The sequence below is a fragment of the Pteropus medius genome, unplaced genomic scaffold (genome assembly GCF_902729225.1).
Source record: "Pteropus medius unplaced genomic scaffold, Ma_sr-lr_union100, whole genome shotgun sequence".
Classification (NCBI taxonomy): domain Eukaryota; kingdom Metazoa; phylum Chordata; class Mammalia; order Chiroptera; family Pteropodidae; genus Pteropus; species Pteropus medius.
In genome coordinates this window covers 1,340,634-1,484,812 of record NW_024354550.1, presented here as the reverse complement: position 1 = coordinate 1,484,812, position 144,179 = coordinate 1,340,634, and the positions used below count along the sequence as shown (strand labels likewise).

Genomic DNA, 144,179 nt, shown 5'->3' with positions numbered 1-144,179 from the left:
ATGTTGCCCAAGTGTGAATTTTGTGGGAGCGATCTAAGAATATTTCTTTCCGATATGGATATTTACTCTGACAACAGTAGCTCTGAACCTATAGAACATGTAAGTTCTAAAGCAGTTAACTGAGGAAAGCATTATTTTTAAATACCACTTTTAAACATATATAGTATTTTCTACTTAATCTTCCTCCTGCATTGACATCCTTAAAAGTCATGTGTTAGCCGTTGGGGAAACACAAATCATAACCACAGTGGCATACCATTCCACACCCACTAGGGTGGCTATAATCAAAGAGACAGATGATAGCAAGTGTCGGCAAGGATGTAGAGAAACCAGGACCCTTGTACACTGCTGAGGGGGAATATAAAATGGTGCAGTTGCTTTGGGAAACAGTCCGGTAGTTCCTCCAAAAGTTAAATATACAATTACCATATAATCCAGCAATTCTATTCCTAGGTACATACCCAAGAAAATTGACAACATATGTCCACACAAAAAATCTTGTACGCTAATGTTCACAGCAGCATAATTTATAACAGCCAAAAGGTGAAAACAGTCCAATGCCCTTCAGCTGATGAATGGGCAAATAAATGGTCGTGTATCCATAAAATCAAATATTATTCAGCCAGAAAAAGAATTGAAATACTAATACATGCTACAACATAGATTAACCTTGAAAACATTATGCTAAGTGAAAGAAGCCAGTCACAAAGTACCAAATATTGTATGATTCCATTTATATGAACTGCATAGAATAGGCAAATCTAAAGAGACAGAAAATAAATTAGTGGTTGCCAGGATTGGGAGGAGAGGAGGATAGGGAGTAACTGTTAATGGGTACAGGTTTCATGTTCTAAAATTGATTGTAGTGAATGTTGTACAACTCTGAATACACTAAAAACCACTGACTTGTAAGTGGGTGGATTCTATGGTAAATGAATCTGTTACCCCCAAAAAAGTTATGCTAGATTGTTATCCAAACCCCTTTAGCCATTTTTTATTTTTTTACCCCTCTAATAATCTTAATCTAGGATTGATGAGATGAAAATGACTGCTTTGTTTTTCAGACCCCCTGTTGTAATTATTTCCAAAATCTGACTGACTACATCTATGATGAAAATAAAAAAATCCAAAGCACTAAAACTGAATTAATCTCCATCAAACCTCATGCAGCTTACGGCAGTGAAGTTGATAGACTCAAAGCAAGGGAAAAAGCCCTGCAGAGGTAACATCGAGCCTTTGATATCGAAATTAAGATAGGCCCACTTAATTAGAGAGCTTTTTGTAAAATGAACCTTGTTTTTCAGAATATATAATTTCGAAGATGTATTCCCAGTGAAGAAATAAAAATTGGCCAGAGCAAACTTATTACAGTTCCTGGTGGCTGTTAGAGATTCAGAAGCTCCCTGAAACTCAGTCAACTCACTGATTTAAAGTAGAAATTTACTAATCCCAAATTCTCAGGGCAAGTCAGAATTACTATGTTGGAGAAATTTGTCCACTAAACAGAGTAGAGACCCACGTACTCTGATTAAATGACTGAATTCACAAGTAATAACAGATAAAAACAACCAGGGATGGCATTTAAACAGTTAAAATTTGTAGTATACTGTTTTAAGCTTGAAACGCATTTCAGATTTATACATCTTTTTTTTTATTTTGTAGAAAACAGGAGCGAAAAATGGCCAAACATTTGACAATAATAACAAATGAACAGACTAGTTTCTTTGAAGAAGGTGAGTTCATCGACGCTGCTATTATAGATCAATTGTACCTCAGAAAGCTCAAATGTTTGACTGAGAACTAAAATTAGCATTTAAAAAAGAATATTTAACCTTTTCATTATAGTAAATGCATCAGTCAAAATGGCTCACAAAATCTGGTGTTTTAAGTCATCTGGCTTTGAAGTTTTTAATCTTCATCTCATTATTAATTGAAATAAATTAGCAATATCTATAGAGTACTTTGCAGATAACTGCAAAGAGCTTCAGAGTTCATTGTTTCTTGTTTTATTAAGCACGTATTCCATTTTGTTTTCAAGCTGGGGTATGCAAAATCTGCCAAAACTAAATCAGATTCCATTTTTCATGTATGGGTTTCACCAGTCATCTGGCCAGTACAGTCACAGTGCTGGTACAGCTGAAGGAGAACTGATTTTAGAATCAGAAGTTCTGGATTTATATACTGGCTTTTCTCCTTTTAGGCTGTCTGATTTTGAGTAAATTACTTAATCTTTCTGAACATCAGGCTCTTCCTCCACCACTCAGCTACTGAAAAGATAGTTAGAAAAGATGTATTTTTGTTGTTTTTTAACTGAATCTCTGGTATAAAGTTCCTTGATAGTCATCAACTGTTTCCTACTAAATCTAATGTCATAAAATCCCACTTAATGAAAATTATCATTTTTTAACAAAGGAATAGTCTCATTTTTAAACAAAAGAAGGTCCTCACTTTAGCCTAATGAAAGTCCTCATTTTTCTTTCATTAAAAAAAATATGTCTTATGAATCAATGAATTTGAAATAAGGTTTGAAATTTTATTTTAGAACATGGACTTTGGAAAATTTAAAACATATATGTACTTTCATGTGATTCTTTTCCCAATAGATTCAAAACACTTTAAAACAATTTCTTATCAACTTTCTGTGGATATTCCGGAAAAAGACACAACTGATGACAGATCACTTGATTTTCAACTAGACGAAAGAAACGTATCTATTATTTGCTGTGATTCTAGGATAGCATGTGGAAAGGTAATTCACTTGTAACTTTTTACTTGCTACTCTTTAAAAATCAGTTTTACCTAAAATTACAAAAGCTGTCATAATGAATATGGCAGCTTGGCTACATGGCACATTTAATCATTGTCAAAAAGAACTGATATAGACTTGGCCTTTAACTTCTACTAAACTTTGCAACAGTACTTTACATATGTTTTAGAGGGGGCTATTTTGCTGATTAGTGCCTTTTTATTTAAAATGTGATAATTATACATTAGGGAATATTTCGAACTCTCTGAAAACTAAAGTGAAGGGGAGAAATCACCAAAAGTCTCAACAGCTTCCAAAAATCATTATTAATATTTCAATATTTTCTAGACCTGCACTACCCAATATAGTAGCAACTACTACGTATGACTAAATTTAAAATAATTAAAATTAAATTAAAATTTAAAATGTAATTTAGTCACACTAGCCACATTTTAAGTGCTAACTAGTTGTGTATGACTAATGGCTACCAAATCACAGTGCAGATATAGAACATTTTTATAGCCACCAAAAGTTCTATTAGACAACATTTTTCTAAACTTTTTTATGCACAAGTTTTTGTTAACATACTTGTAATTGCATTACAATTATATGTAATTTTTATCTTTTTAAACTCAATTATAAAAAATATGTTCCATGATAATATAGATTATCATATAGCTTATATTAACATCATTTTAATATCTATGTGCTTTTTCATATAGTTTATCTATCCATTCCCATTATTGGACAAACAGGTTATTAACAATATTTTTTGCTGCACTAAATAACATTGCTTTGAATATCTTTTTCTTATAAATTTACTTTTATATAAGTGTAATTCCTCTAGAACAGAGTCCTAGAAATTAAATTACTGAGACCAGGTTTATTTTTCTTGGGTGACATAGAATTTAAGAGATGGCAGTGAACTGAGGTGCCTGACAAAATCAAATCCAAATTCTATCTGGAGGAAGGTCATTCAGCCTCAAATTACTTTTATAAATTATTTTTAAAGTTCAATTACCAGCACACAAAAAAGAATCAAGAACACAAAGCAGCTCAACACCACAGTGGAAAGTCCAGAAGAATAATATCCAATAATAAAAGACCTGCAAAAACTTTGAAAATTAAAGTAATCTAGCTATGTTTATGAAAATAAAAGATCAGCTTGAAGACATATAGAGGGAACAGAAAACTATATAGTGACATGACAGGTTTGAAAAGAAAGAAAATGAACTCAGAAAAACACAACACTTGATATTAAAAATTTTAAAGATTAGAGTTAAATGCAGATTAGCTCTAACTAAAGAGAGAACTAATGATGTGGGGGAAAAGTTAAAAAATTATCAAAATTCACTATGGGGATGCAAAAAGGCAAGGAATACAGAAGAGGGTGTATGATATGAAAATAAAATGGGGGGAGAGGACTAAAATGTATTTATTCCAAATCCCAGAAGGTGGGGAAAAAGATAATCAGGCAGAGGCAGTATTTAAAGAGGTAATGGATGATAATTTTCTAGAACTTATAAAAGAGACTTATCTACACATTTAATAAGCACAATGAATCCCAAGCAGGATGAATTTTTAAAAAAATTCTAGGCACTTCATAGTGAAATTGCAGAACAACAAAGACAAAAAGACAAACTTAAAAGCAGAGAGAAAACAAGAAGTTCCATTTATATTTAAAGGAGAACAGTAAGACCTTAAGATGACCTCCCAACAGCAGCACTGGAAGCCAGATAGCAGTGGGATTTCTTCAACGTGCTCAAAGAAAATTAGGTCACTCTAGAAGTCTATAACCAGTTAAAATAACTTTCAAGAAAACGTACCCCCAAAAGACATTGGCAAAAGCAAAGAGAGTTTGTCACTAGCAGCCCCTCAATAAAGGAAATTCTAAAGAATGTTTTTTTGTGTAGTTGGATGGTCTGAGATTCAAGAAAGATGAAGAGCAAAAAAAGTGGTATGCGATATATATGGATAAAACTAAAACTTGGCCAATAAAACAATAATAACAACAGCAGTGGCAGTAATAATAATAATGGCTGTGGAGTTTCAAAAACAGTATAGAATAAAAATGCATGACAAAATAGCACATGATTTTGAAAAAGCTAAATGCAGTTACAGTGTTCTAAAGTCCTTCATTTGAGAGAAGGGCTAATATATAGCTTAGCTTCAGATAAATTATTTGCTCGCTGAAATTTCTAGAGTAGCCAGAAAGATAACAGAAGTAGACAGTATAACTATCTAGCTTGTAGAGGTAGAGTAAAAAACAGAATAATTTATTTTAAATACCCCCCGAAAAGATAAGAAAGGATAAGGGAAAAAGAAAAACAGGTAACAGGAGTCAAATAGAAAACACCAAGGAATGTCGGTAACTATATGTAAATAGACTAAATACTCCAATTAATAGACAAAAACTGTCAATTTTTTAAAAAGAAAAAATTAAACCACATACTGTTTATAAGAGACACATCTAACATATAAGGATACAAAAAGATTAAATATAAATAGATAAAAATGATACATCGTGAAAACACTAAAGAACATTTCTAGAGATAAAGAGGATCACTTCATAATGATAAAAATTTTAATCCACCGGGAAGATATAATACTACAAAATATTTTTCCCATATTAACATAGCTTAAAAATACATAAAGCAAAATGTCAATAATTGAGAGGACTATTCGACCCCACCAAAAAGAGCAATAATAAACTAGAATATTTGAACAACTCATTTAGTAAATTTGTTCATGGATTAGAAGATTATATTTTAAAGATGACATTATCCCCAAATTTCAAATTCTAACAAAATTGTATGTTTGTGTGTACTGAGAGAAGGGCAGTCTCGACAAGTTGATTCTAAAATTTACATGGAAATATAAAAATCTAGAATAGCCAAGACATTCTTGTGGAAGAAGGCTGGGGAATATGCTCTACCAGGCATTAAGACATTACAAAATAGAGTAATTAAGACAGTGTAGTGTTAGGGCAGGATAAACGAAGAAAGCCATGATGAAGAATAAAGAGTCCAGAATCAGACTCATGCGTAAACATCTGATTTATGTCACAGCAGTGGCACTGCACAATATTAGAGAAAGAATATCTTTTTAATACATAGTGCTGGGACAATCAGGTATCCATATTTTTTTAGTGAAATTCGAACCGCTACCTCACATATTTAAAAAATCAATTCCAGGTGGCTCCACAGTGTAGTGGTTAGCACGTCTGCTTTACATGTAGAAGGTCTTGGGTTCATGCCCCAAGTGGAGCCACAGACCATACCCTGGGTAAGGCAGGCCCCAGGTGCTCTCTGTGAGCGAGAGCACATGGGAGGAGATGCCCCACATTCAGAGATCCAGTTCTTAAAAAAAAAAGGAGACGGCAACATCCATAGGTCAGGGGTGGAAGTGTGGGAAGGAATTAAAGAGGGGGAAAAACAATCAATTTCAAGTAGATTAAAGACCTAAATGTGAAATACAAAACTACAAAGATTTATTTTTTATAGGAAAATAGCTTTATCAACCTCAGCTTAGGGAAAGATTTACTAACTGATGGGAAAAAGAAGTATCCATAAAAATGTACCCATTTTCATTTTATAAATTAAAATTAAAGATATGAAAGTCAAGCCAAGAAAGGATCAATATTTGCAGCACATATGACATACAAAGGCTTATACACTAAGTGTAAAAGGACATAAAAAAAGTCCACTTAATAGAAAATTGGCTAAAAAAACGTAGACACTCTTCAAAGGAGAAAATTTAAATGGTCAATAAAGATACGAAAAGGTGCTTGACGTCATTAGAAACCTGTGAAAGGAAAATTAATACCACAATTAAGAGATCAGTACATACCTATCATATTGAAAATGGAAAGTCTGATAGTTCTGTGTTGAAAAGGATACAGAGCAATAGTCACTATTGTTTGCCTCCAGTGGGAATGTAAACTGATATAACTTGGAAATCATTTTCACATTCTCTGTAAAGTGGAAGACAAGCATATCTTGGGATTCAGCAGTTCCACCTCTGGGTATAATATCTGAGAGGAAATGGGTACCAGCATACATGCATAAGGATGTTCATTTTATCATCGTTTATAACAGCCAAAAACTAGAAACAACCTAAATATCCATTTACAAAAGAATGGATGAATAGTGATAAATTCATACAATGGAATACTATACACAAATGAAAGTTATTGGAATGGGCTACACATTGGGATGTATATGAATCTTACAAACAATGTCGACAGAGAAAAAATATTAAAAATATATAATGTATGATTCCATTTGCATAATATTCAAAATGAGAAAAATTAAACTATATTGTTTAGAAACTATAAAAGTGCAAAGAAATTACTGTGGAATCAGACTAGTAGTTATGACTTTGGGATAGACACACGGGGAGCTTCTAGAGTAATGGCATCGTTCTAGTTCTTGACCCGGAAGCGGTAACAGGTAGTGGTAACATGGGTCTTTGCTTTATTATTACTCATTAACAAAATAGCATGTTATAGCACTTGTCTTAATGTATTTCACAGTTCATATTTTTAAAAATGAAATATTGTATTATCTTCTGAAATAAATGGTAACATTTACATAAAAAATTAGAATGTTTCGCTGTTTAGCCCTAGAGATTCTTGTATCTATTTTATTACAATTCAAGATTAGGAATAAATAGAATCAAACTGAATCTTTAGTTTATTACAAAATATTGTTGGGGATAAATTCATATCCCTATTGAGTGTTATCTATAAAAGATTTAAACTGGGAGATATAATAAGGACTGTCTCCCTGTATTTCTTCATCTTTTCATACTCCACAGTGTTTTGTTCAGATGAACGTCAAGATTAAGCTTGAAGAGACACCAAATGCTGCAACTTTTACTGAGTTTTAAAGTTAGTTTATTGAAATATAATGTGCATAGAGTAAAATTCACCATTTTTAGATATACAGCTTTCTGAACTTTGACACTTCTGTAATCACCAATACAATCAGGATATAGAATATTTTTATTGTGGTGGAACTGGATTTTATCTTCTGTTTTGTTTAGTTTTTACACTAATATGTGTACACAGTAAAACAAAAATCCTCAAGCAGATACATAATGTCAAATTTTTGCCATATAGGTTTTATCATGTATTCTGCAGGGGTTAAGGAAAATCTTTAGTGATTCTGAAAGGTTGTTCCCTGTCGCTGAAGCAGGGCCAAAAAGTTAAATTAACAAATGGCTTGTATCACTGTCTAGCAAGCAAATGGCATCTGCGGTTTTCATATTTAATGCATTCTACCTGAAACAATTAACAGTTACATATCCTTTAATTTTCTGTGGTTTACAGATTGTAAGGAATGAACTTTTAGAGAAGTACTACAAACATGGGAGCAAGTTTCTGACTTCATTTCCAGATGGGACAACTCAAATATTGTATCCTTTCTTGCAACCAATTACTTTTATTAACTTTATTTCTTCACAAAAAGACAGATAAAGAAAAAAATATAAAGATATTTAAAAATACACGTTACCTCCAAGTCCTACCCCCAAAGAAAAGCTGTTAACATTTTTTTACCTTGTCTTACTTTTTCTGAGCATATATACAATTTTTAAAAAATCAGTTCTTCAATTATTCATATTTTATAATTTTCCTCTTTACATATATTATACAAGAAATAATATTTAAGTATATAATGTACAATAAATATAAACATATAATACCATTTTTATAACCACACGGTATTTCATTATAGCATGTAGTATAATTCATTTAACCTATCCTCTATTACTGAACAAAGGTGGTTTTGCAATTTTTCATTATTATATACAACTAAATGAACAGCTTTGTGCATATTTCATTGTATACTTACCACTTATTTCCTTGAATGAAATACCTGGGGTAGATATTCTGGATAAGGAATTATAGACATTGTAAAACTTTGATAGATTTTACTCCGTAGAAAATGTGTACCAGTTTACACCTTTGTGAACAGCATGTTATTTTTAATACAAAAATTCAATATCTATTTTATAGAACACTAAATTATTGATCACATGAACTTCTGCCTGATGGCCAGGCCTTTTGGTATTTTTGACATAAAGCCTATTTAATATATAAAGGAAAGTTAAACATTTTTTAAATAAAATTTTTAAAAACTATGAAATGAGCAGGTTTTTTTAGTGAACTGAGGGGCCTCACCTTGGATGAGAAAGTCATTTTTGGTCAGAGTTCCCTAAATGTATAGTCAAACCCCACTGATAAACCAGAAAAATGACTTTCATGGCATAGAAAGTGTAATGAAGTTTTAGTTTCCTAGACCCTATGAGAAAGAGTATAAGTTTTATTTTAATTACATCGATAAATTTTAAATAATTTCTACAACTTTTATTATTAGTGATCACTTCATGTCTTGGTTTTAATTCTTAACTCTCGAAGGCTGTGGCTGATTTTCAAAATGATTCGGGATCAATCTTGTGTTTACTTTGTCTCTGGACATCTGATCAGCTTAGATAGGACTGAGTATTAACAGTATCAATTAGTGAATTAGCTTCAGTATATTTTATTCTTTTTAATGCTATTATTATAAGTGGAATTATTTTCTAAATTTCATTTTCGGAATGTTCACTGCTAGTGTATAGAAATACTGTTTATTTTTATATATTGATCTTACAGCCTACAACCCTGCTGAACTCATTTGTTAGGTCTAATATATTGTTTTGTGGATTCTTTAGAATTTTTTACATGCAAGAACATGTCAGCTGCAAATAGGAATCATTTTATTTCTTCCATTTCTGATCTGATGCCTTTCATTTCTTCTTCTTTGATAAAATTTCCCTGATTAGAACCTCCAGTGTAATGTTGAGTAGAAGCGTGGAGAGTTTTTGTCTAATTTTTGTCTAATTCTTGATCTTAGAAGGAAAACATTCAATCTGTATCATTTTTTTTCTATTTATGCTTTCAGTATTTCATTAACTGATTTTCAGATGTTAAACTAACCTTACATTTCTGGGATAAACTCTACTTTGTCATGGTACATAATCCTTTTTATATGTTGCTAGATCCCATTAGCTAGAATTTTGTGGAGGTTTTTTGTTGTCTCATATGTTTATATTTTGATCCACATAAAAAGCATAATATGTCTTTGTGAAAACACTACCTCCCATTTTCAGAATGCTTTACAGTTTCAAAGGGCTCTGTCACAAATTGAATTTATTCTCAGAATGGCCAAGGATCATTAAAACTCGAATGACCTTATCTGATCTCAGCTACCCATCTGGAAACCTAGCCATCATCCGTGTGCCCAACAAGACAAATGGCTTCACTTGCATAGTCCAAGAAGACATGCCCACTAACCCTGCGATCCTGGCAGTGCTAGATTCTTCTGGCAGAAGTTCTTGTTATCATCCCAATGGAAATGTCTGGTAGGCTCCTAGATTCCTCTTGCTGCCATTGTGTTTTTTGGGTTTGTGAAATTGTATTTTTTCCTTTATTTTTTCCAAATTTATTGAGATATAATTGACATATAACATTGTGTAAGTTAAAGGCGTACAACTGTGTTGATTTGATATCCTTATAAATTGCAAAGTGATTACCACATTAGCATAGGTACCACCCGCATCATGCCATATAATTATCATTTCTTTTTTGTGTTGAGAACATTTAAGATACACTCTGTTAGCACTCTCGAGTATATAATGTAGTATATTAAGTATGACAATGTAGTATTATGAAGTATTATTAAATATGTACTTTGGATCCCCAGAACTTATTCATCTTATAACTGGAAGTTTTATTTTTTTCCTTTTAAATAATAAAAATGGCTTTAAGAAATTTTATTTTATTATATTTTTTTAAATTTTATTTTATTAGTTTCAAGTATACAGTACATTGGTTAGACATTTATATAGGTTATAAAACAATTCCCCTAATTGCTCCTTCACTCCTCTGTTTTTCCACCTAGCCAATATATTAATGCAAACTGCATTCCTTATGCCATGCTCCCCATCCCCATGACCATCTATCAACTACTAATTTGTGTTTCTTTAACCCTTCACCCCATTCTTCCAGCCTTCCAACACTCCCCACCCCGCATCTGTCACCAAATTGTCCTCTATATTTGTGAACCTGTTTTTGATTAGTTTGTTCTTTTCATCCTTAGATTCCGAATTTAAGTGAAATCATATGGTATTTATCTTTCTCTGTCTGACTTAAAGAAATTTTATTTAAGTTAGTGGTCTTTAGATAGTAATGTTACACTCAGAGAAATAGTTGATTTATGCCTTTCCATATGCTTCTCGGTGGAAAAATCCTAAGCAACTATGTAAAACAAAGCTCATAATATTCTTTCTATAAACAGCAAGAAAACACAAAGTATACAATTTCAACATTAGAAAAAAATCTCTAAATAAATTATTCGTCACTCTTGGGATCTAGGATACAAACTCAAGCAGTCTCTCTAGAGCCTGTGCCCTTATAATTTTATACTGCCTCATCTGTGAAAATAGTTTACAATGGACAGGTGCTACACTGAGTTGTTATTGTTTGAGATATATTTCTAACTAGTACACTTCCTAAAGCCACAACCAGCAACAATAACATACAGATGAACTCTCTAGAGAAATTAAATCCCATTTTGATCTACTAATTTACATATTCTGTGACTTCGTATTATTTTATTTAGCCTGAGAAAGTGAAATTTAGGTTCTAACTTCAAATACAATTTAAACTTTTTGAGCTTTTCGGAAAAGACAGTCTCTCCCTTTAAAATATTTAAAGGTATAACAATCACATCTTAAGAAAGGAATAACAATCACAACAATTGACAAAGTTTGGACACTGACAGTACTTGAGGAAGTTCGGACGCAGAGAACTATTTGTGTTTTTCATCCAAATCAATAGTCAATCCATTATCCCCATTTATACTGGAGAATTTCTACTTACCCTTCAGGGCTCAATAGCAATTCTATATCACATTTGGTGGGGCACTGTGTTAATTGTCATCAGATATTTATTAGCTTCTGGGACTTTTCTATTGACAGTGAAGCCCTCTGACCCATCAACTCAACTCCTGGGCCTTCTGATGTGCCCCCCTGTTACTCTACTCTCATAGCCTCTTCTAGCTGCCTCTTGTGAAGCAAGCCCATCTCCACTGTGGGACTGAAGTTTCTTGAAAGCACACCCTGAATTTTTGCCACTACATAACATGTATCTGTACATGGTATAGACTCAAAAAATGTTGATTAAATAAATAATTTATCTAGATAATTTTGTATCCTCCCTCCCAGATATAATAAGATAATCACCTCAATTTCTCGTTTGTACTTTTGCTTTTAGATTACTGCCACTAATCAATTCTGGGGAAATAAGATGTTAGTTATTTTACTTAGGGGCACTCATGGCCAGTTCATCTAGTTTTAAAAAAAAAATTCATTATCAAACTAAGCCAACTTTCTAAGTACCCAGAACTCTATCTACTCTGTCTCGTCAAGAAAGGAATGGTGATCCAAGATGGAAGAAGGTGAGAGTATGAGGAGATAACTGAGTAGAATGGAAGAGTCATTAATGCCATAGATGCCACTAGACTGCAGGGCTAAATTTGCATGTATGTAGTGAAATGCGGCACTGGTGACATTAAGAGACTGGGGAGCCCAGTTGGTCTCAGTTCCACCTTCTGCTCTGTTACAGAGCTCTTCTCCACCACAGTGACCTCAGAGATGTTCCCTGAGCCTCTCCTGCCCCCATTCAGCCCTGATGAGGCGCCTCCTAGAAAGACTTCTGGCTCCCAGTTGCTGGTTACTGCTAAGAAAACAGCTCTCTTGTACTGAGAACAATCTGGCCTTCCCCAGAATTTACTCGCTCTGGTCTTCTTTTTGGCAGGGGAAAACCTAAGCACCAGTGTTCTCCCCTCTTTCAGGTGTAGCAGGCTCCCCTGTATTTCTCCCCTGTCCAGACTAAACCTTTCCTGCTCCCTCTTCACCCTTTCCAGCACATCATTTTCCAGATCGCTTTACCATCCTGGTTCCACCCTCCAGACTCATCTTAATTTACCAGTGGGTTTTCAATGGGACCCAATACTTCAGATTAGAATAGAATTCAGTCACAGTCTTATTGCCCCTGGGTTTACCTGAGGTTTTCCATCATTTGTGTGCTATTGGCTAGCATAAGCTGCTACTCCCTTGGTTAGCAAATGACAGAGCTAATTTCAGGGTTGAATCATAATGTTACTCTTTATGACTTTTAATTTCCTTTCCACCCAGGGTATACATCAATATCTTAGGAGGTCAATATTCAGATCAAGCTGGCAACAGAGTGAGGGCTTGGAATTGGTCAAGTTCTGTCACTTCTTCAACCTTTGTTTCATTTAAACCTGTCTTTCTGGCCTTGAACCATTATGTCGGAGTTCGCATCTTAGAACAAGACAAGATTTCAATCACTTTTCTAGCAATGGGCCAACAGGCAAGAATTAGTGTTGGAACCAAAGTGAAGGTAGGTACATTTTTAAAAACAGTTAAAGCATTTAGAATAATAAGAGCAAATTAACTTTTGTTAATGTTCTCACTGATAAATTATACTTATATGTAATCTACTATCCACTGAGAATTTTGGAATTCAAAGAAAAAACACATAGTGAAAGTTTCATATGGAACTGGGGCAACTTTATTAATTGTTTCTTCTTTCTCAGAAATTCCTTTTAGTTCAGACTTATATCTAAGCAATATTTACTGAGTGCTTACTCTGTGACTGCAAAATGGGTTTCGTTTTAGGATTTTGTATTGTGTTTGCTTTTCTCTGTGCTATAGTAGAAGGCCCTGAGGTAAGCCAGGAGACCTGGGTTCTAACCATGTTCAAGACCAAGCATAAGCCCCATCTCCTTGGAGACACTTCCCAGACCACCTAGCCTTTGGCCCAGTGAAGGTCAATCACAACCTTCTCTGGGTTTTCCATGTACTATCCTCCATTCCTGAGCTTGCCGAACCATACTGCCTTATTTGCCCTTGTGGCTGCCTTTCCTACTGGATGGTGAGCTCCCGAAGAACAGAATATCTTACTGATTCCTCTATCTCATCCAGGAAATGGCCCAGAGTACACTTTCAGTAACTGGCAATACTGCACAATGGTTAAGAACATGGACTTCAGGTTACAGAGACATAGTTTCAAACCTCAACTCTGTCACTTAGCTAAGTGGGTGAAATTGAACTTCAGTTCCCTCATCAGTACAGACCCAAAGAAAAGCCCTGAGACTGAAAATCTACCGCCGTAACTGATGGGCAAGGAAACACTAAAGAAAGAGGCTGGCCATTCCAATCTGGCAATTAACAGAGTTTATTCAGGGAAGCGTCACACACAAGGTGCATCTTTGGTGGCTGCAAGGCAAAGTGGATATCCTCTGCACTGCTTGATAGATGCCAAAGAATTATATAGAACAAGGTGGAGTGGTATATGACCCGTCCCAGATATAAGGGAAAATGCCCGACATGCTTGCCTGGGTCAAGACAACAGCCTGCTCCAGGAACCAGCATGCTGTGGGGCATAGGGATGAGATAGTTTTATACCAGGAGGAAAGTGTCGATTACAGTCAAAGTCTCTGAGGGGATTTACGAGAAGCAATCTCTGTTACGGTCCAGGTCTTGCTCATGGGTCTGGTGGTGGTCACGCCATGCGACATTCTCTCCTTCAACACCTCATCTATAAAGTGGGGATAATGATTCTTACTTTATAGATTGTCGTGAAGATTCAATGAGAATGCAAAGTACTATGCACGGTACTTGGCACCAACTAAGTACTCAGTCAAGAATATATAGATATAGAGTTTATCAATTATACCTCCATAAAGCTGAAATATATACATAGATGTAGAGATAGATATAGAGATCTAGATCTGTGTGTATCTGCATACATAGGTAGCATATATAGTGTGCGACTTTGAATAAGTCCCTTAAACTCACAGTTTCCTCAATTATTAAAGAAAGAGATTGCCCTTAACTTCAAAGGTGTCTTCAACCTCTAAAAAGTCTATACTTTTAAGTAAGTGGAAATATACTTTTAAACATAAGCAGAAATATCTCATAGACACCAAACAAAAAGGGGACTTCAGATTCAACCAACACAGAGTGAGGGTCTACAATGTGCTACTCACCATTCCAGCTAATGCTCCAGACAAGCTGTTTGGGCTCCGGGCAAGCTTTCGTGGTTAGAAATTTACAACATAGCCTCCATTTGGTACATCACTTTCATGGTAGGTGCATTCTTACCAAAAATGTAAAAACTACTTTCCCCCCACTTAGAAATAAATTGTATTCAGAAAAAGTCATTTTCATGCAAAAGAATGAATTCGATGTGAAAAGGTTTTACTTTTCTCATTGTCCTCATGACTATCCTTTTTTTAGATTTTTAAAGAATACAAAAGGGATGTGTGAACACAGTCTCATATTTGAAGATTCAAATAATATAGAAATCTAGGAAGTAAAAGAATATGATTTCCCCCTTTATCCTTTATTCTGTTCTAACCCACTTCCCTTAGGTAACCGCCACCCAAAATTCAGGGTGTATTTATCTTTTCTATATATTTATAAATTATTTGCATACATCTTTTTTTTTTTTTAATAAAAATTGGATTATACTATACTGATTTTGTTGTTAGGGGGTTCTATTTGTTTTTGTTTTCCACTTAACAAGTACTAAAGGTTTTTCCATGTCCGTATTTCTAAGCATATCTATTTTATTTTTAATTGCTGCATACTATTTCATACTATTTCATATAGCTAACTAATGCTAAATGTAATGACCTCTCTACAGCACGGGACACAGCTGCTCACTTCCTCCTGGAAGCATTCTTTCCCTTCCTTCCAGGATACTACTCTCTCTTGATTTTACTTCCAACTCGGAGAGTGTTCTTTCTCATTTTTCTTTGATTTCCTTCACCTCTTTTTTTCTAAATATTGAGGGGCTCCAGGACTTGTCCTTCGGCTCATCTTTTCTCTCTCTATACTTACTATCTAGGTGATTTCATTGAGTCTTCTGTCCTTAAATACTATCTACATGCTGATAACCCTTTTGTTTTATCTCCAGGTGGATCTCCCGTGAACTCTAGACTTGCAAATCTCTAATTCCATTCCTCCATCTTCATTTGGGTGTCTAAGAGACATTAAAAACTTAACATAGCAAAATTAAATTTGAAAGCTTGTTCCACCCTCAGTCTTCTCCATCTCAGAAAATGGCAACTGCGTTCTTTCAGTCTCTCAGGCCAAAAACTTTGAACTAGTTATCTTCCTCTCTGTTTCATATCCCCACATCTATTATCTGCAAGTCCTATAAACTCTCTCAACTCTAGGACTTCTCAAGTCCTCCCGTACTATCACTCTTGTCTTCCTCTTGTACCTGCCCTGATCCATCTCTTGTTTAAATGATTACAGTAGCCTCCTGTTGAGTCTCCCTGCTTCTGGTCTTCCTAAAGCTATTCTAACACAATAGTTGGAATGATACTTTGAAAACTTACGTATGGTCAAAACCATACATGCAGTGGCTTCTAATCTTAGAGTAAAAGCCAAGATCCTTTAAAAGAGCTGCAATGCTGTACCTGATCTGGATTTCCTTCTTTTAAAATATGCCCTCTGTAATATTCTTTTCTCACTCACCCTGCTCCAACCACACTGGCTTTTTTTGCTGTTCCAAGAAAATACCAGGCATGTCCCTGCCATAGGGCTTTTGCACTTGCTGTTCCTTCAACCTAAGATGTTCCTCCCGCATTTAGTGCATAGTGACTGCCTCACTTCCTTCAGATTGCCACTCACAGGGTCCTTTCCGACCATCTTAACTAAATGAACAGCACCCCACCCTCACCTCCACCCTGGCACTCTGAGTGCCTCTCTAGCTTATGCTACAAGTTTTAATATGTAGTGTTCTCATTTTCTTTTCCTTGTAAATAATTTATGATTTCTATTTTGATTATTTCAACTCAATAGTTATTGAATTTTCATACTGATTTAAAAAAATTACTGTCCCTGTCTTGTTAATTTCTAAATGGTCAAGAAATGTGGCTTGCATTTTTTTTCCTACTGTTTAAAATGTATTGATATTTTCTTTGTGTAGTTGAGTGCACGATTTTTATGACTGTTCCATGTATATTTGACCCCCCTAAAAAGTGCAGTTTGTTAACACACCATTATATATGTCTAATTGTTCTAGGCACACTTCTCTATATCCTTTTCTTTTTATATTGTTGATTTATTTCTGAGAAATGTATGAAAGTCTCCCAATATGATTAGAAGTCTGTCCATTTTCCTACTATGTCTATCAGGTTTTGCTTTATATAACTGGAAACTGTGGTTAGGAAATTAAAGATGTTGACTATATTCTTGGTGAGTTGTATTTTTCACCCTGTGCCAGCTTCCACCTCACTTATTTGCTCTTCAGCTATGTCTATTATGTAACTCAGTGTATTGATGAGGGTTTTAGGTGGATTTTTTTCTTGACAAAGTTTTTTAATATTATCAGTGCATTATTCCCAGTTTTATTTTTGATGGCCTTTGCCTTAAACACTATTCCATCTGGTGTTAAATTGCTACACCTGCTTTCTTTCAGTTAGCATTTGGTGTGCTTTTTTATTCTTAGATTTTCAACCTTTTAATCTAGTTTTGAGTTCAATGTGTTTTTTGCAAACAGCATATAGTTAGTTGGCTTTGTTGCTTTCTTCAACCTAACAGACTCAATCTGTTAATACATTATATTTTAATGGTTACTTGAAAATCGTTAACTATCTTATTATTTTTTCTATGTATAGAGTTAACTTCCGAGTCCTCTAGTTATTTCTTTTCCTTGATAACAATGATTCTCTCAAATCTCTCAGAAAATAGTAACTATATATATTCTAAAGTATTCATCTGGCTACTAGAATTAGTTTCCTTAAGAATAAGTATCCCTATAGGTAAATCTGGTGCCTCTCTTTCATGGCCTCACTTTCTCAAATGTTCGGTGATTCTTAGTTGTGTGTTCACTTTTATATTTGAGAATCCGTATTTTCCTGCATGTTCTGCTTACTGAAGTTTTCTTCTGACAGCTGTGGAGGAGAAGCGGTATGTGCTGCTGAGGGGTAGAAGGCCGGCCCCAGTGCCAGACTTTCAGCCCCAAGAAGGGCTCAACACAGGAAAGGGGGAGGGGCTGCCTCCCAACTGATCATCCTAATATTTACCTCAGGGGCCCTCCTGCTTCTCATTTCTGTTGAATTTGAGCTCCGAATGTGTGTATTTTGGGTTAGTGGTTTCATTTGGTCATTTATCACTCTAGCTATGGTCCCATCTGCTTTCTGATTTTTAGGAATTTTAGGAATTCCTTAAGATCATTTACGCTGATGAAAATTTCTACTATTTTCTGGAACCATTATTGATTTGGTCACTTTAAAAGTTTCTTGTCATTTTATGGGTTTTGGAATTAAAGGGAGGTTAAAATGCTGATCCATTCTTCATTATACATCCATCTCACACTCCTCTTCCTCCCTCCCTCCCTTCTTCCTCTCCTTCTCTCCTTCCTACCTTCCCACCGTCCTGCCTTTCTTCCTTTCTTCCCATGGGAGGAAAGATGAAAATGCAGAAAGATACTATGAGTTCTTGTGTCTTTTGCAGGTAAGTGGTCACTCTGCTTGCAGAAAGTAGTGGTTCAGCTTGCATGTAGCCTGCCCCACTGAGGCTAAATGCCCCTCCTGGGCTGGTCCTGAAGCCACAAATTAGAAGCTCTTCAGACAAAACTGTCCTAGCAGATCCATTCACCTTCCTGCAGCTGCAGGGAGACAGCAGCCTGAGACACCAAAGGCTGTGAGGAAGGGGGAGAGCAGAGGCCGAGGAATGGTTGGAAGGGTTGTGGAGAGGTTCCTGTGGAATGGCCTCCAGGAGGTAAGGGGCACCTTTAGGAGAAGGAAAGGAGTTTTAATCATCCCAGTCCTTTTTGAAAACCCAGCTCAGGTGCTACCTTCTCTGAGGAAGGCTGGCCCCCTCGGTGCCCTCCCAGCCTCCCGGCCAGCACCTGCCGCACACTCCCCAACTAGGAATTTCCCAGGGAAGGGAAGGGACTGTGTTTGCAGAATCTTCGTGCTCCCCTCAGTAGATACTGGTTAAATTGTAAGCACTTGAAAGTATCCAGATTCTGTTTGCTCTGCCTGCTCTAGTCTCTCAAGTCTCCATAGCATTTCAGCTCATTCCTCGTTCAGATTAGAATAACACCATTGCCCCTCCTTGTAGATAATTTGACTCAAATTATAATCCAGCCTCAAATTAGTGCTGCCTCCTCCACCTCCTTGGTTCCATAGGCACCATTTCTATCATCGGACCCTGAGTTTTCCTTCTTTTCTCTTTGCTGAAAAGCTACTGAACCCTGAGGAGATTCCAATTTTCCGATACATGAATGGGGATGACCTGCTGCTGCTGGCCAGTTTAATAAAGATTCGACGCCTATTTCATAAACTTGAAGGATGTGTGAATTTTCCCTCCAGCCAAGTTTGGGAAAAATTTAAGCAACCTTCCTACCTTTCTTCACTTTCTCTAAAACTAATTGCCCTTTGTCACAATTCTGGTATAAAGCAAGATACAAAAACAGCAATAGCAGCTCTAATAAATGAAAAACTTTAACTAAGATTGATGGTACTTTCAGTTGTTTCGTTGTTGTTTTTTTAGAAGGGGGTGTGTGTGAGAGAGTTCAAGAAACGTGTGTAAAATGACCAGGAAAGACCAAGAAATGCACTTTATTACAAATTTAGAGAACATCTTGAGTCATCACTGGTTTACATTCTTGGTCGGAAAACTAAACAACTCACTTTCAGGACACCAGAGAATGAGCAAATCAGCAAAAGTGTCTATATCAATTAGAGTTCTATCAGGAAAACAGAAAGCAGGAAGGGATTAGACGCTTCCAACACCATCCAAAAGGATGGGCATGTGAAGGTCAAGAAAAACCCTGCTGGCTTTCAGAAAATCTGCAAGGGAAGGAATCTAAGGAAGCCAGGGAGCCAACGGCACCAAGGTGAGAGAGTGGCAAGAGCTTTTCTGGAAGAGCTGCAGCCTCACATAAGAGTGAAGGAATAACAAGAAATTGCCATCTACCTAAATATCCACCCCTCCTGCCAAAGATGAATGATGGCTGCTGCTTCTCTCTCACTTTGCAAACCTCAGGCAGGTGCCTCTCACTGGAACCGGCTGGCAAGAGATTATCTCCCCTTCGAAGGAGAGAAAGGAGAGATGTTGCTGAATCTTCAAGGACAGCCCAGCACAGTTTCTTCTGCTCAATGATAAAGTTGCTTTAGAGCAGAAAGCAGAGTTGAGAGCTGGAGGTGGAGAACCCTAAAGGTGTCCTTGGAGCACCCGAACACTGATTCTCTGAGCTTCCCTGGATTTCACAGTTCCTTTTTCTTTTTCTTTTTTCTTTTTTAATATTACAATAGTTTTATTGGAATGGAATGACCACATATAGCCTAAAGCTATCATTCACCTTTATTTTTATTTATTTATTTTTAAGTATAATCGACATACATTGTTATAAAAGTTTCAGTGTACAACATAGTGATTCAACATTAACATACATACTTTGCAAAATGATCACCACAATAAGTCTAGTAACCACTTGTCACCATGCATAGTCATATTATCAACTCTATTCCCTATGCTGTAAATCACATCCCTGTGACTTATTTTATAACTTCAAGTATGTACCCCTTTTCTGCCCAACTGTTCTTTGGAAGAGGGAGAAATTTGGTGCTAATGCACAGCAAAAGAGATTAACTCTATCAACCATTCACCACTTAGTGTGAAGTACTAAATCATATGATTTTCCTCCTAAGAGCCAACTAAGGAAGAAAAAGGAGGGAATGGAAGGGAAGGAAGTGGAAGCGTGGGGTATTCCAGGCAAGGCTGAGTGCTGTGCAGCAGGAAGTTGGAACTAACAAAGAAGTAGCTGAGCTCCTGGGAGAAGGGGCCTGATTCTTGTCATTAACCCATTCATCGCCTTTTATGTTGTTGCCATTGGTTAGCTTGCTTTATAGGAACTGTGTTAATACTGAAGATTCATTTCTATTATTTTTTTCATGTTCACTCTTGCTAATCACCACTGCTGTCTTTGTGTAAAAAAGGTTCTTAGACTCACATCTTAGTCGATGCTAACTCTCATTTTTATTTTTGCCTTTTGCTTCTTCCTTTTCACTGATGAGTGGCCTTTTAGTTTCTATAAGTATGATAGAAATATTAAATTAATTGAGCTAATACATTCAGTATACCTCTGAAAAATAGCACATAACAGTACAACAAGTAACAATCACAACAAAGCCTTAACTGAATGTTTTTGCACATCAGTAAAAACCATTTTTGGTGTGCTGAGCCCAAAGTAGATACTGAATAAGGCCTTGATTAATTGGAGATAGACAGGATGAGATGACATCTTATACCATTGTGCTTCTTGTTTAATGCCAGAATGTTTAGAATGATCTTTACTTTTAAAAATGATAATTGATTACATGTTATAAATTTGTGTTGCTGCTCTTAAAATTGATTAAAAAAATGTTTCCAAGTGAAAAATATTTATACCTATTTACTATCTATCTATTAGGGTCATATTTCAAGGCAGTTTATTTAAGAGACTGAGTTGTTAAAAATAACAATAATGATAAATCTTATTTTGAGCACCTATATATACCAAAAGTGGGTTGAGGTATGCCATAGATTTTATCATCAATATCTGCTTTTCCATATGCCTATTTTAGGTCATCTCAGTTTTGAATAATCCAGTCTGCTAATTCATGGTTTTTTGGGCTTTTTTTACTTTCCACAATTAAAATCTCTTCAAAATATTAAACTATTCTAGTCATAAAGCTTTCTAATAGTAATATTGCATAAATTGAGAGAAAAGAAAATACTTTAAAGTGTAGGGTTTTCAGATGTAAATATTAATGAAATTATTGATGTATAAAGCTTAGGGCAGTACAACAAATTCTTGTCTCCTTTTATCCCTGATCTCAGGAATATAACTTTTATTTTTATTTTGCTTGTGCATATTTCAGGTTTTATACATACATTTTTGGACAGATAAAATGGTCATCTTTTGAGAGGATACACATATGCACTTCAATGTCACTGATGAGGAAAGAAATTAAAACGTTTTGCTCCAGGTAAAGTTGGCAACAGAGCGTCTTCAGCAAAGCCTCACTGGGACTGTGACGTAAAAGGCATGTCCAGTATATTAGCTTATGCAGGTCTCTTACAGTATAGGAACAAAATATTTTGAAGTAAATTTCATTGGTAGCTTTTTCTGCTAACAAAAGTAATGCCAACTCATTGTAAAATATCTGGGAATTACAGAAAAATATGAAGTACAAAGATTTCAAAAGACTCATCATCCCACTACACAGAGATAGTCATCTCTAATACCGTGCTCTATTTCTTTCCGATCCTCTCTCAGTATTTACCTATGGGTGTGTTACTGAAAAAAAAAAAAAAAATTCAAGCAAGAAATTAGTCATTGCTAATAAGAATTTTGCAAGGAAGAAAACTCAATTTCTACTCCCCAAAGAAAGTTAAACCCTATTAGAGAACTACAAAATAAGCCAAATAAATGAAATGCATATTATTTCTTAGTAAACTGGAAATAAGTATCTTGTGGAACTGTTAATATTTCCACTTTCACCGGTAAATTTACTACCAGTTATAAAAAATGAATGAATAAATGAAGCAAAAGCTTTTAGAGTCTAAATTGTTTTAACAGATGTAGTTAAATAAAATTGGTAACATTCGGGATGCCAATCACATATTTAGAAGCAAATGTTATAATTTAATAATAATTTAAAAACACAAAAATATAATGTATCTTTGTCCAACGATGTTAGAAAATACACAAAAGGGCAATTTAAAATAGATTTTACTTCAAGTAATTTATCATGACCATTCTATTGTTTCATTTTCCTGCAAGACAACAAATATTATATTTGTTTATGCTCTACCCTATTCCAGAAACAATGTAAGGAATCTTTTAGGAATAGATTTAATATAGAAAAATAAAATAATTTTAAAATAGTGAAGATAATTGAGGCAATAGGAAAATAATATGAAATGAGGAGTAAAATTGTTTCCAAAATACATCCCACAAAGCCTAAACCCTTGGTGTAAAATTGGCACAAGATGATCTCTAATGAAAAGGTAAGCAATAAGCTAGTGGAGCCTCTCAAAAGACACAAGGGAGTGTCTGTATCAGTTTTTCTCTTATTGACACAGAGGTAAGTCCAGGATTTAGGAATACCTTGTGTGAGCCAAACTGGTAAAGTGAAAGCAGGTGATAAAAAGACTATGCGTGTCCACAGCCAAAAAAGAACCACCAAAGTTGCTCTCTCACACCCGTGGTGACCCAGCATTAGACAATGTGCAGAGGAGTCTGGAGAAAACAGCGCTGCTGTTCACACCCACCTTTTACATATTACTCTACAGGACTGGCACTGGGAAATGAAAATAACAGTGTAACACCCATACAGACTTCAGAGATGATGCCCAAATGTGTCCTTTCCCAAATAACACAGAGGCTTCCTCTGTGTTAAATTATTAAGCAAAGGGACAACACACTGGAAACAACCTCTCGCTCTCTTGTTCATGTAAAAATACATTATCACCTGACCAAAAAAACGAATGAGTGAATGAATGAAGTGAAATTTCTACCAAGGATATACATGGCCATGAAGGAAATCCTGGGTGTCTCGTTGCTGCGTATTCGTGCTTAATTGTGTGAGTTGTGAAAAGACTAAAAATGACATCTCAAAGCTGAGCTTCCACCCCAGTCCATCTGTGGTAAACCTGATTTTCTCTGGAGTTGAACTGCCACTGATTACAAATTTCTATCAAAAACGTGGCTAGCACTCTACATAAATTGAATATGTTAATAATCGGGTTTTCATTCTGGTCTAAAGTTCACTGCATTCATTTATTCATCTGTTTAATAAACATTAGTTCAATGCCTACTTTATACCAAGCACTACTGATGCAAAGCTAAAAATCTTAGTTCCCTCTTTTCAGGAAAAAAGAGATGCAAAAAAGATCATGACAAAACAATGAGGTAAATGCAGTGATAGAAAGAAGCACAGGGAGCACAAAAAGAGAGCACCTATCTCAGCTGGCCACCAGAGGTCACGTGGGTGGAGGGAGGAGAACACAAATGCAGCAAGTGAATCAACAGACTGGTCTCAGAATAATCAGAGAATTTTCTCTCAAAACAAACACGTAATCCTTGAGTGGGCCAACTAGATGCAGGAATCACAAGTGGCTCAAGTGATGCCCGCAAAGTCACAAATACCTAGACAATGAGCGAATGAACAAACATATATGCTCAGCCCTTTGAAGTTTCCTACACCTTCAGGTTAGCAGAAGAAGGCCAGAGATGACTCAGGCAAATCCCACCTTTGACCAAGCACTTACAGAAGCCAAAAGCCTCTAGAAAGATAGAGAAAGAAGGACAGGGGTCACAGGTTTCATTCTAGGCGTGGAGGACAGAGGGGTATGACCTGGTTCAGTCCAAAGAGGAAGGTTCAACTGTGGATAGAGTGAATGCATGATATTGGGACAGCTCAAGAAACAGATAGGATGCTATCAGGATCCTCTACATTCACTCTAATCTATATACCAGCGCTCAGCAAAATGCTGGGATGGTGAATGTAAGAGAAGTGATAGGAAAGGGTAACAAGCTTTCTGAGTAGAGAAGGCATCCATGTGCACATTCATTCATCCGATAAAAATTCAACACTTGCAAGGCATTGTACATGGCCCTCATGGAATTCACCTTCCAGTGAGAGAAACAACAAAGCAAGTAATTTCAGATTGTGATAAATGCAATGAAAAAGCCAAAGAGAATAATATGAATGAGTGCTATGGGGTAAATGGGAAGATAAGTAGGGGACTACCTTATATTATGTGGTCAGAGAAAGCGTCTCAGAGGAGCCAGTATGTAAAGGTGAAAAGAAATGAGTCATATAATGGACTGGGAAAAGAGTATTCCAGGCGGAGAAAGCATCAAGTTCTGAGGAGAAAATGAGTTTGCCTGCACGTTCCAGTGATAGAAGGCAGGCCACTGTGACTGAGGGCAAGTGTGGTACCAGGAGAGGCTGCCCAGGTAGGAGGAAGCCAGATAAGGTGAGCTGTGTGTGCCATAGTAAGGACTTTGGATTTTATTCCACAGATGCTTGTCCTTCTCTTCAAGGGGTGCCAATTTCCAAAGCCTGCAGATTTGGTCTAACAGCTCATCACCCTATACTTTTCTCTGTCCTACTCAATAATGAAAGCTAGGAGCAACAATGGAAAGCAATGGGAATATTCAAATACCTCTGGAGAAAATATAAATTGTTACCATCATTTGGAGATCAATTCACATTATCTAGTAAAGCTGAGAATGAACATACCCAACCACAGAAGTTCCATTCTTACACAGATAAATCCCAGAGAAATCCAGTTACACAGAGAGACAAAAGCAAGCTCGCTCATTGCAGCATTGTTTGTAATAGCAAAACAACAACAAAATGTCCATCGGCAGAAGAACAGGCAAATTGTGCTGTGTTATGGACTGAATATTTGTGTCCCTCCAAAACCCACCTATTGAAATCTAATCCCAAGCTGATGGTATTGGGCAGTGAGGGCTTTGGGAGATAATTAAGTCCTAAAGATTCTCTTAAGAATGTTATTAGCGCCCTTACGAGAAGAGAGACCAGAGAGCTAGCTCACTCTCTTTCCTCCACGTGAGGATACATGAAGTCAGCAAACTGCAACCTGCAACCTGGAAGAAGGTTCTTGCCAGAACACAACCACGCTGGCACCCTGAACTCGGGGTATGGTCCGTGGCTCCATCTGGGGTACGAACCCAGGACCTTCTGCATGCAAAGCAGACGTGCTAACCACTATACTATGGAGCCACTCCTCAGTATTACTCTATGTATATAAAGTTTTTGAACATGCAAAACAATCCCATGTATCAGTTAGACATACCAATGCAGGAAAAGTAGAAAGAAAGGCGCGAGAATGAGAGATGTCAAATTTCAGGCTGGTGCTCACCACCAGTGGTGTATGTGATGGGGAGAGGTACACAGGGGCCTCTGACCATTTCTTAAGCAAGGTGGTAAGTTCATGGGCTTTCTTTAATTATTCGTATATTTTTAATTGTTCTTTTTTTCCTTTTTTAAAAGACTAGCTAGAAGCAGGCAAGCAAACATAGAAAGAGTATTTGAAGCAGCTATTGAAGAGAAGCAACAATCCTGTGAGTCGGCAGAGGCTTTGACTGAATCCTAGGAAGTAGAGTAGGGAATCAGGTCAAAAAGGTTGGAACTTACAAATTTCTTTTTTCCTGATCCAGAGATTTTCTCCTGATCCAAAATGATCCTTTAACACAAACTGTATTCTTGGTTTTTACCTCTACATAATTCTCCAGAGATAGAGACCAGATTCAGAGTTTAACATGAACGACTTAGATGTTTTCCACTTTAATTCTGGATTATCTGGAATGCATATAGGTAATATTTCACCGTCTAAAAAGATGTGCTACATCTTCCTGTGTCCACACCACCTGACTTCTTTCCCCAATGCCAAAATTAGGTGAGACTACTGCATATTTCCACACACTTTCAAGCTTTAACAATCCATTCACTGTAGCATATAACAGATGGAAAAACACAACCTAATTCCAAATTCCACAAAATCAAATGATGTTTTATGAACTCCACTGTGACCATAAGGTGATATGATAGCTTTATATTAATTCTATAATAAAATAAGAAGTAGGAGACTGGGTAAAATAATCCTCCTTCATACTCGTATGCTGCTTACAATTTAAGTCTCACAAAACCCTGCAAATTCCCAACACAAACTAAAAGACGGTAAGTAGGTTCGTAGGTCTCACAACTACTAGCCAGAGAGTAGAACTAGAAAGTGAGCCCAGGTCTTGCAACCCCACATCCACTGTTCTTCCTTTGTTCCTCACCTGTGCGCTCTTTGCCCAGGGCCAGCAAGCTAAAGTGGAAACCATCAGACAATCCTGGGGCAAGTCCCAGCTCTCTACCTACTAGCTGTGTGTACTCAACCTCTATGAGCCTCAGTTCTCTCAGCTGTAAACTGATAAAAGCTGAAAAAGATAAAATCATCTTTCTATGGTGGTAGTGACCATTAGACAGGATATATGTACAGCGCCTGGCCTGTGGTAAGCTGTGCTCAGTGACGAAACGACCGTGATTGACAGAGCCTGGTAAAGCTTGTACAGAGATTCCCACTTCTCACTTACACAGTCCTGACCGAACTAGGGATGAACTCGCTTTTCTTCTGAGGACAGAAATAGATTATAGAGTTAGGTTAGATAATTAGATTAAATAACCAACAGAAACTGAAAGCTGATGTCTAAATGAAATTACTTATTATTATAAATTAGGCTATATTAGTATTAAAAATAGTAAAAGTAACTTTGTACCATACTAACACTGTTTCTCCTTTACCAACAGAGAATAGATAAAAAGTGCTGTATCAAACACATCCACATGATTTCCATAAGCACATATCTATGTTTTTGCAACACTTATTGTTTATCAATCCTAAAACAGATGAAGTTGTAAAGTATGGATCACTTTCAGCTTGATTAAATTGCAAAGACAAGGATTAAATAAATTGTGTTCTAATGAATAGCGCTTGGCACTCTCGAAGGAAACAAAGCAATCCATCTAGACCAGTGATCTTTAAACTTTCCCCTTCACATGCCCTTAAAATTTAAAAAAAAATTTGAATGCATGTTCTTCCTTGCACATTTTTCAGTTGACATTTATAGTGATTCACCATAAGTTTAAGCCATTGTGAAGAATGTAAGTTCCAAAGTATTGTAATCTTGACATTTCAGAATAAAACATCATTTTCTAAAATGAATCCAGTGGTATCTAAATACCATAGCAATGATACCCGCCATTATCCATGTAAAAAATATATAAACTAGTTCTTCTTTAGCATTCTTTTTTTTCTTTTTGAACTTACACTTTGATTTCTACTTCCTCCAAAGAAAATTATTGGGCTGTGGTATATTTTTATTCTTGAAGATGTTATTATCTAATCGTATTTCTTGACCACAAAACTATATATTTATTTAAAAAATTTTAAATTCTACTTCTATGACTTTAAGGTTCTGAGTGCTCAACAAAATTATTCTGATTAAGCTAACATTACAATTATTAGTAGCACATAATTGATCAAAAACAACATAACAAATTTTGGTAAATTGAAAGTAAAATTTTGACTTACCCTTTTAAAGTAGAAATTTGACTTACCCTCTTAAAATTTGGTTGAAAGCAAAGAATTGCAAATTCCTCGACAGTCATCTTTGAACTGGTGGTGGTTGTCAATTAATTTGCAGGTCCCCAACCACTAGGATCTAAATTGGTAAAGGAAAAGTTTTCCTCACAACAGTTGCATGTGTGTGTGTGTGTGTGTGTGTGTGTGCGCGCGCGCGCACGCGCAATGATATCTGCTTCATAACCAAAACCACATCCATTTTGCATCTCACATGGGTGGGGACACTGGACAAAGCATATTTGAGGTGTCAACTCTACCCTGGACATTCAGCTAAAGTTGAGAAGCCTTCATCCCTTGGGGGTCATCATACCCCCAGTTTGAAGATCACTATTTTCTCCATTTTAATATATATTTTTAAATTTCCACATAAGTAAAATAAAAAAACAACATACATATATATTTTATATTTACATACACACGTTTTTTGTATTTACACACACACATACTCAAATAGCCTGTTTCTACCACTGGATTCTAAATTTAAATTGGTCTGAGATGTAGATTGATTTCTGTAGCATTTAAAAGCTCCTGCAGCTGATTCTAAAGTACAGACAAGGTTGATAATGACTGGATTAGAGCTAAAATAAGGGAGAAAAAATATTTCCCTGAAAGCATTATAATCAGCACAGACTCCTGCCTACACTAGGGTCAGCTCTGTGCTCAGTGTCAGCAGGGACTGCTTTTTTTTCTTGGTTTGTTTTTTGCCCTTTGTGCTTGAAGGATAAACCATCACCTCTACCATGAAAAACTCTGGGACATGGTGGCTATCTGGGAATTTGAGGAGAGGGAAAGTGTTCTTCCTGGTAAAGCAGAATGTCTCATGCAGATATCAGAGAGCCTCAGACTCAGAGAAAATGTGGGGTTTTTTTTTTTAAATCAAAATTTTTATAAAGAATCAGTGCATCCATTTTAAGTGTAACATCATTCCATTATCTTAGGTATTGCAGGGCTTCTTCTTCCTTTATAAGCAATGTGTCTTGTTTCCTTCTGGCTGTTTTAAAGATTTTTCTCTTTATTTTTTGGTTTTCAGCTGATAGAAAAGCAATAGGAAAAAAACTCAACAAAACCAAAAGTTGTTTCCTTGAAAAGATCAACAAATTTGGCAATCCTTTCACTAGACTGGCAAAGGGAAAAAAAGAGAGAAGACTCACATTACTTAAAACAATAATAAAAAAGGAGACGATATTATCAAATTTAAAGAAATAAAAAGGATTATAAAGGAATACTATGAACAACTGTATGCTAACAAATTAGATAATTTAAATGAAATGGGAAAATTCTTAGGAATACACAAAGTACCGAAACTGACATAAAAAGAAATGAAAATGTGCTTTGGCCTATAATAAGTAGAGAGATCAAATTAGTGATTTGAAAACTTCCACGAAGAAGATCCTAGGCCTAGATGGCTTCACTGGCAAATTTTACCAAACATTCAGAGAAGAATTAATGTTAATTCTTCACAAATTGTTCCAAAAAATAGAATAAGAGTAGACACATCCCAAACCATTCTATGAGGCCAGTATTACCCTGATACCAAATCAAAGACAGCACAAGAAAAGAAATTAAAGATCTATACAGCTGATGAATATAAATGTAAAAGTTCTTAATCGCTGCTAGCAAACCAAATCCAGCAACATATAAAAACAATTATACACCATGACCAAATGAAATTGATCCCAGAATAAAAGGTTGGTTTAACATCTCAAAATCAATTCATGTAATAATAGACAATAGTATTGAATAAAGGGGGGAGGGGAGGGAATATGACCATTTGAATAAATGCAGATAAAGCAGGGAAATTCCTCATCCTGAAAACTTTTCACTATGAAAACTTCACAGCTAACATACTTAATGATGAAAGACTGGATACTTTCGACAAAGATCGGGAACATGCAAGGATATCTGCTCTAGCCGTTTCTACTTATCATTGTACTGGAGGTTCTGATCAGGGCAAGAAAAAGAAATAAAAGGCATCCAGATCAGAAAAGAAGGAAGTAAAACTATCTTTATTTACAGATGGAATGATCTTATATATAAATAGAAAAAACCCTAAGCTACATATACACACACAAATATTAGAACTAATAAATGAGTTCAACAGTTATAGAATACAAAATTAATACAAAAATTGTATTTCTACACACTAGCAATGAACACTCTGAAATTAAATGGAGAAAACAATTCCATTTACAATACCATCAAAAAATTAAATAATTAGGTACAATTTTAACACAAGAAGTCAAGACCGGTACACTGAAACCTACAAAACATAGTTGAAAGAAATTAAAGACCTAAATAAATGGAATGACACCCATGTTCATGGTTAAATATTGTTAAGATGGCAATACTCTGATCTTCTGATTTAACATAATCTCTATCAAAATCTTTGCTGCTTTTTTGCAGAAATTGACAAGATGATCCTAAAATTAATATGGAAATGCAAGGGACCCAGAATAGCCCAAACAATCTTAAAAAGGAAGAACAAATTTAGAAGACTCATACATCCCTGTACTGCAAAATGTACTGCAAAGCAATAGTGATCAAGACGGTGTCATACTGGCACAAGGTTAGACATGTAGATCAACCGAGAACTGAGAATACAAACATAAACCCTGACATTCATGGTTGATTGATTTTTGATAAGGTGACAACACAATTCAACAAGGGAACAATGGTCTTTTCAATAAATGGTGCTGGGACAATTGGATATCCACATGCAAAAAATGAAGTTGGACTACTCCTCATACCATGTGAAAAAATCAATGCAAATTGTGTCAAAGACCTAACCTTAAGAACTATAAAACTATTAGAAGAAAACATAGGCATAAATCTTGATGACTTTGAATTAGGCAATGGTTTCTCAGGTACAACATCAACAGCAAAAGTGACTGGAAAAAAAAAAAAGAAGAAAAAAAGAAAAATTGTCCTTTATCAATATTAAAAATTTTTGTGCTTCAAAGGATGCCATTAAGAAAGTAAAAAGACAACTCACAGCATAGGAGAAAATATTTGCATATCTGATAAAAGTATGCAGATTTATATGAAGAACCTTTATAACTCAATAAAACAAGGCAAATAACCCAGTTAAAAGCGAGCAAAAGATCTTGAATAGACATTCTCCAAGGAAGATATATAAATGGCCAATAAGCACATGAAAAGATGCTCAACATTATTAGCTATCAAAAAAATGCAAAAAAACCCCTCCAAAACCCAAAATGAAGTAATCACTTCACATCCACTAGGACAGCTCTAATCAAAAAGTAAGATAAATATAAAGATAGTAATACACTTATTGAGCATCTAAAAAAAAAAGTCAGATAAAATAACGAGTGTTGGTGAATATGTAGCAAAATTGAAACACGTGTACACTGCTGGTAGAAATGTTAAATGGTGCAATCACTTTGGAAAACAGTCTGCCAGTTCCTTAAAATATTAAACATAAAGTTACCAAATGACCGGGTAATTCCACTTCTAGGTACATACCCAAGAGAATTGAAAACACATTTCCATAAAAAATCTTGTACATAAATGTTTATTATAGTGGTATTATTCTCAATAGCCAAAAAGAAACAACCCAGATATCTATCTGCTGATGAAATACAATGTATCTATCCATACAAGGGACTAATTCAGCAATAAAAAGAAATAAGGTGCTAACTCGTGCTACAACACGTGCTACTACAACACGGATAAACCTTAACAATATAGTGCTAAGTGAAAGAAACTAGTCACAAAATACCACATGTAATATGATTTCATTTATATGAATTGTCCAGCATAGGCAAATATATACAGAACATAAGTTAGTGGTTGCTTAGTGCTAGGGGATGACAAAAATGGGGGTGGGATGATAGCTAGAGGGCATAGGCTTTCTTTTTGGTGAAAATATTCTAAAATTGATTGTGGTGATAGGAGGGGTTGTTTTAGGGAGGACAAAAGTATTCTAAAATTAGGCTGTGGCGATTGTTGCACAAGCCTGTGAATACTAGTAAAAAACATCAAACTACACATTTTAAATGAGATTATGTGGCATGTGAATTACATCTCAAAGCTTTTTTAAAAATTGGAATAATTTTCGCCATTATTTTTCAAATATTTTCTTCTTCTTGGCCCCTCTTAAGCTTCTAGTTTCTCAAAAATTATACCTCAGAATATCGTCCTACTGGTCACTGATGCTCTAGTGATTTTCTTCAGTCCTTTTCTCTTTCTTCAGTTTATTTCTTTTGCTATGCCTTCAAGTTCAGTGACCTGTTCAGTGTCTAATGATCTTTTAAGCCCTCTGATAAATTATAATATGATACTGTATTATTCTAAGTTCTATTTAGTTCTTTTTTTTTTTGTACCTTCAATTACTCTTATCATTGTGGTCATATTTTCCTATAAAGGTCTGAGCATATGTATACAAACTTTTAAAATCTTTGCCTATTAATTTCATCATTTTAGTCATTTCTGGGTGGTTTCTATTTATTGGTTATTCTCCTAGCTATGGTTCACATTTTCCTGTTTCTTTCTATGTGTGGTAATTTTTTATTGGCTCTACTCTGAGGAGTGTTCAATTTTGCTGTTTCTTTCAAAGGGCGTAAAACTGTTCTGTGAGGCAGTTTGGTTACTTTTGGATCATGCTGAGCCTTTCAAGGCTTGTTATTAAGCTTGTAGGTGTCAGTTTAGGGCAGTCTTTATTCTGGGCTAGTTTAGCCTTACTGCCGAGGTGTGATCCTTTTGAGGTCTCTAATGAATGCCCTAAATATATGACTCTCCATTCTGTCAGCTGAGAATATGTATATTTCCTAGCCGTTTGCGCTCTGGGAATCGTTCTGCTTACAACTCGGCATTTTGTGCCAGCCTCATGGGGTTTCAGCAAATACTCAAGGGAACTCCTATGGAGACTTCTGGAGATCTTTCTTTGTATAGCTCCCTCCTTTACGGTTGTCTGCCCGATAAATTCTAGCTGCCTCTTTGAACTCCAGTCTGTCACCTCAACTTAGTAAGATGACTGTGCTCTGCTTGGGATGCTCCTCTCAGTACCTGTCTGAAAAGTGCCTGTAATGGACTGAATTGTGTTCTCTCAAAACTCAAATGTTGAAGTTCTAACCCTCAATGTGACTGCATTTGGAGATAGGGCCTTTAGGAAGGTAATTAAAGTTAAATAAGGTCATAAAGATGGAACCCTAATCCCATAGGACTGGTGTGCAGCTCTCTCTTTCCCTCTGCCCTACCACGTGGGCACAGAAGAAAGTTCACGTGTGGACACAGGCCATCCACAAGCCAGCAAGGGAGACCCCGCCGGAAGCCAATCTTGAGAGCACCCTGAGCCGACTAATAGCCTCCGAGGAGGAACCCTGGACCACTGTATATAGTTCTTTGCTATTTTCCCTTCTTTTTGGGGATCAAGGTCCCATACTGCCTATTGTAAAATTTCTGAAAGTAATTGTTTCACATATTTCATCTACTTCTAGTTGTCTATTCAGGAAAGTAAATTGGGTACCAGTTACTCCATCATGGCCAAAAGCATGAGTCCTATTGCAAACATGTTTTTTTATCTTTTAACTGAATGATTTTCAGAAATTTCTGAGAATGGAAAAAGATGAAGTTGGAACCCCATCATGAGGTACCCTTGAGAAATCTTCACTGCCCACTGTTCTCCAGAGAAAAGCAAGTTCATTATTCCATGTTGACTGGGGCAAGAGTGAGGATCCTATACATATCAGGGAGTCCAGCGCAGGCCTAACAAGATTTCAGATTTCAGCAAAATAAGACTTTTAAGTTCTACTCATACTTGTATTGATATGGAGTTCTCATTCAGTTCAAGAGTGTAATCAGTTTAATTTCTATCATACAATTTTCCTAGGAATTAATAAGAAAAACTAATCTCCTAAGTGAAAATGTCCTTCCTGAAATCAGTACTCAAAAGACATACAGTTATTACTCCTGGAAATTGAAGCCAAGATTTTATCTTGGACTGGGCCACAAAGGGCAAGAATGACTTCTCAGAGAAACAAGAAAGAATAATCACACTAAACCACGAGGCACTTTAATTACAGTGAATTTCATGTTCTCAGGGCAAGAAGGGAGGCTCCTTAGCCAATGAGCAGAAAATAGACACCGAGGAATTTAAACGATACCCAAGGGTTAAAAGCTAAATTATAAACATGAGACTTTAAAGAAGGATAATTCTAAGAGAGTGTAAGTTTCAGCATGACACTGAACTCTAGAGTAAAAACAAACAAACGAAAAAAAAAACAAAAAACTCCAAGAGAATACAAAGGGACTGTGACCACAAAAGCTGACACTGATACTATTTAAAATTGAATTACTGGATATATATCCAAGGTCAAAGATGTATGCAGAGTGAAATGCTACGTGGATCCCAGAACAATGTTTTTCTTAGAGCTTCTGGCCACCTCTTCTTGCTCCTCTGCCTCCCCTCCTCTCCCACCCACCCTCAATATCCTCACTACAGCCAGAATCACCTCTTAAAACTCAGACCTGATCCTATGTCTAATATTTTTGTGTGGTTGTCTCTTCTGCTATACTATAAGCTCCTGAATGCAGGAACTGTATTACACATTTTCATAATCTCTGTCCTCCACATTACCTAGCACATAAAAAACCTTCAAAAAATGCTTTTAAGATGCTAAATGGAAACATTATTCTGAAATTGTAAAATTCCAAGAATAGGTCTGACTTTCAAGTTGCGGATTTGCTTGCCTCCCAGTGCAGACACCAAAGCTATTTTTCTTCCCTTAGTCAACCTAAGAGGGGAAAGCCCAGAGGATGAAAACACGTTAACTGCTGGAAGACATTTCTGAACTCTGCTGGTCTGAAATGTTAATCACCTCTTATCATCCAACTCATTAATATAAATGTCCCGGTGAGTGGGGTGGGGGGCGTGTGGGAAGCTCCTACAGCACTATATAGCCTCTTGTCCTTTGGGATGACCCACTACCAACTTCAAGCCCTCCAAGTTCTCTTTTTTCTCTAATCAAAAAGAGAAAGGATTTAACAAGAGCCATTTCTCTGTTGGATTGTTACATTTGACAGTCTCTCCCATGAAAATGTCACCTTCAATTTAGTCTTTTATTTCAATAATTAAAATGAAAAGCATCCTGTTAATTTAAAATTTTCAGTTTAAATAATATGGAAAAACTACCCAGGGAGGTAAAGGAGGCCCTTTGAAACCACACTAGGCCTCTTTATAGCAAATCATTTTCAGGCTTGGCTAGAAGAGTAGAACTGCCCTCTCACCCACAGGGACTGAGCAGGCTAAGGCTCTTCCCTCCCGGGTCTGAGCTAAAGGCTGCAATTATGAGGCTCCATTCTGGAACCCTGAGAGGCCCCTCTACATAAGCACATATCTGTCATCTTTTTCTTCTTTCCCATCAACCTCCACCAACTCTCCTAGCCAGGGTTTTCAACAGCAGCCCTATTGACATATTGGAGCGGATCATTCTTTGTTGTGGTTAGCTGTCTTGGGACATTGTAGGATATTTCACAGCATCTCTAGTTCTACCCGCTAGATGCCAAGAGCAATGCACACCTCCCTCCCAGTCATGACAACCAAAAATGTCTCATCATCAGAGTCCACTAGATAGTGAAACCCCCAGATGAGAATCACTGCCTTAACCAAACCCATTCATCCATCCATTCATTCATAGGCAATATATATATACAGGACCACCATTTTAGCCTTCCTCAAAACTTTCAAAGGCTTTTATTTTCAGCGTTTGTCATTACTGTGTACAGTATTTAACTAGATTTTTGATATTGTAACTTTATATAACATTTTAAAACTCATAGTTATGCCTCTCATATTATTTTTCCAAATGTATCTTCTGGACACAAATTTCCTGGAACACAGCCTCTTCAGTTACTGTGTTTTACTGTGGATTATATAGAAAGTTTACATAAGTTTAAAGGAAATGACTCTATAATGCACTTTGTTTCCTAAGATGGTATGTACACAGACACACATACACATATACACACCCCACCCCAAGAGGAATAAGATATAATACAGCAGGAGTTACACACAGCCTCAGGAGAAACACAACTTCCTGGAATGTAAATTTTTCTGGAAGATTTAGAGTTACTAAGAATAAAATTTTTTGTTAAAACCCACATGAACAATTTGGAGTAAAATGAATTTTTGCATGAATTTTAAAATGAGATGTTGACAAAGTTGTGTTTTACAATGGGTCACATCATGCCACAGTCCCAGGCAGACCTGTTCTTCAACAGAAATGTTGAGAAGTCCTAGTTTAGTGGAATGGAGCATCTTCATTCACTGAGTTCAAACCCAAGAACTTTAAGAGACCATGTATGATTCAAACTCCAGCTCAGAGGCAGGCGTGGTATTTTTAAACCACCTTACGGATGTTACAAGTAACTGCCTTGCCTGGGATATGTGACTGGTACTCTCTATATGCCTTGCAATTCTCACCATGGAAACAGTAAGGATAAGTGGTCAGGAAAACTGCAATTTGTAAATCTACTTTTGGGAAAAGAAATAGGTTGTCAATTAGTACCTTGAAATGTAAGGAAAAGAATTTGTCATGTAAACTTTCCTTCTCTCCTGGTGTTCCCTGAATTCACAAACTTTTTCTTTTTCAGTTTAGCTTATTTGAAAAATTCCAGTCCATATTAGCAAAAGTAAGAGTCAACAAACAGTTATGAAACAAAATTGATTAAATTTTTGTTTGCTTTGTAATTGTCTCTTCATATCTGGAGTAATTTCTGACAAAGTCGTTTGCTTTTACTCCTCTTCCCCAAAGCCCACCAAAGGTGTAGATTTGGGTTTTTTGGCACTGTAGAATCAGAGCAAGACATTCTCTTCCTTCCTCCCCGCCGCCTCGGTCTTTAGTAGATATTAACATCTTTCGCAACACCAAATTACCATGTTTCTGTATATTATAGAATTCTACTGGCAGAATCACATTTTTAAGTAACCTACTGTTTAAATACATTATATACATGATATGCATAATGTATTTAAACAGGTTATACATATATACATATATGTATACATATATTTTTTTATGTCCACAGTATTTAACTTTTTATTGATTAAGAGAGACTATTCTACAGCCCAAATATTCATGTTTCATAGTTCAGTAACACAGGTCAGTGGCAAACTTCCATGGAATGCAACCCAAAGAAATTCTTTACATTCCAAAATCACTTTGCATTCTTAAAGATACCAGCCTTCATCTCCTCAAAATTGTTCATGGCATCAGAATTTCTGTAGAAATTTCCATATGCCTTTCTTGGTTCAGCCACAGTAAACTTATAGAAAGCTGCAACCCCCAGGGATACATGATAACGCCAATACAAAATCACAGTCTCTGGACAAGAGGCTATGCACCTGAAGTTTCCTCGAAGCACTAGAAAGCATGGTAGTTATATTCTCCTCAACACCACTGTCCTTCCTGGTGGAAAAATGGACTGTGCTCCAATAGCAGGCAGGAGTATTTTTAAAAATCTATATTTTAACACCTTAAAAATAATGTCTCATCTCTTGATTTTCTGGGCTATTAAAATAAGAAATCCAGCAGCATTTTCAAATAAAATTTTAAAAAATGTTTAGGGGAAAATATCATTGGAACACTTCCCTGGAAACAGATCTGCTCTTAGCAACTCAAGAGTAACAATAAACAAAGGAGCAGTAATTGTTTTCTCTTGGTAAGAGTTGCCAGGACACAAACTAAATGTGTATAGCCAAGTGGCCTAAGGGAGTGTTGGTAGCAACCTGCTGGCCAGGTTCTAACGCTTTTCCTTATTAACCAAGCCAAACAACCCAATGCTAGCTCCCACCATTCCAGATAATTCCCAAATAGCTAAGCACTTGATCTGAGCAGCTTACAGTCACAAAGCCATAAACTCGTCTTAACCCATAATGATCCTGGATAAGAAGGACGCTGAGTGGTGAGTGACATAGAGGAAAGGAAGAGTAAAAGATGACAAAATCATTAGAGTGGATATCAAGTGAGAAACAGAATCCAAAGATAAGAATGTGACCCAAGTTGCACCAGAGTACATTTTTGGGTTTTTTTACCCATGCTCATTCCACTCCCATCTTCCCTAGCCCCACACCATCTTCTCCCCAGTTGTGGTGCAGGCTCATGGAGACATGAGGCCAATACAGATGAAGAGTTCTGATAATTACATTTAAATACCGGAGGGCAACTCTACATTGGGTTTTTCAGTTACATGAGCCAGTAAATCCTTTACTTTTAGGGGGCCTTCATTAAGTTTTGATTGGGTTTCCCTTGAAGAGTTCTATTATGATTACTACAATAAAACTAAAAGTATTCCTTTTCTCTACTTAGAACTATAAAAATTTAAATAGGTTTTATGTAAATATCAGGATCAGTTGTCACTAGAAAATATAAGCATAATGCAGGCATGTTGCCTGCTTTACCGAGAAAATCTAACAACTCAAACCAGTTATCGTATACTGAAGACTTAACATTTTCCTTTAAAATATCCATCCAAAGGTTAACATACTAAATCACCAACAGATAACAAATACATCGCATCATTAAATTGGGACAATTATGTCAATTTATTTCCTTAGAAACATAATTTCCTTCTCACCTTATTCTGTTTCTCTGAGTTCCCACTTTACCGAATTCTTGTTCTTAATAAGTCACTGTAAACATGAAGCAAATGTGTAAAATATTCTTCTGTCCCATGAGCTACATTTTATTCCAGGTTAAGTCATAAGCTTTGCATTCTGCTCTGTGGTACAGTGCTCCTCAATGTGGACCACAGACGGACAACACCGGCCTTATCTGAAGGCTTGGCTGAAATGCAAATTATTGAGACCCATTTCAGACCAACTGAATCAATCTCTAAGGATGGGATCCAGAGATTTGTCTCAATGATTTTTAGGGACACTAAAGTTTTATAACCATTGCTTTAGTATGTTTAGTTATCATGTTGTTTCTTTTCATTTTGCTCATGCTTAACCTAGGCAACGGAAGACATTCTATAAGCCTTGAGAGTGAGTGACTTAACATTCATCCTACTGTAGCTGAGACCAGTTTGTATTTTTCTTCAGGATACAGTTCAAGGCTAAGTCTATTTCTATTTGCTTTTCTGTGACCTAGGGAAAAGGAGACATGGACTGTGAAGAAAAAGGCTCACCTGGATTTTTAAAAAAATATCTGAACTTTGTTCTTCCTGAGATTGTTAAATTGTCTATATCAGTCAATTGTCTATACCAGTCAATGCCCTCATTTTTTTTTCTCTCCAGATCTGGAGATGTTAGTATGACATTCTCAGGAATTGTAGACGGTGGGGTAAAGATGGACAAAAATGTAAACTGCTTCATTCTGTTCCACCCCAGCACAGAATCCATCACAGAGCTGTTGACAGTGCAGCAACACTGAAGCACAAAGGGACCATAAAACTCGAGAAGTAGTTTAAGGTCCACGAGAGTGGTAAGACTTGAGTGCCAGACTTTGGGTTAGCACTAGTTGGTTTCAGAAGCCATTAAAAATAAACATTATTTGATGACATCAATTTTTACAATGTAAAATTTTCCAAATACAGTTATCATATAAAGTGCTCTAGCACTGATTTAATTCCACAATGGAGGGATTCCTTTCAGAATCAGCTTAAAAGTTTATTTTCACAATGCTAGAGGTAAGCCCCCAAACTTTATAATCCCTCACATTTTCTCTCAAAAGATTTAAAAAAAAAAAGGCTTTCATATTAAATATCATATCATGCTTAAAAAAACTTTAAGGCTTTTAAAAAAAAACTAAATTATTTAATATTACGACAATGATAAAATGCCAACAAAGTCCCAAACTAAAAACATTCAAAGTAAGAAAGAATCATCACTGGGATCTTGTTATATTTTCATAGTGTTAAAGGATGATCAACTGCTGTTGTTAATGTCAGTGCCAAAAAATGTATTTATATTCTGAAACATATTTGTCTTGCAGATCTTGAGGTATAAAGCCATGTTTTGCTAACATTTTTTTATTAATCTAACAAATAATTTCTTCCACAATAACAATTGTGGTAAAAACTCCAATAACATTAGCCAACCCGCTGTCATGTTCTATGGTCTTCTAATTAATATAGTACATAGACATTTTTACACTGCACAGCTAAGACAAATTTGCAGGCAACTAATAAATTCTGAAATATTGGGAATATTATAAAACTACATTCTAAATAGTTTCATTTTAACTTTCCCTTTTTCCTTAAATTTTTTTTTATATTCATGCTTCCTACTAATTTTTTCAGAGACCCCATAAAATCCTAGATTTAAACATGGCCAAAGATAAAACAATATTGAGATATGGGTGTCAACAAACTAGCTGAGTTTAATCAGTATCTAAGCCACCTAAAGCTATTCTCTAAAAGATAATTTATTCATCCAAGGCAAATGTGGAAAATGTTAGAACTGGATCTTAGGTTCTTCATGGTTGACCTGTCAGATACATGGGAACATCCAAGGCTTGGGTTTGAAAAGTCTAAATGCCAAAAGATTAGCTGTGTTACTAGTGGAATATCTATCAGCTGAAGAAAGTCCATAGACACATTCAGCAGTGTGTTCAATTTGTAGAAGATAGGAAGTTTGAGCTGGTACAAATCACGGTTTTAAGCCCTAGTCAAAGATAAAATGTTATTACACCTGAATAATAATAACCCGTAACTTCGCAGCTTAAATAGTACTGACTCTTGCCACTATATAAACTTAGGTTACAGTTCTGTAGCCTTAATTAAAAGGATAAGCCATTTAATCAATTTTCTGCAGAACTAACTTCTTGTCAGCTAGAGATTACAGTATGTCCATCTGAGGCTGTCATAATCATGATCACTACCAGCCATTCATTCAACAAATACTCAGTGACAAAGTATATGTTTGTACTAGGTTGTACTAAGTGGCATATCCAATATTGAATTACCTCATAATTTTTCCATAAATCTCTTTACTTCCACTAACAAATCTAGACCTACCACTTCTATTCCTGCATGGAAGCTGAAGTATATTATGACTTGCTATGTGACTATTTTTCCACATTATGTTCCTATTTCTGCTAAATACTCTTACAGTCTTTTTAGAACTCTGGAAAGATATTAAATTCACTGAATAAAAAAAATTTCAAGTTTGTTCCTCAAATATAATAAAATTCTGATATATGTTAGGCAAGTTAAATCATTAGACAAGTGATCTCCACTCAGCTAATATTAATGTTGAAAAGAGATTCAACTAAACTTTCTTTAGTGAGGCAAATTTCAATTATCCTAACAATGGTAAATGATCTATAATTTATGTGTGAATCTCAAGTGTGTCCCTTATGAAGTTATCTGTAAGTCAAAAACAAAAATTTAAGCAGACGACTATTAAATATTATAATGTTAACAGGTACGCTGGGCAATAAATTCAAAGTTTTTATTTAACTTATATCTGCTTAGTTTTTTATTGATAAGTATAAAGGCCCAGTTAATCAACTCATTAGATTGGTCAAGGCAAGACACTTGAACTATAACAGGATTTAAAAAGCAGTTGGTCTTTTAGTCGTTCTCTGGTAATCACTCATGCGTACACGCGCACACACACGCGCGCGCGCGCGCACACACACACACACACACACAAATTGGTAGAGTACTCTGTGTATAGGATTTCCCCCCATATTCCTGTATAATGTACTATTCACAATCTGCAGTATTTTGAAAACTATACAAATTGGACATGACCAAATTACAGATGTCTGATAAAGTACTTGAGAACTTTAACTGTATTCCCAAAAGATCAATTTTAAACTATAAAAAGGAAAAGTCATATAAAATCACAACAGATTTAACAGAAATCTTTGAAAAAAAATCAAACTAACTCATCTTTCTACTTTTTCAAATATGACTAAGGGGGAAAAAAGTACAAGTAGTAATGTCCACGTTTTTTAAAAACTATTAACTGAGTAGATTTGGGGAAGGAAAAAAAACTATACAGTATTATTGCACTCCATGAATGTGCAGAATTCCAAAATGTGCCAGCACTGAAAAACTGTCTTGCACTGAGGTTTTCCAAGAGGTACAACGAGCCTGCCAAGAAAGCATCTGGTCTGTACTAACAGCTTGCTGTCTTCAGTACAGGCCTTCATAATGTCAGTCACGCTGCTCTTGTAAAAATCCCTTAATGTCTGAAAGACACAGAAAAAAAGAATATTTTATTTCAAACCTCACTCTTATAAAATCAACTCTTTGATCAGAAAAGAATTGAGAACATCTCTGCTAAGCAAAAGTTACGTAACACCTCTCTCTGTTCACATACATTTGCTTATAAATTCTCTATCTTGAACATGTTAAGAGAATTTGCATACTCTTAGGAACTAGCTATTTGAACGTAATAAGAGACTCTGTCTATAAACATCCTACGTATATCAATTCTGGCCACTAAGGGTTCACAGTCAAAAAAATGATGTTACAAGCCCAATTATTAAGCCTTGAAGATAAAATTATTAGCACAATCTTACTTTATTTTGGCAGGCCCAAACTCACTTATCTTTTATACATTTTAATGAAGAAAACATCCATCTGTTAAATCCTAAGTTGGAAACCCAAGTGATAATATATGTAATATCTGGCATCTTGCTGATTCATGATGAGAATTAACTGATACATATACATAGTTCTTATATTTTTAAACTACTTACAAAAGAGTTTTCAGTGCTGATAGGTGGGGCTATGATCGATGATGTGGGATTGAATCCATATGCACATTGAGCTTCATTTCATTGTCAAGAATTTGAACAAGCTGTTGCATGGATGGAAGGTGACCAGATTCCAGCTTAGACCACACAGGTACATCTATAAAAATAAATGGTACCGGCACCCAAAATTAAAGATGATTCTGTAATAAACATTCATTTCACAGATATTTATTTTCTGTGTACACAGCTGGGGATACAAAAGTGAGTAAAAGAAGTAAGGTTCTTGCTCTTATATTCTAGTAGGGGAAATACAAAAATAACTATATAAATAGCTACAGAATCACAATTGTGTACTAAGAATTAAAACTAGAAGATGCTATGAGAGAGACCTATAAGAGGATGGAAAGCCTTTTGTCTTTACTATTAAAAGTGAGATACTATAGTTAAAAGTGAGAGATAGCCGAAATATAGAAGGGTGGTACAAGGAGGCTAGATGTAGGCCGGGACTAGATCAGGAGTCACCAAACTATAAAAAGCCAGATAGTAAGCATTTGCAGCTTGAAAAGATAAACAATCTGTCACAGATACTCAACTCTCATGGTAGCCTGAAATGAGCAACAGGCGATACATAAACGAATGGGAATGGCTGTGTTCCAATAAAACTTTATTTACAAAACAGGCAGCAAGTGATATGATCCACGAGGCCATGGTTTGCCAATCCCTAAGCTACATAATACAGGGCCTTTTGGCGACATTACATGTTCTGGTCTTTATCGCGAAAACAAAGTAAAGACATTTAATGAATTTGAAGCAGTGAAGCAACAAGATGAAATATGCATTAAAAAAAAAATCACTGTTTGGAGCAGGTGTCAGCAAATTTTTCTGTAAGAAGCCAGATAGTAAATATGTTAAGTTTTATGGACCAAGAAACGAAATCAAGGATATTATATAGGTACTTATATAATTAGAGAGATAAATTTCCAAAAATTTTTCATTGAGGAAACTTGAAACTTTAGGTATAGACACTGAAATTTGAATTTCATATAACTTCCATGTGTCACAAATTATTAATATTTTTAAACCATTAAAAATGTAAAAACCATTGTTAGCTCATAAACCATATTTGCCAACCTCTGGTTTAGAAAACATATTACAGCAGTGGTCCCCAACCTTTTTGGCACCAGGAACCGGTGTTCCTATGAGAATCTAATGCCTCATGATCTGCGATGGAGCTGAGGCAGTGATGCTAGCACTGGGGAGCAGCTGCAAATACAGTTGAAGCTTTGCTCACTCACCTGCTGCTCACCTTCTGCTATGTGGCCCAGTGCATAACAGGCCACAGACCAGTATTAGTCCATGCGCCAAGATTTGGGGTCTCCTGTTTTAGAGGTTAACAAGCTAACTGTGGCCTGGACTAGGGTGGTGCCAATGAAGATAAAGTAGATTTTTGAGAAATGTAAAAGGTGGACCTGAGAATACTTGGAAATCCATTAGATATGAAAAGTAAGGGAGAAAGTGACGTTATCCTAGGTTTCTGAAATGGGAAACTGGGTACAATGATAATAGTGTCATTAAATAACTAAGAAATCCAAGGAAGAAGAACACTGGAATACACAAGAATTATAGGAAGCAGAAGTAATCACAGTTTGGGCATAGTAGTTTAAGATTCTTGGGTATAGTAAAAAGGACAAAAGCTTACTTTTTTTTTTTTTCTTTTCTATAGCCTTCTGCTCTAATCTCTCTCTTTGCTGAGCTTGTATTAACAGGACAGGACAGAAATTTACAGCAGCCCAATGCCTATGCTCACTGTAAAGCTGTCACCCAACCCAGATATCTGCAAACACTCCTGTCCTGGCATTTTAAGATAAACTGAAGACTCCTGCCATCTTTGCTAAACAGACCCTAACTGGCGCCAGTTGTCATACAAGCCATTACTCAACACCTCCATCCCACACTCCTTTTAACCGAATAAAAGCTCTACTCCACAACCCCTCCAGGCTAGTGTATCTTCTTTAGCATCTGTCCCCTTTCCTCTCTTGGAAAGTGAATAAAACTTTGTCTATTACTCCGATCTCGACTCTGTGAATTCTTTCAGAGCCTGCGTTACCAGCCTGCCCTAACATATGGCATAGCAGTCCTTAACCTTTTTGGCACCAGGGACCAGCGCTCTTATGAGAATATAATGGCTGATAATCCGAGGTGGAGCCAAGTCAGTGATGCTAGTGCTGGGGAGCTGCTGCAAATAAGATGAAATTTCGCTCGCTCACAGCTCACCTCCTGCAGTACAGCCTGGTTTCCAACAGGCCATGGACAGGAACCAGTCTGTGGCCCAGGGGTTGAAGACCCCTATACAGCACATAGAAAAGAGGTCTATAGGCCTCTAGAGCTATACATTCAGGGGTCATCATACAGATGTTATTTTAAAGCCATGAGAGTAGATCAGGACCATATAAAGAGATAATATAGCATACTATGAAAAACAGAAAAGCCTAATATTCATTATAAATCACTTAAAATGTATCACAGAATGTAGACTATTCAGAACCCACCATTCAAAGTTATCTCAAATGCACCTGTTGACATACACTGGTTCTCAATCATGTTGCTCAAGAAGAAAACCATCATACATGCATAGACCTAAAAGAAAATATAATTAAGTACAATGGGCAAAGTCATTTTGAAATCAAAACAATATGACAACTTAAGACACAGTAACCTTTAAAGAAGTCTCATTTTCATTTGATAATTGCTCTTTTTTAATCTACCTTAAAAGTTTCCACGCAAATTATTACTGCCATTCCATATGTTCAGATGACGTACATGGAAAAAGAAAACTGTAATATTAATTCACAGTTCTATACATGCTGAAGAACTTATATGATATTCATAATGTAGAGATAGAATCTCTAGATCTCTCTTAAGCTATTAGGCTTAATGAGGTAAACAAAAGTATACCAGCATAAAAAGGGTCCATTTTATCATTTTTTTAATATAATGTATGAATTCACAAGAGACTACTGATGCAACAATCAGCAACTTCATGTATTCAATACAATCTGTTCATGTTCTAAATAAATCATTTTAAGTCAAAAATGTTTATTTGGTCTTCATCTCAGTTTCTGGCACAGAGCACCCAAAATCTTTGGAATTTCCTAAGTGAAAGGAGTAGAAAAAAAAAGGTGTCTTTTGTTATGTTAATGAAGTGGCTTTTGAGCCTCACCTAAAGGGGAAATGGGGGGACAGTGGTTGCCAGGAAAACCAATTATATTATTAGAGGGTTGGAATTTCCAGTTTCAGGGAAGAAGGGATGGAGGTCGAATTAGTTACCAATGGCCAATTATTTAATCAATCATGCTTATGTAATGATGTCTCCATAAAAACCCAGAGAAATTGGGATTGGAAGCTTCCAAGCTGGTGAACATGTAAAGATGTTAGGAGAATGATGAGCCTGAAGGGAGCATGGAAGCTCTAAGTCTCTTCCCACATACCCTGCCCTATGCATCTGTTCCATTTGGCTGTTTCTGAGTTATATTCTTTTACAATAAACTGATAATCTAGTAAATAAAATGTTTCTGAGTTCTGAGTCACTCTAGCAAATTAAACAAACCCATGGAGGAGGTTGTGGGAACCTCTGATCTGTAGCCAGTTGGTCAGAAACACAAGTAACAACCTGGACTTGCAACTGGAGTCTGGGGGTGGAGGGGAGCAGCCGGGAGGGTGAAGGGGAGTTGTCTTGTAGGACTGAACCTTTTTTAACCTGTGGAATCTGAATCTGATGCTACCGCTGGGTAGACAGGTGTCAGAATTAGTCAAGTTCTTAGACACCGGCTGATGTCTGATAATTGTCAGTGTGGTGGAAACCCTTCTCCATCTACACACAGGTTTAAATTGGATCCAGAAACCCAAAAGACAAACTAAGAATAAAAGTAGGTTAGAAAGCACTGGCATATTAAATTACTTCATTCACTTTAGAATGCAAACCTATACCCTCCACCAAAAAACTTGAAGCTCCTTAATGGATAGGTTTCAATTTAACAAAATCACCTGACTACAAGGAGAATGTAGTAAGGATGTCAAGTCACAACAAACTGTTTCAGAAAAAAATTAATCAAAATGCCGATAGCACATGAGAAAGAGCGTTGCCTGCCCACCTCCCCCTTGAGCTAAGTGGACTCTGATTTCATACAGGTTACCCTATCATTTGGGAATAGAAGTCATCTTCAATGGGAACAGTACACAAGGGAGTGTCATGAAACCTAGTTTTCAAGGACATTCCCCTTCTACAGTAGAACAACAATTTATATGTTTATAGAAGTAAAATGCACTAAAGGTATTTTTAAATCAATAAGATTAATAAAAATAACAAAACATTATCAATCAGTACTTCACTCTCAATTCTTAATCCTATGCAAATCAATGTTTTGTTAACAGAGTAGATACACTTTAATTAACAGTAGCACCTGAGGATGTTTATGTTAAGTAGTCTTGCCTGTTATTGGAAATAAGTAGTTCCCTAAGAAAAAGAAGTACAAACTATGTTGGAGCCAGCTAAAAAGGTAGTCTTAGACTATAAGTAAAGGACAAGTCCAGATAGAGGACTCTAAAAGTAAATGCTCCTTAGGAAACTTAAACAATCTAATCCAAGAGAGAAATAAAAATTAGTCCCATTTCTCACAGCAGAAAGGTAAACCCTCCAGAAAATACGATTTTAAGTAAAACATTAAAAAAAAATCTAGAAAGAATGTGTGCTGCAGCAGGATCCTACAAAGAAAATAATAGCACAAGATTCTTATGTGTATTTATATTGATCATTTCAGGTAATTGCTAAACAGATTCCCTATGAACAGCAGAGTCGAAGGACAAATAATAAAAACAGAGTGAGAGAAAAAAAGTGTGTGTGTTTGGTAAGAACAAGTCAGTGGAAATCTCATTTTTAATATGAAGAAACCCATTAATTCCCATATCAGTTGGTATAAAAGGCCTACGTTATGTATATATTATGTTTTGCTGGATATGATTAGGCCTATATAATCAAAATCAGGTATTAACTTATTTTGTGCCCAAGTTCTACTAATGTGATGCCTGCCTATCCTTCAAATAATACAAAGGTGAGACCTAATCATTCTTACAAAAGTATGGAAACAAACCAAAGGAGGTTAAGCGCCTTGCCCAGAGATAAAAAAAGTGATTTAAGATAAAAAAATTATGTAAACATGTGAATCAGCAACAAGTACTCAAAAAGAAAACAGAATTCACTAAAATATATTCACTGACAACCTAAAAACTTACAGCTACTAAAGCTATTAAATTACATACCTTGTTTTCTTGGCCCCACTGCCAGATGCTAGGAGCTTGCATGCCAAAGAAAGCAAAAGGATCCTTGCCAACAATTATTAAGCCTATTAATACTAGTTTGAAGACTGACAGGAAAGATGCTATGTGTCTATCAAAAGAAAAGAAACAAATTCATCAGAAGCCACATTTCTCATTTACTTCAAAATTTCATAACTCAAGTGTATGTGTACAGACATTTTCTAGAAAAAATTTAACTTATTAATTATAACTAGTGAAAAAGATAGTAACTAGTTCATTGTACAGTTTTAAAACAAAATGCATCAGCCTTTAAAAAATATTATTTTAACAGTATAGAATTTTATACCATTGACTATAAGTATTTGAGTGTTCGTGGTATAGTTCCACAATAAAAATTACATAACAAAACGCGTCTTTAGAAAGGGCGTCACCTAAAAAATGACCCTCCTCTTTTCCTTTTTACAGAAAAATTCTGTATTTCCTATTTATGAAACACTGTTCTCCATATATTATTACAACCAGTTAAGAAATTTTAATAACCAAGGAAAGTTAACTGAACCAATTCACAAAAGTTTACAAAATCAAATTCTTTCCCTTTTAAGTTACTGAAATTTACTTACCTATATATTGGTTGAGGGAGGTAATTCTCTCCTTCAATGCGGATGTCTGGGTACCGCTGCCTAATAACTCGCATGTACTCCTCAAACACCCGCCTATAACCTCAGGAAACACTGGAGAAAAACAAAAGCGCTTCCATTAAGTGATTTAAAATATGCCTAGATTTATTGTGCAGTTAGACAAAGCCTAAAAATTATTACCAAAATTAAAAGTGCTTCTCAAGAACAATCACAAATTAATAATGATTAATGCTGGATGACGGGTATATGGAGGTTTTTTTAACAGATTTTACATATTTAAGTTACCTCACCTCAAGTAAATCATTCCTTTAGAATACGAAATTTTGTAGATGTGAGTTATTGTTGGACAACAGCAAATATCTACTCACATATATCAGTGTATTTTGAGCTCTCAAGTCAATTTGCCTTTAAAAAAAACAAAAACAATGACTGTATAAACACTGAAATGAAAAAACTCTTATTCATCTGAAACAGAGACTTTCAAAACTGAGACACAAGAAACTTTAAAAAATGCCAAGGCATGAGACATAAAACTCTGGTTCTTATTCCCACTCGTCCCCTAACTGGGAACACATGGCTGCTCAATCATAGTTAAATAATTCTTAGGTACCTTCTGACTCTAAAATTTGATTCTACTTTGCAAAGGAAAACAAGGATTGGGAAGAATCTTTAGCAATATGACAGTAATCCATACCATTGCTCTAGAAATTAAGTCAACAGCATCTAATCATCTTCATAAAAATCTCTGAATGACTACACTATGGATATATAATATATGTTGCCCCAGCAAGAAAAGGGCATATACCACCAGAGTGCATATATATGAGAAAAAAAAGTATACTGATCAAAGCAATTGAAGACATAAATATATGAAAAGATATCTCGTGTTCATTAATTTAAAGAATGAAAATTGTTAAAATGTTCATACTACTCAAAGCAATCTACAGATTCAATGCAATCCCTATTGAAATTTCAATAGCATTTTTCACAGAAAGAGAACGAACAATACTAAATTTTTATGGAATGACAAAAAAAACCCCAAATAGCCAAAGCAATCTTAAGAAAAAGCTGGAGGCATCACACTTTCTGGTTTCAAACTATATTACAAAGTATAGTGATCAAAACAGTATGACATTTGCATAAAAACAGACACATAGATCAATGAGACAGAATAGAGAGCCCAGAAATAAATCTACACATATATGGTCAATTAATTGAAAACAAAAGAGCCAAGATTACACAATGGGGAAAGGATAGTCTCTTCAATAAATGGTGTTAGGAAAACGAGACCACTATCTTACACTTTACACAAAAATCAACTCAAAACGATTAAAGACTTGAATGCAAGACCTGAAACCATAAAATTCCTAGAAGAAAACATAGGACGTAAGTTCCTTGACAATGGTCCTGGCAACCATTTTTTAGATTTGACACTAAAAGCAAAGGCATCAATAGCAAAAATAAGCAAGTGGGACTATATAAAACTAAAAAGCTTCTGCACAGCAAAGGACACCATCAACAAAACGAAAAGGCAACCTACAGAATGGGAGAAAATACTTCCAAATCATCTGATAAGGAGTTAATATGCAATATATATAAGGATTGTACAACTCAATAACCAAAAAATTAACAATCCATTTAAAAACTGGGCAAAGCGTAAGAGATGAAATACTGCCATTTGCGACAACATGAATGGACCTCGAGATAATCATGCTAAACGAAATAAGCCAAACAGGAAAAGTTGAAAATCACACGATATCATATATGTGGGATATAAAACTAAAAGCAACAAATGAATAGGACAAATAAACAGAGACTCATGGACATGGACTACAGACTTGTGGTTACGAGAGGGTAGGGGATGGGGGAGGACGGGGGCGGTAGACGGGGTAAAGAGGGTCAAGTATAGGGGGGTGGGGGTAGGTGAAGTGGGTAAAGGGGATCAAATACATGGCAGCTCAAGGAAACTTGATTTTGGGTGGTAAATACACAATAGAATATATAGATGTCAAATTATAATGTACACCTGAAAATTATATAATTGTATTAACCAATGTTACCCCCAATAAACTTAATAAAAATATATATAAAAAAATAAAATAAAAACTGGGCAAAGGAGCCCAAAAAGACATTTTTCCAAAGACGATATGCAGATGACCAACGTGTACATGAAAAGATGCTTAACATCACTAATCGTGAAGGAAATGCAAATCAAAACCACAATGAGATATCACCTCACAACTGCTAGGATGTCTATAATCAAAAAGACAAGAGATGACAAGTTTGGTGAGGATGTGGAGAAAAGGGAACCCTTGTACACTGTTGGTGGGAATGTACATTGGTACAGCCGCTATGAACAACAGTATGGAGGTTCCCTAAAATATTAAAAATAGAATGACTATTTAATCTAACAATCTGGGTATATGAAACCATTATCTCAAAGAGATACCTGCATCCCATGTTTACTGAAGCATTATTTACAATACTCAAGACATGAAATAAATCATGCATCACCTATCGATAGATGAATAAATAAAGAAAAGGTGGTATATATAATACGATGGAATATTATTCAGCCAAAAAAGGAAATCTTGCCTTTTGGAACAACATGGATGGACCTTAACTATACTATGCTAAGTGAGATAACTCAGAGAAACACCATTATTGTAAGATCTTACTTATATATGGAATCTAAAAAAGCCAAACTCATAGACACAGATGGTAGGTGGTGGCCAGTGGCTAGTAGTAGGGAAAACAGGGAGATATTGGTCTAAAGACACAAATTTCTAGTATCAAAGTAAGTCCTGGGGATGTAATGTGCAGCATGATGACTAACATTAACAATGCTGCACTGTACATTGGAAAGTTGCTAAGAGAGTGCATATCTTAAATGTTCTCATCACAAAAGAGGTGATTATGTGAGCTGATGGATGTGTTAAATAACTTAACTGTGGTAATTATTTCACAATATATATTACATCAAATCGTTGCCTTAAATATATACAATTTCTATTTGTCATTCATACTTCAATAAAATGGGCGGTGGGTGGGGATAAAGTGGTACCGCCATATCAAGAGGAGCTTACAAATTTAGGTATGATTAAGCACTTTAATACATTAAGTTCTAAGTTAAGGAACACAATATAAAGTAATGAAAGTACCATTTGATAGAGAGAAGGCAGGATCAGTAATTAAGTTTTAATACAGTAAAACCTGAGGTGCCAGCTTTGTCAATTACACTGTCATCAGGAAAAAATAACAACCATCACCAGCAACCAAAGGGAACAGCATCAAGTTTATATCTGACGGAGAAATAGTCCAAATACTCATAGATCTCAATTTAAGAAAATTCACTTTTCAAAAAAAAAAAGTGAGAAACTCACCAGTCTTTTCTTAAACTAATACTTCCTCTATATTTAGAATAAAAATTTCATAGAAAATTACATCCCTAAAGTATGACATTTTTTCAAAGGGATACAAATCTCTAGAGCTACATACTTAAAAGAACTCAAGAATCTCTAGATACCTCACCTTTACTAAACATTCATCTTATCCAATATTTTATGATTACTGTTGTTACATTCATCAAGCATTAGTACTTTGCCTCAATTGCTTTTTCTATAAGAAATTGTGAATGACACTTTTGCTTTGAAGATATAAAGCTGAAACTTCCTTTTTTATAGATGAACAGAAAAACATGAAATCCAGGAAGATCAAGTGACTTTTCCATCATTAAATATTCATGTATTATTAATTCACTCACATATTTATGCCTACTATGTGTCAAGTATTATATTAGCGGGCATGCAGTGGTGAGTGACAGATATGGTCCCCGTCCTTAGTCAGGGCTGCGACTAGAACACAGATATGAGATCCTAGGTTCCTTCCATTAGACTCCAATAGAATAGTTAGATAATGCAAGAGTTACCCTTCCCTGCGTCCAGGAAGTAAGTTCTCTTTGCCACAATGCCATAACCCATATAGCTGACCTCCTGGTGGCAGAGATCTCTGAAGTTCTTCCAAGAAGAAGACATAGATTCTCTCTCTAGGAGTTCTAACTGTGGGTCCAAAGGAGTCCCTCATTTTGCTCTAGGAGTTCCGATCCTTCACCAAGGGAAGCCCTAAGAGGCCCAGCTAGAGAGGTGTGTCTATGTAGAGGCAATACTATTGGTCAGATTCCTCCCAGTCGCCCATTTCTTTGGCTGCTGTGTTCTATCCTAACTGTATCCTCAGTTCTTCCAGTCCTAACTCTAATTCAGTTTAGTCTCAGATCCTTGCACCAAACTCCAAATAGTATAGGTCCATAATCTTGGAAAAAAACAAAACAAAACGTTTAAACCACACCTTTCTTATTTCTGAAAAATGAAGCAGTTTACAAGATACACAACACATTCTTAGATAAGTTTATGCATAAGTAAACTTGCTTTCTGTATCTGCCTCCAGACTTGTAAGGAAAAACAAGGAACTTCTTTTCCTATATAATTTGTTTTCCCCAAAACAATTTTTGTTTTGAAATAACAATCAATACTACTGACAGAAAATAAAACATACTTAGTGTTTATCAAGGTGGGCAAAATGTTAAATTAAAGGCATACGTGGTAATGAGCCAGTAATCATTCAACCTGTAAACACCATATGAGGCTCTTTCAACTTATTTCATTCTTTTTGGGTCAGTAAGGAAAACTATGACTTCCAGTAAACTTCTAACAAATAAATATGTGAACATGCTAAAAATACGTTACAGCAGCTGCCTGTTCCTTCTGCTCTGAACCAAAGGGCCTTAAGAAGTAAATTTAACCTTTGAAAAGAAATTTTAAATTTAAGTCCTAATCACTTTACAAATCTCTTTCTAGTAATACAGAACTATCTTATTTATAGAGTCAACTTTTACACCTGCTGAACTTAAAGTTATTTTTCACACAATTTTCTAAAAGGAAGAAGTTGCATATAAATTAGATGATCTATGTGTAATAACTAGAAAGGAAATTTAGGTAATACAGAAAAATCCTTTGTCCATGCTAACTATTACAAATAGATTCTGTGCTTTTTTAAAGTCCATGTTTTCAGTTTCCTAATTCATGTGCCAACCATCACACTTTTCTCTTTTCTATACTACATCTGCACCTAATTGTAGTCTAATGCTAACATATCAAACCTGAGCCCTTCACAAGTTTATTAAAAGAAAGCAAAATCAGATAACTATTAAGAAATACTTGTAATTTCTATTTTTGCCATCTCTTGAAATCCTCTTCTGCTTTCATTTATAATAACTAGCCCTCTCCAACTGTCCTCTTACTCACACAAAGGATTAGATCCTGTTACAGTAAGACTCAACCCCTTGCCATAGCTGATGTTCCAGAAATGCAAATCTGTCACAGGAAGGCTCAAGTTCCCCGTGTAAAAATGAAGAACTGGGATTTTAAAGTGACTACCTCCACACAGGTGAACATATAACACCAGAGCTGTTGTGGGTAGAAGAGAATGATGATCTTTCAAAAGGACCAAGAGGAAATAAGTCAATCTTCAGAGAAGGGGGAAAAATTAAGAACATTTTACTAAGAAAAGTACAGATATGAACCAGAAGAAGAGTGAATTAAGTCTTCTCAGACTTTTAGTTTTCTATTTCAGCCTGTCTTGAGGCCCTGCTGCATTGCTGCCTTTCGGTTCTAAAAACTATTCTTAGGTAGTTTTAAACTGCATTTCTAAATGTGTTGTTCAAACCAGTTCAAAAAGGTTTCTGTTACTTACATCCCAAGAATTTCAACTAATATTTCCCCCACACTGTACCAAAAAAATCAGGAAGATATTTTCTAAATACTATGATTTCTAGTTGTCTACAACAATGATTAGTCCGACACCTCACCAATCATTGAAAATTGAATTTTTAGATGTAATCTTTGTTTCTCCTTGCTCCCTTTAATAGAAGAAGTAGTAACAGCCATTTGTCTGGTACATCATCTGCTCTAAGTGTTTTAAGCAATGAATTCTGAACAAGGTGCTCTATAAACCACAAAAGAATCAGATATTAAGGCTGTAAATAATAATCTGATAAATGTTTTTTATAAAAATTACAAACAGGAGTGCTCATATACTTTGAATGAAGATCAAAATATGGACCAGAACTTGCTCATTTTTTTTAAAAAAGTTGCAAAAACAGCAATAAAAAAATATCAGCTTATCAGGTTAAAGAATTGAATTATGTGAAATCATGTCATTTCTCTCCCAGTTGCCTCACTCTTGCAGCACTACAGAGGCCATCACAATATAACACATACAAAAATATGCCTAAAGTGGCTTCTCAGATTCCTGGCTTCTTTACTGAATTTATTCCAAAGACTTGATAAACCTAAAATTTGATTAATTATCTGTTTTTACTCTCTTCATTCTTAAGGTCACTAGATTCTAGTTTCCTTTGGCATGACATTTGAAAAAATCTTTTGCTGTAGACTATTTTCCCCCAAATTTATAAATTACTTAATTTCCTCATCTTTTCCTGATGAAGGAATTTTATTTCTTTACTCTAGAAAGAATTTTTTATTAAGCAATTAATAAGCCACTCACTCAAAGGTGACTTGATAAAGGCATTCAACAAATGGTGACTTATCTGCATTTTGTAGGAAAGTTCTTTGTCTCATCTTAAAAATACTTCCTATGTGTTCATGCTTTTATTTTTTTAATATATTTTAAAAAATTGAGGTACAATTCACATGCCCTAAGTATATTTTTATAAGTTTTTAGAGAGACTGATAAAAGATAACGTATATTGTGTTCTATGTTAATTCACTGGCCACACTGGAGCAGTCTCTTGGCTGCTTTGTTATTGCTTTGCTGTTTGTCTTATACTTTTACCTGTTTGTTGTGGGCTGATTTCACGTGACATTAGAATAAACTCAATAAAAAAAGCCAGGAATCTTAGAAAGAAAACCAGCAACAGGCTAAGTAGTAAGGGTATATTGGGAAATCAGAGCAGCAGGAAGAGAACTGACAGTAGCATAATAAATTCTAGAAGTTTAGCCCCAACAGTAGGGGTATGGGGGCCAGTCCAAGAAGGTTACTGCTAGCAGAGTATGTTCAAAACTGAAGTTTTACATGTATCACATTCAATGCCTAACAGCTATAAACTGAAGCAGAGGCAATCCAGGTAAAAACCTACCAGAAAGGAACAGTATCAGGAACTATCAACCTATACTCCAGTTAGGAATTTTAAAAGAAGAGAGAAAGGTTATCTTGGGGCCAACGACAGTGAACTACAACAGGCTGTACTCAATTTTCCAATAAATACTGACTGATGACAGGTACTGTGCTAGGCTCTAGAGATACAGCATCAAGCAAAACAAAGAAAAACCTGGTACTTGCAAAGTTCTAACGAAGAGACAGTGAGCTACTAACAGTCTAATGGAGAGAATACAGTTCATCAATTGATAAAATCTGAAGTTGTTTCTTGTCTTGCTTGAAAAACGGAGAAGAAACACCCAAGGGACTATGGAAAAAATGTCACAAATCGAAAGAGCAGAAACAGCAAACAGAAGATTCAAAGAGCCTACATTCAAAAACATTCTGCAAGAAGCAGAATGATAAAAGAGAGAGAGACTGCATAAAGTCATAAAACAAAAAAGCAGAATTTTAAAAAAATTTGAGGCCCTAAAGAAAATTGATGGGTGGAAAATGGAATCAGTGAGAGAATATGAACAAATAAAAATCACAGAATAAATTTCATAAATACATCAGTTTTTTTTCTATGGAAAATACCCTTTGAGAGCCCACAGAACATTTACAACAATTGACCACCTATATTTAGGCCACAAATAAGTCCAATAAGTAGAAACAGCAAATGTCACATTCTCTGATTACAATGAAATAAACTAGAAAATTTAAATAACCCAACCCACTTTAAGATCATCCAGAAGTATTAATTTAACTACATCAAAATTTAAAATGTAATACCCTCTGACATAATAACATTTTACTTCTATGGATTTAGTTTATAGGAATAATTGGACAAGTACACAAGATATCTGAGAATATTCATTTTAGCAAAGTAATTTTATGAAAAATTAGAACCTAAATGTTAAATAAACAAAAGATTCACTGGTTAAATAAAGTATACCGATCTCATACAATACTATGTCTGTTGATGCAGAACTGTATTTACTGACTAAAAAGGTAAGTAATGGAGGGGGAGCCAATTTCAAAAAAGTATACAATTTATGAACTCATTTGTATAAAATTACATAATATAGAATGTGTCATTGTAAAGCATCAGCTTGAATGAGGTTCTTCAAAATGCTAATAAAGTAGTTACAAAGATTTTACTTTTTCCATACACTTTTTAAAATTATTTTTACAACAAACATGTATTACTTTCATAGCCAGAAAGCTATTTTCATTTTTTAAGCTGAAAGTCAAAGAGTAAAGTTCCAAAGTTTATTAACCAAAGTTCTCATCACAGCATTAAAGATAATACAAATAATAAATTATAATGAGCACTTGATAAATGGTAGCATGTACACAGTGCTATGTGCTTTTAACTGATTATATGATTCCCGATTTCCTCATTTCCTGTCCCCTCCTATCCTCTATGCTGCGTGTAAGGCTTCATTTGCATATGTTCTTCCCTTAGTTTGTAAAGCTCTTTATATCTCCCAGTGGATAGCTCCCTATACCTTTCAAGATTTCATTTCCTCCTCTTCAAAGCCTTCCAACTCCCCCTGAATAGGTAATCTTTCTTTCCTCTGGATTTTTAAAGTCCTCCATTATGCCCTCTTTTAGAACACTCAGAATAGAATGTTTTACTGTCTGTCTCTCCCATCAGACAACTGATTTTCAAATGTTACTGTAAAAGACAAATTCATACCTTCCTAAAAATTGGACAAAAGAGGAAAACAAGTGGCATGAAAAAGGGGACATAAAAACGGAGAACTTGATTATAAGTAGTTCTTGCTAAAACATATGTAGCAAGATTTCTTCCTCACCAATTCCAGACTGCACTCCAAAATTAAGGTAAGCTATGTAAAAGTATGATTTCCCTTTTTGGAAAGCAGGGAAGGTGACTATTAGAGAGGAACCAGAGGACTCGAACAACACTCTTAAATGACAAAAACAAAAATGAAACACATATGCATGCTTTCATTTTTTTCCTTTAGGCTTCCTAACAGTACAAAATAGAACAGGATATTAGAGGTAATGGAATGCAACCAACATCCTCATTTTACAGATGAACAAACTGAGAACTAGAGAGGTTAAATTATTTCCAGAAGTCATCCAAAAGGTAAGAGGCAGACAGAATAGAACTTGGGACTCCAAACTGGTAGTCCAATAAACGTACAGTTTCCCAGTAACTATCCTAATTCAAAATTTATGAGGTTATCTTGGTATTTCTTGATATATTCAATTTGATTTCTACCACTTACCAAATGGCAAACTACTCTAAGGAAAAGTTTTAATTTTCTGTGAGAGAAGATAAAATCTTTAAAACCATTCATATTTTACCTACATCTAAAAGCTCTGAACTAAAGTACTTCTTTCGTTAAGTAGAAAATTATGTGCAGAGTATTCAGTTAATATTGCAGTTATTTGTTTAAAGTGGTAAAAAAAAAAGGATTAAATTCCACATAAATATTATACAATTTTTAAAAAATCTAACAGTAATAGGTGTCGTAGCCACTATTTTATTTATTCTCTATTAATACCCTGCTATTACTCTACTATAGGATCAATTTATTACTCCTTTATTTCACTGATTTCAAAAAGTACCTTTTTCTCTATTGAGCATCTTTTTAAAACTCAGGATTTATTTTATAATCATTAGTGTCTCACAGTTTAAATGGCACTATTTTTTTTTTCTTCTGAGTGGTATGTAAAATAATGGTGTATTTTACAATCCATCATATCTTAGGTTTAGTGAAACACAGTACGTTAAGTTTGTAGTTTCAATTACTGAGGCTATTCGGGAGGAAATGAAGATTTCTTTGTAGAATTTTCCCCTGGCTACTGTGTTTTAGTTTTAAAAATCCAGGGTTTCTCTCCTTCTCTCCCACCAAAAATAATTAAATTAAATCTGTCTCCTTTATCATTCCAGTGAATGACAGAGCACTGCTCTAGAACTCAGGAGTTATCTTTGACATTTCTCCTCTTCCTCTCAAATACATATGTAATCTGTCACAAATTTATCTCCTAAAAATCTCTCAAACCTGTCCCTTTAGTCTCTCCTTCTACTACCACCTTTCTGTTCCAAACTCCCTCATCTCTTGCCTGCGCAACTCCAACAGCCGCCCAAATGGTTTCCCCACATCTATTCTTTGTTTCCTGTAATGTCTTTTTCACAGTGATTCTAGCTGATCTTTCCTTAATATGGCCTGCCAGACCCTCCAGGGTCCATGCTGCCTTTTCTGTGGTCAGAAGCATTGGCCTTCTTAAGAAACTAAGTTCTCTCCCACTTTCAAGGCCATTGAACATGTTATTCTCCTGCTGGAAAGCTCTCTCAATAAATCCTATCCTTCAAGTATCAGTTCAAAGTTTATTTCTTCATGGAACACTTTCCTGATCTCCTGACAGGGCCTCTCTCATACTATGTAACTTTCCTTCACAGCATTTAACTTAATTGTAACTTTATATGTGTTGTCCACAGATTAATGACTGCTTTCTGCTCTTACTTGTAACATCTATGAGAACACTGAATTAAACTGTCAGCACCAAAGTGCCTGCACAGAGTAGATGCTCAAATATTTGTTGAATATGCAACTGTGAAGTCTACAGTAACTAACGTGATCTCTATAAATCACAATTTCTTAGATTTATTCAATTTGGCATTTTACTATCTTGATCAGTATCAACATCCAAATCTGTCCCAGGTCTTTTTTCTTGCCTCTGAACCATGAAAGCAAAGGCTGAGCTGGTATAAATTTAAATGAAATTCTGTTCTTGTAGTCACTGTTTCATTTACTTCTTAAAACTCCATTTACAATTTGGTTGTCCTAAAATTATAGCAGTGGATTCTTAAATTAACAAAAAATTGGAAAATCCTGCTATATTCTACTTATGTTTTGGAATCTTAACTTCACTATTTTTCGTAAATCAACTGTTACACATTCAAATAAGTATTAACTGTGAAGAGTTGTAGGCAGTAATCTCTTTAAACTGCAACAACTAATTAAATGCTGTAAGTCTGATTATGTGTTAAATCATCTATATGGTAAAAACAAAGCATGCATACAAACATCATGCCAAACTACTTGTCAGGATACATTTACACATAAAAATGACAAGAAAGGAAAATATTACAAGGGAACTTTAAGTTCTGATTAGAGAACTTTTAAGTTCTGATTAGAGAACTTTAAGTTCTGATTAGAGAACTTCCTTTTTTATGTTCAATATTTAAATGTCCAAATAAGGATAATTTTTTTCCCTACATACAAACGAATGTCATCATACTTACCCAATTTTACTGCTCAATCAACTGACATAATAAACCAAACACTCAGGTATGTAAAGTAATACTGCGCCGTCTTTGGAGGCTTCATAGGGAGGCATACCTGTCTTATTCACCATAGCACTTTAGTCTCTGGCACAAACAAGTACTGAACGAATATTTATTGGGAAAAAATACATGAACACAGAATCGGAAAGTTTATTTTAAGCTATTCTGCATGCTTAATCTTCCTCCCTTCAATTCCATTTGTGGGTTGTGTTGCTATTCTCTTAGCAATTACAAAAGTGATACAATTAAGATGGTATATTGAGCTAAAGTTAAAGAAAGAGTATTCATAATAAGGGACAAAAGCAATCAAAAGGAAGGTAAAAATAGTTCTTTCTTTTGTTAACAGTAGTAATTAATGAAAAACTGCATTTTACAGCACTAAGATTTCAAAGAGGTTTAAAGAATTTTCACATATTTATTATACTCAATTGTCCTAGCTTCCCCTCCTTTCCTAAACAAACGTGCAAATGAATGTCTAACAGATTCCAATGAAACCAGAAACCCCATATTCAACTTACTATATACAGATTAATCTCTGTGGAGAAAAGTAACAAACAAGCTAACTTCACCTGCATTTGGTAAGGGCATATTAAAACTGTTTCTCTTTTATAGATTTAAAAAAAAAAAAAAAAAGCACTTTTGTGTGTAACGTGCTCAGGATGACTCAAAGGAAAACCCTTATTAGACTTTTGGGACAAGTTTGTGCTTAAATTGAAAAATACTACTAAAAGTGCAATGAAGTACTTAAGACTTTTTAAAAGTTTAATTTGAAAGACTGAATGCTCTTCCCTACATCTGTTATACACATTTTGAAAACTTTGTTATGAACATCCTCAGTGGATGGTACACTTGTTATTGTGACAAGTATTCCAATACAACCAACTGTAAAATAAGAGTAGTTTGTAAAAAGCACAAGTGAAACCCAGAGATACAAAAGTAGAAAATGGAAAAATTACATAAAGTGGAAACTGCAGTCTTTTTTCTAAACTACTTAAATCCAAATGTCATATTTAAACCTTTAAACCTAATATTACAATATTTATAGGTTAGTAAAATGCCAGTTTCTAATTTTAAAAAAAGTATGGGAAAAAATCAGAATGGTTAAGCCCAAACTCCCACTTGCAGTATATATGAAAGATGGTATATGCTGGACACATAGTAAACAGTACAGAGAGCTTTTTTTTTTAATAAAAAAAATTACAAGGTTTTTAGTTTTCACTCCAAAAATAAAGTCTCACCATCTTATTTTCTGACTCTTAATGGACACTGATTTTTTTTTAAAGATTTACTTTGTCTTTAAAGATTAAGCAAAAAGCTAGCTGGATAAGCAGAAAAATCTAAACTTTAGTACACATGTTAAAACAAGATGTTTAAAAAAACTGATTTTAAATGCATTATGGCCGACACCAGTATTCCAAAGTATCATGACTCTGAAAATTTACTAATCTGACCATCCTATCCTGAAAAACACTCGTCATCTTTTGCCATACAAAATTCTAATTTCTGCAATTTTACAAATTTTTTTCAATTGAGACTTTCAACCCTTGAGACTTTCAACCCCACTTAACCTTACTACATTGATTACTGCTCTGCTTCCAATAATTAACTAGGTAACAACAAAATCAATTAAAGTACAATATCGAAAATTACTTTTTTTTTTTTTTGGTTTTGGTTTGTTTTTTCCCCCTCTCTTTCTCTTTCTCTGAATGCACAAAAAGAGATCTGAAAGATAGAAAGAGATGCCAGGGCAGGCAACTAACTCCTGGGAGGCGGGACTGGGGGAGAAGATGCAGTTGTCCAGGAGCGAACGGTTATGAGAAAAGCAACGTGCTTCTTTTCAAAGACATTCTGGAAATTGCAAACAGAATCAGCCTCCCCAGGCTTCTCCACGCCCTCCGGCTGTCAAAAGCCCTACTTCCTCACTCCATAGTCATTCCAGCAGGTCCTGGAGAAAAAGGCGTCTACCACTCTCGAGCCCCCTCTAAAGACCCGAATTAACCTTCACCTAGTGTAGGAGGGAGACTTCCTGGCAAAACCTCGGGAAAGGGGAGAGGAAAAGTGAACAGGGTGAGCAACGCTCGGAGCTGTTCCGCCAACGCTGCCCGGACTCATGCCTACCTCCCCGCAGGCAGCCAGGGTAGTCATGGCGTGACACCGCCAACCAGTCTTCGGTATGGACAAGTGTCCCCGCGTCTTCGCCTTTCGGTATATAACCTCGTGCCCTCTTTCCCATTCCTAATACTCTAGGAACCAAAAATGAAGTGAGAGGTTGTGCTTGGAGAAACAGAGGGAGGCCTGGCCATCCTGAGGAAGGACCCCAGAGAAGGCAGACTGCGGAAGGCTCCTGGCGCCGTTCCGCAGGGCCAAGGAAGGTTCAGCCCGCTGGGCCGCAAAGCCGGGACCTCGATTAGGGAGAAGCACTGAGCGGAGGCGCTGCGGGGCGACCGGGGAGTGGCGCATGTACTCACCAAATCTGGAACTTGAGCAGCGGCCCCGTGGCGTACTGCATCTTTAATCGCTTGCTAGGCACGCCACCCAGGTTGGCCGACGCATCGCTCCGGACCACGGCCAACGCCGCCACTAGGAGCAGTAGCAAAAGCCTCATCTTAATCCTGCCACTTCAGCCGCCCTCACTGAGACTGCAGACAGCCCAAGGCCGAGCCTTAGCGCGAGCCACGAGCCGCTCCCACCGCGCAGGCGCGATCCGTCAAGGTCGGCGAGGGAGGCAGGAATGCGCCTGCGCAGCCCGGCGCCTGCGCATGTTCTGGGAGGGAAAGGGGCTTGTTTCACCGTCCTAAGCCACCATCTTGAATGTGTGCAGGGGCTCTAGGCTGAAATGAGATACGCAGGAAGGGACAGAAGCAGGTGTGGGGGAATGTCAGAGTAGCTTGTTAATTGTAGGTCCCGGCACACCTAGGTTCTTCATAGAATTTTGTTAATGCAGGCATTTATCTGCCTGAGGCACTTAGGACAATCTGTTTAACAACCGTGGTTCAAAAGAACACTTAGGCTCTCATAACTGTAATGCATGACTATCTTGGGGTTCCTTGCTATGGACTTTTATTTGATCTTATAATATTGCTCTCTCATAAAAGAATTTAAAAAAAATTAAAAGACCTTTGGAAAATTTCGATCATATACAAGAACAGGATAATTTACTTATTAACAACCTTTTATAATTATCGGCATCTTGACAATCTTGATTGTGTATAGTTCTGACCACTTCTTCCCCCAGGGAAGCAAGAATCAGACATCGTATTATTTCATCTATAGATATTTAAGCATGTATTTCTAAAAAATATTCTTTAAGAACTAAAACCTGACCACAATACCGTTATCCCACCTTAAAAAATATTGCTTAATATTAAATATAGCTAGTGTTCAAATTTCTCCTGTTTTAATAAATATTTATTTTTCTATTGTTCATTTATTTATATCAAGACCAAAATAAAATTAACTTATTATCATTAGGTCTTTTGGTCCTGTCAAAGGCTTTAAGGCCAAGAATACACCAGGAATTGAAAAAGTTTCCATTATTCTTCATTGCAGTAAAGAGGAACACACCTTGAGCTTTGACTGGATGATTTAGGGAAGAGTATTGGGGTGGCAAAGGAAAAGTTGGTCATACCTCTAAAACAAAGTCTCAGTATTAATAAATATCAGTCATTCTGTATCATCTAGCCCAGGTATTGCAATCATGAAATACATCAGATATGAGTCAGAGAAATAGTTGAATAGGAAATTATCAATAAATATATGCCCATAGTTCCTCATATCCAATAGCTCAAATGTAGTACATGATTAAATATTTTTTCCTAATTTAAAGATGTACTGAAAGTCTGAAAACTTTTCACAAGTTAATTTCAGCTCACTTAAACTGTAATTGACTAAAACAAATCTTATGTATCTTAGTACAATAGGAATTGCAAAGCCAAACCTGTTTTCAGTAATCACATTGATGGTGATACTATTTTGTTTGTATTATTATTCTAAGACCATTGCATGTAATGTGGAATAAAGTGAATGAGGGACTATGTTGGTGCCAATGGGAATGGAACTTCTGGAGTAAGAGGAAGGAAACAGATTTAAGTTAGTGTATTAAAAAGTACATCATGAAAAAGTGGAGATAATTTCAGGTCATAAGAATTTTTAAATTAAAAAACCTAATGAAAATTCTTTCCAATAATGAATTAGAGGAGAAATATATTTCAATAGAATTAGATATAATTCAACTTATTAATTATAAAATTTCTCAACAAACTTAGAAGGAAATTTCTTTAATCTGGTGAAATGTATCAAACAAAAAGTATAAACATCATACTTAATTTGAAACATTAGAATACCAGGAAATTCCCATTTCAGAAACAGGTTAAGTATACCTACTCTAGCCACTCCTATTCAGCAGCTCCATGCTGAATTGTATGATTGTTCACTGTACCTAACACATTTAGTAAGACAGGAAAAAGAATCAAAATATGTAAGAACTGCAAAGAAAGAAACAAAACTGCTATTGTTTGCAAACAATATGATTATTTATATACAAAACAAAAAAGAGTCTACAGATAAACTTTAGTACAGCAAGGTTGCTAGATACATGCTCAATTTACAAATGTCAATAGTTATCTTTCATCAATAATTAGAAAAGGTAATTTTAAAAAGGTATCTCAATGATTTTTCCTGGAATAAATCGAAAATGAAATGTGCAAAACCTTTACATATATATATATATATATATATATATATATATATATATATATATATATACACACACACACTTTTCTAATCACTCTTCAAGGCCAATTCACTGTTTCTTCAGGGAAGTCTATCCTTCCTGTTCTGTGCCCCTGAAGAATTCAGCACTGACCTCCCTATTTAGTTATTGTATTTCGTTGTAATCAGTTATTACTATCTCAGTCTCTTCTGTTCTTAGTTGAACTTGGTAAGGGCAAGGACTGTCATTCATCCTTGAAGCCAGGTGACCATAGAGTTTTTGCAATAATAACAGTGAGAATAAGATGAGAACGAATAATGTCAGCTACTATTTATCGAGTGCCTACTGTATACAAGGTGCTGATAAGGTCTTTACATATATTGTGTTATATACATTTATTAATTTCTGACACAGAAAATGTTTTAATGTATGCATGTCATGGATAGTTAAAATTTTAACCAGTGGAGAGGAAAGGAGAAAACATAAGCAAAGACCAGGAGAGGGATTGCTGCATGACTGCGGTTCTGGAGAAGTGGCTCTTCTAGTGGAAGTATGGGAAACCAGATTGGGCATGTAGGTAGGGCAGATTGTGGGTGCTAAGCTAAGCAGTTTGAATTTTTTTTCTATAGAAATGGGAGCCACTGAATATTAGTGGCATTATCAAAGCACTGTTTTAGTAACTGTGTGCATAAAGATTGAAGTGAAGAGTGTGAAAGTTATATATAACAGGAGAACAGTTACCACAGAATAGTCATTGTAAACCACCTGGCATAGTGCAAAAACCAGGACACAAGAAATAATTAGATTTGGTAGGTTCTTGAGGAAAGACGTCTTAAAGAAGATCACTATAGGGTAAAAAAGCATTTCAAGTGGGACAAATAGATGTGCAAAAGTAGGCAAGTGGAGAATCTAAGCCTAGAAGGTTTCTACTCCTGGGGATCAGATGTGTGGGGAGTGGCTGGCAGTTAGATGATGTGTATCTGGGTGGGGGCGGGGGGAACATGGAATGAATTCTTCTGAGAAATAATGCTTTTAACTAGAGAAGGGGCCAAACAATGAGAACCCAAGCAACAACAGAGCACAGGTCTCTGGGGAAAAGATGATTCCAACCTCAGCATAGTGACTGGCATTCAGATTGCATCTCCATCCCAGCCTAACTAACTCAACAAAGGGCGGCACAGCATTGGAACTCCATAAGTGCAATTTTCAACAACCCTCCTCCCAACAAAAGAATATAATGCAAAGGGAAAACAGACATTCTCCATCCTATTCAGAGACACACATTATGGCATAATGAAGGCTATAGCATATCAGGGTTGTGATATGCAAAATGTACTAAGATATTAAAAAAGAGACCCCAGTGCTTAGTGGAACAGCCCTAGGTGCCCACAAAGGGTGAGGTATCCAGCAGAGCAGAGGTAACATTCATCAGAAGATCTGTAGTACAAGTGGGGCAAAAATATTCAGAACAGGCTTGCCCAAGATATGCCACTTTGGCATATGAATTATTTGGAGTCGAAGGCACTTGAGACTCTGCAGACATGAAGGAAACTCTTACCTCTCCCTTAAAAATTTAAATTTGGGGCTTTGCCCATAATATGAGTTATGGCCAGAAATAACTTCTTATGAACTATCTATAGGCCAGGGAAAAGTTCTAATTACTGAACATCTGCTCTTCTTACATCCTGTGATCTTCCCTCTGAAGCCTCAAGATTCTTTACTTCATTCTTAGCTCAGAATGTCACGTATATGTCATTTTCTCTTTTTGTTTATGAATCTTTGATATATGTGGGGTCTCTGACTCTCTCACATATGTAGGATTCCCATACACGTACACATGTAATTAAATTTGGTTATTTTCTCATGTTCATCTAATCTGTCTAATGTAGATTTAATTAGTAGACCAGCCAAAAAAACCTAGAAGGTAGAAGAAGTTTCTTTGTGCCCCATAGGGGGCAACACCTGATAAGAGTGAATTCATTTACCGAATATAAGTCAGACATTCCTTGGAGCCTACTAGACACATTTGGAAGTGGCAGGGGGCATGGGGAGGAGGGGATTAAATTAATAGGTATGTAGGACCAATGAGTCAGTGACATATGAGTTGGTATATTAACGTTACTCCATTTATCCTCAGAGGCTGGTAGTTTGGTGCAAAATTCTGGTTACAGAGAAGTAACCCACATCCATAAAAGATCAACAGAACTGGTCTGGAGGAGTTTCCTTGGAGAATACAATTAGTGTGAGAAAGGATCAGAAGATGACCTTGAAATCGATACTGAAAAATAAAAGAATAAATTAAGCAGACAGTGGCAGATACTATAAGATCTTGAACAGATAAAGAAGTGCTACATGTTTATGAGGAAAGTCATTTTGGGGACTGAGTGCAGGATGGACTAGAAAAAAAGAGAAAATGGAGACAGTAGAGCATAGCGGTGATGATCACTGGTTTTGAAGTCTGATCTTTCTCTCTCGCTAGCTTTGTAACTACGAGTTTCCTCACAGTTTTAAAAAGGATTAGAACAAATAAAATATGGAAAAAAAATTTAGCCTGGAACCTCAATAAGTGATAGTGACAGTTATTATTGCTAGTTTAAAGTAGGAAGGGTTTTGAATATAGGATGATAAATGTAGAGAAAAAGGAAGAGACACAGCTAAGAGATATTTAGTGAAGAAATATTGGTTAATTTGGTGATTGCCGATGGGTGACCTAGAAAGTAAATGTTATGAGCTGAATGTTCGTGCCTCCCACACCAATTTATATATTGAAGCTGTCGATGTAAGAAATGTCCAAACATGTAGATAATTTTTACAAGAGTTTATTTGAGCTAAACTGATGACATATACCAGGTAGCAAGATCTCAGATGCTCTGGAGACTAACAGTTTTGCAGTTTCTTGTAAGCAAAATATTGGATTACAGGATAGTTAAGATTATTTACTCTCTTGAATATGGTTAAATCTTAGAAGGAGTGGTCTGAAAAGAGGCAGTTCAAAGCTGAGATGCATAGAAACAATGGACAGGGCTTGCTTAAGGGGAAGAAGATAAACCTTTCACTAAAAAGTTACATGTTCGAGGTTATAAGTGGCATGACTACCCTCCATGAACTGTCTGGTTAGGAATTTGGGATTTATTACAGCACCCTTTTTTGTTCAATTTCCCCTTTTGGTCATAAATCAATCTGAAACATGCATTGATGACCAACCTTTTGGTCAAATAGTGTGGTCTCACAGTACTAGGAAGGCTCATTCCTAGCAAGTCTCAATATCAACATCATCTTGTGGAAATGGTGGACCATTAGAGAATGGAACAATACTGTAACTATGGGATGTGAGCTAAGTTTCCCCAAAAGAGAAAGGTAGGTAAATGAAAGTCACTCAGGTCTGTGGACTTCATTGAGAAAAAACACTCTGGATCATTTCTATCCTTTGAACTATCATGATTCAGGTTTTGCCATTAGTCTCATTTTTTCTATATTTGGCATCTAGTATTGAGTAAGGACCTGATACAAGGACCTCTGTATTATGGGCCTCATGAAGTTCCTGGCCTCACCTCTTCTTACCCTATAGCTTGTAACCACACACTAACTTCATTTCTTTAACATAGTTTGTGCCCAACTCAAGCTGGTTTTGTCCAAATAATGGCTTTGTGACTCATTTACTTTTTCCCACATATCCTTATCCTCTGTATGCCTTCTCCTTTAATCATTAAGCCTTAGGATATAAGATGAACCAAGCCTCAGGTCTATAATCATGAGGACAATAGGTTTCTGTTGGATGTTTGACTCAGGGTAACATCTTGGCTGCGGATGAGTTTCAGCCCTAGATCTGTCGAGGCAAAACTATAACCCCACCAGCCACAGAACCAGGTCGAGGGACCAGATGAGATGGCGCCATGGCTGATTCCAGAACTGGACACAATGATGACTTATCTCATCTTTTTTAATTATCCAATCAGTAGCACCCATGACACCAACTCTTAGTTTCCATGACAACTGATTTTTCCCTATATAATCTGTGCGTCCGAGATACTCGAAGAGCCAGGCCTTTGAGCGATAGCTCACCTATGTCTCTAAGAATTGCAATTCTCTAATAAACACTTATTCTAAATAGCCCAACTCCTGTGTGGGTCTATTGGTTGAACGCTGCAAGCAGCATGAGCCACAGATTCATTTGCCCTTCAGTTTCAGTATAACATTTACATAAGTCATGAAAAGAGTATTGATATTAACAGTTATATGTGTTTAGTAATCATAAACAGTTGGACTATATAGGAAAACCCAAAGGACAAGCATAACTACTACTATGACTAATATCATTAGCGGATAGTTAAAGACAATTGAAAAATATGGATTCTGAGTTCAATATCAATCCATAGGTAGGTATGCAGGCCTTGTTGATCTCTTGGATAACTGTCTACCTCTGGTGTCAGTGGATTTTCATCCTAGGGGAGACTTGTTGAACATTGTAGGTAAAGGCAAGTGTCAGTGAGAGGAGTAGATGTTCATTCGAGGTTAGGCACCTGATAAGGTCCCTTCCACAAGGCTGAACAATGTCTTTTATTTGATTTTTTTTCTGAACAAAACAAAACAATCTCAAGGTGGCAGCCAATGATCATTCAAGTCTTTGTCTCCTGGGAGTTCTCTGTGAAAGGAAGCAGTTATCTATTTGGCATTTTCTTGAAGTGACTTTATCCAACTTTGGCCATAGTCTCCTTTCAATGTTAGTTCATGAGTTCCTTCATCTAATTCAGCTTCAATGCACTATGATGATGCCAGGGAGCTGGGAAGAACCAAGGGGCTGTCCTGGGTTTCCCATAGTCCCAACTATTTGTTTAATTTATAACCATTATTTACCCATGCAATATACCCTAGAAGTTTTTTTATCACTCATTTTACAATGGTTTCCATGGAATTTTCATTTTATAACCTCTAGAAATAGATTTCATAGATGTCAAAGTTAATTATTAATATGAACTTATTTTTATAAAGCTCAGGTAAAATATAAATGCTATATTCAATATCAATATCAAAAGACATGTCTGTTCTACTTAAACTAACAAACATAATTTCGCTTTTATTTATAAATGGTTAACCTTAGATCACATGAACTTGAAAGGCATTTGGGTTAGTTGCCATATTTCTGAGAATTTTAGAATACCCAATCCTTACAAGGGCTTCCTTTTAAATTAACTTTAATAAAACCATGATGAGGTAGAAAATTATCTCACATTTACAACAAGCATATATAGATACACATAGACACAGAGACCTTTTAGTCATGAGAAATACTCAATAGTTTATAAAACAAGAGTTGGATCCAAATTTTGTTTTGGAAGCATTCACAATTTATATCTGTCCTTGACAAGTCAAGTTCCAAATGACCTTCCCGCTTTTAAAATAAGGACAGCCATTTTTAATACCATTTAGGTTGACACCTAAATGACATTATATGTTGACCCTTTTATTTAAATCCTCTTTCTGAATCTCTGAGAGACCAATTAAATACATTTGCTATTCATTCTGTCTAATTTTACAGCTGGCTTTTTCTAATTGTTGTGTAAAAGATTAATTTAAAAGTATCAAAAAAGTCCTCATCTCGACCATTGTAGTATGAATGGGAGACTGACTGATTGGGCTTGCCACCTCAAAAGCCCAATTTCCCATGTTAATTTTGAGATGTGTAGAGTCCAAACAAACTTCTAGGGAAAATCAACCTATACATACATGTCTCCGGATGAGCCAAATGTGGTAGATAGCCCTATAGGACCACTTTACACTCTAGAGGAAAATTTTCCCTCAGGCATCCCATAAAGATTCTTAGTAACCTAAGAATACCTGAGCAAGGGCCAGCAAGAGCTTACCAAACACCACTGGAACTGTGATGCTTTCCATAGCACAGGCTCCTCTCTCAGGGCTCCCTGCTCTTCTCCCAGGGACTCTTGCTGACTTATCTGAGACTGGCTGCATTATGACACTGGATGCTTGGTGGCACCCATCTCCTCCACTCTGGATTCGGGGATCTGAAACTGTTAGCAAGATCTCAAACGCTCTGGAGAATTACAGGTTTGCAGCTTCTTTTAAGCAAGCTGGGGATTGGATTATAAAATAGTTAAGATTATCTGCTCTCTTGAGGTGGTTAAGTCTTAGAAGGAGGGGTCTAATTAAAACCTCTCGTCTCTTCCTTCCACCATCCAGCCTCCTCTAATTAATTTAGGACATCTCAGAATTTTCTCGTTGTCAGTCAAAAGAACCTAGAAAGGTAGATAAAAAATTTTACTCCTCCACAAGTTTGTATGAACACATAGTGAGATGGCAGCCATCTGCTAGCCAGGAAGAGGGTCCTCAGTGAGACTCAAGTTAGTCAGACCTTGCTCTTGTACTCTCCAGCCTCCAGAACTGTGAAAAATAAATGTCTGTTGTTTAATCCACTTGGCCTATGTATGGTGTTTTGTTATAGCAGCCTGAACTAAGACAGTGAAGAATCAATAATCATGTCTCTGGCTCAGGTGTTCTTCTGATTTAATTGTCTAGGATCGGACCTGGGCATCCATATAAGTTTGCTCAGGTAATTTACTTTGCAGCCAAGTCTAGTGCACTAGACCTGAGTTCTCTTAGGGTAGAGACTGATGTCTTATTTGTCTTCAAATCCCCAGAGAACCAGCAAATTGCTGAAAATATGGAAGTTACTTAAACTTTTATTGCAATGAATGGTAATGGAAAAATTGGCAAGTGATAAAAGAAGGTATTTTAATTGTCAACATGTTAAACTTTAATTTTTAACTGGCTAGTCAGGTAAACTCATGCTGGAGATAACTGGTAACATGGAACTAGAAAGATATATAGAATGTACACATAGGTATTTGGTAATCATGTAAGTGCATGTGGTAGCTAAAATCATGAAAGAGCATCCATCCATATGTAGTGTCGATGGATGAAACATCCAAACATATAGAGAATTTTTATAAGTGTTCACTTGAGCCCAAAACTGACAACATACGCTGTTGTTGTCAAGAATCAAGATCTAAAATGCTTTGGAGAATAACTTGCAGTTTCTTTTATGCATTTGAAATTAAGGAAGGATCGTAGGGAAAGCACAATAGTTAAGATTATGTGCTCTCTTGAGGATGGTCACACTTTAGAAGGAAGGATCTGAAAAGGGGCATTTCAAAGGTCTGTTAACTTAGATGCACAGAAACAATGGACAGGGATCAGTTAAGGCAAAGATAAGCTTTTTACTAAAAAAGTTATATGCCAGGGATGTGACCACCCACCATGACCTGACCACTTGTGAATTTCTGATCAGATCACCCTGTGAGGTTACTTTTCATAGAACTCTTTTTTTTGTCCACAATAGTTAACACATAATTTTCTTGAAGTGTCAATTAATTTACAAAGTAAATTAATGTAACTAGCTAAAACTGAATTTAAATACAATATCTAAAGAACATAGTCTGTATGGAAAAACAATATTTGAACCAAATGTATCCATTTCAAGGTCATAGGTTAGTAAGAAATAAAGTACTCTGCACAAAATTTGATTGGAAAATTATCTTGTGGGGGCTTCTTCGTAATATTAATAAAGTGGATATATGTTGTTGAAATGTTCCCATCACTGACTCCTCTTCCTCTGGTAATAGCACCTATGTTTCTCTTCAGAGAACAGGCGAGGCCCTGTTATACACAGTCTTAAAGGTGTCCCAGAGCTGTCCCAGCCTGAGTTCTGCCTATGTCCAAAGCCAAAAACTTACTATTAAAACTTACTATATGTGCCTTACTGTTAAAATGTACAGCTGAAACTTATTGGATTTCATTAAGCAATGTGCCATAAAAAATCAATTAATTAATTTAAAAATTATTATTACTAAAAAAAAAACAATAAAAATTTCTATCAAGCAAAAGAAAAGTTTATATGTATGTAGTAAAGAACCAGTATCTAAAGCACACAAAAATGACCCAATTTTTAGGAATCTCCTAAAAATTTATTTTGTTCTATTTTCTTCACTCAAATCTGCTTAAAAAAAAAAGTTGGCTTTCAAACTTTCAAAAAGAATTACTATTCTATTTTCTTACATTTCTTATTCTGTCATTAATTTTTAAAGAGTAATTTTTAAACTGCTTTTTTAAAAAAGTCAATTTATACAGAGTTCTTCCATTTAAGGTTTTCATAGGCTCCCCACAGCACCAACAACCACTTATAGTATTACCTCTATGCAAAAGCACATTCCATTTTGCAAATAGTCTACAAACTGTTCGGACATGGTTCATTTGCAGCCAATAAAAGATCACTGACAGAATTCAGGGGAAGGGTAGGAATAAATCTGGTGGTTAAAGGGCTAAAGAAGGTTAATTCAAGAAGTTTGAGAATGCAAAAAGGAAAAGCAATACAAGCTATTAAATTGGCAAGTTTTAAGTGTGTGAAAGTATTTTCCAGTTATATTTTAAAATTTCTAATTCCTTATTAATTTTTGTATTCTCTGGTCTTTGGAGCCATCTAATGGCCATTTCAGTAATTGTATTTTGGGTGAACCAATTAAACAATTTTCAAATTCATTTAAAATATAAAGATATTATGTATTATAAAATATAAAAATACATTTAGAAGTGTGCTTTTCTGACTTCCAATTTAAGGTAGCAAAATAAGCACCTGCATTTGCCTTTCTCTTTTCTCAGGATCTCATTTGCTGAACCTTGGTCTACAGTATTATTTTTTAAAAGGCTACATGGTATTCTATTCTACAATTAAAATATTTCACTATTATAAACATCACTAGGATGAACTTTTTGTAGTATATTTTTACACAAATCCCTACTATTTCCTAATGACAGATTTATAGAGATAAACTAGCTGGGTCAAAAAGATATGCAAAATTCTAAGCAACCCTACCCCTCTTTTTGTTATCTTCCTTTGACTTTTCTTATCTCCCTTGTCTTTTCTTCACCTCCTCCACTTTTTCCCCCTTGATATCAATCTTTAATTTAATTTTTAATGCCAGTTTAATTTTTAATACTATATATACATAATTTTAAAAAATATTTTATTATTTCCCCCCCCTTCCCTTCTGGTAACCACTAGTCCATTGTCCACGTCCATGAGTCCCTGTTTGTTTGTCCTGTTCATTTGTTGCTTTTAGGTTTATATGCCATATATATAATATCATGTGATTTTCAACCTTTTCTGTCTAGCTTATTTCGCTTATGATTATTTCAAGATCCATCCATGTTGTCGCAAATGGCAGTATTTCCTCTCTTCTTATGGCTGAGTAATATTCCATTGTATATATGTATCACAGCTTCTTTACCCAGTCATCTATCGTAGGACACTTCGGTTGCTTCCATGTCCTGGCCACTGTGAATGCTGCTATGAACATCGGTGTGCAAATATCTTTTCGAATATGAGTTTTCAAGTCTTTGGGGTAAATACTCAGTAGAGGGATTGCTGGATCATATGGTAGGTCAATTCTTAGTTTTTTGAGGAACCTCCATACCCCTTTCCATAGTGGTTGTACCAATTTGCAGTCCCCCTTCACTTTTTATTTCATCCTCTTACAGTTCTAGTTCTTTGATTTACCTCTCTTAGGTTCCCTTTTTACAGACAAGACCAGAAGTGTCACTGACTTAAATGATTTTGTCCCAGCTACTCAGATGAAGCTGAAAAAGGCTGTAAAGTTAAACGAGTTGCTGCCCTACTTTCATTGAGTTTACAATGGGAGATTTGAGTGCGTTGGACTAGCAGAATAAAAATGTTGTCATGACACAACTGAAAGAGAAAAAAATAGGATTGTAAATATTTCCATCATCGTTTATGTGTAAAGAAAATCCAAATATTAGATTCTGTCTGGACTGGGCCTGTCCTTTACTTAGGTGCCAAACATGATAAACCATAAACAAAGCAAATTTTCCTATATAGAGCACCCCAAACAGATACCCATTAAATCTTAGTTGTTTTTTTTTTTCCATGAAGTCTTCCCTGATTAATTGGTTGTCCTTGAATACAACCTGAAATATAACCAACTCATATTAGTCTGCTTAGGCTGCCATAACAAAATACTGTAGGCTGGGCATCTTCAACAACAGAAATTTCTTTTCTCACAGTTCTGAAGGCTGGAAGTGTAAGGTCAGGGTGCCAGCACTGTGAGGTTCTAGTGAGACATCTCTTTCTGGCTTGCAGACAACAGCCTTCTCACTGAGTCCTCACATGGCAGAGAAACACAAAGAGAAAGTTTTCTGTTGCCTCCACTTATAAGGCACTAATCCCATCATGGGGGCCCCAACCTCATGACCTCATCTAACCCTAATTACCTCTCAAAGGCTCTATTTCTGAATACCATCTCTTTGGGGTTTAGAGCTTCAGCATGAATCTTTTGGGGACACAAACATTTAATTCTAATATGCCCCAACCTACCTTTCTTATGCCAATTTCATATTTAAGTACCTGATGGACAAATAAACATTTTGAGCAATCTCGTGGTGCTGCTCCCTGACAACCAATATTTTTTGTCTTCTCAGTCTATTAACTAGTATATGTGCAATTATCTATTATTTGTATCTAAAATCTCACTATATTTTATTCAAATGATTTAAAAATGAAAAAAGAAAGTGCCGATTCTTGGGATAAGAACCTATAGTCTTTTAAACTTAATATTGAGGACATTAGCACCAAGGCAGAGTGAGAAGACTCCTTTGTTTCTGTCTTTAAATTTACCAAACAGCTATAACTCAACAAAGGATTCTCTGCTCAACACACAAACATACCTGAAAGATCCACACATAACATTTGAATGTAGGGAGATTGGAATGAGTAGGGGAGGCAGGACAGGGGAAGGAGAGGGGCGGTGGCCACAGATGCAGTTCAGTGCCCACCATAGCTCCAGTGAGTGTGGTAGCAGTGGAGAAGTGGGTCTACAGCCCTCACACTATGGCCTGGAATTTAAGAGGGGCAGAAGCAGTTTTCCCCTTCCCCACTCCCCATTGGGGCAGACCCTGATAGAGGTAACTGGGAAGCCTTAAACAGCACAGTGCCGCCGACAGCCATAGCTGGTGGAGGGTGGAGCCAGGAGATGGTAAACTTATCTTCACTGCCTCTTGGTAGAGTCTGGTAAAGAAAGCTGAGAAGCTCCAAACAACACAGGGATGTGGTCAGCCATTGCTGGCAGCAGGGCAGAGCTGTGAGATCATGAAATTATCTTCCTTGCCAAACACGTCTGACAGAGCCAGGTACAGAAAGATCAGATTCCTTAAACAGCTATGGCTGGCAGGGGGTGGAATCACAAAGTTATGAAGACCCGCCCCTCCATCCGTTATGGAAGAGCCCCGAGGAGCAGTGGGGATACCTCCAAAAACACAATGGGGCCAGTGACCATTAGTAAATGGAGGTAGGGCTGGGAACTCACAAAACTGGTGTCCCACCACTTACCACAGGGGTGGTGCCTCAAAACTGAATCAAGCTGGTCACAGAAGGGACACCTACCATCCCAGTCAGTACATGGAATTTTCCTTAACTGAAGCAATGGCACTCTGTCATGACCTCAGAGGTGTAAACAGTTCAGGTAAGAGAATACAAAAACTTGCCCTATAATACCATCTATAGGAAAACAAAACAAAAAAGTACCCTACCTATCAATCTGCTGAATTGTAGAGTACAAAACAGTATCTAAACAAGAAAAGAGTTCACTACCTCAAATGCACAGGCAGAGAAACAGTCCATCAAAAACCATAAACAATCAAGGTAATGAGAACACAGAAAGTCTCTAGAAACTAAACTCAAAGTCGTAGAAGGCTGTGACTTAAAGGACAGAGAAAATGATTGCAGTTATAAAGAAGCTCAACAGGATACAAGAGTACTCAGAAAGGCAGTTCAATGAGCTCAGGAATAAAGTCAATGAACAAAAGGAATATTTTATCAAAGAGATCGAAATTTGACAAAAGCACCAAACAGATATTCTGGAGCTGAAGAACTCAATGAATGAGATGAAGAATGCATTAGTAAGCACTGGAAACAGAGCAGACCAGATGGAAGAGAAAATTAGCAACCTTAAAGACAGAAACCTAGCAATAACCAAGGAGGAAAAAGAGAGAGATTTGAGACAAAACAAACAGACAAACAAACAAAAAACACCTCTACAAAAACTATCTGACTCCATTAGAACATGTGAATAATGAACATATCAGGAGAAGAGAGGGAGATGGGAACAGAGAGCCTACTGAAAGAAATAATTAATGAGAACTTCCTAACCCTATGGGGAGAACTAAATTTTAGAATAAAGAAAGCTAACAGAACACCTAATTATATCAACACAAAAATCTTCTCCAAGATGTATTTCATTCAAACTCAAAATCAAAATCAATGACAGAATTCTCAAGGCAGCCAGGGAAAAAAAGAGACTTTAACGTACAAAGGAAACCTCATTAGATTATCATCGGTTTTTTCAGTAGAAACATTATAAGCCAGGAGAGTGAAAGGAAATATTAAAAATATTGAAAGAGAGGAACTATCAACCCAGGATAATATATCCAACAAAGTTATCCTTTAGATATGAAGAAATAGAGGCTTTCCCAGACAAACAAAAGCTGAGAGAATTTACCACAAGATGTGCACTATAAGAAATGTTAAAAGGAGCTCTTCTACTAGAAACAGACAAAAGGATATAAAACTTTGAGTAAGACAATTAACAGAAAGACAAGCAGGAAATTGCAACTTTACACTTAATTATAAATAAAGGTTAAAGCGGGGAGGAGAATTAAAAATAACTATAACTACTGCAATTTGGTAATGAACACAACATTCAAAGAGATATTTTGTGACAACAAAATCATAAAAGGGGAAGAGGAAAAGGGCTGAATCATGCACAGGTGAATGAACATATGAGGCAATCAGAAGAAAAAGGCCTACTGTATGTATGAGATTTTACACAAACCTAATGGTAACCACAAAACAAAAATCCAGAGCTGAGACACAAGACATAAAAAAAAAGAAAACAGAAAAAAAAAAAAAGAAGAAGAAGAAAATCATCAAACCAAAATAGCAGACGGAAACACAAGGGGAGAAAAAAAACCAACAATGGAGATACAGAAAAACCAGAAAACAAAAGATAAAATGGCTGTGATAAGTATTCATATATCAATCATCACCCTAAATGTAAACAGACTGAACTCACTAATCAAAAGGCACAGAGTGAGATGGATTAAAAAACAAGATCCAACTATATGTTGCCTGCAGGAGACTCCTCTCAGCTCCAAAGACAAACAACTCCTCAAAGTATTTGCATACTCTGCCATGCAAATGGCATCCCAAGAAAAGCAGGTATAGCAGTACTTATATCAGACAAAATAGATTTCAAGATAAGAAAAAGTAATAAGAGACAATGGTGGACATTTTATAATGATAGAGAGGATAATTCATCAAGAAAAGAGAGCATTTATCAACATATATGCACCCAACCTGGGAGTGCCAAAATATATAAAGCAATTTCTAATAGACTTAAAGGGAGAAACTGATAAAAATACAATTATAATAGGAGACTGGAATGCCCCACTCACAGCAATGGATAGATCATCCAGACTGAAAACCAATAAGGCAATATAGGCTTTAAATGACACATTAAATCAAATTGACGTAATTGATATTTATAGAACTTTCCATTCCAAAACAATAGAATATACATTCTTCATAAGTACACATGGAACATTTTCAAGGACAGACCATATGCTGAAGCACAAAACTTCTCTCAATAATTTAATGAAATCATACCAAGCATATTTTCCAACCACAATGGTTTGAAACTGGAAATTAACTACAAGAAGAAAGCTAGAAAAATCAAATATGTAGAAATTAAATAACATGCTACTAAACACTTATTGGGTCAAAGAAGAAATAAAAAAAGATATCAAAAGATACATAGAAACAAATGAAAATAAAATAGGACATACCAAAATTTAAGGGATGCAGCAAAAGTGGTACTAAGAGGGAAGTGTATAGCATTATAAGCCTACATCGAGAAACAAGAAAAATCCCAAATAAACAATCTAACATTACAACTTAAAAAAACCAGAAAAGAGCAAATGAAGCTCAAAGTTAGCAGAAGGAAGAAAATAAAAATGAGTAGAAATACAGGAATACAGAACAAAAAGACGATAAAAAAATTAATGAAACAAAGAGCTGGTGCTTTGAAAAGATAAACAAAATTAACATACCTCTGGCTGGACTCATTAAGGGGAGAAAAAAGAAGACTCAAATAAATAAGATCAGAAATAAAAGTGGAGAAGTAACAATGGACACCACGAACTGCAAAGGACTATACAAAAATACTATGAAAGGTATATGCCATCAAATCTGACAATCTAGAAGAAATGGACAAATTCTTAGAAGTATACAACCTTCCTAGACTGAATCACGAAGAGGTGGAAAACCTAAATAGACTGACCACTAGCATGGAAATTGGAACAGTAATCAAAAACTTCCCCCAAAATAAAAGTTCAGGACCAGATGGCTTTATTGGTGAATTCTACCAAACATTCAAAGAAGATTTAATACCAACCCTTCTCAACCTCTTCCAAAAAAACTGAAGAAGAGGCAATACTTCCTAACTCATTTTATGAGGCCAACATTACCTGATACCAAATCCTGACAAGAATAACACAAAAAAAGAAAATTACAGGCCTATATATCTGACAAATATAGATGTAAAAATCCTAAACAAAATACTAACAAATCAAATACAATAATACATCAAAAGGATTGTACATCACAATCAACTAGGGTTCATCCCAGAGATGCAAGGACAGTTCAACATTTGTAAATCAATGTGATACACTACCTTAACAAAAGATAAAAATCATATGATCTTATTATGAGATGCAGAAAAAGCATTCAACAAGATACAACATCCATTTATGATGAAAATACTCAATAAAATGGAAATAGAAGGAAAGTACTTCGACATAATAAACACCATATATGACAAATCCTCAGCTACGATCATACTCAATGGTGAAAAACTGAAGCTTTTCCTCCAAGATCAGAAACAAAGATGCCCGTTCTCACCACTGTTAGTCAACATAGCACTGGAAGTCTTAGAGCAATTAGACAAGAAAAAGAAATAAAAGGCATCCAAACTAGGAACAAAGAAGTAAAACCAACACTATCTGCAGATGTCATGGTTCTCTATATAGAAAACCCTAAAACCACCCCCCCAAAAATTAGAAAAAACAAATACAGTAAAGTTGAAGGATACAAAACCAATGTATAAAAATCTGTTATGTTACTATATATTAACAGCAAAATATCAGAAAAAGATCTGAAGTAAACAATCCCATTTACAATTGTAATAAAAAGAATAAAAATATCAAGGAATAAATTTAACAAAGGAAGTGAAAGACCTGTACACTGAAAACTACAAGACATTGTTGAAAGAAATTGAAGACATAAAGCAACAGAAAGATATTCTGTGTTCACAGATTGGAGAGTTAATATTGTTGATGTGGTCACATTACCTAAAGCAACAGACTCAATGCAATCCTTACTAAGATCCCAATGGCATGTTTTACAGAAATAGAACAAAAAATCCTCAAATTTGTATGGAACAGCCAAAGCAATCCTGAGAGAAAAGAATAAGACTTGAGGTATCATACTCTCTGACTTGAAACTATACTACAAAGCTGCAATAATCAAAGCAATATGGTACTGGCAGAAAAGCACACACAAATCAATGGAACAGTATTTAGAGCCCAGAAATAAACACACACATATGTGCAACTAATTTTTGACAAAAGAGCCAAAAAACATACAATGAAGAAAAGAAAGCCTCTTCAACAAATGGTGCTGGAAAAACTGGAAAGCTATATGCTAATTAATGAAACTAGATTGCTATCTGACACCATATACAAAAATTAACTCATAATGGATTTGAATTGAATATAAGACCTGCAACAATAAAATACATAGAAGGAAAAATAGACACTAAATTTATGGACCTGGTCTCAGAGGGGTTTTTGTGAACTTGACTCCTAAAGCAAGGGAACTAAAAGCAAAATAAATGAATGGGACTATATCAAACTAAGAAGCTTCTGTGCGTTAAAAAAAAAAAAAAAGGCCATCAACAACAAAAAAGCAACCAACCAAATGAGAGAAGATATTTGCAAACAATACCTCTGATAAGGGGCCAATATCCAAAATATATAAAGAACTCATATGATTCAACAAAAAAACAATCTGATTAAAAAATGAAAGGACCTGAATAGACATTTTTTTCTAAGGAAGACACACAGATGACCAACAAATACAGGAAAGATACTCAACGTCACTAGTTATAAGGGAAATGCAAATCTAAATCACAATGAGATACCACCTATTACCAATAAGACAAAAATAACAGGTGTTGGATTGGATATGGAGAAAAGAGAACTCTTATACACTGCTAGTAGAAATGTAAATTGTTGCATTCACTGTGGAAAACGGCATGGAGATACCACAAAAAATCAAGAATAGTGCTAGTATATGACCCAGCAGTCTTCTGGTTATCTACCCCCAAAATTTGAAAACACTTATTCATAAAGATATATTTACCAGTATGTTCACTTATTTATAAAGATATATTTACCCCTCTATTCACTGCAGCATTATTCACAACAGCAAAGACATGGAAACACCTAAGTGGTTTTCGACAGATGACTGGATAAAGATGTGGTACATATGTGCAATGGAATATTACTCGACCATAAAAAAGATAAAACACTGCCATTTGTGACAACATGGATGGAACTTGAGAGTATGCTAAGTGAAGTAAGCCAGATGGAAAAGGCCAAGAACCATATTATTTCACTCATATGTGGGATATAAAACAAAGTAGAAAATGAACATACAAAACACAAATCGATTGTAATACACCACACAAATTAAAAAATAAGAATCATGTGATCATATCAATAGATGCAGAAAAAGCCTTCTACAAGATACAGCATCCATCAACAATCAAAACACTTAACAAAATCTGTATAGAAGGAAAGTACCTTAACATAATAAAGGCCATATATGACAAATCCTCAGCCAATATTGTACTTAATGGTGAAAAACGAAAAACCTTCTAAGATCAGGAACAAGGCAAGGCTGTCCACTATCGCCACTGTTATTCACTATAACATTGGAAGTCCTAGTGAGTGCAATCAGGCAAGAGAAAGATATAAAAGGCATCCAAATAGGAAATGAAGAAGTCAAACTGTCACTATTTGAGGATGACATGATTCTTTATATGGAAAACCCTAAAGACTGTACTAAAAAAATATTAGAAATAATAAACAAATACAGTAAAGTTTCTGGATACAAAATCAATGTTCAAAAATACATAGTGTTCCTATACTTCAATAATGAGGTATCAGAAAAAGAAGTGGAAAAAATAATTCCTTTTGCAATTGCAACAAAAAGAATAAAATACAAAGGAATAAATTTAACAAAACACATGAAGGACCTATACAGTGAAAACTATAAGACCCTATTAAAAGAAATGAAGAAGATACAAAGAAATGGAAAGATATTCTGTGTTCTTGGATTGGAAGAATCAACATAGTTAAAATGACCTTATTACCTAAAGCATTATACAGATTTAATTCAATCCCCATCAAAATCCCATCGGTATTTTTAAAAGAAATAGAACAAAAAAATCATCAGATTTGTATGGAAGCACAAAAGATCCAGAATCGCCAAAGCCATCCTGAGAAGAACAAGGCTGGAAGCATCACTCTGCCTGACATCAAATTATACTACAAAATGACTATAATAAAAATAGCATGGTACTGGTAGCAAAAGATGCACAGACCGGTGGAACAGAATTGAGAGTCCAGAAGTAAACCTAGGTTTATCTGGGCAAATAATTTTTGACAAAAGAGCCAAAAACATACAGTGGAGAAAGGAAACCCTCTTCAATAAATGGGAAAACTGGGAAGCCACCTGCAAAAGAATGAAACTAGACTGGTGTCTATCACTACACACCAAAATTAACTCAAAATGGATTAAGGACCTGAACATAAGACCTGTAACAATAAATTGCATAAAAGAAAACATAGGAACTAAACTCATGGACCTTTGACTTAAAGAGGATTTTATGAATTTGACCTCAAAGGCAAGGGAAGTAAAAGCTAAAATAAATGAATGGGACTACATCAAACTCGAAATCTTCTACTCAGCAAAAGAAACCATCAACAAAGTAAAGAGACAACCATATGAATGGGATAATATATTTGCAAGCAATAAGGGCCTAATATCCAAAATATACAAAGAACTCATACAACTCAGTAACAACAAAGAAACAAATGATCCAATCAAAAAATGGGCAGAGGACCTGAACAGACACTTCTCCCAAGAAGACAAACGAATGGCCAACAAACGTATGAAAAGATGTTCAACATCGCTAGCTATTAGGGAGATGCAAATCAAAACCACAATGAGATATCATCTCACACCTGTTAGAATGGCTATAATCAACAGGACAAATAATAAATGTTGGATAGGATGTGGAGGAAAAGGGACCCTTATACACTGCTGGTGGGACTGCAAATTGGTACAGCCTCTAAGGAAAACAGTATGGAGGTTCCTCAAAAAACTAAGAATTGACCTACCATATGATCCAGCAATCCCTCTATTGGGTATTTACCCCAAAGTCTTGAAAACCCATATCTGAAAACATATTTACACAATGATGTTCACAGCAGCATTATTCATGGTGGCCAGGATATGGAAGCAACCAAAGTGTCCTACAACAGATGATTGGCTAAAGAAGCTGTGGTACATATATACAATGCAATATTACTCAGCCATAAGAAGAGATGAAATACTGCCATTTGTGACAACCTGGATGGACCTTGAGATAATCATGCTAAGTGAAATAAGCCAGACTGAAAAAGTTGAAAACCACATGATATCGCTTACATGTGGGATATAAACCTAAAAGCAACAAACAGGACAAACAAGCAGAGATTCAGGGACATGGACAATAGACTGTGGTTACCAGAGGGTGGGGCAGGGGAGGAGGGCAGTAGATGGGTAAAATAGGTCAAATATGTGGTGACAGGAAGAAATCTAACTATGGGTGGTGAACACATAATGCAACAATGTACATATATGCCTTACTGTTGAACTGTAAACCTGAAACTTACTGGATTTCGTTAATCAATGTCACCATAATAAAAAAATAAACAAACAAAAAAGTCATAAATACAAACAGAACGATGGTTCCCAAAGGGGGAGGGAGAGTAAAGTGGGTAAATGGGCTCAGATATATGGTGATAGAAGGAAACTAGACTTTGGGTGGTGAGCACGCAATAGAGTATACAGATGTCATATTATAGTTGTATGCCTGAAATTTATAAAATTATAATGTTATCAGCCAATGTTATCCCAACAAATTAAAAAAAAAAACTTAATACCAATACCAAAAGATGAAATTAGGTGTGTCCAAACTGGAAAATATTTAGCACCAGATGCCCACAGGTTTGTTGATGTGTTTGGATATAAATAAAAAAGTACGTTAAAATCAAATGAAATATTATATTGTTAGTGTCCATAATGCAAAGTGTAAAACAATATTTTAAGCTCTGTAGGGATGAACACACCCTACAACAGAAAAAGAAATCACTTGAATTTCACATATATTTTCATGAATATATTAATATTGTAGGACACTGAATAGCATTGGCTAGGTCTATGGTTCTCAATCTTACTTAATACACCGGACTCCCGTAGGGAATCTTTAAAGAATACTGACACCTGATTTCCATGACCAGACATTTTTATTTAATTGATATGAAAAAGGATTTGGTCATTTGGTGTTGTAAAAGCTCCCCAGATGATTCTATTGTGCAACAAAATTTGGGAATTACTGGATTAAGTTGTGGAGATAAAAAACATCTCCAAACTCTCATGACTTAAAAACAAAAGGTTACTTCTCATTCATGTTACAAGTCCAACATGAAGAGACCTACCTGAAGAGACAGTGCTATCTCAACCCCAGGCCTCAGGGTCCACCACAGCAGGGGTAGGCATGAAGAATCATGCATTAGCTCTTAAGTGCTTTTGCTCAAATATGACACACTTCACTTCTCCCTAACATTTCATTGGCTAAAGCAAGTCACTTATCTACTTTCCCCTTCAAGAGAATGGGGAAATATAATTCACCTACATGCACAGGAGATGGGAACAAGAAACATCAGAGTAATATAGCCCATCATTTTTTCTAATCAATATATATTGAATGCTTGTTTTAATGACTTTTCCTGGTGCTAAAAACTTAAATGTTTTTGTCCCCCCAAATTCATATTGAAACTTAATCCCCAAGGTAATGGCATTTGGAGGTGGGGCCTCTAGGCAGTGATTTGGTCATCAGGGCAGAGCTACTTCCTGCTTCTTGCCGGCACAGAAAGATGTCTGTCAGGAAGCAAAACCTCAAACAAATTCGAAGGTATCTTGAATCTGGATTCCCTAGTCTTCAGAACTATGAGAAATAAATGTCTGTTTATAAGTCAACCGGTCTATAGTATTGTTACAGTAGCCTGAATGAACTGAGACACCTCACCACATCTTTTGGTACCAAGACTTGAAGCTTCGATTTTCTTCTCCTTCACTCATGAACCAATCTTATATACAAATATATACAAATAACTACATATTACTAGATGATATATATATTCCTTTGTAACCTGCACTGTACCCAATAAATACTTGAATTGATCTATGTAGTTTTTTAAAAAGTGTGAAGGTTATTCCTTCTAAATCTGGTTTGACTTCATGGTCTTAGTAGCTGAGGATTACCCTAAAAATAGGCACCTGCTGTGGGCTTATTCCACTATTGCTCTTTCCTTCCAGAATAAAACACTTAATTTTGGCAATACTAAAACAGCAAGTTTGTCATACTCATTCCTGTCATTTCACTACTTATAAATTCTTGCCAGTTTGCTCTGCTCTGAATATTAATGTATTTATAAAGTGGATGAACTCTGAAACTGCTTTGAAACCTCACTTAAAGAAGAATTCTTAATATTCCTAGCTGTCTTTCTAGTATCTCACTAACTCAAAGAAATTCAGTAGTCCTCCCTTATCCACAGTTTTGCTTTCCATGGTTTCAGTTACTTGTGGTCAATTGCAGTCTGAAAATATTAAATGAAAATTCCAGAAATAAACAATTCATAAGTTTTCATTTGCACAGCACTCTGAGTAGTGTGATGAAGTCTTACACCATCCTGCCTAGGATGTGAATCACTCATTCGTCCGGCATATCCACACTGTATATGCTACCACCCACCTGTTAGCCACTTGATAGCTGTCTCGGTTATCTGATTGGTTTTAACAGAGAGAGCGACAGCCAGCCAGCCAGCCAGCCAGACACACCACATTCGCATAACTTTTATTATAATATAGTTATAATTGTTGCATTTTATTATTGTTAATCTCTTATTGTGCCTAATTTATAAATTAAACTTTATCATAGGTATGTGTGTATAGAAAAAAACAGTATATATAGTGTTCTGTACTATCTGTAGTTTCAGGCATCCACAGGGGGTCTTGGAGCTTATCCTCCTCAAATAAGAAGGGACTATTGTAATTTAAATTTCATTTTCAAGCAGATTTTCATCACCATCCACTCTTTTTTATTTCTATCATCTTACTCTTACTCCCAGAGGATAATACATTTAAAGTAAAAAACAAACAAAATGAGTAATCAAAGAACACTTCAGTGTGCTCAGAAATTTATAGAGAATTAAATAGATTAAATCATTACAGATACAAAAAAAACTTCTAAAACAAAAAAGTCTAAGAATTTTGGTAGGAACAGTCAGCCTTGAACAATTAAAAAGCATCTGACTAAATCAAAAAGTTCAATGATACTGCCTCTGATAAACATTTTAAAATGATTAATAAGTCGAATGTAAACTGTCATAAATAGTAATTAATTTAAAAAATTGTTAAACTGCTAAGCCAAAAAAAAAAATTACGCTGTCTCAGGATGCATTATTTAACAGTTTATTAGAAAAACAATTTAAAAAATATATTGTAAAAGTAATTTCTCTGCATCAGTTTCTATTAGCAGAAATAAATTAATGTTGAAAGCAATTATATGGACATGAGTATGCATGCACACACAATCCACACGCAAAACATTTAAAATACCACTCAATGTTAATGCATTAGGTCTTTACCAAATCTTATAGATACTTTGAGGCATCAGTAAACTCAGTTATCTGTTTATATGTCTCTCTCAAAGTGTTTCTAGATTATTTTCTTTCACCTATCAGGTTTTGGGAAATAAAAACCTGTATCAATGCAAATGAAATAATAATTTCAAATGTAAACCTGATGAAAAAAATTAATCGTTAACAGACTCCCAAACCAAATATAAATTAGTTTTGATAGTCAAGTATCTTGGATTATCATTACATCTTTTTTCGGTCATATGAAAAGACAATCAAAACAATCATAGTTTATGTTTAGAAAATATTTACCTCACCCTTAGATTACTACATTTATTATTTGAAATATCAAAATAAAATATTTTAGTATTTTCTATTTTTAAAGTCTATACTTTAGAACTAAGCAAACTTTACTTCAAATAATACAAACAATATAAACAATTTAACATATTTTACTACAATCTGATTTTTAAAGATTTCTTTAGTTTTGATATTTTAGGATCAAGAAAGCCATATTATATATTCAAAGGACAATTTTCCCAAACTTGCTTTGTAAATTAATAAAGGACTTCTTGAGAAACTTATAACAAAGTCAAAATTGATTAAATTTGAAAGGTCTTTATTTATATGGTAAATACTATCTCCTACTAAAAAAAACGATGACATCTGTCTTTCAATCGGTCAAGCTTAGCTAGAAAATTCACTTTTTTATATCATATGTTGACATGATAGAGGATGCAGGAAGCAAAAATCAATTTAATAGGCATTATTAAATAATTTCGAACATATGTAGTATTTTGAATGATTAAAATTATAAATGAACATTAAATGTGGGCATATAATATTCCGTATATATCAATGAGCTTAACAGAAGATGTGTTTGCACTAATTTCTGACAACCAACTTGCTTTCCATGAACCTTTAAATATCCAATTCCAAATCTTCCAGCTCCTGGAGGAGAACTTTCTCTTTTTGAATTTTCTCCAACTAGAAAAGTTAAAAACAACAAAGTTATTAAATAGGAAATAAAATAATTATTGGATCTATAGCCAAAATAGCAAAGAAGAAAAATTTAGAGAGTATTTCTGACACTTTACCAGATCCACTGGTAAACAGATAAAATGGTAAAAATGTAGACTAAAAGCAAGTTCTAATTTGTTATCTGGTATGAATCAAGGGGCAAAGGACAGAAGCTGTCTTACTGCATTCCTTTAGGTCTAGTAAATTTTCCATTCTATACTTGGGCTTAAGAGTATTGAGGAAAGGAGGAAGGAAAGGGGCAAATAGGACAGTGCAGCCTGAGATATAGAAAGGAAGAAACTCTTATATTTGTCTAACATAATAAATTGCCTTTATTTTCAGGAGCAATAGCGTTAACATGCCTGTTAGAAATAGTAACTTTCTCATTCACCATGATCTACATCATGTCTCCCCCATCCTTTTGAAAACCATATGCCATATATTTAAAAATATATTAAAAAATATATGGCATATGGTTTTCAAAAGAAGTTTTTAATTCTATGTGCTCTTTTACCCAATTATACAATTGCTTATAATAAAAAGAGGAAGGATAGTAGTGACTATGAGCCCAAATCAAAAATGCAGAAAAGACCTGATTTTTTTCTAGTTGTTTTCCAGCTGCTGCTTGTTCTTTCAGTTGTTCAATTGCTTTCAGTTTCTGCAAACATCAAACACATGAGAAAAAAAAGAGGAAGAAAGAATAAGTTATTTTAGAGTGAAAATTTTCTTATTAACGACATCATATGAATGTGAAACCTGAATAAGGAGAATCAATTATCTAACATTTATATCAGGAATAGTCTGTTAAAATGCTAAGGTAAACTACTTTTTAAAAGTAAATGTAAAATTAGATGTGAAGAGTATGGGTGGATGTAAAGTACAGCATAAGGAACATAGTTAACAATACTGTGATAACTGTGTATGGTACCAGGTGGGTAATGGACTTATTAGGGGGACCACTTTGTAAGTTATATAAATGTCTAATCATTATGCTGTACACCCGAAACTATAATATTGAATGTCAACTGTAACTGAAAAATTAAAAATAAATAAATATGCTCTGACTCTGAAAAAAAAACCAATATGGGATTTAGTGAAATATTTTCCAAGCTTTTAATGTATGTATGTAAATATATCACCAATTTCACCATTTATTTTAACACCTTACTGTACTGATATCTTTGGCTTTAAAAGAAACTTCATAGTGCAGCCTGAGAAGGGCTCTGGATACCTAGTTTTACTTCCACAAACTTGTTGTACTTTGACAAGTTAATAAACTTCTTTTGTCTATGTTTCCTCATCTTTGAAACTGGGGTAAAGATCTGTTCCTATCTATCTCACAAGTGTCTAATTAAATATGGAGTATAAAAGTGTTCAGCATATTTCTGTATATTATTTCTTACTAGTCCAAAAATCAATAAAAAGACTAGTAGTCATTAAACATTTGTGAATAGAATTTAAATCTGCGCCATTCCTCAGTTACAGCATTTCAGAGTGAGAAAGCAATGAGAAATGTGACAAACTTCTTAAGATGTCTGTTTTTGGGCAACTAAATATTACTTTCATTATATAATTCCCATGTAGTTCTTTCAATAATACATCTGATTTTCATTTAAATTTCTCACCTTCTTTAGGTTCTTGATTTTTTTGTCCACCTCAGGGTTTCCAGAAATTGACTGAGAGAGAGTATTTCTTGCTGAGCTCTGTGCGGCAGGAGTAGGTGCCAAATTTGGTGGGCTCTTGTCACCTCTTGCTTCCTACAGGAAATATTTTCAAAAATTCAATTTTCTAAAATGAAAACACTAAAGTATTTCAACCAAAATGGCCTGGGTATATAAAATGCAGAAACCAAAATGTGAGTCTATCTTTTCTACTACATTTTACATAAAGATAGGATCTGAACTGAAGGTTTCATAATGTATGCTACGTTGTCCAATAATAAGTACAATGCAGCTTAAAAAAAATCACAGTATAATGATATACCCAAAAGATTTTTACTATGCAATTGTCATAGGGAACACTGTGCTAGACCTAGAATTTAAAGTAACATAACAATAAGATTTTAAAAATATTTATTATGTTAGTAACATAATAAAATGACAAATGAAAAGAAATAAAATAACCTAGTAGAGAAAACCAGGTTTCTGTATCAGCCAACAAGCATTCAAAATTTCTGGATATTTTGTGAGATGCCACTATATGGATGTTTTGGAAATGTAAGAGGGCTTTTCTTATTAAGGTATTTGAAGTTTACTCTTGTGATGTCCTCTAAAAGTATAATGAGTATGTATGATCGAGTATGTATAATAGATAATGCTACAGGATAAATCCTATAGAGCTTTATTTATAATCAGATCAATTCAGCACTGCAACAAAGTGCCATGGAAAACTTTTTCCCCTTGAAAGAGATACTATATTAATAACTCTCAATGTGATCTGACCTCTGATGACCTTTCAAGGCTCATCCCTCCTAACCAAGGAACCACTGATTCTGAACCATTTTTATTTCCCCTAAGGTGATGCGAACTCTTGTTTTCCAGCCTTTGTATTTCCCTCTCTTGTTTACTGTTCTTTTTGCCTAGAGCACCTTCAGGTCATCTCATGACCCTACTTTATCCTTAGGCCTCCTAGCAAATTCTCCACCTTCAGGTCATCTCACTGACCCTACTTTATCCTTAGGCTTCCTAGCAAATTCTCCATCTCCCAAGTGATCAGATTAGTCGCACATGTGGTATGTATCTCTATTGCAACTATTCCCCATTAGACTGTACCTGAGGTTTCCTTGTTCACTCTTCTACTTGTGCCCCCAACATAATATGTGCTTTATTGCACATGCTAAATAAATTAAAGAGCAAAAAAAAAAAAAAGACTCTCCTTTTGTAATTATGACAAGATGTATGTTTTGACAAGAGGAGGGAAAAGTTATTTAAGTCTTTATTGGCTTCAAGGTAGGGTTTCTACTTCTTCATAGAGTTCCCAGTGGAATACATAGAACCCCAAGAATTCAAAACCTCTTACTCAGAGTTCTGCATGGAATACTCTGAATTCCCAAAGCATCCCAGAGGGGAAATGGAAAAGATATCACTTCTAAATCTCTAAATCTAAAAATGTCTGTCTGAGAGTTTTTAGACAGGACAAAATTAAGAACCACTTTTACTTTTTAAAGTCATGTTGGCTGTACTTTTGTTGTACACTCCAATACAACAAATGTAAATTTGTTACTATCTATGTGCAAATATAATACTAAGCACTTTAACAGAGTATTCAGAAAGAAACGATTTTGTTTCTACTCTTAGGGAGACTGTAAGTTCTAATAACATGCAGTTTGGTGTTTTTCATAATAAAAAAATTAAAGAAGAGTGGATAAAAGAAGAGATAGTTTGCCTATCAAAATTCACTTCCGACATCAGAGAAAAATTTTTTAAATTTAATTGTTTGTAAGTTGAGAATACTTTTCTACTAGAAAGGTTAATGTCATAAATGTAAAAAACTATTAAAGTAAAATATGAAATTTAATTTTCTATTATATTTTAAATAGCCAAGAATAAGTTAAAATATCTGCATTATTATACTTAAATTCTGGTCATTCTGAGAAAGGAAACATACACTGTAAGTTTGAATTTTTAGTTTCAATTCTTTTTGGTACAGTTGACAAGCTTATAAGACAAGCTTATAAAACCATCACCGGTACTCAGATTACATACCTCTGACTCCTTTGGTTACTTAATTAGGAGTCAGGGCTGAGAAAGTATGGCCAGAGAGAGATACTGTCACAGACCATTTACTGTTGTTCTATAGCACAGCCATAACTTTTACTAACTCCGGCCCAGTATTCATCTCAAAATGAATACTGAAAGGATTCTCTTCCAAGTAGAAAACTTTTGCCATCACTGGGAAAACATGCAAAGCGCAACTCCATAAACGATAGATTAGTAGTGTCATCTTTAGAAAATAATACATGTGGGTGATTTCTGGTGTGGGTGGGTGGGGTGGGGTGGTGGTGTTTTTGTAATTATTATGTTTTAAATTAATAGCACTGATTGTTTTTTCAAAAGAAGAATGAGGGTTCTCTTTAAGAAAGTCTAAATTTTTTTATCCCTGATTTAGACTTTATTTAATTTTTGAATTAAAAATTATTGGGTGACATTAATAAAATCAAATAAGTTTCAAGTGCACAATTCAACAGTATGTCGTATATATATTGCATTGTGTGTTCACCACCAAAAGTTAGATTTCATTCCGCCAAATATTAGATCCCTTTTACCCCTATCTACCTTCCCTCTGGTAACCACTAACCCACAGTCCATGTCCATGAGTCTCTGTTTGTCATGTTCGTTTGTTGCTTTCAGTTTTATATCCCACATGAGTGAAATCGTATGGTTTTCAACTTTTCTGTCTGCCTTATTTTGCTTGTAGCATGATTATCTCAAGATCTATCGATGTTGTCGCAAATGACAGTATTTTATCTTTTCTTATGGCTAATATTCCATTACATATATGTACCACATCTTTTTATCCCATCATCTATCATAGGACATTTTGGTTGCTTCCATGTCCTGGCCACCATGCATAATGCTGCTATGAACATTGGTGTGCAAGTATCTTTTCGGACATGGGTTTTCAAGTCTTTGGGGTGAATACCCAGTAGAGAGATTGCCGGATCACATGGTAGATCAATTCTTAGTTTTTTGAGGAACCTCCAATTTGCAGTCCCACCAGCTGTGCATTAGGATTCGTTTTGGCTCACAACCTCTCCAACACTTTTTATTACTTGTCCTGTTGATGATGGCCATTCTAACAGGTGTGAGGTGGTATCTCTTTGTAGTTTTGATTTGCATTTCCCTAATAGCAGGTGAAGCTGAGCAGCCTTTCATATATCTGTTGGCCACTTTATTGTCTTCTTGGGAGAAGTGACTGTTCGGGTCCTCTGTCCACTTTTTAATTGGATTTTTTTTTTTTTTATTGTTGAGTTGTATCGGTTCTTTATATATTTTGGATAGTAGTCCCTATCGGAGGTGTTGTTTGCAAATATATTCTCCCATTTGGATGGTTCTTTCTTTGCCTTGTTGATGGTATCTTTTGTTGTGCAGAAGCTTTTTAGTTTGATGTAGTCCCATTCATTTATTTTTGCTTTTACTTCCCTTGCCTTTGAGGTCAAATTCATAAAATCCTCTTTAAGTCCAAGGTCCTTGAGTTTAGTTCTTATGTTTTCTTCTATGCAATTTATTGTTACAGGTCTTATATTTAGTTCCTTAATCCATTTTGAGTTAATTTTGGTGTGTAGTGATAGACAACAGTCTAGTTGCATTCTTTTGCAGGTGGCTTTCCAGTTTTCCCAGCACCATTTATTGAAGAGACTTTCCTTTTTCCATTGTATGGTTTGGGCTTTGGTGAAAATTATGTGCCCATATAAACATTGGTTTACTTCTAGACCCTCAAATCTGTTCCATTGGTTTGTGTTTCTATTTTTCTGCCTATACCACGCTGTTTCAATTATTTTTGCTTTGTAGTATAGTTGAAATCAGGCAGTGATACCTTCGGCCTTGTTCTTTTTTCTCAGGATGGCTTTGGCTGTTCCCGGTCTTTTGTGCTTCTACACAAATTTGATGGCTTTTGTTCTATTTCTTTAAAAAATGCCAGTGGGATTTTGATGGGGATGGCATTAAATCTGTATAATGCTTTAGGTAATAAGGTCATAAACTCAGTTGATTCTTCCAATGCAAGAACAAGGAAGATCTTCCCATTTCTTTGTGTATCTTCAATTTCTTTTAAAAATGTCTTATAGTTTTCACTGTATAGGTCCTTCACATGTTTCGTTAGGTTTATTCTTAGGTATTTTATTCTTTTTTTGCAGCAATTGCAAAAGGAATTTTTTTTTTCATTTCTTTTTCTGAAAATTCATGGATTTTTGAACATTGATTTTGTATCTTCAAACTTTACTGTATTTATTATTTCTAATAGTTTTTTAGTACAGTCTTTAGGGTTTTCTATACAAAGAATCATGTTATCTGCAAAAAGTAACAATTCATTCCCTATTTGACTGCTTTTCATTTATTTCTCTTGCCTGACTGGTCTAGCTAGGACTTTCAATACTATATTGAATAACAGAGGTGGTAGCCAACAGCCTTGTCCGGTTTCTGATCTTAGAGGGAAGGTTTTTAGTTTTTCACCATTAAGTAAGCTGAGGATTTGTCATATATGGCCTTTATTATGTTGAGGTACTTTCCTTCTATACCCATTTTATTAAGTGTTTTAATCATAAATGGATGTTGTATCTTGTCAAACGTTTTTTCTGCATCTATTGGACTTGATCCTATTTTTAGTCTTTATTTTGTTTATATGGTATACCATATTAATTTATTTGCATATGTTGAACCATCCCTGTGCCCCTGGGATGAAGCCCACTTGATCATGTGTATAATCTTTTGAATGTGTTGTTGTATTCAATTTGTTAGCATTTTATTTAGGATTTTTGCATCTGTGTTCATGAGATATTGGTCTATAGTTTTTTTTCATTTTTTTGTGTTATCTTTACCAGGTTTTGGTATCAGAGTCATAATGGCCTCATAAAATGAGTTAGGAAGTATTGCTTCTTCTTCGATTTTTTTGGAAGAGTTTGAGGAGAGTAGGTAATTAAATTTTCTTTGAATGTTTAGTAGAATTTGCTGGTGAAGCCATCTAGTCCTGGACTTTTACTTTTTCGTAGGTTTTTGATGATCGTTTCCATTTCCATACTACTGATTGGTCTATTTAGATTTTCCAGTTCTTCTTGATTCAGTCTAAGAAGACTGTATGTTTCTAAGAACTTGTCCATTTTTTCCAAGATTATCAAATTTGGTGTTGTATAATTTCTCATAGTATTTTTGTATTATCCTTTGTATTTCAGTGATATTTAAAGCTATTTAAAGATATTTCTGGAGATAAACTATATTAACTACAAAAGAATATGCTGATATTTTAAGCCCAGATTTTTAGTAGAATATGTTTGCATATGCAATTCTATACGTTAAAACAATTACTTGCTTACCGAAACACATAAGCAAGCTAGAACAGTCAAAATTCAAGCATTACCAGCAAGATTGCATTGCTTGATTCTCAAATATGTAGTCACCACGGCTTCACTAACCAGATAGTCTCAGTCCAGCTGATCTCACTATCACTATATAAGCCATACAATTTGTCAATTATAATGATGTGGTTTGTCAACTACAAAAATTATGTAAAATACCATTTTAGATCAACTACCTTGTTGGGTACTTTTGGTGTTTAGATTCCAAATTGAATAATTTCCTATAGTAACATAATATTGATTGATAAAATGACTTTACAGTCATGTAGTTTCTGATCTCTCTTAACGAACACAAGTTTTCTATAAAGCAAACTATACCACTTCACGAAGTCTCCATTAAAAAGGTCTACAGCAAATAACATACATCATAATCCCATTAGGGTTTCAGGTTTTAAGGTCAGATCCAGTTTCCTTGATTCCTTATGATACACATAGGAAATACTTAAAAATCCATAAGCAAACACAAAACAAAGACATTCTGACAAAGTCTAACTCCAACTACATTTTATAACATTATCAGTCAAGTCTTCAGAACTATAAAACTTTAAGGCTTAAAGCTAATTTAACAGCTTTTGTTTGTTCTGTTTTGAAAAGATCAATGCCCCAAATACCTGCTTTGCAGCTTTCTTAGCCTCATGTTTCCTTTGATTTTTAAGGGCTGTTTTTGATAACGGCTTATCATTTCCTGGTTGTGGTTTCATATTCTGAGGTGGTTCTTCCTCATGCTATGGAAAATGTAAAATAAACAATTTTGAAATAGAGTCCATGTTTTTAAAAACATATACAACAAATTATACAATTTTGCTAATATAGGATAAACTTATTTTAAATCAAATTTATTTTAAGATCACCGGCAAAGAATATTTCAAAACTCAGATTAGTAGTAGGTACACTCCAACTGCCAGGATGGACTTAATGAGGATCTTCCGATTAGCTAATGGGAAATGGCAAGTAAAAGCCAGCAAAATTTACTTTAGTTTTGTTTAGCCAATATTTTTCTTAGTACTACTACTGACACATGACTCCAAAAATAGCTTTTTCTGCAACCTTTTTGGATCTGACTACTGCCAACCGAAACCTTGTTCCCTCATTTGTTTTCTTTGCAGAAAGAATTATTCACTAGATCTTAATTTGCAAACTTGGAAGTTAAAAAATTAAAAATAAAAGCAAATAGAAAAACTAAACCAGACCGTAAGAAAACATCAAATAGGAAGGGTTAACTGCATAATTATAAATCCAGGATTAACACGATAAAGAGGCCTACAAAAAACTAACTTGTCAGACTATTCAACAAAAATAGACAATCATTTCCATCATTGGATAACCATCTATCAATTTTCTACAACAGAAAGAGGGTGAATTAAGTACAGAATCAATGAGGATCTACTGTATAACATGGTGACTATAATTGATAACACTGTATTATATAAGCGAAATTTGATGAGTAGAACACAAATGTTCTCATCCTCAACTCCCAAATTATCTACTTATTGATTCATTCTATCTTGCTATTGTGTTAGTGTTAACTGTCTTAGACTCTCCTATACTTAACACATCAAATACAACACAGATCTCATATTAAAACGACTATGAGGAAATGGGCAGGGCTAAAACATTTAAGATACAGAGGAATAAATAAGAAACCATAAAGTGACTTTATCTGAGCAGCTGCATTAACTATTTGAGATCATCAAAGTTCTATGTGTGTACATGTCCTACTTGAAGCAACTGGAATATATAAGAACCCACATTTGTAGAATAGACAAATTTGGAGTGCAAGCCTCTTTCACCTTTTTTATGCCCACTGCATACAATATTAGTTAAGATATAATATTTGCTGAACATTTGTATTACACATCGAAATTCTTTCCATAGTGGGCTCCACGACAGTACCTTGCTTTGGCTGAAAGCCAAAAAATTTCAAAAAATGGCAAAGCAATTAAAAATGACGTAAGAAAGGATGAGTTACAAATCTCTTCCATACTATGGGCATCATATGGCCATGTACAGACTTTCATTTTCGATAAAAAACAAAACAAAACAAAAGCCACTGCTACTACAGAACATAAGTTTTTCTTGCTTTAGTACTAGGTGACCATTGTACACAAGTTCATCCTTATTAATAAAATTTGTTTCTTCAATTATATCAATTATTATGGAACTGTTGTGATAAACACATAATAAAAGTGAAGGTTTTCTGAAAAGCCAAGAAATACTTCTTTAAGTATAATTTACATATGGATTTTTACTTATAAAAAAAGTAATTTTTTTCTTTAAAGGGAAAACCCCTTCTTTTTTCCTCCCTTCTATTATGTAACTCCTCTCCTTTGTGAAGTTATAGACTAGAATGTCTTTGTTTCTAGTATTTGACAGTACTTTCTTTGTCATTTACCTAATTTCTGGAATTAGATACAAACAAAAATCTCATTAGTGGTTACAACTAAAATGATTTGTTAGGATTGTATAACCACCATGTCACATACAAAAGCAGAAATTTAGTGGAAATCTTTTTCTTCCCCCCTCTTTAATTCCCCTCCCCACCCCCCACTTCCACTCCTGACCTATGGATGTTGCTGTTTCCCCTTAAGAACTGAATCTCTGAAGGCGAGGCGTCTCCTTCCATGTGCTTGTGGTGTGCGCCCGGGGCCTGGCACACCCAGGGTATGGTCTATGGCTCTACTTGGGGTGCAAACCCAGGACCTTCTGTGTGTGAAGCAGACATGCTAACCACTACACTATGGAGCCATCCCTCGTGGAAATCTTAAATGTTAAAAAATGTTGGTTTTAACAAGTTCTTACCTGGTTTTATCATTATTTTCAAATTATTATCTTTCTATATTAATGTCTCTACCTCTCTCCACCAAAACAAACTAGTTTTATGGCTAGAGGATAACAATATACACCAATTCAGAATTTCTTCCTCTTGTGCTATCTTACACAGATTCAGAAAGCAGGCTAGGTTAAAGTTACTTCTGATTTTACCTTAGGTAAGGAAAATCTCAATATATATATATAGGACAAATCTAAAGACTTACAATATACTTTATTTTCTCATCTAATACAATCAGGGCTTAATTTTTAATATGTTATATGTATATTTGCAAAATAACAATACAATGAAAATGTTTAAACATTTCAATGAAGTCAAGAAGTTAAAGACCATTGCTACATTTTATGAAGAAGAAAGGTTGTTCCTTTGTTTTTGTTTCTGAGAGGGTTAGGAGTGGCACAAGGGAAGCATAAGAATATTTGTTCTTTGAAAAAGTATTTACTTCCCTGAGTGCCTAATAATTAAGTAACTATATATCTTGTTTACTTGGAACAGTCCCAGTTTATGCCCATTATACCATCACTTTTCTAATAATAGACTTATAGAGCAACTTTATTCCTTAACATCATCACAGAAATTCAGATCATTTATAAAACTTTCTCCTGAGCTCTGAAATTACAACATTTTAAAGCAGATAAGAATCTGACCAATACTCTGGTCATAACTTTACAACAGAGGTGGAAACTGATGGCTTGAGGAAAACAAATGTGTTTTGTTTGAGCAGGAGTGTTTTAGAAATTAAGAAATTTCACATAAGCATCCAGACTTGTTTTGTCTTGAAAAAGCAAGTATTTTGGCAAGCTGGGCCTAAAATCTCCTATGGAAATAATCAACTACTGTTGTGCAGTTGCTATGGCCTATAAAGAGGGCATGATCTCTCCCATTCACCATTCTCTCCTGGTCACCATTGCCTTGCATTATCAGCCTAGCCTGACAGGCATTTGAATTTGAGCCCACAAGCTACAATGCCAGTATGTCATACTCAGGTCTATCTTTCCCAGAGATGCAGTATGTGATTTGTTTTAAATTAACCATTTTGTAAACTAGCAATATGAGCTGCTCGCCATTTTCAGCAACAGGTTCTCCATGGATTCTACCCTAGACTTTATATTCTAATCAGGTACTAAGTAACAAGAACATGCATGTGAAAAAGATCCAGAGAACTCCACACACTGAAAAGCCTTTTCTTACCAAAGTAGTAAAACTGTACTTACCAGTTTAGAATTGGTGTTTGGTTTATTTCTTAAAGCTGGGGGTCTATAAGCTGTTGCAGCTTTCGGTTCTTCATTGGGTACATCACTTGGAACTGCTTGGTAGGTTATTGTTTTTGTTGGAAATATTCCATCTAAAAATGGCTGCCAAGAAACCTGCCATAATTCTGCATTTGATGGCACATCATACTTGTGCAAGACAGAGCCAGTATAATGCCAAATCTTAAACCCATTATTAACACGTAATCTGGGAGCACACGTGGCTGTCAGAATATGCTCGCCATCTGGGCACCAAGCAAAATATGTAGAATCGGAGGCCACTGGTTTTGAAATAAGTTTGTAGTTTTTAACATCCCACACTTCCATTTGTCCCCTCAGATTTCCAAATCCAGCTAGTACTAATATATGCCCATGAGGGCTATAGTAGGCTGCATTACGAGGACCAGTTCCAAAGTCAAACACAGGATCACATTTCAAGTTGAAAATTGTTGCTTTGGCAGGCATAAAACCATAAACAGCACAAAACTCAGTAGAACTAGAATTCCAAACTACATCATAAATTGGGCCATTTTTTGCTAGAAAAAGAATACGAAACCTAAATTAGCAAAAGAATTATATAATATTTATTAGCACAAATTATAATTACAAAATACTCAAACACATCAAACAATAAAAATAACCACAAAAATAATCCAAAAATTTCATGGTAGATTAAAATTATTTATATGATATATTACGGAGATAAATATGTAATCATAAATTTATTTAAGAACCCCTAATGAACCTTAATTTTTTTGTATTAAAGGTATTTATTTTTTAATTTTTACTTTTCAATTAGAATTAACATTCAATATTATTTTATATGAATCTTAACTTCTTTCACATTTTGGCAATGTGGGCTCGTAACAGCATAAGTTACTATTAACAAACTAGTTTTTATTGAAAGAGGTAGTAATATATGCACATAATAATAAAAATATAAACTATATAAAAAGACATGCCACAAGAATAAGTCCCTCTGCACAAAGGCAACCCTCTGTTATATTTCTTGCATATCCTCTCAGAATGTTTTTGTTGAAATTAAACATCTCTCTCTTAAACACATACACACACACAAAAAAAACCCCAAAGTTCTAAACCTTTGCTGTTTCATTTAACATTCTGGCTTGGAGATTTTTCTATACAAGCACATAGAGATCAGCTTGATTCTTTTTCAGTTGCACTGTATTCCATTATAAATCTTGCTGCATATACGCCACTGAGTGTTCTGCATCTGTAGGAGTGAAACTGCCTGCTCAAAGGTGCACATATTTACTTGATAACATACCATCAAAATGTCCTTCAAAGAAGTCGTACCAATTTACACTATCAATAGTTTTTGTTTTCTGGCTTTATTGAAATATAACAGACAATTAGTTGCTCGTATTTACATTGTACAAGTCAATGAGTTTTTTCAATTATAGTTGGCATACAATAATATATTAGTTTCACTTGTACAACATAGTGATTAGAGATATATAACCCACAGTGATCACCCTGCTAAATCTAGTGATCGCCCTTCTTCCCCCTTACACATTTATTACATTATTATTTTCCTTATGCTACACTTTAGATCTCCATGTCTATTTTGTAACTATCCATTTGTACTTTCTTAATCCCTTTGCCCTTTTCCACCATCCCCCCAAACCCCCTCCCATTTAGTAGCCCTCAAAAAAACTCTATGAGTTCACTTCCGTTTTTGTTACTGTTTTTTAGATTCCACATGTACATGAAATCATTCGATATTTGTCTTTCTCTGACTAAATTCATTCAGTGTAATACCTTCTAGGTACATCAAGGCAATATCTTTTTCCATCCCTTTCCTTTTAGTCTGTGTGTATCTTTTCATATGAAGTGAGTCTCCCATAGGCAGCATATGTACGGGTCTTATTTTCTTATCAATTTAGCCACCCTATCTTTTGGCTGGAGCACTTAATTCTTTTCCATTTGAGGTACTTGTTGATAAATATGTAGTTATTATCATTCTTTATTCATGTTTTTGATACATGTTTTTTCTTAAAGAAGTCTCTCTAACATTTCCTGTACTACTGGCTTGATGTTGATAAATTCCTTTAGCTTATTTTTTGTCTGGGAAGCTCTTTATCTGTCCTTTGACTCTAAATGACAGCTTTGCTAGAAAAAGAATTCTTGGTCGTAAATCCTGGGTTTTCATCATGTTGAATATTTTGTGCCAAATCCTTCTGTCCTGCATAGTTTCTTTTGAGAAATCAGCTGTCAGTCTTACGGATGCTCCCTTGTAGGTAACTAATTGCTTTTCTCTTGCTGCTTTTAAGATTCTCTATTTGAATTTAACTTTTGGCATTTCAATTATGTGTTTTGGTGTCTCTAATGGAAACAATCAGCTACTGCTGTGTAGTTGTTATGGCCTTTAAAGAGGGCATGAACCCTCTTTGGGTTCATCTTTTCTGAAACTCTGAGCTTCCTAGGGTTTTATGTCTATTTCCTTCACTAAGGGAAGTTTTCCATCATTATTTCTTCAAATAGCTCTTCAACTTCTTGTTCCCCTTCAGGTACCCCTATTAACCACATGTTTTTACATTTAATTGTATCCCATAGGCTCCTTAAATTATTATTATTGTCTTAGCTTCTTTTCTCTTGCCATTCTGATTGGGTGTCCTGGGCTTCTTCATCCTCTATATCAGTGGTTCGATCCTCTTCTTCATTCATTCTATTAATTCCAATATACTCTTTACCTCAGATAATGTGTTCTTCATTTCTGACTGGTTCCCTTTGATAATTTCCATTTCCATTTTTATGTTTTTTTTTTTTAATTTCTTTGTTGAAGTTCTCACTGAATTTATCTACACTTCCCATAAGTTCTTTGAGCATCTTTATAATCAGTGTTTTGAACTCTGCATTTGTTTGATTGCTTGACTCCATTGTTTCTGGATCTCTGTTCTGTTCCGTCATATGGTTTCTGCTTGCCTTCCCATTTTGGCTGCTTTTCTGTGTTTGTTTCTATGTACTAAGCAAAGCTCCTAAGTCTCTTGGTCTTATTAGTGCAACTTTGTGTATTAGGTGTCCAGTGGCACAGTCCTGAGAGGGGTTCAGCTGCAGGCCAAATTTAGCCCCAGCCTGTGCCTCTCTGGGGCCACCTGTTAAGATTTAGCAAGCAATCCACAGATGCTGTACTTATAGTTGCTTCAAAAGGCCACACCAGAAACCAAGGCCAGTTCCCACCAGTGTGAATCTAGGCGCTGCTCAGTAAGGAGCACCTGATGTGGCTTGGGTGGTGCCACGAGTGAGAGGAGGCAGAGTTTTAGGGAATCTTTTGGGCAACCTCTGTTATCCAGTTTAATGTGTCTCTGCTATGACTGCACTGAGTCCACGCACTGGGAGGGAGTAGGGCTCAAGAGAAGAACAATGGATACTGCCAGCACTTCTGCAAGAAAGCAAGCCTTGCTGCAGCCCTCACGTAGACAACTCAATGTTGCCTTGTAAGTCCCTGCGTAGTCGAACCGACACTGGTGCACAGAGCAAGCAGGTCCATCACCGCAAAAATCTGCTTGCAGACACGGCTCCTTTAAGAGGTATCTGCAGCTGTTGCTGCTGCCTCCTCTGTCCCATTCAGCTGCTCCGGACAGGGAGCCTTGCGTCTTCACCTGGTCCTACCATCTGCCATTGCAGGGTGATTTCTTAGATTTCTCCCTAGTTATATGGCTTGTTCATCTAGATCCCAGGCAATTTTTCCTTGCTATTTGCTCCTTGTTTCGTCAAAACTTTGATTTGTTTGCCAGAGAAATGAACAGAGCCTCTATCATCTACGCCATTTTTCCCCCTCCCTAAATCTATACACTTTGATCAGTTATACTGACTAGGTCTTTCAGTATGTTAAGTAATAGTGAAAAGGGGAATCATCCTTGTTTTGTTTCCGACTTCAATGGAATACATAGTTTTTTATAAGGAAAGTTCTTATTTTTACATGTTCAATTCAAAATGAAATAATTAGGGAGCTGCTTGAATTTAAAACTGTATTATTTTAGTTACTTTAGCTCATCCAAATAAAAGATTAAGTGCTAACATTCTTCAGTTCTAAAGATAGTGCTAAATTGAATAAATCAATGTACTCTCCTAATAAATAAGACCCAAAGGAGCTACTACAATGGAATTACCTCACTCAACATGCTCCCTAATAAAGGGTTAGCATAACTAAATTAACTAATTGGATTCTGTCAAAATAAGGTATTTTTAAAGATGATTTAAGTTTCTTAATTAAAAGGAATTTTATCTTAAAGGTTATAAAATATATGAAGTTTATCACTTGAACAAGAATTTAGATAACATCATCTTTATGGCATAGTATTTCTTATTATCACTGTTTTTATCAAAGGAAGATTGCTGAAATACTCACGTAATTGTACTACCGCACTTTCTCCATTGGTTGCAATGTAATGCAGGGTTTGTTCCCCATAGTAGGAAGCTCCTGTCTTGTCAACATCTGTACTAGCTATTACCAATACAGCAGTAGCTAGAACAGTAAAAACTTTAATTAGATTTAATATACAAATGAATCTAATGGTGATAAAAAAAATATTAAAAAATGTAAGACTCATAAATTTTCATTAAATAAGCATTTTGTTCTATACACACAGGATTATAAGTCTAAATCAATATGTGATAAACAAAATGAGAAAATACATTTATCATACCTTTTTTATTCCATAGCATTGTAACCTTATCAGCCTTAAAGAAACTTTTATTGGCTAAAGCTGCATGAGGTCCATCAAAGTTGGGGTACTGATATAACCTAACAAATGAAGGTGCACCCTTACTTCCTGGAACATAGACAGCCACCTAAGATACACAAACATAAATCATTATTTAATTTTTTGAAACATATAAACCAAGATGAACATGTTTTACAGTCACTAAAGACTAAGAAAAGGTTTAATCTCAAAATATTACACATGAACAAAAATAGCAATTACCTTGTATGGTTGGGGTCCAGGTGATAACATAAAATCATTAAGTTTTTGCAAATGCAATTTATTTGCAATTGTATCTAAAAAAAAAGTAAATGGTGTTAGGTTAATAAGAGAAGCAACAGTGATATGTTTAATTCTGAATGCATTATAAAAGGTTTATGTAATTATACACTAATACTTCTCATTGTAATCTCACGTAGGTGAGGCAGAGCAACAGAGTGAAAAAAGCATGGCATTGAACAGACAGATCTACACTTGAATTCTTACTCAGTCATTTCTAGTTGTGTGATTTTGGGCAAGTAATAGGATTATACGCCTAACTCTCAGGGATTGATTTTTAAGACCACAGTGCTTGGCCCATAGTAGATATTCAATTAATGTCAGTTCTCTTCTCTTCAACTTATGAAATAAAGTAGTTTTAGAGCTCATTTGAGGAAAAAGATGACCTGCTAACTGTAGAATGTGGATATGAAAATTCTGTAACTAATCACATGATAATGATGATCACAACAAGAGTAACGATGGCTGATATTTATTGAATGCTAATTCTGTCAGGCAGTCAGAACTCATGTTATAAACAATACTGCTCCTCTAGTTAATGGGACCAAGAGCTATTCCTCTTTCTTTGTTCAAATTCAGAGATCAACAGCTGTAAAAAGTAGCATACAACATTGCCAAACTGGCAATCCCCTTCTTTTGGCATGCTCAAGAAGAGGCAAGTAAGATAAGTATGCAAGTGAATCCAAATTAATGGGGTAGTAATGAGTCTCAAAAGTGGGAAAATGAAGTGTATGGCTATAATGATTGTGTGAATAACGCTCAAAATCAGCCTGTGTACCATCTTTAGTACATGTAAATCAAGTTACCAATTCCTATTCTACTTTAATGTATTCAAAAGTGTACAGTCACTAATAGGATAGTCTAAAGATAAAAGAAACTGCAAAACTTTTTTAAAAATTATTTTCAGTAATCAAGTTATTGGTATTACTGCTGGTATTGCTATTCGAAGAATAGTGTGGTTAATGTGGAATAAAGCAAATGAATAATTATGTGAATGTGATATTCTCAAACTATCACCCCTGGTACCCCAGAATTCCAGAATTCCTGGTAATAGCAAAAGGAAATACAGATGTAAGATTAAAAAAAAAAAACAGGAATAAAGGGCCTAGAAACAATGATCAACACAGTAGCAATAAGAACCGCCTATACCCAAACTGTGGTCTCCAAATACTATTTCCCACTAAAAGAAACCAGAGTATCATGAAGAATTGGCTGATTCTAGGTAATATAGAAAATATATATGATAATCCTAGAACTCCTTGTCTTACCATATAGCAAAAAAGTCATTAAAGACTAATTGACCAAGGATGGGATAATTTGAAGATCAATAATAACTGCAATGGATTGACACATCACATATCCTTCAATTCATAGCTCATAAGGATGGGGGTGGGAACTAAGGAAACTAATTGGTTGCCGTAAAGATTGCTAGAGAAAGAACTCATTTATTAAAAGTGATAAAAGGAAAGAATATTTATCCTGCCTTTCTTATGTAAATGGCACCACTAGGTAACCAAATAGTAGACGGGGGAATTTCTTTACAGAAGTAGTACAGCTAATAAATGAAAAGAGAGGAGGGTAATCGGAGTATCACCAATTTGCAACCACTCATGAAATAATGGATCTAGGCATTGAACATTAATGTCAGCTAATCTTACAAAATTAAAGACACTAAGACAGTATGTGCTTCTTGATAAAAGAACTGAATATTGCCTTATAATGTAGTCATTTTCTCAAAAAAAAAGAACCTGAAGCTGACCAACTCTAGATCCAAATTAGCTACTTAAAGGAGATAGATGCACATGTTAAATTATAGGATGGGATACAACAGCCAAATTCAAATTGTGGGAAAATATACCAGACAAGTAACCTTGTTTACATAATAAACTGCAAGGGAAAAAAAAGATGGGGTGGGAACTTATAGCTAAAAGAAACTTAAGAGATATATCAGTCACTTGCAATGTGAGGAACCTTATTTGGATCCCAAGTTTAAAAAAATATATATAACATTTGCGATTATCAGAAATTTAAACACTAAACCAGCATTTTATAATCTCTGATAATAGTCTTTTGGCCAAGTTAAAAAAAATTAAGAGGTCTAACCTTCAGAGATACATACTGAAATATTTACAGGTCAAATTATATGATCTCTAGGATTTGCTATAGCAGAATAAGAGAGATGGAAGATGAATAGATGTATGGATGAAGTAGAATTGGCAATGGGTTGATGGTTATTAGGACTAGGTGTCTACTTTTATGTTTGAAATTCTACACAATGAAACATTTAAAAAATTTGCATCACAGACTTTCAGTAGTAAATAAATTCAGAAAGGTATTCAAATGTCTTAATTTAATAGAAACTATTAGAAAACTTATTATAAAAGAATATCTTTGTGTTATAAAATTTCACTAGCATTTTTATTTGTTATTCAAATGAATATATATAATTATTAATATATATGTTATATATTAATATAATATGTATTATATAGTACATATTGTTATATATATAATATGTACTATGTATAGTATACATGTTAATATACAGTAATACATTAATATTAATACATTAATGGTATTTTGGAGAACTCTAAGATGCCATATAAGGCAATAAAAACTATTATGTATTTATAGTAAATAATAATATAAATCTTTCCATACTTAAATTGTTGTTTTCAAAGAAGTGAACTTCATTGTTAACATTTCGAGCACAAACAGTTTCATCTTCTGACCAGGATGGACACCTACGTTGAAAAGAAAGAATATAAGAAAAATGGAGACAGAATGTTACATCACATGCTAACACGTTAAAACTTATGATATTGCTTACTATTTAAGGAAAAATATTTATAATATGATGTCAGTTACTAATAGTTTTAGTCACCATATGTAATACAAAAATATTGTTCATTTTTATTCAAAGACTAAATAAAAATCAAGTGTATTACATTCTTACATAGAAAATCCTTGAAGATGTAGGTTTTGGTTTGATAAGATATTTTCTAAACCAATACCAAAGAAACAAATATTATACAATGAAGATATTGAAATATTTTATAAATAATTAGTATTTTAAAGCATTTACTTACCAATTTTGCATTTTTTTCTGGATGAAAGACTTCAAACATGTCCCAGTTTTCATATCATAAAGTTGTAGGTTAGGAATCCCAGCTGTGCCATCTTTAGAAGCTGCAATAAAAACAATATGTTTGCAGTAACTGACTCTTAACACTAGTATAAAAAATTTCATTCTCAGAAAAAATTTGAACAAGATTATAAAGAGGAAGTAAGAGAGTTGCTTGAAATCAACTTTCCTCACTAGCTTTAATTGTGGATTTAATCGTCCATTTCTAAAGCCATGACAATATGATAGCTGTATGAGCAAAAGTTCAGCATTTCTGAAATGAGTTAAGAATATTTAAGAGATTTCTTGTTTATTAAGTTTGACATGGTTTGCTATTAAATGAATTAAATTGTCTTACTATGAAAGCTTTTGTCTATAAGTCACATACACAAAAATAGTTATAATATTCCTTAGAGTCTACGCCTCTTGAAAGAAGAAACCCAGGTTTATAACCCAATAAGGAACTATGATCACATATTTACCCATCAATATCCACACATAATTCGAAAATGTTTTTTAAAATAAACTCTTATACCAATTCTCAATATTTTATTACTCATTTATGAAGCACAGCTTTATAAAATGTTCACTTAACATATTATTATATCTCTAAATGTGTTAGAAAATGGCACCATTTCCTATTCTTTGTCATACCATATATATTTCTTAAAGTTGTATCTACTGTACTTCCTCCTTCCTTTATAATGATTATTTTAAATGTTTTTCATTTTATAGGTTACTACTATTCTTAATTTTTGAGATCTCTATCCAACGGTTGTTTACTTCCTAAAATTTCCTTTGGCCTTTTCTTTTCCTCTATCTTATGATGGATCTGTTCAGTAACTTACTATACGTTGAAATTACTTAAAGTACATCACATTTGGGGAATACAAGATTTATTGTTGATTAAAAATATTCACACACTACTTACTATCATAAAGATTAATTAATTTCTTATAAAGTTATAAACTCTCTTTTTTTACCCACTGAATTGAATTGGTTATGTCAGAATATTTTTATAATTGAAAAGTACTTACTAGTGTAAGGCTGCCACATTGCCAGGACAGTGTTTTTTGGCGAGAATTCAAGGCAAATTACCTTTGGGAGGTCGAAGGAGTGCAGTAGTCCCTTGTTAGTGACATTGGTAACATTTATTCTGGTTTCAAAAGAAATTACTTCAGCAACAGAATAACGTTTTATAATAGCAAGCACTACCCAAAACATTCATACTTCCTTTCAAATACAGATGACTCTTAAGAGTTCATTTTTCACAAAAATCAATTTTTGGTTAGTTTTAAAAAATATCCAATAAACACCTTAACGGAAAAAAGTGTACATTTTACCAAAAGACCTGTAAATAAGGCTGGTGTTGAGAAATAACATAGAATTAGTAGCAAGACACAACAGATGATTCCACCTTCAGCTGAAAAGGAAACAACAGGCCTTTAAGTGAACAGAGCTAACTTACAGACAAGCTGAGGTATACCAAACAAAAGAGAAAACAGATGTGCTGAAACTAGAGTATAAAATTTAAGTAAATGGAAGCTGTAGCAACTGAGAAAATCAGCAAAGAGATTTTTGATGTCTATTATAATCTCAGAAGCAGTCTCCAAAAGATAGAACTATAAGAATTATTGTGGTATGAAAATGACAAAAATTACAATTATTTAATAAAAGCAGTTTCTATTTTTTTGGATGCTTTCTATGTACCATGTTCTGGTCTAACAACTTTATATACATTTTCTCATTTACACCTCACAACAGTTGTATAAGATGGGTATTATCATCTGCATTTTACAAAAGGTGAAACTGAGGGCTTAGAAAATTAAATAATTTGATGATTTGCCCAAGATCATACTACAGATAAATGCCAGAGCCAAGCTTTAAAACCAGTTTGGCCTGACTTGCTATTATGTTCTCTTTGGGATTAAAAAAAAAAAATACTCCATCTTATTCCAGAAATTTGCTTAAAGTTACTTTGTTCTACTGAAGTTTGAAGACACTGGGTTAGGATAAGCAGAAATTGGTAAGAATAAATGATTACTGCACATTGTTAAAACACACACATGTGATTTTTTACAATTTACTATAATACACACATTTTAGAATTACATGAAACTTTTTTGTTGTTGATAATCTCAAATAGTTATTATTAGTTTAATAAAGTGTTTATTTTAATTTTTTAAAAACCACATATTCAAGGAAAAATCATTTATAGTTTCTTAGTTAATCATGAACTCAGTAAAGACCACAATCAATACACTCCACCTGTTTCTCTTCACCCAGGAACATTATATATCATTATGGCCACAGAACTTTAAGGAAATAAATGCTAGAACCACGTATAGAAAATATCTATTAAAAAGATGGACACAACATATGGTGACATATTAAAAGGATTCAGAGTTGAATCCAATAGAAAGACAAGTGGGGATATGAATGAGTATATAAAATAATTAATAATAGTGCCAAGGTAAAAACAGACTTACTCAACAAACTCTAAGCTAGAATAGCTCAAAAAGATAGTAGACAATTAAAGGAAGTATTGTATATCCCATTAGATGATAAATTTCTCTTAACTCATTACTCAAATAGTATAAACTAAAATGTGGATTAAAAAAAATAAAACTCAAATACCCACAATAGGTTACACACACACACACAACTTGAGATACATCCTTTCTTCGAGGCTGAGATTAAGACTGCCTGTCAACACTGCGGATAAGACTCAAGACGATTACATACTTAATAATTGGAGAGTAGAAGTTTGTTGGTTGGATTTAATAACTTGAAAAAAATAAACTGATTAATATTTTTAATTATAAATGCTAATTCTGCCAGCTACTTATAGTCAACAAGGTGAATCGATTAATTCAACACAATATTTTTAGCATTAATTTTTAAAAATCATGTGTTTAATCCAATCTGACCTGATAGTTCAAAGTCTTCAGAATACATTACCACTGTGTAAAAAAAAAAAAACATTTAAAATGTACTTTTGAAACCAATGTATATATTTTTTCTCCTTAAAAAAAAAAAAAAAACCTAAGATATTATAACTGGTTAAAAAAAACAAAAATAACTTTAAACCAAGCAACAAACACTCGGGTATTTTCCTGGTTTTGTGAACTAAGGAAAAATTAAAAAGGACTCGTTTTCTTAACAAAATTATGAGCATTTAATCAAAATACTTATTTTTTTGCAAGACCAATTTTGTAATCTGATTATTTTATGTAATATACATTATACTAAACATACTTTTGAAGAACTTACAAATACCTAAATAATATACTTTTATATAAAATAAAACTAATAGCAATAACTGCAATTGTTACTGATAGCAAAGATATAAAGTATATAAATCTAAGATAAATAATCAAAGAATTATTCTCTAAGTGTTAATGTAAAACTTAAGAAACTCTAACCAGTACCTTAGAGCACTATTTAAAACAATCTGTCAAAGTTTCTTCAGCATTAAATTAATTGCCCTTTTTTCATATGTTACTTTTTAATTCAAAGTAACTAGAAAATTCAAAGGAGTCATGGCACATAAATAGAAACTAACAACTTTGGAGGTATTCTATGGAAGTTGTATAGTAAATAATACCTAACTGCATCATGACATTAAAAGATGAACTTTACTAATGACACCTAAATATATGTTATTCAAATAATGCTAGTTATGTATTATATTCACGACGTATACATAAAATGTTATATAAATGAACACTAACTTTTCTCCATTGCCCCAGGCAAACAAGGTCCCATCCTTACTAAAGGTATAGACTTTACAGTTTTTCCCAGATTCCCTAAAAAGGACAAGAAAAAAGTTTAAATTAATAAGCATGAATACTTTTTAAAAAATCTGATTCAAAATCCACAATCTTACTACGAACTTAATGACTAAGAGCTTACATAAATTTTAGAAAATAATTCTCAAATGTTTTAGTTTACCAAAACACTTTATTTCTTAAAATGCAATGTCAACAAACACTGTAAAGCAAACTGGAAATTGATTTTATACTAAGAGATCAATCTTAAAGAAAAAGAGCCCCTCTGGGTGAATATCTACTTTGTGTGACAACCTCCAAATGTAAGCGATTGTGGAAGTTATCAGCTGTCAGCCCTGATATTGAGAGGGCTGAAGGATTTCAACATGGATACTTTGTGAATAATGACCCAGATTACCTGCATAACAAAACAATGGTGGCTAGAATATTCCCAAGTGGCCAAGAAGTGCCCCTAGATTTGAAGGGCAAATACCTTCCATCAATTTCTAATGTGTAGAGACAGAAAGTATAACAATAGAGGATCTTCACATTAAATAAATGCAGATACAGGATTCTGTATAAAAAACATACCTGTGAAAATCAGATTCTTGACAGTAATCTATCAAATGATCAAAACTTTAAGTACCATTTCTCTCAGCTGGAGGTGGCTATGATGAGGACCTCTCCCGGTGATAATGAAGATTCAACAGAAATATGTATGTGTGTACACGCTGATGTCCATATGTGTAGTTACAACATTAGATCAAAACTTCATAGCTAATAAATATTTGAATTATTAAATATCAATGCTTGAGAACTGACCAGTATATCCCTCTAAATCTGAATACTATTTTTGGATTAATTCATCTGAAGATGACATTTGTCTTTCTGCAATCCCACAATAATAGTAGCTTATACTTACATTTTGATTTTTTCTTTTAAAACATTAGTCATTCCTTACAGATTTATGAAATGTATAAATTATAAAACACCAATCGAAGTTGTCATCTAAATTAATAAGAATGTTGAATAAGCTCTGAACAAGATCCTGTGGCTCACCAACAGTTCTTGCCTTGAACTAAAATCAACTCATTAATCAGCTGATTTCACAGCTCTTAACCAACGACAACTCTGCCATTATCATCACCCAACCAAAAGACTTTGTCCTTTCTCGGATACTTTGCTAAAATCATTTTAATGGTTCTGATGTGTCTGGAAATTCTACTCAAAAGGAAATGGAGATAAGCTTGAAACAATTTGTTCTTAGAAAGCTCATTTTGACTCCAATAATCACCCCTCATTTCAATGATTAAAACTGTCCTTTTAATAATAACTCATTCTAAAATGTTGTTTAAGATTGAAGGCAAGCTTACTAGACTATAGTACACAGAATTTAATTCTTTTCCTAATCTTGGCAATTGGGAAATTTTGTCTATTTCCTTCTGGTACAATTTTTTTAATGAAAAATGTCAAATATACACAAAAAATAGAGAAAAAGTATGATAACCCACCCATGTACCTATCACCAAGCTTAAATAATTATTAACTCATGGCCAATTTTGTTTAATCTACTCCCTATTTTTATATTTAATGCCAAAATATTTTAAAGCATCTCACATCATTTTACTTTATACTTCAGTATGCATCTCTAAACTGATGACATTTTAAAAGAACAATCACCACCATGCCACTTCATCTCACAAAATATTTATCTTTTAATACCCTGTACTTGAATATTTCAATTTTTAAAAGTTCCCCAGGTCATTCTAATGTGCAGCCAAATCTGAGAACCATTCATCTAAAAGCTTGATTAGAATCAGGTTTTTTTTTTTAACCTTCACAGAAGTATTATGTAGCTCCTACTGAAATTCACTCGGAGACACACAATGTCTTCTCATTCTACTCTTAGTAATGCTAAGATTGTATTGGACTCATTATGTACCTCCTCAGATTCACCTAACCCTTCCTGCACTCAGGCATCACTTATTCAATAAAGAGACCTGGCTACCTCATTTCCTAACACCACTGGTTGTCTGATTCTCCAGGAGTGAGGGCCACATTTCAGCATGGCTTCTATTATGTCTACTGCAGTAGTAGGAAGAAGAGCTCTGGCATTTAGATTCATCCCAAAAAGACCAAGAGAAGCTGTGGCCACATATAAATTTTTTACCTTTCCTCTCCACAACATATTTTTTGGAGGCACAGTGGTTCCATAAGGCCTCTGGAGACATTCTGCATGACCAAGCAACCTGGCTGTATTTTGGGCACCTGTGGTCAGTCCAGTGTACCCCAGGTTATATTTGCTTTCACTTCTTTGCCTCATTCCTTTTTCCCTTCATTCTTACTGCCTTGGGATTGCATACCCCAATGGAGTATAACACAAAAGCTTTGACACAGACTGTTTTCTAGAGTAGTGATTTTCAAACATTAATGTGCACACAAATCAGCTGAAGATCTGGTTAAAGTAGAGACTCTGATTCAGTGAGTTGGGCAGGTACTGAGATGTTACATTCTGCACCAGTTCAAGGTGATACCAATATGGCTAGTCTTGAGATCATACCTCCTATAACAAGGTTCTAGAGAACTGGTTCTAAAAAAAAAAAAACTGGTCAACAGATTCAGGTAATGTCAGCCTGATTATAAAGTTCCCCATCAATCGTTTACCCCTCAGTTTCAGCATCTTTTGATGATCATTTGCCTAGATCAGTGTTTCTCAAAGTGGGGTCCCCAGATCTGTAGCACTAGAATTACTTGGGAATTTATTAAAAATTCCAATACTTGGGCCCACCCCAGGTTTAATGAGTTAGGAAATCTGGGGCGAGAATACCGATGTGCTTTAACAAGCTTTTCAGAGGATTCTGATCCATGCTAATGTTTGAGAACCAATGATACATGATTTCTTTAGGATTACAAAATAGCTATTATCTAATCCCATTATTCCTTCTCCATTTAACTGGAATTCTTCTATAAATAAGATTTCCTCATCAACAATTTGATTACTCTGAAAAAGTCTGTATGGGGAAAGGCAAGATAAATGCTGATTCCTTCTTCATACTGATCAATTTTCAAAGTAATGAAGGAGGACCACATTGATCTTTTATACTAATAAGATTTAGAGGAAGGGGGATTGGAAGGGGAGTGTTTATATACTTGACATGTCTTATCCTTTCAGTCATAATTCTTCTTAATGCTTAAACTTTCTCATCTTTGGCTGGTGTGAACCCTTCAAGTTGACTTCTGTGACACTTTCACAAAACTCCGTTGGTCTGTTATAGCTTCCTTGCTTTCTGCCACTTCATATCTCTAGCTCAATTTGTTCATTTTCTGTCCTAGATCTGGAGTCGGCCACTTCTCCAAGAAACTAGTTCCCTGTAGTGAAGAACAGTGTTTATGATCACAGTCTGTGAGGCAAGGGTAGTCACTGCTACTAGGTTATCACTGCTTCTAGACCTTTTCAGTGGACAGAACTAGGAAACATAAGTTATTTTATGGAAAAAAATCATGAATTCCTATTTGATATTATTTAAATCCATCCTTTTACTGTTATGCTGAAAATCTTGGTTCCTAAAAACGTTAATATAACTATTTCTTTGATCCTACAATAAATTTAAAATGACATTATCAATTTTCTGTAAACAGTAAAACTATTGAACGCATTTAAGAATTTTGCAGGTCATGATATGGTCATGCTATCAATTTAATATAAAGCTAGGTTTACTTGTTTTCATTCTCCATTTTAATTAATTAATTAATTTATATTTTAAATTAATTAATTATTTTATTAAGTTTATTGGGGTAACATTGGTAATTTTTTTTAAATTTAGAACAATAACATGGTCCAAAATCAAAAACAATAGATACCAAAGTTCATTCACAGACATGTCTTCTGCATTCTGTAATTCTCTCTCCCTCTACAAATAATCACTCTGATTAGTTCTGGTTTACCTATTTATTGTTTCTTTTTGGGAAAAATACATCTGTCTAGTTATATATTTTATATAGTTTTCTCTATAGTTCCTTCCTTTCTTATACCTTTTTCATTCTATGATTTCATTAAAATTATAGACAGTGATTTGGCTATTACATTTGCAAGTTTTTCCTCATTTCCTAAGATAAAATTCTTTTAAGCTAGAGGCTTGAACTCAATTACACTATTGTCTACACTTTTTCTTTTAAAAATGATTAAGCTATTATTTTCAAATCTAAAAATCATTTTTCTTAATAAAGAATATGTCTTCCTTCCATCTTCTATTAATATTATACGATATGTCCCAAAAAACTAGCTGTTCTTTTTCTTTCTTGTTCAGAAACACCAAAAATAATTTATATAACACCAAATAATTTATATAACACCAAAAATAATTTAGAATGTATTAAATAGTTCTCTATAACATCACTCAACAAAATAAACCATACCTTGGAAACACTGTGCTTTCTGTAAAATGTGGTGGTCCATTCACCATGTATAATCCTTCTGATCCTCGGACTAAAAAATAAAATGAAAAGAACCACCAGGACTTTGTTAATAAATACTCAGTTATCACATATGTCTTAAAAAACAAAAAGCTTTTGGCCAAAGTGTTAATGAAATTATTAAACAGTTCTTAGAACTACAGAGTATTAGCATTAAAAGGGCATATTTTTTTACCCTACTGCATGAAATCGTATAACTGCTGATAAATAGGTAATGCAATAGACTAAATGTCTGTGGTATCTCCCAAAACCTCATGTTGAAACCCTAACCCTAATGTGATGATATTTGGAGATGGAACCTTGGGGAGGTAATTAGGTCGTGAGGGTAGAACTCTTGTGAATGGGATTAGTGTCCTTACAAGAAGAGTCCAGAGAGCCAGCTAGCTCTCTCTCTGCCATGTGAAGATACAAGTTGGCAGTTTGCAATCTGGAAGAGAGACCTCATCATAACCTGACATAGTGGAACCCTGATCTCAGACTTCCAGCCTCTAGAACTGTAAGAAAATTTCTGTTGTTTATAAACTATCCAGTCTATGGTACTTTGTTATTAGAGCCCAAACTAAGACAGGTAATCCCTCTCATTTCTTTTCCTATAAAGCATATTCATTTAGTCTCTAAGGAGACTACATTAATAAATCTCCTTTTATCTGTTTTTCAAGAAATCTGTGCATGTGCACTGAGATAAACCATTCATATTTATATTCATTCGAATGGAAAAAAGTGATCTTAGTATTGTTTTCACATGATTTTAAATCTCATTTTCAGAATGTATGGATGTTGGAAACAGAATGAAAAGCTGAGTCTAAGTTCAACCTTCTTTGAATCAGCTTACTCTCTCAAGTAATTTCTATAAATAAAAACTCAAAATTTTTATTTTGTGAAAGGCAGTGAAAGGCAGTTGTGCTGTAGTAGAAAGGACATAAACTCAAAGGCAAACTTTTGTACCTATCTGGCTGTGGTACCTTGGCCACATTACCAACTCTAAATCTATGCCCTAGTTTATAAAATGGAAATATTAGGACATAGGGTAGCTGTGTTTTACATAAAATAATAACATGAAAATATAGTATATATTCAAAGTTCTTTTAAAAAGTAAGGCATTACTTATATATTTACAATTTCTCAAACTAAGAGAGCAAATGGGACTAGAAACATTCATTTACAAAGCCCTCAATGACGGTAATATCCAAAAATATTAAACGGGAACAAAATCCAAGATTAAATAAGCAAAAACATCTATAGAACTAGATTAAAAATGGCTGAATTAGAAGTTTTAAAGCTGAATCAACTAAATTCATTCATCTATTCAATAAATGCTTATTGGGAAAAAAAACTACCTCCCAGACCCTATGTTGAGAACTGGAGATACAACAGGGAGGAAAATCAGCCTTGTCTCGGACCTCATTAATCAAATAATTAATCAAATATATGGAATTCTATACCTGTGTTTAGTGCTACAAAGGAAAGATATATAGAGCAAATAGAGTGAATAATAATAGAGTTTTGATCTCAAAACAGAAGATATGGAATGTGTCCTTGAGTAAGTCATTTGTGTGCTAAGATACAAAGGAAGAAAAGCAGTTCACAAGCAAAGAGAACAGTAAAAAGTGCAAAAACTCATTGGCAAGAGAGATGATGACACATCAGAGGAATGGAAAGAAGGCCTGTGGGGCTCAAAGGAGAAGGAGCTGGAGAAGAAAATAGGGCTCAGACTAAGCAGAATCTTGTGGCCTAAGTGAGAAAACATTGGTCTATAGCCTAAGAATGGTGGGAAACTCCAAAAAGGTTTTAAGCAGATTTCTGAAACCAGATTTGCATTTTGAAAAGGTCAATTTGATACAGTGTAGAGAATGAACTGAAAGGGAGTAATGGTGGATGTGAAGAGACTACTCAAGACTGTTCTCCAGTAGTTCCATAGGAGAAATTAAGGAAACGGACTAAGGTGGGATAGTGGAAATGGAAAGCGGAGGATTTGTGTTCAAAATTTAGAGATAAAACTGACAGGACTTGGTGATAAGTTACTTTTTTATCAGCTAGAATTCTTGCTAGCAGCAATAGTATAAGGGCCAAAAAGAAGAAAAAGTTTTACTGAGGTCCATGGTCACAATTACAGCTGCTTCCTTTTCTGCCAGCTTTTCTCTTAGTTACCGGGAAAAGAGCAAAGTTGGTAGACAGGGACCACTACAACTCTTGGCTCCAACTCTGATCCATATTTCCGATGTCCCTTTTTCCAGGGACAGTTCTCAGAACACTGATATTTTACCTGAGAATTAACTCACTCAGTTTTCACATATTAAAAGTAATATAATGAATATAATACATAATTAATATAACAGTCCCATAGTAAATAATTTAAAATCTGTGCCCTCGGGGAGCTTATATTCTAGTGAAGTAATGGAAAATAAGTAAACACATAATTGAATGAGTTTGTTGTTAGACATCCACAAATATACAAAAGGATACTATGTTTCCTCATATGGAGAGCACTAGATTGAGTTGCTACTGTTGTGCATAGTTTGTCCTTGAATAGAATGGAACCTAACAAAGTATTAGTATTAATCAAAATCTAAATTCTTTACACCACAGCCTACAAGGCTCTCTCTGTATAGGATCTGCTCCCTGGATAGCTCTATGTGGTAGGCACTGGGGATTTTAAAAAACAAATCCATCACTGCACTCAAGATAATGATTTCTAAGGAGCTCAGTCTATTGCTACACCTTGAGTGAAACACTAACAATATCTATTCTAAACAATATCTATTCTAAATCTAATGACATTTAGAAAATGTTTTGTGCCAGGAAAAAGTTTTTGTAGAAGATTTTAAAACTAGAAAGTTTCATTCTTTAGAATCAAAATTCTCAATAGCTTCATGGCCTTTTGACTATTCTCTTACTACACATGCAAAACAATGCCCATTTATTTCTCATAACCAAATAAATCATCTGCTGCAATATCATGTATGAAACATTACAACTTAGGAGAGAATAGCCATTCTTTTCTTAATACTGTAGTTAAGTTTTTAACAAGCATTTATTTGTGGGATTAATAAAAAATGAACTTCCCAAACTAGGGAGTTCAGTTACCAGATTTCATTTTATTCTTAGGTTACATAAAATTTTGTCAGCCTAATGAGGTCCCTCCCACAAGCTACAGTGGCAACTGAACACATTAAGAGCTCTCTTTAATAATTCACATACAGGCCTAGGAAAACAAAATGGCACATTGTCAGTATATTCCCAATGAGCTACCGTATAATTAGAAAATGTGCGATATGATAATGCAATCAAACCATGTTTTATTGACTTAACTGCTTGCCCCATGAACATGCGCTTGAGGTGACTGGCAAAAAAAGAAAAAGAAAAAAGCTTTCCCTAACTTATCTCAGCATCTTGTGTTTTTACGACATTTGTCATTAGTGCCCTTGGTCCTCTACACTTGTTGATTTTACTATTATCACTGACCACAATGCTTACTTGGGGGAAATTCAGTGTTTGCACATTACACTAAAGTGGCAGCTGTACCTCACAACCCATGAAGATAAACTTCTGACGACAGCAGTGGGAACTTTCAGGGTATTCAAGGCAACCAGCACAACATTTTCATGGTTAATGTGAGAAACCTACTGGGCTTCAACAAACAAGGGTCCTATGCCAGAGATATGGCGACATTATATGATACTTTTTCTATACTTTATATCCACTGGAATACATATCAATTTAGGAAAATGACTCAATTTTGAATAAATTATCTCAATAGCCTCAATTATGCAAGCTGATTATACAATATGGGTTTCGTGTAAGGCCATTGTTGTTTTACATGCCTGGCATCCAGCCCTCCTTTTTAGAGGACTCTAATTTTCCTTTGGGGAATATCCAAGGGTGAGAAGATAATTTAGTCCTGGTGATGTGATTAACCAGTGACCAATTCAAAGGTGAGCAAGAGCCGAGCCAAGACAAGGACAGCCAAGCCAGCCTTGAGACTGGAAAAAATGTGTTCCTTCTTTTGGGGTTGCTAAACTGGCTGAATGTAAACCTGGAGCTCCCATGTAGAACATTAGCCTGAAAATGAATTTAATGGAGAAGAAAGCAAGAGCCTGGGGATTAAACAACAACAACAACAACGACAAAACAGAGTTTTGGAGTCATGTGAATATCTGGACACAGCAGTACCGAGGCTTTAAGGTTGCATGAATTTTCATTCAAAATCCCTCTTTCACCTGCTTTGACTTTTTGTCATTTCCAATTAAAAGTCATGACTAATAAAATTTACTGGATAATCTCCAAATTATTCAAAACTCAAAAATCCCAAGTCTAAGTTTAAAAAGGATTCCAGAAGTAAAACAATCTATTGTTAAGTAAAATATCTATATTAAGAATTCTAAAATCAGTATGTTCTAGTGAAAAATGGACCACAAAATTGAATGACTGAATATAATCTTGACTCTTCAATTTGCTATTTGAATCTGACCACTTAATCTGTCTGGGCATTTATGAATATGAAAATATGATGCATTGACTGAGTAGATAACCTTTAAGCTCTTATGAAGTCCTTGATTTTAAGCATTGTAAGACAACTGTCATTCTTAGTTCATTTGACTATGAATGAAGTGGTTATTTTTCACTAATTCTCCCATTAAACATTCAGAATGTCTATTACTTACCAGTCGCTGTACGTGGTACTGAAAAGACAGAAATGAATGAGACTCTATCCTGCAATCAAGGAGTTCATAGTCTAGCAGAAGAGAAAAGCACCTAAATAACTAGATAATTACCCTCTGTGATAAGCGAGAAAAAAATTTCAAGTATATCTGAGTTACAAAAATAGCCTGGGGAGTAACTATCTGGGAAGAGTGAGGACAAACTTCACAAAGCAATGATGTCTGAAAACAATTTTAAAAGATGAAAAGAAGTTAGCCAAATAAAAAGGAACAAGATAGTCTTAGAATCAATAAACAGGTTGTTCAAGGGTTTCATAAGCAGTTCAATATAATGGAACACAAAATAGGATGGAGTGGCAAGGAAATGAATGTCAAGAACTATTCAAAGATTATAAAGGTTTATACTACACAGGATGGAATTTACCCTGCAAGCAATGAAGAGCCACTGTACAAATTTTAAAAGAGAAATTTATTAGATTTTAAAATGTACTATTTTTTTTTATTAGCATTCAAACAAGCATTTAGTATTCTAAAATTGTGAATAGCTAACAGATTCAAGTCTCAGGGGAAAATAACCTCTTTTCTCAAAAGTAAACGATCTTTTTCTTAATGACTTCTTTCTCCTTCTACAAAGTTATTATTGTGATTTAATCAAAGCCTCTTTTTTTTTTTTTTCCTGTCCCAACTCCCAGCTCCTTACTTGATACTCATATGAGACTCCCAGCCATTACCCTAGTCCAGAGTGTTCCCTGGCATTGTACAAGACTAATTTTATTATCTTCTCCAACATTATAAACTCTGTCTCAAAGTCTCAGGAATCCTCTAATGTTCTAGCTCTAAAATGCTCACAACCATTTCAATATCCAACATTGCTAGATCATCTCTATAATGCTCACTGTAACCACCCCAGACCATACTTTTATCACTTGAAATCTTTTGCCACAGATTACTATTACCCTCTGCGATAAGTGAGAAAAAAATTTCAAGTATCATTGCCACAGCTCCAATTCTCTTTATTAAGTCCTACAAATTTCACTAAAGCAAGTAGTACAGAATTTGGTATTACCTAAATTCAGGGATTTTTTTTTTTTTTTTTATCGTGTGTGGTCATTCTAGTGGATTGAGTCACATGTTTACAATTTTTCCTTATTACAAAGCTAAATGACTTCACACTGTCAACAGGTCTGTCAACGAATAAGGGTTCATGCAACATTAGTATTGCAAACCCAAGGTAACAAATTCAACTAGCACTTTCTGTTCTTATCTCCGTTCTTCAATTCCATTGTAACTTGAAGTGGCAGAGAAGAATGATGGACGGCAAAAAGGAGGGGGAAGGCAGGAGCCCAAAGGCAGGAGGCCTCACTTCCGATTGTCACTCTACACCGAGAAACCCCAAAGGCCCTCCGGCTCTTCCGCAATCCACAAGAAAAGGCCGATCAGACTCCAAGGCTCCACGGATAGGACTCAAAAACAAAGATACACAAAAATACTGCTCTAAAGAAATCTCTCTTGCTCGTTCACAACTCACCTGTCAGGAGCGGCGTGGACGGCGCCATGTTGTCCCGGAAAGAGAAACCCATCCACTTGGGTCAGAGTTCACGAGAGCCAAACCTGGCCCCTACACGTCTCCTCACGCCTGGAGACGGCAAATTAGTGTTTCCGGGGTCATCAGCCTCGGGGCGAACTCACTTCCAGTTGGAGAGTGCCTCAGAAAAGGAACCTCAATGCGCACGCGCAGCGCTGGGGCCACGCTTTACAGAGCTTGGGAGGGCTGGGCTAGGGGCCCGTGCCCAGCCCTCTCTCGTCCCCTCCCTTTTCTTCAGCAGGCGGAGCCCGCACTTCCGTGGGGAGGAGTCTGCCCAGTGCTGACGTTGGCAGCCGAACCCGAAGTAGTTCGAGACGACGGGCTACACCGTCCGCTTGTTGCGTTGCGTTTCCTTCCTCTTTTACTCCACGCTCCCGGCGGCGCGAGAATATCCCGGCGGCCTGCTCTCCTCCCGCGCGCCCGCCTCGCTCGGCCAGTCAGTCCAGCGTCCTCAGTCAGTCGGCGGCCCGCGCCCCGTTAGCGCTCAGCCCCCAGTCCCCGCGCTCGCCGTGCCCAGGCCCAGCGTCCGGAGCTAGCGCCCCGCCTGAGAACCTCCTTGCTCCGGCGGCGCGGGCATCGGGAACGTCGCGTCGCAGCGGCCGGAGGGGAAGCGAGCGAGCGAGTTTAAGGGGTGGCTGGGGCAGGTGGTAGCGCCGCGAAGATGGTCGCCAAGCAGCGGATCCGTATGGCCAACGAGAAGCATAGCAAGAACATCACCCAGCGCGGCAATGTCGCCAAGACCTCGGTAAGAAAAAAGCTCACCCTACTCCGTTCTGCAGCTGAGACTGAGGCCCGAGGCCCTAGGGCCGCGTGGAGTTCTCCCAGACCCGGCCGACTCTGGGGGCCTGAGGCCGCGAGCTGGACGTTAAGTTGGGGGGTTCTAGGAGGTGGGAGCCGGAGCTGGGAGGCTCGAGAACCGAGGGGAGACTTGGCCCGGAGTGCAGGCTGTGGGAGCCCTGGGTCGGAATGGTTTTTTGTTTTTTGTTTTTTGGGTTTTTTTTGCATTTGAAACGGTGCATTTTCTTTTTGCAGAGAAATGCTCCCGAAGAGAAGGCATCTGTAGGACCCTGGTTATTGGCTCTCTTCATTTTTGTTGTTTGTGGTTCTGGTAAGTGTTTTGGGGGCTACCGTCGGGTAGGGTTTGGGATGACGTGGTGACCCATCAGCGGTGAATCTTAACCGTGTAGTTCTCAACCTACCTGCTGGGAGCTCCACATAATTCTGTTTCATCTGAACCAATTTACTTGCCCCACATATGCACAGAGGTGCTCCAGAAACTTCTCCCACCTTGATTTGTACTCACAGATCAAAAAAGAAGGTCAGGTCCTTTGTAATTATCCAGTTGGAAGAAATGTAGACCAAAACAACACCCCACAGAAGGGGATAGAATGTTTTGCAACCCCACTATCAATACCTTTGCAAAAAAGAGGTTTATGAACATTATGTGCATGTGGATGTTCAAACTTAATTTAACATGTCCCAGAATCGAACGTCTTTATGTCAAAACTGGGTATATTTCACAAAGTAAAGCTAGTGCAAAGAATTGATTGGCTATAGAGGAAACGTACTTTTTTGGATTAATAAAAGAAACGTTTGACATATGGTAGGAAAAATTCGTTATCAGGGCAGCGTGCCATTGGAGTAATAGACTTAACATTTTTACAGAATGTCTTTTCTCTTCATTTATCTTATATAAGCTGTTAATTTTGAAGTACATGTTTCTGTTTTCCATGTTCTGACATTCTAAAATTATTGAGGTTTTTCTTAAGCATTTTGCTTTGCCTATCTTCTATACTTAACAGTTAGAGGCTTTGCCTATAAATGGCCAAGAGCCAAGCAATTTATATAACCTAAAGATTATTGAATTTCAGCTTTGCGAGAATGAGGAAACATGCATGTATTATAGGCCAGGCCTTCAAAGGACACTTAATATTTAGTGATAAACCTAAGTAATTCTATGCTCAAAAACCTTTTTGCTTTGGTACCTTAAGATCTTTCTAAAATGATTGCTTATTTTTAAATTCTCTCACACATTTAGACATAAAACGCAGAAAAGCCGAGATTTAAAAAAATAACTCATGGACATTTAATTGTTTTGTTAAGGTAGGCCTGTCTTCTTTCTTATTAGAATGAAGTTACATAGCATTTGCAAGTAATTGTTTAAGGGCACTTTGGGCTTGAACTACCTTAATAAATATCTGTCACTCGTCAGACTTATTTTATTCAAAGCATGTTTTAATATTTGCTCTTTCTCTTTGCAGCAATTTTCCAGATTATTCAAAGTATCAGGATGGGCATGTGATGTGACTGACCTTAAGATGTTCCATTCTCCTGTGAATTTTAACTTGAACTCATTCCTGATGTTTGATACCCTGGTTAAAAACAATTCAGTAAAGCATCCTGCCTCAGAATGACTTTTCATATCATCCTTCATGTGTCATTCCAAGGTTTCTTCACAAGTCATTCCAAGTTTTCTAGTCCATACCACAGTGCCTTGCAAAAGCACCACATGAATAAAGCAATAAAATTTGATTGTTAAGCTACAGTAGTGGACCCTACTTATTCAGTCACTTAAGAGTAAGTTTTTTTAATGTGGTTATTAAAATAGTATACAGTATCAATAATTAGATTAAGTCTGTGTAGACAGCCTACATATTGTTAACCCTAATGTGTAAATGCAATTAGCTTAATTTAAAATTTGGAATCTTACAGTTTTTGTATAGGTAGACACTTTATTACAATATCTGGAATTGAAAGCACACTCCCATATAGGGTCATATAACTGTTGTAACTGTTGTAATAAGGTGCTTGTAAATGGAACAACTACACAGTTAACCTAGTTTTCCCACAATCTTTAGCACCTAAACAATTTTAAAAGCTTCTAAATGCTTAATATAAAGGGAGATGCTTATAGCCACAATGTCTGTTTTAACAACATTTCTATTACATTACCTTGGATTTTGCATGAATGAATATACTAACCTAAGATAATGTAAACAAACAACTTGGTTGAACATTTTGTAACTTAATCAGTCACTTCAGTTTCACCAAAAGCTATCATGGTGGAGTAGAGTCAGGGAAGGTTTGTTTATGTCACCATTGATTTCATTAGAATTACTTTAATATATCAAAGGGGTCCTACTATGTTAGACAACATTTTAGGGAAAAATGCTACTAAAAACGAATGCCTCATCAGGACATACTATTGAGTCCAATGTGCCATAAGACATCTTAGCATGTTAATAGCACTTTTAATACCAAAAAATGCACATCAACTAAGAAGTTACACTTAGTTTGGAAATGCTTTTTCTGGATTTACAATTAAAATTCTGTTAGGGTTCTAGATACAACATACTAAAGTGTCATCTGGAATTAAATGGATTTACTGATAAGGATCAGTCTTCCCTTTGTTGTATGATTTTATAGGTTATGGTTGATTAGACTTTTTACTAATGGTAAGGCTGAGTGAGAAGGCAGAGTTTGGGTTTTCTGATGCTGTTGAAAATTACAGATATTGGCTATTTAAATACCCATAACTTGATCAAAAAAGCCTGAGAGGTGTCTATGTATTAATGAATTGGAAAGAGAGCTACTCTTTTGCTTTGTTAATTGCCTCAGGATATTTCTTTTAAAATAAACTGGTTTAAGAGGAACAGAAGGGAAATCTGCTACCTAGCTTATCCACAGTGTGAACCTCAGAAAGAACTTCTCATACCCCAAATAATGGGGGAGAATGAGGAAAGGAGTGATTAAGGATGCTTAGGAATTTGATTACTCTAGAATAGGAAAGGAATCAGCTGACCTGGCGCCAGCAGGTTTTTATGTCATTGTTACCTGCCTTTCTCACCCAGGAAGTCAACCCTATACTTGTTTCCCTCTTTAAATCAAGTGTCTTGGTTAACTCTATTTTATTGTAACTTTAAAAACGAAAGTTATTCTAAATTCATATCAGGTGCCTTATTCTTTGCTTTGAGTCAAACCATTCCATATCAGAATTTTACTTGCTGTACTGTAGATAATGGGCTTTAAGATGTTGGGTTTTTTTTTAAATGTACAATTTCTATTAATTTGACTGTTAAATTGCTATAGCTAGCAATCACTTCACGTATGTAAAGTTGCATTCCCTTTGTATTTCATGTGTAATTTTCCAATTGAGTGCATTTTTTATTAAAGATGGATTATGCATGTTTGGGTCAATGAAAACTATGTCTTTGGTTTATCCTTTAAAAATAAAAGTTCCCTGAATATTTGATGCCTTCTAAAAGAAAGTGATTTTACAGAGTTCTTATCTGAGTGTACTTTTTACAGTAAATAGAAAATAATTTTAAAGAATCCCTAGTATTACAATGTACTTGAGATAAAATAAATAGTACCCAGATGCACAAATTTAAGGTTTAAAACTGGAAATAGGTAGCAAGGAAAATATATAGAAAGCACAGTTAATGAAATACTTTCCCACTTAGGATTTTCCTCATTCCATTGTTATCCGAGTCTTGTTCAAGGAAGAAACTCAGTTTTTTGAACTCCCTTTCCCAGTTGAATTTTATGTGTCATCTAATGTTGAGCACAGCAGGAAAATAAATGCTTTATTGCGGTTGTCTACCCAATTACTCTTTGAATTTTAGCTGTAACATTTCAATGAGTTGTCAGTGATTTCATTGTATCTGTTGGGCTGTATGTCATGTCGCTCAAAGTAATTGAGTGGGCTTCCAAGATAAGTAAAGATTTTCATTGTAACAATGCATTGTAATGGCTTTGACTTAACATTAAAGGAATATATATACTCAACTGCAGGGCCATGGCTCTTCTCACTGAGGTTACTGGAGTTTTGTTGGCACAAAGGATTACCATGTTAGTACTGCTGGATTGTGTTCTTGGGAGGTTCATCAAAAAATCATGTTTTAGCATCTGTTAAAATTAGAACATCATCACTCCCTCAGAGACTCCTTCCTTGTTTAAACATAATCTCACTCTAGCTGCCTGTACTGCTTTATCTTCAAGTTGAATTAGGACAAAAATGTCCTCATTTGGAAAAAAGTACTAGTAAGAAATTAAAGGCCAGAAACAAGCTGAAGGGAAAAATTCAACTGTCTGAGCTTAGGTAATTCAAAGTAAATGTATATATATCAGAATCATAAACATAGAAAAGACGTGGGAAATTATGTCCAACTGCCTCAATTTACAGATTAAAAAATTTTATTTATTCAATGAATATCGAGTAACTTATGTGCTGGATATGGAAATAGAGCTATGAATACACAAAGTCCCAGCACTCAAGTGTCTTTCAGTCCCGTAGAGGGGGAAAAGATAACCATAATTGCGATAAGTATTTCAAAGGATGAGTAAAACCAGTTAAATGGTGTCTTCTCCCTCACAGAGCTAGGTGAGGTAGAGCAGAAACTAGAAACAAAGTTTCCTGACTTAGTGTACCCTATTGAATTAACCACACAGAACAATTTCTAAAGCAGAAGCTCTGCTTCTGTTTTTAGAAAAACTCTTAAATTTTTTTTTCATGTTGCCAATTCAAAGAATAAAGAAAAAAAAGTCTCCTTTTATGGAAGCAATTTCTTTTGAAAATACATTTAAGTGACAAATTTACTATTGGTGTTTCCTGAGCAGCGCAAAAATACAAAGATTAAATCGGGTAACTGTAACATACAAGAGTATGTTTTTAAAAAGTACTTTGCAATAATTCTATTGTATTTTGATTTAAAATTTTTGATCTGTAATGTTAAAAAATAGTTCTTATCTGATAGTTCAGTAGTCAAAAAAATGCAGTCATGTGCCCTCCATAGATACTTTTTATAACAAAGTTACAGTGAATAAATCATGTGTGACTTCCAGTGTGCAAATTTCTACTTTGCAGTACAGATAGAAGAAATCTGCAAATTTAAAAAAAAAATTAAGTTTATTGGGGTAACATTGGTTAACACAATTATACAATTTTCAGGTGTACATTATCATTTGAGATAGGTATGTTCTATTGTGTGTTTACCACCCAAAGTCCAGTTTCCTTCAGCTACCATATATTTGATCTCCTTCATCCTCCCCCTAAACCCTATATTTGGTCCCCTTTACCCCATCTACCTTCCCTCTCCTCTCCCACCCCTCTGGTAACCACTAGTCTACATTCCATGTCCATGAACCCAGTTTGTTTGTCCTGCTCATTTGTTGCTTTTAGGTTTTATATCCCACATATAAGTGATATCATATGATTTTCAACTTTTTCTGTCTGCCTTATTTCACTTAGCATGATTATCTCGAGGTCCATCCAGATTGTCACAAATGACAGTATTTCATCTCTTATGGCTGAGTAATATTCCATTGTATATATGTACCACAGCTTCTTTAGCCAATCATCTATCGTAGGACACTTCGGCTGCTTCCTTGTCCTGGCCACTGTGAATAATGCTGCTGTGAACATTGGTGTGCAAATATCTTTTTGGGTATGGGTTTTCAAGTCTTTGGGGTAAATACCCAATAGAGGGATTGCTGGATCATATGGTAGATCAATTCTTAGTTTTTTGAGGAACCTCCATACTGTTTTCCATAGAAGCTATTCCAGTTTGCGGTCCCACCAACGGTGTATGAGGGTTCCTTTTTCTCCGCACCCTCTCCAACATTTGTTATTGCTTGTTCTGTTGATTATAGCTATTCTAACAGGTGTGAGATGGTATCTCACTGTGGTTTTGACTTGCATTTCCCTAATAGCTAATGATGTTGAGCATCTTTTCATATATTTGTTGGCCATTTGTATATCCTCCAGGGAGAAGTGTCTGTTTAGGTCCTCTGCTCATTTTTTGATTGAATTGTTTGTTGTTGTTGTTGTTGTTGTTGTTGAGTTGTATGAGTTCTTTGTATATTTTGGATATTAGGCCCTTATTGGAGGTGTTGCTTGCAAATATATTTTCCCATTCAGGTGGTTGTCTCTTGATTATTTCTTTTGCTGAGCAGAAGCTTTTGAGTTTGATGTAGTTCCATTCATTTATTTTTGCTTTTCCTTCCCTTGCCTTTGAGGTCAAATTCATAAAATTCTCTTTAAGTCCAAGGTCCTTGAGTTTAGTTCCTATGTTTTCTTCTATGCATGTTATTGTTTCAGGTCTTATATTTAGGTCCTTAATCCATTCTGAGTTAATTCTGGCATATGGTGGTAGACAGCAGTCTAGTTTCATTCTTTTATAAGTGGCTTTCCAGTTTTCCCAGCACCATTTATTGAAGAGAATTTCCTTTCTCCACTGTATGTTTTTGGCTTCTTTGTAAAAAATTATTTGCCCAGATAAATATGGATTTATTTCTGGACTCTCGATTCTGTTCCACTGGTCCGTGTGTCTGTTTTGCTGCCAATACCATGCCATTTTGATTACTGTCGCTTTGTAGTATAATTTGAAGTCAGGCAGAGTGATGCCTCCAGCCTCATTCTTTTTTCTCAGGATGGCATTGGCAATTAGAGGTCTTTTGTGCTTCCATATAAAACTGAAAATTTTTTGTTCTATTTCTTTAAAAAATGACGATGGATTTTTGATGGGGATTGCATTAAATCTGTATAATACTTTAGGTAATATGGTCATTTAAACTATGTTGATTCTTCCAATCCAAGAACACGGAATCTCTTTCCATTTCTTTGTGCCTTCTTCGATTTCTTTTAATAGGGTCTTACAGTTTTCATTTTATAGGTCTTTCACATGTTTTGTTAGATTTATTCCAAGGTATTTTATTTTTTTTGTTGCAATTGCAAAAGGAATTATTTTTTCCACTTCTTTTTCTGATGCTTCATTATTAGAGTATAGAAATGCTATGAATTTTTGAACGTTGATTTTGTATCCAGAGACTTTACTATATTTGCTTATTGTTTCTAGGAGTGTTCTTGTGGGGTCTTTAGGGTCATCTGCAAATGACCCCAAAGCATCTAGTAGTGTTCTTGTGGAGTCTTTAGGGTCATCTGCAAATAGTGACAGTTTAACTTCTTTGTTTCCTATTTGGATGCTTTTTATATCTTTCTCTTGCCCAATTGCATTCGCTAGGACTTCCAATGTTATATTGAATAAGAGTGGTGATAGTGGATAGCCTTGCCTTGTTCCTGATCTTAGAAGGAAGATTTTTAGTTTTTCACCATTAAGTATAATGTTGGCTGAGGGCTTGTCATACATGGCCTTTATTATGTTAAGGTACTTTCCTTCTATACAGATTTTGTTAAGTGTTTTGATCATAAGTGGGTGCTGTATCTTGTCTAAGGCTTTTTTCTGCATCTATTGATATGATCATATGATTCTTATTTTTTAATTTATGTAGTGATTTAATTTATGTAGTGATTACATTAATTGATTTGCATATGTTGAACCATCCCTGTGCCCCCTGGGATGAAGCCCACTTGACTGTGGTGTATAATCTTTTGAATATGTTGCTGTATTCAGTCCACTAATATCTTGTTTAGGATTTTTGCATCTGTGTTCATGAGAGATATTGATCTATAGTTTCCTTTTTTTGTGTCATCCTTACCAGGTTTCGGTATCAGGGTAATATTGGCCTCATAAAATGAGTTGGGAAGTATTGCCTCCTCTTTGATTTTTTGGAAGAGTTTGAGGAAAATAGGTATTAAATCTTCTTTGAATGTTTGGTAGAATTCACTGGTGAAGTCATCTGGTCTAGGACTTTTACTTTTTGGTAGGTTTTTGATGATCGTTTCAATTTCCATACTGCTGATCGGTCTATTTAGATTTTCCAGTTCTTGATTCAGTCTAGGAAGGTTGTATTTTTCTAAGTACTGGTCCATTTCTTCAAGGTTATTGAATTTGGTGTTACATACTTTTTCATAGTATTCTTATATGATCCTTTGTATTTCTGCAGAGTCTGTCATAATTACCCCTCTTTCATCCCTAATTTTCTTTATTTGTTTCCTTTCTCTTTTTTCTTTAGTGAGTCTAGCCAGGGGCTTGTCAATTTTATTAACCTTCTCAAAGCACCAGCTCTTTGTTGCATTTATTTTTTCTATCTTTTTGTTTTGTTTTCAATTTTATTTATTTCTGCTCTAATTTTGATGATTTTTTTCTTTCTGCTGACTTTAGGCTTCATTTGTTCTTCCTTTTCTAGTTTTTTAAGATGAAACATTAGGTTGTTTATTTGGGCTCGTTCTTGTTTTTGAAGATAGGCCTGTAACTTTGAACTTTCCTCTTATGACCGCTTTTGCCATGTCCCAAAAGTTTTGATGATATGTTGTACTACCATTATCATTTGTTTCTATGTATCTTTTGATCTCTCTTTTTATTTCTTCCCTAACCCAGTTATTCTTCAGTAGCATGTTGTTTAATCTCCATATATTTGTGATTCTTCCTGATTTCTTAATGCAGTTGATCTCTAGTTTCAAAGCATTATGATCAGAGAATATGGTTGATACAATACCAACCCTCTTAGATTTGTTGAGGCTATCTCTGTGTCCCAGTACATGGTCAATTCTTGAGAATGTTCCATGTGCACTAGAGAAGAATGTATAAGCAGCTGTTTTGGGTTGGAAGGCTTTGTAAATGTCAGTTATGTCCAGTAGGTCTAATGTGTCATTTAAAGATGTTATTTCTTTATTTATTTTCTGTTTGGATGATCTGTCCATATCTAACAGTGAGGTATTTAGGTCCCCTACTACAATAGTGTTTTGGTCTGTTTCTCCCTTTCGTTCTGTTAGTAATTGCTTTACATATTCTGGGGCTCCCTGATTGGGAGCATAGATATTAATAAGTGTTATGTCTTCTTGGTGCATGATTCTGTTTATCATTATGAAGTGTTGCTCAGTATCTTTCTTTACCTTCTTTATTTTGAAGTCTATTTCATCTGATAGTACTGCTACTTCCACTTTTCTCTGAATGCCATTTACTTGAAATATAATTTTCCCCCCTTTCACTTTGAGTCTATATTTGTCTTTGGAGCTGAGATGTGTCTCCTGAAGGCAGCATATGTTTAAGTTTTGTTTTTTGATCCTTTCTGCAATTCTGTGCCTTTTTATTGATGAGTTCAGTCCATTTACATTTAGGGTGATTATTGAAATATGAGGTCTTTTTATAGTCATTTTATCTTTTGCTTTCTGCTAGCTCGGTGTTTCCATTGCTTTCTTGTCCTTGTGTTACTGTTTTCCTTATTTTGGTTGGCTTTTTTGGGTTTTGCCTCTGGTTCTTCTTGTTTTATGTTATATACTTCAGTTCTGAATCTTCTGTGTGTGGTTACCATTATAAATATATAAAGAATAGTTATATATATACAGTTGCCCATTTTCTTCTGTGAGTGCCTTATCTCCATTCCCCTTTGTGAATTTGGATCTTTAAATCCTCCCCTTTTCAGTCATTGTTGTTTCATTTTGTCCTTATGTATGTTGAATGTTCATTACTATCTTGCTATAGCAATTCTCTTCTTATTATTTAAGCTTATAATGCCCTCTTCTTAGTAAAGGTTGCACTCCTCTGCTTCTATTTGCCCGACAGACACTTTACTCCTAATTATGTTGTTGTTGTTGTTTTTTTTTGTCATTTTGTTTTAGGCGAGCTAATCCCTTTCAGTATTTCCTGTAGTGCAGGCCTCATAGTGGAGAATTCCCTCAAATTTTGTATGTCTGGAAAGGTCTTGATTTCTCTTTCATATCTAAAGGAGAGCTTAGCTGGGTACATTATTCTAGGCTGGTAGTTCCTTTCACTTAATAGTTTTAATATTTGATTCCATTCCTTTCTGGCTTGTAAGGTTTGCACTGATAAGTCTGAGGATAATCTAATGAGTTTACCTTTATAAGTTAGCATTTTTTTCTCCCTGGCTGCCTTGAGAATTCTGTCTTTGTTGTTGATTTTTGATAGTTTTAATACAATGAGTCTTGGTGAAGGCCTTTTTGGATTGAGATAATTGAGTATTCTGTTGACTTCTTGAATTCCAATCTCCAGTTCATTCCTTAGATTTGGGAAATTCTGGTCACCTATTTGTCTGAAAATGCTTTCTAATTCCTTTTCCTTTTCCTCGCCTTCGATAATGTCCATTATTCTTATGTTTCCTCTCCTGATGGTATCAGCTAGTTCTTGAATTTCTCTTTCATTATTTTTATTCTTCAGTTTCTCTCTTCTTCCTTCTGATTTATTTCTAGATTTCTGTCTTTGATATCATGATCCTTTCCTTCATTTTGTCGACTCTATTTCCCAAGCTTGGTATTTCATTTTTCAGCTCTTGCAGTGTGTTCATCTCCAGAAGATCTATTTGGTTCTTTTTGAGGGTTTTAATCTCCTTGCTCTGTTCATCTAGTTTTTTCAATTCCTGAAATTGCTGATTTGAGTTGTTTTGAATTTCATTCTGTTTTTTCAGAAGTACCATCCCGAATTCTCTGTCATTTAAGTTGCATATTTCTATGCCTGTCAGCTGATTTTCTGGAGATTTTTCTCTTTCTTTCTGAGATGCTTTGTTACCTTTGTTGTTCATGGTGCTTAATGGACTATTTCTCCGCCTGGGCATTAATGGAAGTGTATTCTGCTGTTTTTCCAGAAAGAAGATTTATTATATAAAGGTCTCTCTTTAGCCTGTTGCAAAGAAGGCGCTTTTCTTTTGATTTCCAGTAGGTGGCGTCTAAGCCTCTTGGATCCCTGCTTTATATAAAGTCTTAAAGCTTTTTAAATTTTCTTGTAGACATTTCATCACGCTCGCTACCCTCAGTTTCAGTCCCTGTCAGTATCAGTGACAGTCTCAGCAGGTTTTGCTCAGATTCTCCTGGGGCTCTGTGGTGATCGGTCTCGGAGGGTGTGGGAGAAGGGGCCCTCTAGGTTGAGGGTTGTGGGCTGCGGCTCAGCCTTGGTTTTGCAACCGCTGCCTGGCAAAAATCAGCTGTCATTCCTCTGTGGTCCTGTCCTGCTTCTCTGCTTTCTGCTCTGATGACTGGGCCCTGCAGCCAGCTGGCCACTAGGAGCTCACAGCTATTCCAGGCAGGAATGTTCAGAGAATTTGCTTCATGAACTGGCTGCTCCTTCTCTTCTCCCTCTCCTCCTGCAGGGAGCTCTGGAGGTTGTGAGAAGCAGCTTCTTTATTACTCCCAGTGCACTGCCCAACACCAAGCATTCTGACCCGTGGTAGCTCTTATGTGAAGATCCCACACTCAGACGTACGGGTGTGCAGTTTGGGTGTTTTTTGTTGAGTTTTAGATGTTCAGCTTATTGTTGTTTCGAGGAGAGAGATCTAGGGACGTCTCTCACTCCACCATGTTTTCCGCAACTCCCAAATCTGCAAATTTAAATAATTAAAACTATGATTTCAGTATCATTAAATGGGTTATAATAGGTTTTTCTTCTTTTCTCGCTGTCATAGAGAATTTCTCCCAAACAGAATGAAAATAATTGAACTCAGAGCTAGAAGGAACTTTAGATATGATCTTGATTAACCCCTTTACTTACACTTGAGGAAATTATGGCCTATAGAAGTTATCTTTTTCATCACCAGTGAACCTGTAGCAGAGCAAGGATTCGAAAACTAGTTTTGGGATGACCAGACTAACTCTATAGTATGTTGCCTGCCAAGGAATTGTGATTCTATAGGAATGTCTCCTTTTACCTTTGGAGATTATATATTAATTTCATGAAACCCCATGAGTGTTCCGTGAAGGTAAAATCTGAAGATTTACTAAACTTCAATGGGTTCCTACTGACATTGGGATTGAAATTGAAATTGAGATTGAGATTTAGCTTTGATTTTCAGAACAGTTCACAACATGGCCCAACTTATCTTTTCAGCCCAGTCTCCCCCAGCTTCCCTTCAGAGACCTGTTCCAAACCAAAATGTCTACTTTCATTTGTCAGCTATTTTGTGCTTTTATTAAGTGTTATTGCTCATTTCCCCTACATTAGGATACTACCTATCATTTCAAAATCTAGCTTAGATCTCCTTCTCTGTGAAGTTTTCCTTTGCCATGGGAATCAGAAACACTCTCTTTGGGATTATTGATAACTCTGGATCAATTAGCGTTTATTAATGTTGCTATGTTTATTAGTTTTATTTCTTAGTTTCTAAACCAGAGTTTGGAATCCTGAAGTTCTAATGCCATTTCTTTCTATTGCACTCTTTTTTCATCTACTCTCACCACCTCCCAAGGCTAGTATGAAACCACACATAGGGGGAATTCACCATTTTAATTGAGCGATAAAGTGAGAGAGCTATGAATCTTCTATTACAGAATAATCTTTAAGAACATATCCTGTAAATTTTTCTACCCCTGATAGAACAGTCACCTCCAACTTCTTCCAATTCTGGCAACCTCTGATTAATGGCTAGGCTCAGCACTAGAAGTCAGTCTGCCCTTGAAACAAACTCTCCCAGGATAGTTGTAATATTTGGAAATATATCAACAGCAATATTTGTCCTTCAGTTATATTTGAGAACCATTCATAAGAAGTGCCACTGCGAAAACCAAAAAGTGCTTTATAAAGAAACCAACACCTCACCATACCAGTCTGTCCAGTTATAAGGAAAGAGTCAAACAACCACACTTGGTTTTTAGAATAATTGCCTTTGGGCTGTCAGCTGCCTTCTGTCCCCAGTCTCAGAAAGGGGCAAGGGTACCATATGGTGTGCCCTTCTTAACACCAGATCATAAAAACAGAATGGCTCTGTGCCTCCCCGGCCCCCAACCCAAATCTAGTCCCTGGAAGGGATAACTTGTTCTCTCTTCACAAAGGAATTTTTTATAGCTAGGCCATACCATACCACAATGAGGATGTGGTGTGGTTACCAAATGAAATCTCATACATTGTGCAAAGGAGATTCTCAGGGCCTGTCTGGAAAAATGCCGTCCACGCAGACATGCAGAGCTTGAGAAGAAGACTGAGCTCCTGGCACCCAGAACTGCCCTTGGATCAGAAATCAAGGCACAAATGCATCCGGGATTGAGACATTATAATTCCCAACAAAACCCACATCATAAAGATAAATAAACATTAGGAGTTCCCCAAGCATGTTTTCACCTACCTCCAGCCTTTGTTACTTCTGCACAACACATCTGTTAATTACAGGTGGATTACAAGAAGAAGGAAAGTGCCACAGAGAATGAAAACCATCTTGAAATCTTAAAGTCATTTCTGCTTGGTTGAGAACAGCATCAGGATGTTTTTCAAGGTGAGATCTCTTTCTTTTCCTAACCCTTATGTTAAAGTTCATCTGTACTGCCAAGTACACACAGGAAAAACGGACCAGTGGAGTTTAATACCCAGCCTGTGCCAATGGTTTAATCTATTACTCAGAGTGTGGCCAGGGCACCAATAATAACCTGGAAGCCTGTTAGGAATGCAGAATCTCAGGCCCCTTTCAAGGTCCACTGAATCAGAATTTTCATCTACAGGATCCCCCGGTGTTTCGTACGCAAATTAAACTTTGAGAAGTGTTCAAGAGGGGTCTGAGTTTTAGTTCCAGGGCCTTAAACAAATCCCCAACCTCCCCAGGCTTCATTCTCACTTCAGAAACACCTACCCTTCTGTTTCCTCCTGCAACTGTTAAGAAACCTAATGATGGTAAGAAACACATTGAAAGGTTAAAAATGCTCTATGCAAATAAGATTCCACTAACTTTGTGAACTGCAAAACCAAAGATATCTCTGATATGGTTAAATGCTCTCCTCACTGAAAAAAAAGGAAAGGTAGCCTCTATAGTCGACTTGGCAGGAAGTCACCAACTTTTTTAGGATCACTTGCTACTTATACATCTTGAACTGTAATTTTACCTTTCCAAAGTTTTGCCCTCTGAATTGCTTCTCAAAACTTATAGCACTGTGAATCATATTCAGCTAATTAGCCTCACCATGAAATACTTTGCATATCGCAGATTCTCAAGGAAGATCGTTGTATTTGGAAAAGTGAAGAGAAACTAGGAGATATATTGGTCTCAGAGACTGCCTGTCCACAGAGGCCTATCTCTGCTTCAGAAGCTCTTGTGACTTCTGTTACTTCACATCAAAATTTGCATCACCAATGAAGTGTGGCAGTCACACTTACAGATAATCTCACCTTAGACTTGAAAAGGGCACTAGGTAAATAAAAGGCTTATAAAACTTGCACTTGAAAAAGGTTTGAATTCCTGTTAAAAGAAAACAGAAAAATATTTAGAGAAAATATATGGAATTTGATTTGTTACCTTCACTCATTTTTAAAATAAGCTTAGATTTACAGAAAAGTTGCGAAGACATTACAGAAATTTCCTTTATACCCTTCACTCAGCTTCTCCTAATGTAAACGTCTTCCATAACCATAGTACATTTGTCAAAACCAAGAAATTAACATCACAGCAATATCATTAACTTAGGAGTTTATTAGAATTTCACCAGTTTTTCTACTATTGTCCTTTTTCTGTTTTAAGACCCAGTCCAAGCTACCATATTGCCAATTTAGCCTTCACGGTTTTCTTTGGTTAATACATGAACTGTGCCTAATAGAAGATACTCTGCTTTGGATTTTAAAGTATTTTAATTATTTAAAAAAATGCACAAAATAACACAAGATGTCTATATGCCATCATCAATATGCCATGGTTGTTAAAATGTTGCTACCTTTGCCTTAAATCTCTTTTTTAAAAATATAAATAAAATTGTAAAGATATGACAACATCTTTGTCTTCTGAAGTCAGTGTAGGCTATTCATATACATTTTTTATTGCACACATAAATTCAAGGTGAGATCTCTTTTGTGAACTTTTAAGATTTGCCTCGGTAATATCTAACTCTACATTTCATATGAAATTTTACTTTTCACTCAACATTATTTGAATTGCCATGTAGAGTCTACCCCTTATGAATAAGCACATTTATTTATCCAGACTCCTACTTCCTCACTGTCTCAATCTGAGCTGTAGTGAATGTGGATGTTTATACATTGTTTCTTCATATAGATGTATAAAGAATTTCTCTAGTTTAAAAGTGGAACTGCTAGGCATGAGGTATGTGCATCTTAAAATGTATCAAATATGGTGAAATCACAATCCAAAAAAGTGCTAAAAAATTAAATTTCCACCAGCAATGTGTAAGAGTTCCAATTTCAAGTGCTCACTAAAATATCATTTATCAAACATTAACTTCTGTCCTTCAAATCAGAAAGTAAAGTTGTCTCATTGTTCTTTAATATGCATCTCTCTGGTTACCAGCAAGTTTGAGTAACTTTGCAAGTGCTGGCTCTGAAGCCTGGGTTTGTATTTGCTTTTTGTCATTTTGTATCTATGTGACCTTGGACAAAGTATTTTCTCACTTATAAAATGAATAAATGAGTGAATACAAGTAAAGCACATAGAAAAGAGATTGGCATAACAAGATATCCCAGATTCACCTGAGGTATTCTCTCCCTAGACTTGGAATCAGCCATTTTCTCAAGAAGCTGTGGTTCCTTTTACCAAAATATGGTATTTAGAGAACAAATCTGAACTCTAAGGGAGCTCATTGTTCTCAGGGCTTCTAAGACTTTTGGCGAACAAAGCTAGAAAATAAGTATTTTTTAAAGAGAAAATACATCATACATTTATATTGATAGTTCCAATTCCAATTTAAAATTACAGATTTTCACTATTTCTTGAACTTTATATTTGTATCTTTTTCCCTTAAAAGTCTTGGTTCCTAACAACATTAGCATAATTACTTAGTTGCTTTATCCTATTAAATATATAATAGTTTCAAAATATGATAACATTTTTATTATTAACAATAATAATAAACTGTAAACAGTTTCTTTAAAAATTTTTTTTTGCAGTTCTTTTGTCCTTAGGCAATATTTCAAGAGGGCTATAAAGTCAAATTATTGGTTTTTAAGTAACCTGAAATTTCTCTCTGTGGTCATGCCACTAACTTGAGTCACAGGTTTATTTGTTCCATTTGACTTCGATTTTCAGGATTTGCTTTTTTTAAAACAACAACAACAACAACAACAACAACAAACAAACAGCTTTATTGAATTATAATTCTCATATCATACAATTCACCCATTTAAAGTATAAATCTCAAAAAGAAACCTAGTACCTTTTGGCTATGACCACACAACTATCCCCTTCCCCTACTCCATAGCCTAAAGTAACCACTAATTCACTTTCTGTCTTAATATATTTGCCTGTTATGGACATTTCATATAAATGAATAATTTAATGTGTGGTATTTTTTGACTGGTTTCATCTATGTTGTAGCATGTATCAGAACTTTTTATGATTGAATGATATTCCATTATAAGGATATATCGTATTTTGTGGATCTACTCTTCAACTGGTGGAGATTTAGGCTATTTCCACCTGTGACTATTGTTAATAATGCTGCTATGAAACTTTGACAAAACAAAAAGACAATCAACGGAATGAGAGAAGATATTTGCAAATGATACATTCGATAAGAGGTTAATATCCCAAAATATAAGGAACTCATACAACTTAATACCAAAAAAAAAAAAAAGTCCAATTAAAAAATGGACGGAGGACCCGAATAGACATTTCTCCAAAGAGGACATACAGGTGGCCAATAGACATATGAAAAGAGGCTCAACATCACTAATCATCAGGGAAATGCAAATTGAAACCACAATGAGATGTCACCTCACATCTGTCAGAATAGCTATTATCAATAAATCAACAATAATAAGTGCTGGCAAAGATGGGAGAAAAGGGAACTCTCATACACTGTGAGATTGTAAGTTAGTACAGCCATATGGAAAATAGTATGGAGATTCCTCAAAAAATTAAAAATAGAGCTGCCATACAACCCAGCAACCCTACTTCTGGGTATTTATCTAAAGAAAACAAAACATTAATTGAAAAAGGTATATGCACCCTTATGTTCATTGCAGAATTACTAGTAATATCCAAGATATGGAAGCAACCTAGATTTTCATCAATAGATGAATAGATAAAGATGTATAGTAATATATATTTGAAATATTCAGCAATAAAAAGAATGAAATCTTGCCATTTGTGACAACACGGATAGACCCAGAGGATATGTTCAGTGACATAAGTCAGAGAAGGACAAATAATCTATGATTTCACTTATTTATGGTATCTAAAATAACAAAACAAAATAGAGACATAGATATAGAGAACAAGCTGATGGTTGCCAAAGTGAAGGGGGGTGTGGGGATGAAAATTAAAAAATGATGGAGGGACAAAAAAAAATAACATAACATAACATAAAATAAAATTGATAAACCAAAAAAATAATGCTGCTGTAAACAGTTGTGTAGACATTTTTGTGTGGACATATGTTTCTATTTCTCTTAGATATATGCTTAGGAGTAGAATTGTTTGGTCAAATGGTAATTTTTTGAGGAATGCTAAATTGTTTTCCAAAGTGGCTGTGCTACTTTATGTTCCCACCAGCAGTGTATGAGAGTTCCAATTTCTCTACATCCTTATCAATATTTATTATTGTCTTTTTGATTGTAGTCATCCCAGTGGATATGAAGTGGTATCTCATTGTGGTTTTCATTTGCATTTCTCTGATGGCAAATAATTTTCATGTGCCTGTTGAACATGTGCAGATCCTTTGTTTGTTTTTATTTTATTTTGGTAAGAACACTTAACATAAAATTACTCTCTCTTTTCTTTTAGGAATGAGAAATTAAATTTTAATGTGTAATTGAATAAATAGCTTTTGAAATTAATTTTCTTTGTGATATATTTCAAAATTGTATGACTCACAGGTGGAACGCTAATATTTGATGAAGCTGACATTGAGCTCCAAGCAGAAAATATTTTAATTACAGATGGAGGCATTCTTTGGGTATGTGAGAGAACCTGATATATATTCATTGCTAACCTCTTTCCATTTATAAGATCTCTTTTGCCCATTTAAAAAAATTTAGTTATTTATTTTTATTGTTGAGTTGTAAAAGCTGCTTATATAATTCTAGATACAAATCTTTTGTCAGATATATGATTTGCAAATACTTTCTTCCAGTCTATGGGTTGTCTTTTTAACTTTTGTGTCTTTTGAAACAAAAGTTTTAAATTAAGATGAAGTCCAGTTTATCTACTTCTTCTGCTACTTGCGCTTTGGTGTCATATCTAAGTATCCACTGTCAAATCCAAAGTTATGAAGATTCACCCCTATGTTTTCTTCTAAGAGTTTTATAGTTTGGCTCCTACATTTAGGTCTTTGATCAATTTTGAGTTAATTCTTGTATATGGTATGAGGTAAGGGTTCAATTTTATTATTTTCTGTGTGGCTATCCAGTTGTCCCAGAACATTTGTTGAAAAGGCTATTGTTTCTCCCATTTTGACATTCTTGTTGAAAACTCAATACACAGGTTTTTTCCTGGACTTTCCATTGATCTACATGGCTAGCTTTGTGCCAGTAGCACAATGTCTTGATTACTCTTGCTTCATAGTAAGTTGTGAAATCAGGAGGTGTGAGTCATCCAACTTTGTTCTTTTTCAAGATTATTTTGGCTATTCTAGGTCCCTCGAGTTTCCACATAAATTTTAGGATCTGCTTGTTATTTCTACAAAAAAACTCAGCTGGCATTCTTGTAATGATGGTGTTGAATCTGTAGATCAGTTTAGGGAGCATTGCCATTGAACAATGTTAAGTCTTCCAATTCAAGAACATGGGATAAATTTTTATTTAGTTTTTTTTTTTTTTCAATTTCTTTTAACAATGTTTTGAGTTTTTGGAGTATACATTTTGCACATTTGTTAAATTTATTCCTAAATATTTTATTTTTTATTCCTTTGTAAATGAAATTATTTTAACTTCATTTTTTGTTTGCTCACTGTTATATATGGAAATATTTGTTTCTGTATATTGACCTTGCATCCTGCAACCTTACTGAGCTTGTTTATCAGTTCTAATAGTTTTTTAGTGGATTCCTTGGGATTTTCAACATGTAGGGTTATGTTATCTGTAAATAGAGGTGGTTTTACTTCTTTTCCTTTCCAATCTGAATGTCTTTTATTTCTGTTTTTTTGTTTTTGCCTAATTACTCTGGATAGAACTTTCAGTGCACTGTTGACTGGAGGTGGTAGCAGTAGACATCTTAGGAGGATGTCCTAACTGGATGATCTTAAGAGGAAGGAGGCATCCAGTCTTGAATATGATGTTAGTTGTAGGTTTTTTGTAGATGCCTTTTTTTTCACATAGAGATTTCGTTTGCTAGTATTTTGTCGAGGCTTTCTGCATCTACATTCATAACAGATTTTGGTGTAGTTTTATTTTGTGAAATGTATTTGTCTGATTTTGGTGTCAGGGTAGTACTGGCTTCAGAGAATAAAATAAGAGAGTTCCCTCCTCTTCTATTTCCTGGAAGAGTTTATAAAGAGCTGGTGTTAATTCTTCTTTAAATGTTTGCTAAAATTCACCAGTGAATGGTAATCATTTCTATATGTAGAAACTGGGACGGGGGTGGGGTATAGGATTCATCAGCGAAGCCATCTGGGTATGGATTTTTTGGATAGTTTTTTTAAATTACAAATTCAGTCTCTTCACTTGTTTAGGTCTTTTCAGTTCTTCTATTTCTTCTTGACTCAGTTAGTGTCTTGTAAGGAAAACTTTTCTAGTTTGTTTATTTTATCTAAGTTACCTAATTTAATGGCATATAATTATTCATGATATTGTTTCAAAATCCTTTTTGTTTCTGTAAGGTGAGTAGTAATGTCTCTTCTTATATTTGATCTTTCTTTCTCTCTTTTTTTCCTGGATCAATCTAGCTAAAGGTTTGTCAGCTTTGTGGTTCTTTTCAAAGAACCAACTTTTGGGTTTCTTAATTTTCTCTATTTTTTTTTTTTCTATTCTTTATTCTTTAATTTCTGCTCTATAGCTACTGGTATCCTTGGCTTGCTTGTCTGGGAGTGGAACTTGTTTCATGATTGAGTTGGGGTGAGGGGAATCAGATCTCAGGATTCTCAGTGTGCTGAACCCAAGGTGGAGCCTCTGCCCTATGGTGGGAATTGGGTGGATGGGAGCCCTGTGTCCTCCATTGTGTTGTTAGTTATGCAACAAAATTATGCAACTGTCATCATTATCTAATTTCAGAATATTTTATCTCTCCAGAAAAAAACCCGTTTCTGTTAGTATTCATTTCCCATTTCCCCTTTCCCCCCAGCCTCTGGCAATTACTAATCTACTTTCTTTCTCTTTGGATTTGCTTATTCTCGTCTTTTTGTATCAATGGAATAATACCATATATGGCTCTTTATGACTGACTTCTTTCACTTAGCATAATGTAGTTGATGTTCATTCATTTTACAGCATGAATCAATACTTCATTCTTTTTTATGGCTGAATAATATGTTATTGTATGGATATAACACAATTTGCTTGCTTATTTATCAGTTGATAGACACGTGGGTTGTTTCCATTTCTGGCTATTAAGAATAATGCTGCTGTGAACATTCATGTTTTTCTGTGTGGATATATGTTTTCTTTTCTCTTCAATATATGCCTCAGAGTAGAATTGCTGGGTAAACTTTTTTTAAAAAGTTTTTGTTTTATTCTTCCATAGATAGACAGACAGACAGACAGATAGATAGATGACAGATAGATATAGAGATATAGATAAAGACATTGATATAGATATATAAATATCATTAGGTAAACAGTCACAATGCATACATGTACCTTTCTTCACTTGGCTTTTTTAACTTAAATTATATCTTGGAAAACAAAATAAAAAAACATATATGCTGGGCATCAGTCCATACCAGTATAGAGATATTTCTCACTTCTTTTTAGAGTTGCATGATGAGGATGTGCCATGATTTATTTAACCAGCTATCTATTCATGGACATTTGGATTATTTTGTAGTTTCTTGCTATTACAAATTGAACTGGAACATATTGCCATATATATATATTTCATATTTTTGTATTTTTGGGATAAATTTTTAGAAGTAAGATTTCTGGATCAAAGGATAAATTCAGTTAGGTATTATCAAATTCCTTTCTATTAAGGTTGCTCTATTTTATATTCCCAGTCAGTATCCTTTTATAAGGTAGTATATATGACTGAAAATAATAATGTGTATTTTCCAGTTTTTGGCGTCAGTTTTGTGTTTGTTACTTTGATTAAATTCTTAATTATGTTTTTAAAATCTAGGTTCTTAATTTTTAACCTCTTGATAGTTTATGGGTTTGTGAATTCCTTCTACTATTTCTGTATATTTTTGCTTTAAATATTTGAGGGTACATCAGTATAGTCAAGTTATACCTTTTTGATGTTTTTTTCATTATATTTCCTGATCTTAATAACGACTTTTGATTAATCTATATTTCATGTTGAATTTTTATGTATATTCACCTTTCTTTTAGATGCTGTTTGTGTAATGTTTTTTCTTTGTGTTCAATCTTCCTATGTCATTATGTTTAAGCATCTATTTTAAATAACATATACCAGAATTTTTATTATATTTTAATGTAGT

General features: G+C 35.1%; 4 protein-coding genes, 1 long non-coding RNA gene and 1 other non-coding gene across 10 annotated transcripts in view; 3 read left to right on the top strand and 3 right to left on the bottom strand.

Moving 5' to 3' along the window:
* ERICH6 (glutamate rich 6) overlaps window positions 1–19,818 on the top strand; it is a 30,914-nt gene extending 11,096 nt beyond the window's left edge. Inside the window, exons 7-14 of one of the 2 annotated variants that reach the window (XM_039855158.1) lie at window positions 1–99; window positions 1,065–1,222; window positions 1,663–1,733; window positions 2,604–2,749; window positions 8,079–8,164; window positions 9,998–10,153; window positions 12,989–13,217; window positions 19,085–19,817. The exon at window positions 1–99 is cut by the window's left edge and continues 15 nt beyond it. In XM_039855158.1, the coding sequence (XP_039711092.1) occupies window positions 1–99; window positions 1,065–1,222; window positions 1,663–1,733; window positions 2,604–2,749; window positions 8,079–8,164; window positions 9,998–10,153; window positions 12,989–13,217; window positions 19,085–19,348 (1,209 nt within the window). In that variant the 3' untranslated portion in view covers window positions 19,349–19,817. Of the gene's footprint in view, window positions 100–1,064; window positions 1,223–1,662; window positions 1,734–2,603; window positions 2,750–8,078; window positions 8,165–9,997; window positions 10,154–12,988; window positions 13,218–19,084 lie in introns of both variants that reach the window. The other variant, XM_039855157.1, reaches the window with a different exon arrangement.
* A 5,752-nt stretch (window positions 19,819–25,570) lies between these two features.
* TRNAA-UGC (transfer RNA alanine (anticodon UGC)) lies at window positions 25,571–25,644 on the bottom strand. The gene has a single exon. It is a non-coding gene; the product is annotated as a tRNA-Ala (tRNA).
* Window positions 25,645–35,743: 10,099 nt separating this feature from the next.
* On the bottom strand, window positions 35,744–62,839 carry SELENOT (selenoprotein T). Its single transcript, XM_039855111.1, has 6 exons — window positions 62,616–62,839; window positions 48,654–48,764; window positions 48,037–48,163; window positions 45,270–45,357; window positions 42,724–42,877; window positions 35,744–42,210 (listed from the first exon to the last, which is right to left on the bottom strand). Exons 1-5 carry the CDS (start codon window positions 62,750–62,752, stop codon window positions 42,753–42,755), a joined length of 588 nt encoding a protein of 195 aa, XP_039711045.1. The 5' UTR covers window positions 62,753–62,839; the 3' UTR covers window positions 35,744–42,210; window positions 42,724–42,752.
* On the top strand, window positions 61,829–63,254 carry LOC120596615 (uncharacterized). The gene is made up of 2 exons (XR_005651212.1): window positions 61,829–62,214; window positions 62,395–63,254. It is a non-coding gene; the product is annotated as an uncharacterized LOC120596615 (long non-coding RNA).
* A 23,585-nt stretch (window positions 63,255–86,839) lies between these two features.
* Window positions 86,840–121,909, bottom strand: EIF2A (eukaryotic translation initiation factor 2A). Of its 4 annotated transcripts, XM_039855147.1 has the most exons (14): window positions 121,757–121,909; window positions 115,514–115,583; window positions 111,062–111,136; window positions 108,365–108,483; window positions 107,293–107,392; window positions 106,865–106,947; window positions 104,147–104,220; window positions 103,868–104,012; window positions 103,570–103,686; window positions 99,162–99,733; window positions 95,729–95,842; window positions 89,674–89,805; window positions 88,641–88,706; window positions 86,846–88,015 (listed from the first exon to the last, which is right to left on the bottom strand). In XM_039855147.1, exons 1-14 carry the CDS (start codon window positions 121,806–121,808, stop codon window positions 87,950–87,952), a joined length of 1,785 nt encoding a protein of 594 aa, XP_039711081.1. In that variant the 5' UTR covers window positions 121,809–121,909; the 3' UTR covers window positions 86,846–87,949. The 4 variants fall into 4 exon arrangements, with proteins under 4 accessions (XP_039711083.1, XP_039711081.1, XP_039711082.1 ...); XM_039855148.1 differs by lacking the exon at window positions 111,062–111,136; XM_039855150.1 differs by lacking the exon at window positions 121,757–121,909 and having other exon boundaries at window positions 111,058–111,136; window positions 115,514–115,531.
* Window positions 121,910–122,132: 223 nt separating this feature from the next.
* On the top strand, window positions 122,133–126,601 carry SERP1 (stress associated endoplasmic reticulum protein 1). The gene is made up of 3 exons (XM_039855151.1): window positions 122,133–122,558; window positions 122,846–122,921; window positions 124,075–126,601. The coding sequence occupies exons 1-3, from the start codon at window positions 122,475–122,477 to the stop codon at window positions 124,113–124,115; spliced, it is 201 nt and encodes a 66-aa protein (XP_039711085.1). The 5' UTR covers window positions 122,133–122,474; the 3' UTR covers window positions 124,116–126,601.
* The last annotated feature ends 17,578 nt before the right edge of the window (window positions 126,602–144,179 follow it).

What these genes read in the sequence shown, in the direction of transcription:
- SERP1 (XM_039855151.1), top strand. Translation starts at nt 122,475, where the DNA reads ATGGTCGCCAAGCAGCGGATCCGTATGGCCAACGAGAAGCATAGCAAG. An exon ending in GCAATGTCGCCAAGACCTCG is followed by an intron (nt 122,559 to 122,845) that starts GTAAGAAAAAAG and finishes TTCTTTTTGCAG; the next exon opens with AGAAATGCTCCCGAAGAGAA. An exon ending in TTTTGTTGTTTGTGGTTCTG is followed by an intron (nt 122,922 to 124,074) that starts GTAAGTGTTTTG and finishes TTCTCTTTGCAG; the next exon opens with CAATTTTCCAGATTATTCAA.
- EIF2A (XM_039855147.1), bottom strand. Translation starts at nt 121,808, where the DNA reads ATGGGTTTCTCTTTCCGGGACAACATGGCGCCGTCCACGCCGCTCCTG. An exon ending in CAGAAAAAAATGCAAAATTG is followed by an intron (nt 106,948 to 107,292) that starts GTAAGTAAATGC and finishes TTTTCAACGTAG; the next exon opens with GTGTCCATCCTGGTCAGAAG. An exon ending in AATGCTATGGAATAAAAAAG is followed by an intron (nt 103,687 to 103,867) that starts GTATGATAAATG and finishes TTACTGTTCTAG; the next exon opens with CTACTGCTGTATTGGTAATA.